Below are 122,703 nucleotides of genomic sequence, written 5' to 3' on the forward strand. Positions count from 1 at the left end.
CTTCCCGCCCAGCTGGGGACAGGACACCCTGCTGCGTGGGCCTGAAGCCAGAGGTCCAGTGCACGCCCTCAGGCTTCCACTCCACGTCTCCCAAAGCCGCACACTGATGAAGGAAGAGGCCTGTAGCTGGCCAGCACCAAATCGGCAGGCAGGAAAGCACAGGGGTCCCCTGAGCTCTCAGACACTAGTGCATTAAGGGGACATCCTTTCAGCTCTGGGTGGAGGGAGCCATGATGTGTGTTGTGGGAGCAAGGAGCATCCAATGCCATCTCCTTCATAATTCTCTGCTGCAAATCCACTTCCTGGTCTTTATATGATAATCTCAAAGGTCCATAGTAGTGGTCACTGCCTTCAGAACATTTGAATGATGGTTTGAAACCTCATCATTTCCCACTCCCAGTCATTCCCCCAGTTGAGACCATCTCAGCTGCTCTAGAAAGAAGCTGAGGTTAACTGCACTAGCTGTGTTTTGGGGTGCTTGCCTGCCCATCCCTCATTCCAGGCTCTGGAGGAAGTGCCAGTGTGGAGTGGAGGTGTCCTGGGTCCCTGGGTCTCTGCTTGCTGCTCCCAATGATTGGGACCTAAGGACAGGCAACTATAGACTGGCTAGTGACCCAAGGCCTTGCCCGAACCAGGAGCGCGGCCAGTCAGATCCCTGTCTTTACTTTTAGCTGGGAAACAGAAGCTGGATCTGGTAGCAGCTGGGATAGTAGCTGATGGGGATTCTGAGAGGTTGAGGGTGAAAAGCCAAAGCCTCATGCAAACCAAAGTTTGAAAAACACTTCCAGGGGACCGGCCTGGTGGTGCAGCGGTAAAGTTCACACGTTCCGCTTCTCACTGGCCCGGGGTTCGCTGGTTGGGATCCCGGGTGTAGACGTGGCACCGCTTGGCAAAAGCCATGTTGTGGTAGGCGTCCCACTTATAAAGTAGAGGAAGATGGGCATGGATGTTAGCTCAGGGCCAGTCTTCCTCAGCAAAAAGAGGAGGATTGGCAGTGGTTAGCTCAGGGCTGATCTTCCTCAAAAAAAAAAAGAGAAAAACACTTCCACTCTGAAAGAACAGAGTGGAAGAAGCTGGTTGGCAGAGAGAGGACAATGGAACAGATGCCCAGAGAGAAACAGAGCAACCACAAGACAGGGGCCAAACGCTGCCGCCTGCTCTGTGGCTTTCCCATTTGCATTCTGGTTCTGGACCCCTGACTACGTGTATCCTTGCCACAAACTCTCCTTTCCTTGGCGTGACTTAACTGGGTGTCTGTTCTTTGCAGATAAATAAGACAGGCCAGAATAAAGGTGCATCTTGCCCACTCCTGGGAGTGCAGTTTCCTCCTTCCAGCATCCTTAAGATGGGGAGGTATTTTCTGGAACTCTGAGCCTGAATAAGGACCGTGTCTCCCATGCATAATCTGTACCATGCTTCTGGTGGATTATGGGTGAAATGGGTGGATTATAGGTTTTGGGGGTCTGGCCGGGGAACCTAAGCTGGCTGTGGGAAAATGAATGTTGAATTTGAAACAACCAGCTTAACAAGGAGCTCTGGGGTTGGCGCCTGAGCATGGCGCTCCTGTGCAGCCCAGCTGGGATCTCACTTCTCTCTCCATTGCCTTTCCTCTTGATCCTAAAACCCTACTCACGTCTCTCTCTCTCTTTATAAGACCTACTCCCTTTGTTGCTACCTCCAGACTCTGCCTGTCCCACAGCACCACCTTCTCTCTCCATCTCCAGAAATTCTTGAAGGAGCTGTCCACTTCCTCACCTCTCGTGGATTCCTCAACCCTCTTCCCATCATTCCACGGAAATGGATGTGGTAGTCCACGGGTTTAATGGAAATGCAGATTTTGGTTGAAGTTGCTCTTACTAAAGTCAGCAACGACCTCCTTGTCTTTAAACTACGGTTTGGCTCTCGTCTTCTCTTCGTGCCCTTACCGCTCTGCCGCGTGGAAGCCTTTCTCCTCCTTTAGTTTGTCAGCTCTCCCGGTCCCCTGGATATCACTCTCTCCTGCTCTCCCTTACCCCGGATCTGCTTGCTGGCCCCTGGTCTTCCCTCATCTCTTTCCATCCTTCCTCCACTGGCCTTTCATCTTCAGCTCTCTTCTCCCTCTAAACCCTCTCTCTGGCTCGGCTCATGTGAGCCCAGATACCCTTGGCTTACAGAGCAGTACCTCCACCCTGAACTTTTCCCCGAGCCCGGTATCTCGTCTGGTCATTTCAGCCGAACATCTCCCATCACTCAGAGTCAGAAAGTCCAAAATTTGGCACATCCTCTTCCCCCCAACTTGCTCCTCCTCCCATATTTCCCTGTTTTGTTTACTGTAGCCGCTATGTACAATCACCCAAATCGGAAACTCGGAAATCAACATAGACTCCTCCCTCTCTTCACCCTCTGTATCTACTTAGTCACCAAGTTCTGTAGCTTCTTATCAGAAATCTCCTTAACTCCATCCCCACCACCACTGTCTTGGTTCAGGCCTTTATCGTTGCTCCCTTGGATTATTGCAAAATATCCCCAGTGACTTTTCTACCTCCAGACACTTCCAGCTTCAATCTTTCCTCTCCATGGCTGCCAGCGTTCTCTTTCTAAAAACAGATCAAAATGCCATTTTCTACCTTAAAACTTCCAATGGCTCCCTGTTGCCCGTGGAACAAAATCCAAATTTTTATTTTAGCATACCGGGGCTTTCGCGGTCTGTGCCGAGTGTATCTTACCACCTCCCTCTCCCACCACTGCCCCTCCTGCAGCTTTGCCCGGCCATCTGTGCCTCTCTCCATCTCTGATCACGCTGCTTCTTTCATACTCTGCCTTAGCACATGCGCACAGGTCTGCTATAGACTGAATGTTTGTGTGTCCCCAAAATTCATGTTGAAATCCTAACCTCCAATTTGACTGTGTTTGGAAGTGGGGCCTTTGGTTGTGAGGGTGGGGCCCTCGCGATGTGACTGGGAGGAGGGCCCTTAGTAAATGAGCCCCCGGAGAGCTCCCTCTCCCCTTCTGCCGTGTGAGGACGTGGTGAGAAGACAAGTACTTATGAACCAGGAAGTGGGTCCTCACCAGACACTAAATCTGCCAGCAATTTGATCTTGGACTTCCCAGCCTCCAGAACTGAGAGAAATAAATTTCTGTGCTTTATAAGCCACTCAGTCTACGGTATTTTCGTTATAGCAGTTTGAACAAACTAAGACAAGGTCCTTGTCTGAAAAGCGCTAGTCCGTCTGTCTGGCACAATTGTGTGGAATTCAAGGCCCTGCTCTGCAAAACCTCCCCCTACTGTCAGCTACATAGTTGTCCTCTCTAAGTTCCCACACTCCTTTGTCTCTAAAGAGCACACATCACTCCATATCACAGGCATTCTTCTATGTCTGTCTGACTACTAGATTATAAGGATCTTGAGACCCAGGGTCACGTCTGATTCAACCAAGGCCTGGCGCCATCGGGCACATATAGATATTCAGTGAGTGTCTATTCTTGAAGGAAGGAATGAATGAATGAACAAAAGAATGAATGATATTGGACTGTGTTTGGGCCTAGCTCTTTATTTTTTTAAAAAAGATTGGCACCTGAGTTAACATCTGTTGCCAATCTTCTTCATTTTTTTTTCTTCTTCTCCCCAAAGCTCCCCAGTACGCAGTTGTATGTTCTAGTTGCGGGTCCTTCTGGTTGTGCTATGTGGGACGCTGCCTCAGCATGGGGTGATGAGTGGTGCCATGTCCATGTCCAGGATCTGAACTGACAAAACCCTGGGCCGCCGAAGCAGAGCGCGTGAACTTAACCACTCGGCTGCAGGGCAGCCCCTGGACCTGGCTCTTTCTAGTGTGTGGGTATAAGCTGCAGTGGGGAGTAGGGGGTTGGGAATACATTTGTCACATGCTGTTTATGGCCATCTTCCCAGGGCAGTGCCCGGCACATGGTATAGGCTCAGAGCGTTGGTGGGTTGGTTGTACGAAAGGTCTTAAGTTTGGGATGACTTAGATTTCTTTGCAATGAAAAGCAACAAATAAACATTCCTCTCTCCATTTTACCGATGAGGCAACGGAGCTTAGAAAGCTTGCACAACTCTTCCCAGGTATGCGGTAGCCTTAGATTTTCCAAGCAACAGGGTGCCAGGGTCTGTGGGGCTGCTGGGTTCAGAGTTGCTCACCAGCCTGGAGGCCTCAGTTCGCATGGGGTCAGAGGGATCGCAAGCTGAATTCACGTGGGCATGCTGTTCTCTGCAGGCCAGAGGTCTTTTCACTGGGGTTTGTATTCCAGGAAGGGACCCTCATGGCAGGCCCAGGTCTGGGCTGAAGGGAGCAAAGGACTTGCCACAGGCCCAAAATGTAAGGGGGCACCGGAAACCTCAGTAATCAAGAGAATTAAAATTTAACACAATATTTAGAAAAAAAATCAGTGAACTGTAGCCCATGGGCTGGCTGCCTGCTTTTTAAAACAAAGTCTTCTGGGAGCCAGGGCTGAGATTAGGGCGGGGCGGATGAGCAGGGCATGGAGTACGGGGGTGGATCTTGTCTTTACTTGAAATTTTCATATTTTGTTCATCATGAATTTTTGCATTAATTTTGATTTTAAAAAACTGCATTAGGGGGCCGGCCCCGTGGCGGAGCGGTCAAGTTCGTGCGCTCCGCTTCAGCGGCCCAGGGTTTCGCCAGTTCAGATCCTGGGCGTGGACATGGCACTGCTCATCAGGCCGTGCTGAGGTGGCATCCCACATGCCACAACTAGAAGGACCCACAACTGAAAATGTGCAACTATGTACCGGGGGGCTTTGGGAGAAAAAAGGGGAAAAAGCCCCCCCCCAAAAAAACTGCATTAAAATATTATCTATCTTGATTTCTGAGTTTTGGGGTGCCCCCTTACATTTTGTGCCCCAGGCAAGTGCCTCACCGGTCACTCAGGGCTTTCCCACAGTGTACTGGAAACCTGGGTCCCAAGATGGGCAGCCGTAGGTCAGTGCCAGGCCCTGGAGGCTCACTTCCCCTGGGTCCCTGGCTGACTATAGCCCCAAGCAGCCGGTATGAAGTAGCTGAGGGCCTGGACACTTGCTGTCCTTTCGAGATTGTGGCATGTGGTTTTGCTTTGGGTTCTTTAAGAAGTTGGGTCTCCTCTCGCCCACTGGTGTTTGCTTGTGGAACAGCTCCCATCTGCCAGCCACCGGGGTAACAGAATCGGGATTCTAAATGTCTTTTAAACCCTGCCCTAGCCTCCATCCCCACTGCCCTGTCTCTCTTCCGACTGGTCCTCCTGCTGCCAGCCTCACCCCTCTGCATCTCAGCTTCCACAGCCACCGGGGTCAACTGGACAAAGTGCACACTGGCCTCAGCGTTCCGCAGCTGAACTCTCCAGTGCCCTTGTCATAAGTCCCAATGCCCTAAACAAACCCTTCCTGGGCCAGCTCAGCCCTTGGATCCCGTCTCTGCTCCAGGCACACCAGACTCCGCGGGGTGTGGGGGTGTGTAGGAGCCCTTTCTTTCCTGCTTCTCTGCCTTTGCACACATGGTCCCTTCCCCTTAGAGGCCTTGTCCCCTCTCCTCTACCTTCTGAACCAGCCCAATGATCTTCTCCTCTGCTTATCTCGGTTATCCCACTTTTCCCTCTGCACTGTAGTTATTTATTTACTGTGTCCCCCCCCCACCCCAAACTGTGAGCTCCTCGAGGGCTGGTCATCCCCATTTTGTATGCTCCCTGCCCCATCCCTAAGCCCCCAGTACGGGGCCTGGCACAGATAGGCTCTGAGTCAATGAAGGAATGCATGAATAGAGAGGACATAATCTTGTCTGCCCTTCTAGGATTTGCTGCGCAGCATGATTTTGAGCAGAGCCTAATCCCTGGCTTCATTTTAGAGCTCATAGCATCAGATGTGGAAATTAGGGGCTCCTGGTGCCCCAGCGCCAGGGAGGACAAATGAAAAGCTCACTTGGGGAGAGCTGGGCCACTCCAGGGGAGGAAATGAAAACTAAATCGAATTAATTAGCAGTCATATTGAACCCTGCTTCTTGAGTGTGCTAAAAGTCTGATTAAACAAACAACAAAAAAGATAGAATGACTTTGCTATTATTATTTTTTTTTTGTAAGAGAAAAGAGAAAAAACAAAGATGTTGATTTAAGATGCGGCCCAAGGCTGGGGGCCCAGGGGAAACCTGGCGAACGCTCCCGTTGTTCGGGGTCGGAGGTCGCAGGAGCAGCCGCTGCCTGGGGATCAAGCTCAAGGTTCTGGAGTGATGGAAAAACCTGGCCTGACGCTTTTCCTCAGTGGACCCTTAACTCGCTAACAGGAGCCAGCTGAGCGAGCACAAACAGAGGCGCTGTAACGGCACAGATCCCAGCTTCCTCTGAAATTTCCAGGCCTCTTTTTTCCTGTCGGATTCCAGACAGATGAAATTTTCCTGGCCCCAGCCCTGTTCCTGGCAGCATCTCCCCTCTGAATCACCATAAATCAGGGCTAAGGGTGAGCGGTGGGATTTTCCTGATTGACAAGTGGCTACCCTGGTAAAATGGGGGCTCCTTTCCTAGGCTAAAAATAGCTCTGGGGTACCGCCCGGGCCCTCCCCATCGCCAGTCCCTGTAGGTATCTGCTTTGGGTTTTAAATATTTGTATCTGTCTATGATTATGATTTCATCGAGGAGGGCTGTGGACGTGCAGATGTGAGCCACTGGGGGCCGCGGTGGTCGTAAGTGACACCATTGTTCGCGGGAGCACATCGGAGGCCCGTGCATTCCTCAAAGCCTCCATCATCCACGGAGCCCCCAATTAATTTCAATACAAACACCGGATTTGGCCTCCCCCGCGCCTTTGCAGCCATAACACATGAGGTCATGCCGTTTTGGTTAACCAGAGGAGTTTCGTGGGCGAGGTGGGGGGCTTCCAGGCCCCTGAGGGTAACTATCCTGCATGGCTCCGGCTGGACTCCTTACTGCACAGGGTCCACCCGCATATCCCCAAATCTCAGAATCACCGGGAGGATTTGTTGAAATACAGATTGCTAGGCCGACCCCAGTTTCTGTGTCAGTAGGGCTGGAGCAGGACCTGTAAATTTACATTTCTGGTGACGCTGGTGCTGCTAAAGCCCCTTGTGAGCACCTCCATTGATAGAACTTACCCCGCTGGGTTGCAGCGACCTGATTGTTTGCCCTTTCCTTCTGCGGAGGGGAGGGCCGGGACTGTCTCTTTCATCTCTATAGCCCAATGCTTAGCAGCCTGCATGGCACAGTGAAGTTGCCCACCACAGGTTTGTTGATTGAATGAACCGTGAATAGAGAACCCACTCACTGGCTGCACAGCTCAGCTAAGAGAGGAGGGTGGCAGACAGAGCCTGCTCTTTAAGGACCTGGCTGCTGTTCTCTAGAGGGGGGCTGCTGGGCAGGTGGGCTGCTTACTGGGGCTCTCGGGGTCACAAGTGGGTATCACCCCAATCAACGTGAATAAGTGCAGCCCCCTTTCCCCGCAGGCTTCCCAGAAAGCCAGAAACAGGAAGCTGCTGATTCAGCTGCCAGCCAGAGAGGCCAGAAGGAGGAATGGAGTCAGGATTTCAACTTGATTCTCTCCCTCTGAGACCTGGGAAGGCCAGATGAGGAGGGGATACTACAGACTCTGTCCCTCCCTTTGAGCTACGTCTGAATATCGGTTACCCTTCCTGCCACCTTATGCTCCAGCCACACAGTCTGGCGAGATCTGCCCCCTGCCCCAAGTTGTGAGGACGCATCCTGTACCTCAGTCATCTCTGCAGCTCCCCCTTCCTCTTCCACACCTAGAACTGTGTTTTCCGTGGTCTCTCGAACGCACCACTTCTTTCAGACCATCACACTTTTGCTCGTGCTGTCGCCCCTTCTCAGCGCTCCCCTCGTTCCTTCTTTGCTGGTCAACATCCAACTCAGCCATTCAGGGCCGTGTCCGAAGGTGGCCACCTGTGCGGGTCAGAGGCTCATTGGCTCCCCTGGGCTCCCACGGGGCAGCACCATCACGGCCTGTTATGTTGGTTCAAATGGGTTTGGTTCCTGCCCCAGATGGGCAGTCTCATCCGTTCCTCGGCCTCTGTTCGGCTGCCTGGTTTTCAGTGGCTGCTCAGTAGGGTCATGAGCTGGGTGCACCTGCTCCTCCTGAGAATGTGTTGGTGAGGGGGACCAGCTTGGGGCATCGCTCACCCCTTCACTGCGAGGGCTGCTTTGGCTGAGCAAGGGGTCTCCTCCCTCCACTCCCCATTCTGAGGGTGTCCCTGTCTAGCCACCTTAGCAGCTAAAAGGGACAATCGGTTGGGGTAGAGGGGGTTAGTGTCCAGCAGCCAGTGTGGCTCAGAGAGCAGAGATCCCCAAGATCAGCAGAACAGAGTTCAAAGCCCGGTTCTGCTTCTTACCACCTGTGTCAACTTGAGCAAGTTATTTGTTGTCATTGAGCCTCAGTTTCTTCTTCTGTAAAATGGGGATGATGACCCTCACTTCCAAGGCTGTGGTAAGGAAGAAAGAGGATAACGGATGCAAGGCTTCAGGCATAGGCCTTGTGCGGCTGCCTCCCCCTCTCCACCAGAACTTCAGAATGGGCACCTTCAGCTTTCTCTTTGTAAGTCCTGGAAGTGGCCAGCTTTCCAGAGATCTCCTTAACTTTCCGACAGTAATGGAGGACAGCCGTCTGAGAGGGGAGTCCATGAGGGCAGGGAGCAAGCTGTTTCACCCAGGCCGATTTCAGTTGGAAAACCAGGCCTCAGCCAGGAGGGAGGAAAAATTATTAAAGGATTAAATCCAGAATAATCCTATAAGCCCCAGGAGGCTCAGAAAGCAATAAGCCACAGACTTAGAATCTGATCTGTGAAGTCACGGGGGCGGAATGAGCATCCGAAGGCTGGGAGTGGGTTTCAAGTGTACAACGCGGTCAGATCTTTTCTAAAATGTGGCCTCATTTTCGTCACTCGGACAGCATTTTTTTGTTCTCATCTTGTCATGGTTTTTAATAACAATAAGTGAGCTGCAGGAGTGGGGGAACTTTAGCTAAAATTCAATAAAAATAAAAATTTAATTAAAATACACAAGTCGTGAAATTTCATCCTTGTAAAGTGAGATGTCTTGGGACTCTGCCCCGAGCACATCTTGCTCCTGAGGCCCCAGGTTCATGCTGGCTCCTCCTCAGGCCTGATAGATGACACGCAGCCTGGACAAGCGCTGCCAGCTGAGTGAGGAGGCGGCTTCCGGCCCCTCCTCCACAACTCTCTCCTGGATGAAGGAGGTCCCCAGTGTCCTGCCCAGAAAGGCCAGGAGGGCCATGGGACTGGAGTAGGGGGCGTTTGAGGGGACTGGCTGCAGACCCTTGCTTGTGGGCTGTGGGAGGGACTGAGTACCTTGAACTTTTGGGGCAGAAAGTGTGGTTTTCACATTTTCCCAGGCAGAGAGAAGAGCAAAGACCTGGCCACTAGAGCCTGGGAGTCTTGCAGTCTAGGTCAAGTGATGTCACAACTAGCTGGACAACTTGAGCAACTCACTTCTTTGTGGGCCTCAGTTTTCCCATCTGTAAAATGAGTCAGTTAGGCTAGATCAGAGATTTTGCAAAGTGTACATTGAGGAGTCTGAAGGATTTCACAGAACCTTCCTCAAGGCCTCTCTGGGGCCTTCAAAGTTCAAGGCTTCCCCTCCCCCTCACTGCCTCTTTTTGTCTGTTTCACAGATTGGGTTTTCTTGTAAGATTGTGTTTAAACAAAAGGATGAGGATGTTTGAAAACCTCTGAGGACTCTTCTGTCCTCAGAACATTGTGCGATCTGCCCTGCAGCTCTGACTCCAGCTTCCATCCAGCAGCGTGGGTCTCTCTCCTGCTCTATTATGTGGGGACCTCTCTCCCTTCCCACTCTTGTCACCTTCTTTTTTTCTATCTTGTTTTCTTAGTCATGGAACTCTTTGCAAATTGAATGAAAGCTACCAATCCTCTCTCCAGAAAAATACACATAGAAAAAAATACACACATACAATGAAAATATAATTATTTTAGCATCCGGATTCGTTTTGGGGAAAGAAAATGCCTTCTTTTGGAAAATTACCCTATGGGGCTATAGATCCAGGGCAGGCTCTGAAAGGTGGAAGCAGAACAGAGGGACGACTGACTTGCTCTGTCCAGTCTGGGATCATCTCATACCCTGCAGGTATTTCCCTCCTTCTGCTCTGGGTTGACCCAGACTGATGGATGGATGGACAGATGGACAGACATGGAAATCAGCCCCTCCCCATGACTTCAATACCAAAAAAGAGTTGCAGACTTGCCTAGAGGTTTGAGGACCAGCAAGGTAGAGTAGATGGAAACACTGGCCACGTTCAGCCTTTTGGTAGCAAGTGCCTAAACCTCAACTCAGATTTCTTAAGAAAGAAATCAGGGAACATGGACTATGTTGGCTCCCCTAATTGGGAAGTTGACAGTGGAGCCAAATTCTCATGAGTTGCACAACTCCAGGGGGTGCTGTCCACGTGGGGCAGTGCTCACCTTGGTTCAAGTGGATCCATACACACGAAGATGCCGCCCTTCTCTCTCGTGTCTCTTGGCTTGGCTTCTTTTGGTTTTGGCTTCATTCTCTTTCCTGTAGAGAGGCCTCTTGCATACAGTTGGGAAATGGCTCAGGCCTACCTCACACCAGCTCTGCCACCCCAGTTTCTGGGGGATGGTGCACTTAATTGGATGGGCTAGGCCTGGGTCAGGTGCTCACCTTCACGGCTGGTGGCCTGGGATGCTGTATATGGCAACACTTCCAAAAACACAGAATTGGGGAAAAGCAGTTCTCCCTTTTTATCAGATGGTGAAGGGACATTGGGCAGATAAAAAACACATAACACACATACAAATATAATAACATCAAAATGAAACGAATGTCCACTTTGCCTTGCTGGTCCTTGAACCTTTAGTCTGCAACATACTTGGGTGTGAGTGATTTTGCGTGTGTGTTGAAGTCACGGAGAGGGGCTGACTTCCACATCCCAGTCAATCCAGAGTAGAACCAGCAGGGTTGGTGAGATGATCCACAAACTGAACTAATTTGGGAGACGGTGGAGCCAGTGATAACCAGGAAAGTTGTTAGCCAGATCCCGGAACCCCTGGAGGGGCTGGGGGGTGCACGTGGGATGGGGTAGGTGCTGACTGTATTGGAACTCAAAGCATCGGGTGTCTTAGCTGACATCTGGATCATACACGCACAACATTGCATAAGATTCTGGGGTTCGGGATCCCCTGAAGCCCCCCATCTTGGACGCGGCCTCTCTCCGGCCTTTACTTTCTTTCTCCACACTCATTCACGCTCTTCCTCTCCTGCAGCAGATTTCAAGGCTGAGGCTCCAACCCTAACACTCAGCCCCCTCTAACTCATCTCTGAGGTGTCATACATACACTCCCCTGGGAATTTTCTGGACTGTTCTCAAAGGTCTACTGGGCAAGCCTGCCTTCTGCATTTGTGCCGGTTTTCCTTCCCCTCAGGATGAGGTAGCAATCCCAAGAGACTAAAAATGTCCTGCTACCCCCACCCCTCCCGTCTCCACTGCTGAGGACTGTCCTTCCTGATGAGGTCACCTCTGGCACAGGGGCCTCAGCTAGAATGAGCAGCTCCAGGTCACCCACTGCAGGCAGCTCCTAGCAGGGGAGCTGCCACGACATGGTCCTGGGCCCCAGCTGCTGTGGGATTTACTGCTCCCTGCTTTTTTTGGATCTGACAACTGCAGAAAGCGTTGGAGAAAGGATTTTGAATTTGTCCCAAGGAAATAATTCAAAAGAAGAAAAACGCTATAGGAAAGAATGTGTCCATTGATATGGTAGTGACACTGATCGGCAACATCCTAAAAGTCCAGTAATGAGAAGAACCAACATCTGCCCTGCAAGTCACATTACTCCACCTGTCTCTCACAGTTACCAGTGAGCTGGGCAGACACTTGGCCCAAGTTTACACAAGGAGCAAGGGGCAGAGCTGGACTTCAATCCTGAACACTTTCCACCACCCCACGACGACTATGTTCCCTCCGTATGGTTTTACCCCTTGCCTTACACAGTAAGTTAGCAAAGAATGCCTCCTATTGATTGCTGGCTTACATGCTCTGTACCAGACATGCTGCATATGTGCTCCCATCAGCTCGTCCCCAAACCCTGAGAGATGGATGTTATTTTGAAGATGGGGAAATTGAGGTTCCAAGTGGGTAAGTTATTTGCCCAGAGGCACAGATGCACTTTTAAGTTGTGTCTGATTGTTATTACCACTTGTTGCTGAGTGTCATCCCCAGGGGACTGATGGACTTGATGACAGGGCATGTGCCTTTCCTCTCTGGCACTGGAGCACCTGGAGAGTGCCCAGAAAGTGTTGGTGGTGTTTGTGCAAGAGCAGTAACGGCCTGGCCTGCGATTCGCAGCTGTTTCTGTAGCCCTTCCTGGAGGCAAGCACGTGCTCTGGACCCGGCCTCAAGTTTCTGGCTGGAGGGCTAGGAGGGCTGCGGGTGGGGGCTGGGAGCGAGAGGAAGCAGAGGAGAGCTGGTCTGCTTCTCCCGTCCTGCAGAGCCCTGTGCTGAGCTTCCTCCTCACGCAGCAGCTTGCACAGACCCTGACTACAGTACTCACCCGGACGATCTGTGTGGGTTTTTTCCATACCACTAAACAACTCAGTTCTCCATGGACACTGACCAGGTGTCCCACAAATTTAACTCAGTTCTGACACTATCTACCTGGAGATAGCGTCAGATCCCATAGGTTAAGGGCTCAGTCCTACAAGAACACCCCCAACCCTCCCACTTCAGATGCTAATTCCAAGCCCAGGTTGTCACCTGTGCTTTTGACCAACTGGCTATAGATGAGAGCGTCCAATGATCCCTCCTGAGGTTCGATTAATTTTCAAGAGCGGCTCACAAGAATTAGAGAAACATTTTACTTACTAGATTACTGGTTTATTGTAAAAGCATATAACTCAGGAACAGCCAGATGGAAGAGATGCATAGGGCAAGGTATGCGGGAAGGAGAGAGGAGCTTGCATGCTCTCTCCAGATGCTCCACTCTTCCAGCACTTCCACGTGTTCACCAACCTGGAATCTCTCTGAACCCTGTCCTTCTGGGTTATTAGTGAGGCTTCACTACATAGGTGAAATTAATTAAATCATTGACCGTTGGCAATTGAACTCAAGCTCCATCCCCTCCCCCATCCCCAGAGGTCAGGGAGGTGGGGCAGGAAGTTCCAACCCTCCAATGACATGGTTGTTCCTCCGGTGACCAGCCTCCATTCTTAGGTGACCCAGAGGCTTTCCAAAAGTCACCTCATTAACATAACAAAATACATATTTATCACTCTCATCACTTAGCAAATTCCAAGGGTTTTAGGAGCTCTGTGCCAGGAAGGGGACAAAGACCAAATATATATTTCTTTGTTTTTTTAAGATTTTATTTTTTTTCCTTTTTCTCCCCAAAGCCCTCCAGTACATAGTTGTGTATTTTTAGTTGTGGGTCCTTCTAGTTGTGGCATGTGGGACGCCGCCTCAGCATGGCTTGACGAGCAGTGCCATGTCCTCGCCCAGGATTCGAACTGGCGAAACCCTGGGCCACCGAAGCAGAGTGTGCAAACTTGACCACTCAGCCACGGGGCCAGCCCCCAAATATATATTTCTTGTTATCAATCACAGTGTCATACTATGTTGTAGCGTCATCATTGATTCAAACATCTCTCCTTCTCCTTAGACTGGAAGTGCCTTAAAGTTTCTGTAGCCCCAGCACTTGGACCATGCCTGGCACATGACAGGAGTCCTGTAAATGACTGTTGATTAAACGAGTTAAGGAACTGAAGAAGTGTGGGTAGGAGGCAGGAAGGGGACAGGATCAGGGATTAGAGGGTGCCATAGCCTCTGCACTAGTCAGTTTGTCGGCAATAATCCTTTATAACAGACCATCCCCAAACAGCCAGTGTTCATATATTTCCCAGCTCAGGAGTCCGTGGGTTGGCTGGCTTTGCTGGGCTCAACGGTACCTGGCTCCAGGCTTAGACTCAGGTCTGCTCCACGCGTTTCTTCATCTCCTAGTGCAAGCTGCTGTTTGAGACATGCCCCTCTTGTGGTGAATGGCAGAGGTGGAAACATACGGCACCCCTTCAAGCTTTGGCTTGGAACTAGAGCACCATCACTTCTGCTCACATCCTGTTGGCCAAAACGGGTCATATGGCCAAGCCCAACATGACTGGGGTGGAGAAATATATTCTGCCCACTCTCCTGCCTCAAGGTCACAAGGTAGGTGAGAAGAAAGAGCTGATAGCAATCTACCACAGCCTCCCTTATAACAAAGCCCAGGGGCCAGCCCAGTGGCGAAGCGGTTAAGTTCCCACGTTCCGCTTCTTGCCAGCCCAGGGTTCGGATCCCGGGTGCGGACATGGCACCGCTTGGCACACCAAGCTGTGGTAGGTGTCCCACATATAAAGTAGAAGAAGATGGGTATGGATGTTAACTCAGGGCCAGGCTTCCTCAGCAAAAAGAGCAGGACTGGCAGTAGTTATCTCAGGGCTAATCTTCCTCAAAAAACAAACAAAAAACAAAGCCCAGCCCCACTTAAAATAAAGCCCACCCTGCTTTGTTCCTTCAGTGAGTATCTCTAGAAGATTGCCTGTTGGTCCCAGAGTTCTGCTTGTGACCACAATATCACTTTCCTCTTGGGGTTTAGGGCAGAAAATGACAATTGCCCCCCATTATCCTTTGCTTCTTTCTTCTTTTTAGAAATAGGGCACCCCAGGTTTTAGTTGGGCACATGGTGCCCACTGGGGGCCACATGTCCCAGCCTCCTTTGCAGCTAGATGTGGCCATGTGATTAAGCTGTGGCCAATGGGATGAAGCAGAAAAGCTACAGGCACCTGCTTTTTCTTTAAAGATTGGCACCTGAGCTAACAACTGTTGCCAATCTTCTTTTTCTCCCTAAATCCCCCCAGTACATAGTTGCATATTTATTAGTCGTGGGTCCTTTTAGTTGTGGCATGTGGGATGCTGCCTCAGCATGGCCTGATGAGTGGTGCTATGTCCGTGCCCAGGATCCAACTGGGTAAAACCCTGGGCCACCGAAGCAGAGTGCATGAACTTAACCACTTGGCCATAGGGCTGGCCCTACAGGCACCTTCTAATGACAGCTTATGAGGAAATTGCCTGCCCTCCTTCCTCTCTCCTCTTTCCTCAGGCTGGAATGTGGGGTCACCTGGATGACAAGACCCTAAGGAAGGACAAGCCAACATAACAGAGGGAATCTGGGTGTCCAGCAAGCTCTTGGAGTTTGCCCTGGTTACCTGCCTAGCCCTGGTCCATAGCATGAGAGAAAAATGACATTCCCTCTTGTGCCTTATTTTTGTTTGTTCCATCCTCTTAGCTTGTACCTCAACTCACACGAGGTCACTTGCTTGCTGTCCCGTTGCCACCCCCACTCCAGCCCTTAAAGGATTCTGGTCTACCCATTGTCCCTCATTCACCAAAGTGTGTATTCGAATCCTTTTTCTGATTTTCCTTAGCAAAACTGAGACAGGATGGATTTAAAAAAAAGGTTTCATGAACTACAAAGACAAGTTAAAGTAGAAATAAAGTCCAGGAAGCGAAGCAGAAACCAATCTGGTTTCTATCGCAGAGGTACTCGACCACAGCCATGAGCAGGGCGGGCCCACTGGGATTTTGCCCAAGGAGCTGGAAATTTAGAGGATAGGAAATTTAAAGAGATAATTCCAGAAAGTGATAAAATTTTAAATGTTGCAAAATTTACATACTGATAGCAGATGTGCTCCTTCGGGTGACACAGAAACAAAGGGATTTGGCTCTTCCACAAGAAGTTTCCAGAGGCCCATTGTTAATAACAACCTTCTCGTTATTCATAGGTGGAAAATCAAACTTGGCTTGAGGGTGTGTTACGGGCCCTTGCCTGAGGCAGCCAAAATGCCAGTTAGAGCTCTGGGTCCCATCACAGGTGACTCATTCCGTGGGCCTCCACATCTTCACCCTCACCTTTCAGAATTTTCAACTGGTATAACTTCGTGGCTCCTTCATGGAGTTTCTTGCTCCCCAACTCTCAGGCTGCTTCTATCTAACCAGCATCATCTTTTTTCCTGCCCTCTCTGGCCAGGGCTCCTGGCAAGATTGTTTCTTTCTTGGTTTAGACCAGGGAAGTTCCCTCTGGCTCCCTGGAACCCCTCTTCTTAATTCTGGGTTCAGTTCAGAGTGACTGTGTCAACCCCAGGCCATGCCAGACTCTGATGATAATTACAGCTAGTAACCTGTGACCCCATAGCTCCCGGAGTCCTGTGGGAATTTAACATTCATAAACCTCAAAGTCTCACGATTCCTTCACTATACAATATCCTCTGCTTCCACAGGAAGGAAGTACTAAATGGGCATCTGCTGTGCCCTAGGTATTTTCCCATTTACTTTCCCATCTAGCTGCAAGATAACATGGTAACAGGCAAGACAGCAGAGGCTCAGAGAGGTGAAGGCCCTTGTCCAATGCCACACGGCCAGTAAGTGGTGGGGGCTGGGTTTTGAACTGAGGTCTCCTAGATTCCAAAGCCCGGGCTCTTCCCTTCATAAGGTCTCCCGACAAGAACACACACAGACACTCAAGGGGTGGAGGGGGAGTGTTTGGTCAGAGATGCAAGAAGACAGAGGAATCAAGTGGGAGTGGGCTCAGACAATGGAGGAGTGGGATGATGGAGAAGGAAGGTGACAGAAGACTAGCTGATGGCAGAGGGAGGTGATGGGAGGGCCAAAGTGTTCTGCTCTGACAAGGGATTTGGAATTCCGAGCATGGAGCTTTTTTTCCACCCTGTGCCTTGCTGGAAACACCTCATATCCCCACATGCGATGAGCTCACCCTCCTGTTGGCACCGACTCACCTCTCATCTTGGCCCTGGCTGGGACACACCAACATTTTTGCAGGAGGAATAAAGCAATAACAAGAATCTAATTTTTCTCCCTAAAATAATACCTCTCTGTTCTGCCAACAAGCAGGGAGCTGCTCCTGCCAGCAGTCCTGTGGGAAGCCTGTTCCCAATCCGGCCGGATTAGTCTGATGCTGACTTCCCAGGAGCCCCCAGCAGGCAAGGCAGCCCTCAGGTGACCTTGAGCTCCTGGCTACAGATTCCAGAAGTCTTTCTCAGCCCTGGAGTGTCACTCACCTCCGTGTCCCCATCCCAGGCTCTCCAGGGCAAAGGGACACTGTTCCCACAAGCATGGGTTACGGGCTCTCAGAGGTGGGGCCTTCCTCGGCATCTCTCTAGGACCTAACCAATTTCCCACAAGGAAAGGATCATTGGAAAAACCATTTTGAACAGGAAGAATTTAATTTTTCTGCACCAGACTTTTTTTTACCCTTTAAAAAAAAAGAGTCCTCATTTACCTAAAGGTCTGAACGCCTGGAAATTTCTTCCCTATGCGCACATTACCCACTTCCTGGCTGCAGGGATGGAAGGACTCGGAGAATTTGGAGGATATTAAACAGATTCATAATGGACCCAGCAGTATAAACATGTCTCAAGTGCAGACAGAAATGCCACAAGCTCCTATTTGGTTTAATGTAAAACATACACCAGTTGTGTCTGTGTTCCCATTTTACAAATAAACAAGGTGAGGAGACGGACTCTAAAATTGTCCCGGGGGAACCAGGTGCCTCTGTTCCTTGCAATTTCCAGGCTTCTCCTGCCCACAAACAACTCGGAAAAGAACGCTTAATGTAGCCTTGCGCATCACTGCCAAAAGGCAGAGCAAACGGGAGAGGCCCAGCTAAGTGGTCTGCAGCCATTCCCACCTTTTGCTGTGATGCCCCAGTGACTGAGGCTCCAAGCCCCTCCGAGGGTCTTACCAGTGGGATGGTCCAGGTGGCAGGATACAAGCAGGATGGTGCATCGGGACACCCAGGTTCAAAGCTCACCTTTGCCTCCACTGCCAGCAGACTGTGAGAGCCCAGGCAACTAACTGCACCCCTCTGCCCTCGGCTGCGTTTCCTCATCTATGAAATGGGGTAACAATCCCCAGACCTGAGTATCTCGCTTTGTGATGGCGAGTACTCATGAGACAAGATGGGTCAACGCCCTCGGTTAAGATGTAAATGATCTCAGGAATGGCCACTTTCAAAATCAGTGTTTCCTACCACTGATTCTTTCAAACCCAGAGGCAGAGGGATGTGCCACTGTCAGAAAGTAAACACATTGAGGCAGGATCTTTGACTCAAGGGCCAAAATGACTAATTTGGCCCCATAACTAGTTTGGTATGGGGACCATCAGCCAAACTAGTGAGCTGGCTGGACTGATGAGTAGGTTAAGTGGAAACGCATGGCCTGGTGGCTCCGGCAGAGGCACAGCCCCCATCTGGACAGGGAAGGACCGTAGATTAGACATCAGGAGGACAGACCTAGGAGAGTCAGCCTCCTGGGTCTTGCTGGATGACATGGGGCCAATTCCCTAAGCCTCCTGTGTCCTGGGTTCCTTATCTGCCAAATGGGGAATCGAAGGCCCCTTACAGGGGATCATGAGGATGAAATGACATCATACATGTGAAGTGCTCTGGACAGCGCCTGGCCCCCAGGAGTGCTCTGCAAGTGTTAGCTATTATTTGAGTCCAGGAAACTCTGGGTATTGACAGTGAAATATTTCTAGAGAATAAAAGAAATTCTTCAGACGAGGAAACCAACGCCCATAAATGGGACATGATCTGCTGAAGGTCACACAAATTCAACTAGCATCTGACTGACATTTTCCAGGCACCGCGATCATAGTACCAATCTCATGGTTAACATTTCCTGACCCTTTTCCCCATTCCAGGCAAAGTACTAAGCATATCTCCAGCTTCACCTAAGTAAATCCTTACCACCATTCTCTGAGGAAAACGCCATGATTCCCACTTTACAGATGAGGAAATTGAGGCTCAGAGAGGGAAAGGGTGGCCTGAGCTCAGGTAGCTGGTAGCTGGAATTAGTAAAGCTGGTTGTAGGTCCGGAGTCTCGGAGTCCATGTTCTTCTTCCCCAGAATTCTCAGCCCGCCTCCAGCCAGGCCCAGGCACCTGGTTCTTAGTTCTCCATCCAGATTCCAGCCCTCTTTGCATTGCTCCCTGTGGCCGCTTCCTCTCTACTCCGGACTCACCAGGGCCTGAGTCTGCCACCTCACCTGTGGGGGCTTGGGACAGGAAGGCTGCGAGCTCGGCCTTGGGCCTGGATCTCCTGTCCAGATGGGTGTCACTGTGTCTCCAAATATCCTCGTCCAGCACTACATTTTTCATTGTGCTTGGTGAGCGCTCGGAGGATTTTTCTCCCCCAGGTTTTTGGCCACGCTCTTGTCTAAGGCTCTAAGGATTCTCTGTTTTCAGACAATAAATTACAAGCCTCTAAGTCTTCCAGAGATGTGGGAAGAAAGATGCTTAGCAGCACCGAGGCCTGAAGAGGCCTTGGACCTCACCCAAGAGTTCCTGGCATCCTGGTTCATCTGTCCCCAAAGGCAGCTACTCTCCCACTTCTCTAACCAGCTGGTGTGTAAATTATCCCTAAGTTCTTCGCAAGGAAAATAGAAAAGAGAGGAGTGGAGAATCAGAGAGAGTGAAGAAAGAAATACCAAAACCTTGAGGAGACAGTCATAATCGTTCCTACTCATTGTCACTTTAGAGTTTAGAGCAGTACCTACCACCTTAGATCAGCTTCCTTCCACCATGCCCCTCTCCACGGGGTGAGCAGTGTGTGGGGCCAAGGGGATGTGCCCACCTAGGGCCACACCCTGCCTCTATACCATGCTGGGCATACCTGGGACCCGGGCATTTCCAAGTCTTCTTGCAGGATCTGCATGGGCTTCTTCCCCGCATCCAGCCTCCCTAGATGCCCCCAGTGTGTGTCCTCTAGGTCCACAGCTGTTTGTGGTGTGTGTGTACTCATGCGTGTGTGTGTCTGCGGGTTAGACGTTAGGGCTGGGCCATCCTCCTGCGTCTGCACGAAGCCCTTGCTGTGCACATGGAGCTGGTGGTGGGAAGAGAGTAGGGCGTGGGCTGTGGGCGTGAGGGCTGGAGGCCGGGGCCCCCATGCCGTGTGTTCCCTGTTGAACTCCGGGGAGTCCAGGAGCTCTGAATTCAGACCTCGCCTTCCACGTTGTTATGAGAGAATATTTGTCAAGTTGGAGGATAAAACATTTCATTTCAGAGTTTGTTAAACTTGATTTTTAGCTCTTAGGTATTTAGACTCATGCAGGTGAGCCTTCCTCTGTACTCTTGCTCCAGGCCCTGCAATGGTTAGGGCTGGGCCTGGTTTCCAGTGTGCCTCTTATCCCCCCACGGACTCGATCTTGTTTAGCGGTCACAGTAATCCTATGAGCTGGGTCTGATCATTTTCACTAACTAATGAAGACTCTGAGGCTCAGGGCGGTCAAGGCACTTGTCCGAGTCTGCATAGCTGGGAAGTGGCAGAACTCGGACATGAAATCAAACCCTCCAACCCCTCATCTGGCTCTTCCTACTCCCTGGACCCACTTCCTGCCACGGGGAGCCCCCTCTCCTTTAGGAGGTGGCAGCTTGCTCCTCTGTGGGTGCCCAGGCAAGTGGTCAGCCAGGTGGAAAGGGACACAAGTGGGCTGGGAATACAAAGGACAGACTCACTCCAGCAGAAGAGGCTCCAAACTGGGGTCAACCAAGAAGAACGCCTACTTAGAAGAAAGAAAAATGAGAACCTTGTCGCTGGTCAGATTGGCAGTTCCCGACAGCTCCTATTTCAAAACCATAACCTCATCAAGCTCCCCCTTTCCCCCCTAAAGGCTCCCCTCTCCCGACAAACTTAGAGTTTTCCATTGTAGAGAAGGGAAGAAATGCGGCTCTAATCCTCTTTGTTCCATGATTTCATCTCCTTCTCTCTCTCTTCCCGGGGGACTCCAGGCAAACAGTTGGAGGAGGGAAGGTGGGGCAGAGAGGGAGCCAACACTCTCTTCATGGTCTGGGGGGGTCATCCGGGCTTTGGGCAGGAGGGAGGGGAGCTGGAAGGGGTAATCCATCCCCTCCCCCAGCAGCCAACAAGGGCTGGAAACCTGGGAGACTTCCATGAGGCCACCCGCCCCTTCTCTCCACCCCAGACCACATGCCACTGATTTCACCTCCTTGACTCTGTCCCCAGCGATCCATCACGAGTCCGCTCACTGCCTGAGTGCAAGTCTCATCATTTCTCACCGGATTTTGCAACAGCTGCCTAAGTGGTCTCCCAGACTCCAGTGCTGTCCGCCTCGGGCTCGTCCTCCACCCAGCTGCCCAAATGAGCCACCAAGTGCCCCTCAGCGGCTCTGCATCACCCATAGGATAAAGCCCAAGCTGCCATGTGGCGCTCAAGGCCCTCCTGTCCTCTCCCTGCCTCCTCTCCAACGCGGTTGTCACGGTGTCCTCTTGGCACTCCTTGTGGTGCTGTCCTTGCCTCTGAAATGTTGCTTCTGCTGCTCTCACTCCTCCAGGAACTTTCACACGCACACGCACACGCACACGCACTCTGGCTGGGCCGACACTTCTCACAGGGGCTGCTATAGTCCGCTGTGCTGGCCTCTATAATGTCCACTTAAACTTAACAAAAGAAATCATCCACTTATCTCCCACCCACTGGGCCCCTTGAGGGAGAGACATCCTCCATGTTTTCACAAGTTCACTTTCCCAGGCCCTGGCACAGCTACACCCTAGCCCCTTGCCCCGTCTCTCATCTGCCTTCCCCTGCCTTTCCTGCTGCCTGACACTACCTCGGGCAGAGTCCTTCTTTTCTTCTGTTTAAAGATGGCAGATGAATGTGCACGTGTCAACTTTTGCTCCCTCCCAAACCAAAATCCCACTAAAACAACAGATTTTTTTTTAAGGCATAAACCCATAGGAACAAGGAAACCAGGAACAACGGAAGAAAGCTTGTCGTACATCAGCCTGCTTTCCACCGCCTGAGTTCTGTATTTCGGGAACAGTGGCATTGGGGACCTCTGGAACCTCTGGGGAGATGGGTAGGTGCTAAACTAAGGCAGATTGGTTGGAAATCTGAGAAACAGTCCCAGATCCCTCTCGTACTCTGAACAGCAGGTGGTGCAGGACTTCTCAGGGACTTTAATAAGCTGATGTACAGTGAATATTGAGACTCTCCAGGAAAGGGATTCACTAGGCAGCATTTTATAAACATACTTATCCTTGAAACATTTTTTTCTCACCTTTTAACATCTTGAGGGTCATAGCTTGGGCAAGGCTGTTCTAACTTGCCAGCGCAGGAACACATCTCAGAGGTTAGTCCAAGCAACCTCTTTACTCAGGTCAACTAAGTCCATTCATTCATTCATTCATTTGTCCATCAAATGTTTATTAAATACCCACTATGTGCCAGGCTGGGCATGCCGTGGGAACGCAGACGAATAAGACACTGTTCCCTCCCTCGGGGGCTGACCTGCTGGTGGGAAGTAATCACCTGTCTGCTCCCATATGGCCCCACTCAGGTAACAGAAGGCTCTAACCCTTTCCCTTCCTCTCTCCAGCACCACCACCCTCTGGAATATTCAGGGCAAGCGCACTGTCCCTGTGGGCTCCTGAGTCATTTAGTCCTCTGTGCGCCTTCCCTCTCAGCTCTCCCTGGCTCTGTCTCCCTGAGCCTGCCCAGTTCTGCCTGGGGCTTCCTCCAACCCACTGCTGGTCACCCAGAGCTCCACCAGCACGGGGGTGGGGGCGGTGTTTTGCACACTTTACTCTAGGTGTGAGGCGCTATGGGGTTTCCAGACAGGAAGCCACTTGAAATTGAAAATCTTCCATCGCTAGACCAGGGATCAGCAAACTTTTTTGGTAAAGGGCCAAACGGTAAACATTTTAGGCTTTGTGGACCGAGAGGCAAAATCAAGCATATTCTGTATACTTCTATAACAACAGGGAAAGCATATTTCCGCAAAGTTTTTATTAATAAAATTAGAGCGTAATAGTAATTGAGTAAATTTCTTTGTAAACAGGTCTCGTAAAGAGGAGAATGGAATTATTTTGAGGGGGTATAACATTTTGCTTAAGTGGTGTTCAAAATTAGTGTTCCCTATCATCAAATTGATTGCAAATGATCGTCTGTAAAAACCATTTGTAGCTCACAAGCCTTCCAGAAACAGGTGGTCGGTGGGATTTGACCCGAGGACCATAGGGTGCAACCCCATTCACCTGCCCTTCCGGGCCTCGCTCGCCAGCTCTCAACACAGGCGTTGGTCCAACTTCAAGTTGTCCCCTGTGGACCTTTCCTGCCATCTCCTCTCCGCCTCCCTCCCCCACCCTGCAGAGTTTCTTTATTATGCAGAGCATTAAAATCTTGTTAGGCTGAACGCTTCCTATCTAGGCCAGGGGTCAGCAGGGTACACCGGGAGCCAAATCCAGCCTGCTGTCTGTTAGTGCACAGTCTGTGAGCTAAGAATATATGCTCTGAACAGCTTTGTTGAGATATCATTCACGTACCATGTAACTCACTCATCTAAAGTGTACGTTTCAACGGTTTTTAGTATATTCAAGGAGGTGTGCAGCCATCACTAGTCAATTTTAGAATATTTCCATCACACCAAAAAGAAACCTCATACCCTTTCACAGTCACCGCCCCCCCAACACCCCGAGTCCCAAGCAATCACTAATCTATTTCCTGTCTCTATTAGGAATGGTTCTTACATTTTTAAGTGGTTTTTAAAAAGTCAAAAGAAGAATAATATTTCATGACATGAAAAGTACGTGAAATTTACATTTGTGTCCACAAATACAGCTTTATTGGCGCATAGCCACACCCATTCATTTACACATTGTCCGGTGCTGTTTTCCATGCTGGGTTGGCAGAGTTGAGCAGTTGTGCTGGATACCCTGTGGCCTGCAAGTCTAAAGTATTTGCTATTGGGCCCTTTACAGGAAAGTTTTCTGACCTCTGATGCGGGCTACGCCCTGGGTCGGACTTAGGGAGGAGGGAGGGGAAGCCCTTCTTTCCTGGCCTAATTGGCCCCTTAGAAGGCATTTCTGGCCGGTAGAGCAATTGAACTGCTCTCCTGGGCCAGTGGTTCTTAGATTCCCGTGTAGGGAGCTTGGTTCCAGTGCTGACTCCTGGGCCTCAATCCCAGAATCTCTGGTTTAGACGGGTCCAGGGTGGGGTCTAGGAAGCTGCCTTTTAATCAGCACCTGATGATTCTGAGGGAGGCGGGCCCCAGAGCACACTGGGAGGCCCTGTCCCCTGCTAGCGCGCTCAGACACTCAGATGGCAGTCCCTCTCATGGAACAAGGCTGTTTTCTTCCTGCTCCAGAGGCAGTGACCTTGAGATGTGAGACATGCCGTGGGGATGCGTGTGTGCCGTGGAAGGGGAGCCCAGAGGAGGGCCACCAAGTAGGAGGCGAGGGAGTCCAGAGGGAGCACCACCACCAAGCAGGGGCCCTGAAGTGATCCGTTTGCTCTTTGCTCTTCCGAATGAACATGTAGCAAATGAGAGGCCAGATATGCGCAGTTTCTCCTGCAGCGTGCTCCAGAAGATTCTGGTCAAACACAGAGCAACCTGGTGGGGGGCTGATCTGGAAAGCACCTTGTCAGTTCTGGAGGGCCACGGACGTGAAGGTGAGAGACCATGCCTATGGGTTACTGGCAGAATGGCTGGCTCTCCGTGCTCCCAGGGGAGGGGGAACCGGTGCCTCTGAGGGACAGACAGAGCCAGGTGGCCCTTCCGAGGGGCTCCTCCTCCTTCTCTGCCTCTGTATTATGAAAAATGTCAAATGTACAGAAAACCAGAAAGACTAGTATGGTATGTATCCTACCACTTGGACCCAGCAACTGTCCACATTTTGCCATGTTTATTTCATTTCTCTCATTCTCTCTCCCTAGGTAGGTAGATTTTTAAAAAATCATACATTAAATCTGGTTCTTTTGGTGTACAGTTCTATGATTTTTTTTCTTTTAGATTTTTTTATTTTTTTTCATTTTTCTCCCCAAAGCCCCCCGTACATAGTTGTATATTCTTCATTGTGGGTCCTTCCAGTTGTGGCATGTGGGATGCTGCCTCAGCGTGGTCTGATGAGCAGTGCCATGTCCGCGCCCAGGATTCGAACCAACAAAACACTGGGCCGTCTGCAGCGGAGTGCACGAACTTAACCACTCAGTCACGGGGCCAGCCCCCAGTTCTATGAATTTTAACACATGTATAGATTTGTGTCACCACAATCTAGATACAACTTTTCAAGAACCCCTAGCGTCACCCCTTCACAGACATACCCAAACCCCATTGATAACCTCTGGCAACCACCGATCTGTTCTCCATCCCTATGGCTTTATCTTTTTGAGAATGTCGTATCAATGGAACCATGCTGTATGTAACCTTTTGAAATTGGCTCCTTGCACTTGGCATAATACCTTTGAGATTTATTCCAAATGGTTGAGCGAATCACTAGCTTTTTCCTTTTTATTGCTGAATAGTAGTCCACCGTGTGGATGTACCACAGTTGGTTTATTCATTCACCTCCCGAAGGTATTTGGGTTGTTTTCAGTTTTTGGCAATCCTGAACGGAGCTGCTATAAACATTGTGTAAGCTTTTCATGTGAACGTAACATTTCACTTCTCTAGGGTAGAAAGCTAGAGTAGAAAGTGGAGTGTGATTGCCAGATCTTATGGTGAGTATCTGTTTAACTGTATAGGAAACTGCTGAACTATTTCAGCCGTTTGAAAGAATTACAAGCACCATGACAACTCATCCCAAAATGCTTGAGCATACATTTCCAAAAATAAGAATTTCTCCTCTCCAATCACAACACCATTATAAACAAATGAGTGTTTGTTTGTTTTTTAAACAACTTCCTGACAGTGTGGCAGGTGCCAGAGGCTGTGCCGGGAAGCAGGCTGGCTGTTGAAGGTGGACCAGCCACCCTGTGGACACACGGATGAGAAATTCCAGGGCCCCAGCCTGCCTCGGGCACAGTAGGCTGAGAGAGTGGGCACCCAGCAGGTCCCCGGGACGACACAGCCCTTGGAGTCCACATGCTCCCTTTCCCTGGGTCAGAGGTTGGCTCCGTGGCACAAACCGGGGGAACAAGGGGAAGAAAATGGAAACAGTGAGGTTAAAGTTCTCTGCAGCCTGTCAGGATCAGGCCTGAAAATAGACCCTGAGCTGAGTTACAGAAAATAAAGCTTTCCTCCTCCCACACTGAAGTGTGTGGTTGGAGAGCTACGCCCCCTGCAAAGGTAGATGGTGGACCCAGGACTGGAAGCCAGGTGTTTCAACTCCAACACCACAGCTGTTCTCCTGCGCCTGCTGTCACTTGTCTTACAGGTGTCTGCCTGGTGTCTCCTTCCCCAGTAGAAGGGAAGCCTCTGAGGGCAGGGTCTGGGCTGTGTTCATCTTCAGAGGCCAAAATCTGGCACATAGTAGGTGTTTTATGGAAGTGTATTGATTTGGCTTAAAAGGAATCGGGAGGGGAGGTCTTGATGACTTTCCGTCTTCAGGCAGGATAGTGGCCGCTTGATCATTGATCAGTTCAATAGGGGGATTACAACAGCTAAACTGAGAGCCAAGGACTGAAGGACTGGTTGGTCTCTGCCTGGCCACTGTGCTGTGTGAGGCCCTGGCCACGTTTGGGCCTGTATTTCCTCCTCTGTGAAGGTGATATCTAAGGGCTTTCTGCCTCCGACTTCCTGAGTCTGTGGGTGGGCCCTGAGGATGCGCTATGGAGAATGTGGAGATGGGGCGAGGGGCTTGGGAACAGACCTCCCATTACATGTCCTTTGAAGTCCTGGATTGGGGGCTGCTATCCCAAGGAAGGAGAGGAGGAAGAGGAGGAGGAAGTGGAGGAGGGAGAGGAGGAGGAAGGAATGAGGAAGGACCTTGTGGAGGTCATCCTTACAGACTCATGGGGCTACAGAGAGCAGCTCTGATTTTAGAGTTGATGTAAGAGGCGGCCAGAAAGTTGAGGTTCCTGGCTCAAGGCCACAGAGATAAAGTTGGCTAGCCGGAGATCTCGTGACTCCCGGGCCAACTACTGATCTGCAGCACCTCACAGCTCCACTGGCTTTGACCTTACTCCTGGAACATGGTGGGAGTTAAGATTAGCCCTGAGACGGCAACTGACGTATCCGTTGGTGACCACACACCCACCCCCGGAGACCACCCGCCAGCCTCAGCTAAGGGAAGTCAGGCAGAGGGAAGGACTTTGCATTTCTCTGATCATTTTTGTTGCCCACAGCCTGCTTTCTATTAACACTTGCCTCTTTTCTTTCAGATCCCATGTCTCTGGGTCTGGTCATGTCTCCATGGAAAATCACCGGGGTGGTGGAGCACGAATGTGATGCTTTCAGAATCCTGGGCTCTTGAAGGTACCCCAGCGCCTTGTCTGAAGGAGGGGAAGAGCCTCAGCGGCCCCGTCACCCCGTAGCTTGGGGAGCTCTGTGTGGAGGTGGATGAGTCCAGCTGTCCAGAGCTGGGGTCTCACAGACCTGGCTTTGACGCCCAGCTCTGCGCCTTGTTTGCCACGTTCCCATGCCTAGTCACCCTGTTTTTACGGATTTACCCATTTTACGGATGGGGATAATACTTAGCGCTCCTTCGTGGTGTTACTGTGAGGATTAAATGAAACGATGAGCAGCACCTGGGCCGGAGGGAGCAGTCCATGAATGTTAACATCCTTTTTTTCTTTCAGTTGAATTGAGATGTAATGACGTACAGCACTGTGTAAGTTTAAGGTGTACAGCATAATAACTTGACTGACATATATTGTGAAATGATTACCACAATAAGTTTAGTTAATGTCCATCATCTCACATAAATAGAAAAAGAAAAAGAAAAAAATGTTTTTCCCTTGTGATGAGAACTTTTAGAATCTGGTCTCTTAGCAACGTTTGAATATACCATACAACAGTGTTAACTGTAGTCATCTTGCTGGACATTTTAACATCCTTATTATTAGATTTATTACTATTTTTAGAAACAGAGCTCCAAATTGGAGTTCGTGTGGGATAATGCGTGTTCTGTATTAGCTCTGGCCAATGGAAGTTGAGCCACAGGTAATTCTAAATTTTTCAGTAGCCACGTTAAAAAAAAGTAAAACTAAACTGGTGAAATTAACCTTAATAGTATACTTTGTTGAACCCCATATATCTAAAAAATTATCATTTCAATGTGGACACAGGAAAACAAATTATTAAGGAGATAGTAGGCATTCTGTTTTTGTCCTCAGTCTTTGAATTGGTGCGCATTTCACACGGCGCATCTCGAGTCAGACTAGACACATTCCAAGTGCTCAATAGCCACGCGTGGCCAGTGGTGCCACATGGGACCGCACATCCCATGTGGTTTCCCAGCGTCCCCTGTGCAATTGTCCCCAACTGCCCATAGTGGGTGACACGCTGTGACACACCCTTTGCTGACCTGCTTCCTTTCCCTGCCTCAGTCCCCACTTCCCTGCTGGCATTTCCTGGCCTCACCTCCCAAATAAACAGTTTGCCCTCAAAGCCTTGTTCCAGGGTCCGCTTCTGGGAGAACGTGGCCCCAAACAGGTGCTCCTTTCATCCTCCCACCACTTCAGTGAAGCTGGGAAGAAAAAGGAGCTTTTTTTCCCATTATGTAGACGGTACACTGGGGTTCAGAGAGGGCCTGAGACTTGCCAACAGTCCCCAGCAGGCCTGTGGCAGAACCAGGTGCAGAAGGAAGTGTTCTCCCACCCCTGCTTCCACCCACCCTGGACTTTTATTTTTTAAACCAAGAGAAGGGCATTCCCATGATGGTAGGGAAATGTGTCTGTTTCCTGCCCCATGCTCACCTTGGTACCTTGCAGGATAGACAGTTCCGCCTTCCCGCGTGCAGCCAGCCCTGGCTTGCCCTGCCCCACGGTGAGATCCTGGGGAGGCTGTGGACACAGCTTGAGAGCCTGAGGGCCCACGGCGGCCAGGGGGAAATGGGCTCCCTCGAAGGGCATGATGGGAAGAATGCCCCTGGGTCCCCCCAGCCTCATATATCCAGCAAGAGGAGCAGACCAGATCTCCTGGAAGGGGGAAAAAGAAAAGAAAAAAAATCTCCCATCTGTTGAGTATTAACCTATGAACCATTTAACCAAACATTGGCTTCTCTTGTCATTTGATAAGGTGTATCCAGCAAAGGGAGATGAGAAAATTGGGAGGTTATTCTTTTAAATTACATCAGCAGGGGGTTTGTTCCTGCCGCAGAGCTCGGAGGGTCCCGTCTGGGCCATCACATCACCAGCAGCACACTCAAGGACAGATTTGAGAGCTTTCCTCTGCCTGGGCGTTCAAGCATTCACAGGGATATAAAAAAAAGCAAGAGGGATTTGAAAATAAAGCCCGTGCGCGGCAGGCTGTCTGCCCTGAGCCAGCGCCGCAGCGACGGTGATTATGGAGGAAGGAATGGTTTGTGTCACCGTCACAGAGAAATGTCCGACAGCTTTTCTGCAGAGACAACACCTCTCAGTCTTCCAGAGACTCTGTGTGCAGACTTCCGGAGCTGTCGGGGACCTCCGAGGCCATCCTGCCCACCCCAGCCCCCCTGGAGTAGAGTTTCTTTGCGGGATGGGCCAGCAAGCAGTCTAGACAGATAGGGTCCTCTAGGGCCAGCCAGCCAGCTTCCGCTGGCAGATCTGACCAGTTGAGAGGACATCAGGCCCTGGACAGAAGGGTGGGAGCCCAGGCTTTGGCTGCTGTCTCTGGTCCCGCCTTCCCTCCTGTCCCTCTCCTGACCTCTAACTGACGGGAGCAGGTGATCCCCCAGGCCCCACCCAGGCCTCCGGGGAAGTGAACTGAGCACTGGAGGGAGTCAGGAGTCTGTCATGAATGCCTTGTATGACTTTGAACTAGTTCCTTCTCTTTGGGCCTCAGTTTCCCCATGAGTTAAAGGAGCTGCATGAGATGGTCTCCAAGATCCTGTCAGCTCTGCTCATGGTGGCGTTTGCTCATAGGATTCCTCTAACAGGCAGGAAACACACGTTTTCTGCTTCTCCCAGTGACTCACGGCCCATTTGTCAGAAGTCTTCTCTGCTGTCTTTTCCAGACCTGGCTCACTGAATCCTCCCTCCTTTTCTCCGGCCTTTTCTTGGTTGCCAGAGCCAATGAGGTCTCACCTCATCCTCCCCTGGACTCACTAGTCTTGGCTCTCACATCTCACTTCTTCCTTGGGGAAGAGAAAGGCAATCCACTCCCCCTGAGCACTGACTACACCCAGGCCCTGGGCTGGGCTCTTTCACGCATGTCAACTCGTTTAATCTTCATAGCAGCTCAGAGCCAGAGAGGAGTCTCATTTCAGATGAGGAAACTGAGGCTTAGAAAACTTGGCTTGACTGAGTGCCCACACCAGGAAGAGGTGGAGTCAGGATTCGGACCAGATCAGTTTGACTCTAAAGGCCAGATTCTTTCCGCTATATAACGCCTTCCTGTGTCACTTGGCCATCTCCTTCTTCCTGGGTGAGGCCCCAGGCTCCTTGAGGACAGGGGAGGCAGAATGGCAGAGCAGACAAAGCATGGAAGCTTGCTCCAAAGACTTGACTCCTTGGCAGACAGGGAAGAGGAAGACAAGTGCTCAAATCTCAGAAACTGGCTGAGACATGAGAGTAATGAACTTGAGCCCAAGCCTCCACCGCATGTGAGTTTACACCAATTCCATTCCCCATCTCAGCTCATGCCCAGTTTCGTTGACCAGCCTGGCTCGCCCGAGAGGGCTCTATAATGAGTGCCACGCAACAGCCCAAATGCTGAAAAGCAAGGTGCCATCCTTTCCAACACAGAGTAGGAGTGTGACCTTGGACGAGTTCCTCCAACTTCTGTTTCCTCCTCTGCATAATGGGCGTGAGATCTCCCTCCACCTCACAGGCAGCAACAGTGAAAAGCCTCCACTGGCTCACTGGTAAAGGCATCCTCACCGTTTTTCTTCCTCTCTCATGCCCATCCCGTGTCACCTGTAGCACATGCCTGGCAGATATATGTTGGATGAATGCTAGTCACCAACCTTGGACAGCCCTTTCAAGTTGACTGAATATTTCCACACTTCCTGTTCCTGTTCCTGCAGACCTTTCAGAAGGCAGGGCTGTCCTTGCTCTTGGCCCTAGTTTACAGATGAAGAAACTGAGGCCCGTCTTTTATGGATCCCTGCCGGCTGAGGAGTGGGGGAGCTTTTCCCTAACAGCTCTCTGTCTTCTTGTCATTTGGACAGAAAAGGCCTGTGAGGGCAGCTTTGTGGCCAGCTGTGGCCCAGATGTGGAGGCCTGGCTGGCCACAAAGGAGGTGGGTGGGTGGGAACATCCTCCCATTTCCTCCCTTGAAGACAAATGGCTCAGGGGCCACTGGAGGCTCTGCAGGCTGTGGCTGGACTGGGAGCCTCCCTGGAGCCTCCGTGAGGCAGGAGCTGTGCTCATCTTGAAAACAGTTCCTCCATGTGGGTGGCTCCTTGGAGGGTGACATCAGAGGGCAGGGGCTCTGTAAGCTGCCTCCCCGTCCCTTCTCAGCATGACTCTCTAAATAGTTGTGTTCAGGCCCCGGGTCCTAAGGACCCTCATCCCGGTCTAGGCAAAGCCAGGCAGGCTAAAAGACGGAGCCATCTGGACCAGCATTTTGTTTGTTTGGGTTTTTTTGGGGGGGCTAGCATTTTGAGTTCTCTCCTATGGCTTTGGAGTGAATAGACACACACAGAAAACATACACACAATGCACACACTCATGCACCCATACACATGTTCACACCTACACACACTCATGCACGAGTGTGTATGCACACGCACGGACATTCACACCTCCCAGGAGCAACTGTGGCTCCCTCCAGCCCCTAGAGCTCCCTTAAGCCCCTCGGGGGAGGAGGGAAGGAAGTTGGGTGTCGTATATCATTTCTCTCTGAACAGGCAGTGTCCTCTTGGCCCAAAGCAGGGGTGGGGGTGGGCGGCAGCCGCGCACTGGTCCCGGGAAGGAGCCCCTCTGGCCCATATTTCACAGACACCCCAGACAGAGCCTGCTGTCAGGAGCGCTGTCTAATTTCCTCCGCTGACTGCCGGCCCAGATCCCCCCAACAAAGAGGGGCATTGTGTCCTCCTCCCCACCCCTGGCATCTGCTCCGCAGAGATCCGTCGGGGACGCATGGAAGGGATTTGGGGGATGAAGGCTCTGCATCCTGCGCCGCAGCCCCCAGAAGGGCCACAAATTCTTGAGCAGAAAGAGCCTGGTCCTGGTTGAGGGGTTCCCCTGACTTTGCAGGCCTCGGACGCCCCAGCGCCCCCCACCCTCCCAGCAGTCTTCACAGGCCCCCGGGCTCTGGAATAGCTTCTCCTCAGGTCTTTCAGGGAAGAGCTGGGTGAGGAAACCATTTCAGGGGGAGTGGTTGAGGATGAAAAGGCATTTGAAGGGCACTGGGCCTCCCCTCCTGTCCCCGGAGGAACACAGCCTTCAGCCCTCGGTCTCCCCTCCTTGGGGGACTTGCAGGCAGGGCACGCTGCTGGGAAGAGGCCGCTGTGCCTGGTTTTTCCTGCCTTGGGTCTTTCACAGGTTGGACATTCTGGGAAGGAAGAGTGGGCTTCTGGGGGGCAGTGTCGAGGGAAGACAGCAGGAAGGGAGAGTGGGCGGGCGAGAGAGGGCTGTGGGGCCGAGAGCCACTGCAAGTCTTCCTAGGAGAATGCTGTCAAGCAGTGCCCCGGGCCTCCACTTTCTGGGTCCCTCCCAGGGACACCTCCAAAGAGGCCGTTCCTCCCCAGTCCCAGGCCACTGGGTCAAGGTCCAAGCAATGCCTCCCATGGAGTATGTTTGTGTTGGTGGCGGGGCCGCTTTTAAAGCTGAGTTGCTGTCTCAGGTGCACTTGGGCTGTTGTGCGTGGCCACAGTGTGGAAACAGATGGGGGTTCCGCTCTGGGCCAACACACCAGGAGGAAATCTGGACCGAGCATCCTCCAAGCCCTTGACCTTCATCTCTATCCCCTGCTGCTTCTCAGCAGAGCTTCTTATCCGGGCAGCTGGGTGCTTTGAAAGCTTGTTGCCCATAGTGTCTGTTTATCTTTTGTACTCAAGGCAGAGCACGATATTAAAATGCTCTGTTTTTAGAGAGTCAGGAAATTGGTCCAGAGAGGGTAAGTGGCTTGCCTAAAGTCGCATTGCAAATGAGTAGGAGAGTAGATAGTAAACTCAGGCCTCCCCCTCGTTCTGTGCTTTGGTTGTCATTGGGTTGCAGCTTTCCTGTAGGAGAAGCAACTCTGTCTGGAACATGGGGAGGGTGTGTGTGTCTGTCGGGGAGAGAGAGGATCTGCCCCTAGTGAGGGCCCGCTCTGAGCCAGGCGCTGTACCAGGTACACTGCACACCTCACCCCATTGTCCAGGGGACATGCCCAGGACTTAACACATAGTTGGCACTCAAGAAATATTTTTGTGGAATGAATGAATGAATCTAATCCTCCCATCAGCCTGTGAGTAAAATATGACCTCTACCTTGTGCAAGCATTTTTCAACAAATGTTTCTGCGCACCACAACTTCTGTAGACCACTGGGCTCAGAGAAGTTAAGTGACTTGATGAAAGCCGCACAGCCAATTCATGGGAGAGCCTGTGTTGGACCCTTAGTCTGTCAGTCTCCAAAGCCCGTGTGTGTGTGTGTGTGTGTGTGCGCATGTGTGTGGTGGGAGCTGGAGGAGGGAGAGTGGTAAGGGGTAAGGGATTTCTCCCACTGCAATGCAAAGTGGAACAACTTGAGGAGAGTGTGGTCCCAACAGGCAGGAGGCCGGCTCAGACACAGGCCTGCAGCTCTCTAGCCAGGTGTGCTGGGTGCTTTAGACAGGATTTGTGTTTCTGGAAAACTGGTTTTAAATCATTTTCAAAAACACAAGTAAAACCATCCTTTCCAGGCACTGGGGAAGCCTGAAGCTTGGGGGAAGGCTGCAGCAAGCTCCCTTCTGTACTGCGAGCAATTCTTTAGACTCTGAATTTGCCCTACTGGCTTTTCTCAAAGCATGGTAAACCTGCTGGATGGCAGAGCAAATTGTCAGGCTCTGGCCACGCTGAGCACAGACTCGATGGTAGCTGCCCTTCACAGGGGCTCTCAGACCGGCTGAGCCTGCTCCCTTCCCAATAATGCTGGAGTTAAGCCCAGCCATGGGCCCCAGCTCCGGGGACAGGCTGCAGTCCTGAGCCAGCAGCTCCAGTAAGGAAATTAATAAAGAAAGAGAAGCTCTTGCAGCCAGGCCCATGGTGAGAGACGAGTTAGGTCATGTCTCTTTCTGTTCAATCGGATATTAGTCCCGACCCTGATGTCACCTTTAAGCTATTAAGCATCACCCTCAGAGACACACTAGAGCTGCTCACAAGCCTCTTATCAGGCGTGCCTCTGAGTCTCGCTGTTGTCAGTGGTCAGGCCCTGGATGCTGTTTCTTTGCAACTGCAGGTCAAAGGGGAGAGGCTCATTCAGACTTCTGACAGGGCTCAAGGGTGACAGTGTGTGTGTGTGCATGTGTGTATGTGCATGTGTGTGTGTGGCAGGAGCTGGGGGAGGGAAGGTGATGAGGAGTAAGGGATTTCTCTTCCTGCAATGCAGAGAATATTAAAGGAGAACGAGCTGAGGACAGCATGGTCCCACCAGGCAGGCAGTCCAGTGGCCAGAATCAGAGACAGTTTCCCTGGGCCACAGAAACAGGGTGAGTGTCTAGTGCCCCTGTTCTGGGCAAGGGCATGGCCTACCAGTGCTGTTGGACTCTAAAGGCCTGGACTGCATCAAGCCAGCCAGTCTAACCAGCTTCTGGGCCAGAGCTTCCCCTACACGGTCCACATGGCCAGCAACCGGCACTTGGGAGCTGAGAAGCCAGGCGATACCACTAATTTAACAATTCTCCCGTCTACCCATCCATCCATCCATCCATTTATCCATCCATCTGTCCATCCATCCATCCATCTATCCATGCACCCATCCATTTACCCATTTATCCATCCATCCATTTATCCATCCATCTGTCCATCCATCCATCCCTCTATCCATCCATCCATCTGTCCATCCATACAATAAACACCTATTGAGCATTTATGAGGTGCAGGCATCATGCTAGTAGCTGGGAATAAAATGGTCAGAGACACACATCCCCTTTTCTTCCTTCCAGCTTGGAAAGCAGACCACAAATGAATAAGCAAACAACAAATAAAAGAATGATAAATTGTGGTGAGGGCCATAAAGGAACCCACACAAGATGGAAAGACAGGGATAGAAGGATAGCAGTGGCTGGGGGTGGTGGTGGCATTAGAGAAGGGCATAGATTTGAGATATTTTGAAAGTGTCTATTCAGGGTTTGCAGCAAATGGGACTGAGAAGGTGCAACCAGTGAGGGAAGGAACATGGTGAGAGCCCAGTGCTGTGGTGGCCAAGAGAGGACTCCATTGGCAATCCTGCATTGGTAACTGTAAGGGATTAGCTGATACAGGCCCCCGGGCTGGCTGGAGAATACCTATTTCTTAATGGAAAACTTTTCCACTCAATACAAGGAAAGAAAGCCACCTAACACAGGTTCTCCTAGAACCATGGTGCTTTGGGGTCTAAACAGGAAAGAATGGACTCCTGCCTGACATCAGTTCTCTTCTTCGAATAGGGGCTGTCAGAAATACACGCATCCATCCCAGGGCCTGGCCTAGCCAGGTGGGCAGATTTCTGAAGCCCTGAGCGCCCCCAGGCCTTTTCATTTGGAAATGGGTTCTCTACTTGCTTCATCTCTCTTTCATCTTTCTGCCTCTCTCCAAAGGGCGGCCACACACTTGCTCGTCCTTGATGTTCTCTCAAGGATGGAGGAATCCATTACTGAAAAGTTACTGTCCGGGAATTCTTGGTTGTCTGGATTCCTACAAAGCCACCATCTCTGGTTAAAGTGACTGGTTCATATCAGGGAGTCGCCAGTGGGTGGGCTTGATTCCCTGGCACAGCTTTGCAACCAAAAGAAAGCTGAGGATTTTTACCAACTTGGGGAGCAGCTGGTCCCAGCTACTGTTCACCCAGCACTGGTCGATCAAACGCCAAGGCTGAAGGGTGGGAGGAGTGGAGGGAGCGTTCAAAAGAAACCAGAGAACACTTGGGTGATATGTGTGTGCACCTTCAATTTCATGATCAGACTCTCCTCAATGGACTTATTAACTGTGTCTATTGGGGAGATTAAAATTCTCATATTGAGAGAGCTTTTTTTTCTGTTGATTTTAGAAATTGGCTAATGTTGCTCCCTGATGTCAGGCATTGGCCTACTGTTGAAAATTAGTTGGGCCGTATTTACATGTTAAAACTTCCTCTGTGTTTCTTTCAAGTTGTTCCTGTAAGTGCTCCTGGAATGGGTAAGTTGGGGGTCCAGGTCTGGGAGAGCATTCCAAACAGAGAGAAGGAGCGAAGGAATGTAGGAGAGAAATCACATGGCGGTGTATACGGAAGGGGGAATGGCTTGGTATTGCTGGAGCATGGAGTTTTTGGCAGGCAGTGGTGGGACGAGGTTGAAGGGGTAGGCAGGGGCCAGAGCATGGGGCCCGTGGAGGCCTGTGAAGGGTTTTGGACTTCATTTTGTAGATGATGGTAAGCCCTTGATAGGTTTCAAATTGGGGGTGACAAGATTGGATTTCTGTGTGTGCATGATTGTTCTAGAGGATGGACTTTGAAGAGCTTCAGCTCAGAGGGAGGGAGAGCTATCCGAGACTCTAATTCCAGTGAAAGCCGTTGACAGCCTGAACAAAGGCAATGCTGGGGGAAGACAAAGAATGCAGTGGATATGCGAAATAGCTACACAGGAAGTGAAAGGGGCAGGACTAGGTGACTGATTGGTTCTGCAAAGCGAAGAGGTTAGTACCAAGGAGATGTCCCAGGTTTCTGCTATGAGTGAATGGGTAGGTTGTTGTGTTGCCAACTGAAATAGACGATTCCGAATGCAAGCAGAGGAGCCAGCCTAACTGGGGGAACAGAGACTCCCTTTCAGCTATTTTGAGTTTGAGGGGCCTGTAGTCATCAGATGGCAAAGGGCAGTAGACAGAGGAGTACGAAAACTTAAGCTCCCAGATCCGGGTAGGGGAGTGTGGGCCTGGTGCCAGAATGCCAGGATCCAAATCCCAGTGTCATCACTGGAGTAGTCAGTTCCACAAGATGGTACAGCAGTGACAAATGACCCCCAAATCCCAGTGGCCTACACAACACACTTTTATATCCTCACTGGCATACGTGAAGCTTGTGGGTCAGCTTTGGCTTTGCTCCACGTCTTTCTCATTCTTGAACCCAGGCCAGTGGTGGAACCTCCATCTCAGCCTTGTGCAGGGAAAAGCACAATAGCAGAGCCACACGATGACTCTAAAACTTCTGCATAGACAGGGCACCTGGCACTTTCGCTCACATTCCATTGGCCAAAGCAGGTCACATGGACAAGCCTGAAGTCAATGAGGTGGGAAGGATACCACGGGAGGTCCAGCATGTGGCAGTGGTCAGGGAGCAAATTCCCCTAGTGGAGAGGGAAGAAAGTAATTGGGCCCAATCATACATTCTACCACTAATTGGCTATAAAATCTTAGGGGCTTACTCAACTTCTCTCTGATTTGGTTACCTCATCTGTAAGACAGGAAGAGCAGTACTACGTGTTAAGATTGTTAAGAGAATTAACCTAGTTCTTACGTGTAAAACACAAACACTTCTAAGAGCGCCCAACACAAACACTATGTAAATGAAGGTGGATGGAGGGGAGGGGGCGGGGGAGTTCGTGTTTAATGGGCACGGAGTTTCAGTTTGGGAAGATGACAAAGTTCTAGAGACGGACAGTGCCAGTGGTTGCACAATGTGAAAGTGCTTAATGCCAAAGAACGTACACTTAAAAATGGGTAAAATTTTATGTTATGTATATTTTACCGCAATAAAAAAAAATATAGGTATGTGGGATCATCTGGGGAGAGCCTGAAGAGGGGGAAAGGCAGAGGGCAGAACGAGGAAACCTTGGGAACCAGCAGTGAGGGCAAAAGCATTGAGTAACGGGCTTGCATGGCAGACAGAGAAGGAACGTTCTGGAGACAACGAAAATCAGAAGAAGTTGATGTCCCTTGAAGCCACAGGAGCCGAGATAGGAGGGAGTGTTGCAGTGCCTGAGGGTGTCATTTTTTCTTGGCTTTGAGCCCAAGCCTTCCCTTTGGCACCTTGACTTTCGTGGATCTGCTTTACTCTACCAGCACCTCATGATGTCATTTCTGGTCCCTGCCCACCCTAGGCCCAGACTGCCTCGGTGCCACATCCTGGCTAGCTCTCCTCTCCTGGCTCCCTCCTTCCCCTCTCTCTAGCCAGTTCTGTTCTATCCATTGTTAACATCTTGGTGTGACAAGTTTTTTTAATTAAAAAGACAGAATTGGGGACATTTTTTCTTGTGTCATTTTTATTACTATTGGTGTATATTGTTTTATCCTGAAAAACAAAACTCTCCAAACTTTGAATTTAAAAATTAGGCACGATTACTTTACGGTCAAGATTCCTTTATTAACAAAAGAGTTCATCTTTTTTTTCTTTACAGAGCTCAGACTATAAGCCATAGGTTAGCAAAACTGAAAGATAAATTTGACAATGGGAAATGAAGACAATGCAGCTGCATGGGAGGAAAGACTTTTTTTGACAATGACTACATTTGCACCCCCACATTTTGAAGAACCTAAATGGGGATACTTTATTCTAGATGATTTCTTCCCTTTTTTCGTTGCTTCTAGAAACTGGCTGATCATCACTTGAGCAACAGAGGATTGCACACAGAGCTGTTGTTCTCAGCTTTGCAAGGAACAAAGCCTGGGAACTTGGCTTTTTTATGGATTTTATTTCTCCGAGAGTTTTCTTACTAAGTGACTTGACCTTGCACGGTTAATTTGATGTAATCTTAAGAAAACATATGAAGTATGCTTTAGAAAAAGTTACACACGCTCTAACCAGCCATCTTATTTGGCAATCATTTTCCACGGCGTTTGTCCTTTCGGGATGGGGCGGTGGGGTCCTTTTTACACGTGAATGTTGAAATCTACATACAAGAGCTCCAAACTCCTGCTGACCTCCTCTGCAGCACCGCTGGTACTGAGAGACAGAGCACTGAGGCCAGCAGGGGGGTCTCCCCGAGGTCTCAGTCACCCCAGGCTGTTTGGCCATCAGTCCTGGAGTGTCACGCCAGAGGATCTGGGCAGTCCACACACACAAACTTAGCAGCTCCTCCCATAATATCAGCATTTGTGAAACACATAGGAGGGGCTCAGATGCATCCGGTGGAGAAGGAGGGACTGCTTGCTTGTCCCCGTTTGCAGTCAGAGTCCTTTGAAAGCACAGGACACTGCAGCAGGAGAACCTTCCTCTTCAGGGTTCCATGGCTCTAGTATCCTCTCTCCATTCTCAGAACACAGGGGGCACTCTCCAGCCCTCAACTCAACAATGTGAGCCTCTGGATAGGTTTTCAATTCAGAAATTGCGGATTGAAAAGGAACAGCTGCTCTGTTGTTCTGGAGTGCTGCTCAATAGTCCCAGTTGTGTCCCTGAATTGATCCTGAGGAAGAAGGTGCTTTCCTGGGTCCATCCTCCCCCACCCAGTCAAGCCAGTGTGAACGGGCCCGTGTGGGCCACAGAGACCTACACCAGGCTGCTTTTCTGATTGTCTTCTTCCAGCCACTGCTCATAAACTTGCCCACTGAGCCAACAAATTTGGAGACAAGAACTGTTTCTGATTTGCAGCAGCTGAGTTTCTGTCCCCAACCTTCCTCACACTGATTTCCCCTGGGGTTTTAGGAGAACCGAGGCCGCCGCAAGCCTCAGATATAGAGCCCGGAAAGGAAGGGTGGTCTAGGGTGTGTGTGTGTCTCAGTCACTTCCTTTCTTTTGGAGCATTTTCACGAGTCGCCAGCTGGTCCCAAGGCTCCTCTCCCAGCGGGCCAGGTGGTGTCCAGACCTGGCAGAGGCCTGGCTGGTGCAGGAGAAAGGTGGTAGGAGGAGGTGTGGGTAGTGGCCAAGAGACCCTGAGAAGCGGTGTCGCTGGAGCTGTTCTCCGGATTCACTCGGGTCCAGTCAGGCCACTGTGTGATTTCATGAGAAGCGTGGGAAGCAAAGACTCTGGGGAAGGGGTGCTAAGACACAGCAACGATGGACAGAACTTTCTGGGAAACTTCAAGGCTCCCAGGAGCACTGGGCAGCTTCATATCCAAGAGTCACTGGGAGATGTAAGGAGGCTGTCCTGGGGTGGGAGAAGGTGAAGCTGGGATTGGGGGAGGGGAGGTGGGCAGGGGGCTCAGTCCTCAGTCCTTTATTTTCCATGGAGACTCACTCTGAACTTGGAGAGGCTGCAGAGTCCCCATCCTCGGGGTCCTGCCCATGGGGGGAGATGGGCTGACCCCCCTTCACACGCTTCCACTTCATTCTTCGGTTCTGGAACCACACTTTGACCTGACGGAGGAAACAAAGGAGCCCAGTCACTTCAATGCAGGTGAGACCAGCTTCCCACATTGATGCTCAAGCTAGCCAGGGTGCAGCTGCGGCGACCTCAGTTCGAATCTCTGCTTGCCCCCCCTCACTCCTCCAAAGGCTCCAAGAATTGAGACCAAAGGAGGACACACCAATCTGCCCAGAGGCCTGTCTTGTGTCTCCAGATGCAGAAAGGCCGACAGACCTGGGAACGGTTCTATAAGTCACTCTGCATGGGCCCCCACCCCCTCTCAGATGCGCCCCCCCCCCCATCCTGTGCAATACCCCTTCCCTCTGGCTTCTATTACCCAAGGGTCTGGGAGCAGAGGATCACCAGCCTCATCCTTAGGCAGATTTACAAAGCACCTTTCAGCTCAGACAGCTCTGGTCTGCACATTCTCTCATCTGAGCGTCTGCATTACTGCAGGGTGGGGTTATGACCCTGTTTTACAGGTGGAGACCCAGAGAGGTTAGGAGATACGTCCCAAAGGTCACAGGGCTAGGAAGCGGTAGAGGCAGGATTTGAATGGAAGTCTTCGGATTCTAGATCCCCACTCTGGCAGAGTGCTTCAGCAACTACAAGCTGCTATCAGCTGTTATTATCATATTATTTTACTCCACGTCAGAGCATGGGTGTGGGTGGAGTGCTCTGAAGGAAAGCCCCAAACAAAGGGCTAGGAAGTTTCTCTGAGTGCGCCCAGGAACCAGCTGCACGTCCGAGTCACCTGGAGGACTTATCAGAAACGCAGATTCCCAGTCTCACTCATCACAGCAAAACCTCTCCCTGGAGCTCTGGAATCTGCATTTTAAATCTGCATTTAAAGACCTAGGCAATTCCAACGCACAGTCAAGTTTGGGAATAATGAGATCAGAAGGTCCAACCCTGGCTGCACATGAGAATCATCTGGGGGACCTTTGAAAAGTTCTGAAGCCTGGACTCCATCCCGGACCAATGAAAACAATCTCTAGGTGTGGAGCCCAGACATCAGTGTTACTAAAATCTCCGAAGGTGGTTCTCAGGTACAGCCACAGCTGGGAACCACTGGACTGCGTGGAGGGAGAAGATTCAGGGAGGGGTGGTGGGAAGGGAAGGGGATGAGAAAGCGGAGGAAAGAAGGGCTGGCCAGAATTGAGGGGACCCCCTGGGCCACACCTGGCGCTCGGAGAGGTCCAGGTTCACAGCGATCTCGTATCTCCGGAGCCGGGTCAGGTAGTTATGGTGCGCGAACTCGGCTTCCAGCTCCCGAAGCTGCTCCTTGGTGAAGGCCGTCCTCTCCTTGCGGGCCTTGCTGCCGCCCTCCACTCTTGCTCGGTTCTCCTGGTTGTCTGGGGAGAGAGGGCCCCAAATGGGAAGATGTGAGCGTAGGGGCCTCGGTTCCCTTTTGTCCTCAAGCAGCACGGCAGCCTTTCCCTGTCTGTCTGATTTTTAAAGGATGCTAAGAAAGAATCCACATTGTCCCTTTATCATTCCTTCTAGTGTCTTAACTCCCTGAGAATTGGGTAGTTTTTTTGGCTCCTAAACTTAGGCGCCCCTCCAATTTTTTTTTTATGAGGAAGATTGTCCCTGAGCTAACACCTGTGCCCATTTTCCTCTATTTTGTGTGTGGGATGCTGCCACAGCATGGCTTGATGAGTGGTATGTAGGTCCACGCCTGGGATTGGAACCTGCAAACCCCGGGCTGCTGAAGTGGAGCATGCAAACTTAACCACTACACCACCGGCTGGTCCCTCCCCAATTTATTTAATTCCCAAAGCACAAGAAGCTGCCCTTGGCTGTTTAATGGTCTCTACCCCGCAGCTGGATGTTATTAGTGGCTGTAAGCTTGCGGGGCAAGATGCTCTGAAACAGAGGTTCTCTGTCCTCAGCGACATCAGTATCACCTGGGAACTGTTAGAAAAGCAAATGCTGGGGCCTCACCCAGACCTACTGAATGAGACGCTCTGGGAGTGGGGCCCCACGATGTGTTTTAACAAGCCCTCCAGATGATTCTGACGCGCGTCAGGTTTACAAACCACTGCTCTAAGACCTTGCTATTCAAAGGGTGCTCCGGCGGCAGCAGCACGGCAGGAGCTGGTCAGACTTGAAGGATGTCAGGCCCCACCCCAGACCTACTGAAGCAGAATCTGCTTCTAAGAAGATGGCCCCGGGAGCTGCGTGCACGTATAAATTGAGAAGTGCTGCTTTAAGCGTCTTTCCCCCTCTGACACCGAGAGGGGCCTGGAAAGCTCATCTATGAAGGAGGCTCTGAGTTAGACACAGCAGGGGCTCAATCATAACTGCTAACAGGGGTGCAGGGACCACGCCCCCTAGTCGGATTAGCCACTTGATCCTCAAAATAACCCAACCAGGCGAGTTCCAGTGTCAGCCCTATTACATAGACCAGGAAACTAAGCACAGAGAAGTTAAGCAAGTTGGCCACGTTCATCCAGCCAGTGAATGGCTGAGGCGGGAATCAAACCCAGGCAGTTTGACTCACATACTGTTCACACGAAATACGTGTAGGAAGGGTTTACAAACTGTCAAGCGCTGTACAAACAAAAGGGACTGTACCTTACCTGCTGAGCAGGGTAAGAGGCCACTCTACGTTCCCTTTGGTGGTGGTGGGTGGAGAGGCCACAGGAAGGAGACCCACACACCTACGTTTAACAATGCGCGCCGGGTGTCCGCCGGATGGCTGAAGGACCCACCCTTCACGCGCGGCGCTACCAGTTGGAGAGTTCCCCTCACTGTCGTTGTTTTACAGACGTGGAGGCTGTGGGACTGCCGCGTGCTTTAGGGTTGCGTGTGTTCTGGGGGAGACTGTCTGCTCTCAGAGGCCGAGTCTAAACTGACCCGGTTTTACACCTTAGACTGGTGTGGGGCGTATGGCGGGGAAGCCGCCCACAGTCCCCGCTAAGCAGCCAAATTGCGGGGCGGGCTGGGCATGTGGAGACCCTCGTCGCGCTCGAGTTCCAGTTGGGAACTTCGGCCCGCCGGTCCCTTCTCAGCACCTCCTTCTCCCGCTTTCCGCTCGGCCGCTCGTTTGTCAGTTTCCACGTCCCCCGCCCCAGCCCCGCCGCCCGCCCGGGAGCCCGAGCGGCCCGCCTGCCGGGTGCGCCCGGGGCCAGAAGGGGGCGAGTGATCGGCCTGGGCGGCCTGCCCGGCGGCCTCTGGCTCGCGGCCCGAGAAGGCCGGCCCGGGCCCCTTCGGAAGTGCGAGCGTGGGCTGGAGGGAAGGACGCGCAGCCCCGGGCCGGCGCCCCCAGGAGTCCGCCGGCCCCGGCACGCGGGCCCGGGAGGGAGGGGCGGTCACGCAGCGGATGGACGGCCTTCCCGGAGCACAGTCCGGCGCGCGAGCCGAGAGAGAGGCCAGGAAGCCCGCTCATACCCACCCCTTCCTGTCCCGGGGCTCAGAGCGGTTCCCAGCCCTTCCCTTGAATGGCGGAGGGATGAAAACCTAGCGGACTTGTGCCGAAGTTTGACTCCTGGACCTCCTCGCTGGAGCCTTTCAACAAGTCACTGAACGTCTCTGCGCTTCAGTCGTCTCATCAAGAAATTGGGAAAAACAGAGCACCTACCTCCCAAGGGTTATTGGGAAGACTGGATGAGCTAATGTGTGTGGAAAATGGTTTCAAAACTTTAAAGTTCTGAACAAATATAAAATATTCTTCAACTCCAGAGATGCCATCTGCGGGGCGGGAACAGTAACAGCTGGTGTTTCTTGAAGGCGTCTCTGCTCAGATTCAGTCACTGCTTCAAAACTCCCCACACAACAGCCCCACACAGCCTTAGGAGTACGTTATCATCCCCGTTAGCACTGTCATGTGGATTCGTGTGGTAATTTGATTAACAGCTTTCTCTCTCCCCCCAGGGACACAACTGCTTTTTCTCACTTGCTACTGTACCTGGCACATAAGAGTTACTTGCTAAATCCTTCTCAGTATCCAGAGGAGGAGGCAGCCTCAGAGAGGCCCAGGAACTTGCCCGGTGTGCTAGGCAGCTTTTAAGCAGCAGAACTGAGATTCGAACCCAGATGCACCTGTCTAGGGCATGGCGGTCAGCCCTGGCATGGGGGTCTCCATCTTGCATCTGGCCGCCTGGGGCTGGACCTGGACCAAGCAGCTGTGCTTGTCTCTGCCTCCAGGGCTCCTGGGGGCCCTGTCTCTGGTTGATAGCCACACCCACCCTCCCCTTCTCCCAGGCCTGCTTAGGTGTGCCCAGGTGCCCTATAGAATCCCCGAAAACAATCCCCCCGCCATCACCACGTGCACACACAGTCCTGCACATAATCTTGCCACGAGAGAAGAGGGGAGATCGCAAGAGGAGCCCTCTGGAGCTGGTCTTGGACTGATTATGTGGGCAGCTGACCACTGTCAACCGAGAAGAGGAAATAGGACAAAGAAGCTTTAGCCGGGAGCTGAGTGTCTCATCACTGTGCAACCCTTGGGCAGCACCCACGAGGGGAGGTTGGATACGGCATTAGGACGTCGCTTGTTCCTCATCTGCCTCCCAGAGGGGGAGGAACTGCCATCACTGTTAGAGATGACAAAAGGGCCAGACAGACGGCAAGCCAGTTATGAAAAATGAAGTGGAAGATGTGGTTCTCTTTGTTCTGCAAAATTTGCATCAAGATAGAAAAAGAAAGACAGAAAAACTAGGAGCACTTTACACCATTTGTGTCAGGGGGTGTTCAGTCCGCCGGCTCACGTGCACAGTTCACGTGCACACTGTCCCCAAGAGGGTTTGATCCCAGGAGAGGACACCCCTGTTGGGGAGCCTCTTTCCTTTCTCTGGGCCTCAGTTTCCCCATGTATAGAAGATGGGATTGGGCTGGATCTTTCCCCTAGGGAGCTGGTGTCAGAGTTTTTTCCCAATACACAGCCCTGACACCCTGTTCTCCTCTCACTACTCCCTCTTCTGTTGAGAACCCCTGGCCTTGAACCTGAGGCCCCTTCTAGCAAATATTCTTGTCTTGGCCCCTAGTTCCTCCCTTCATTCAGATCTGGGGTTTGCTGTGCGATCTGCCCCAATGCAGTCCGCAGCCTTCCCAGCAGCCTCAGCCCAAAGATAAGGGCTGTGCTGGGGAATTTCTCTCCCTCTGACATGCAAAGCTCCCCGCCTCCAGCTGAGTAGAGGGGAGTTGTGTTTGCAGAGGTGTCTGAGGACCCTTTGGCGACCCTAGGCCTTACCTGGCTCCAAGGAAGAGCTCTCTGACCTTGGGCAAGTCTCTTAAGTTCTCTAAGCCTCAGTTCCCTCATTTGTAAAACGAGAATAGCTACACCCACTGTGGTCAGAGGCTGTTGAGAAGGTAAAAGGAGGTGGGGAACATGTGTTGACACCCAGCATCGTGCCTGCACACTGCTGAGACTCCCTTGAAAGAACCATCAGAAGAGGTTCTACTGGAGATGACGTTGGCGAGATGATTCATAGGCAGAGATTAGAAAAGATGCTCCTCAAGGTGCCATGTCTCCAGAGCTGTGTGAAAGGGATGCCTTTTAAATGTCTGACCTTTTAAGTATTTTCCCTTCCACGCTGCTTTTCTATGTCGTTGCTTGGATCTGTGTCTCTGTCTGCTATCGGCCACCGTTGCTTCAGCCTCCTGGGGTGGGAGGACATCATTCCAGGCACAGTAACCAACATCCATCAGAATCACAAATTGGTCCTTCTGGTCCTGCTTCTCTCTCAGGGGTAGCAGGTTCCTCTTCCAGGACTGCACAGGGCGGCGGCTGGCGCTCAGCTGGCTGCCTCTGTGGTTGAGGAGCCGCCCCGCTCCAGGCCCTGCACAACCCTCAGAGCAGCAGGACCATGATGGAACAGTCGACGGTGCCCAGTGAAATGCAAACAGGATGCGTGTGTGTGATTGTGGTTTCCACCATGAGCTTTCACACCATCCAAAGTAAATTATTTCATCAATAGCTGTCATGTTTGGCAGGCCTTCCTAAAGTTAGCAGACAGCTTTATCGGAGCCGCAAGGAGGTCCAGACAGACCCTGGGGAGCTGCCTTTCTGGAGTTCTGTATCCCTACTCCCCAGCTCTTAGCCATTTTACATAAATTTCTATCCAAGACCAGTTAGAAAGCCGTATGCCCTGTATTCAAATAGCACTTTGCAGTTGACGATGGATTTCCTTCCCCCAGAGAGAACCTGCTTTTGGGCTTTCATATATCCTACAGAACCACAGACTAGTAGAGCCGGACGGGGGCTTAGAGATGATCTAATGCCACCTTTTCCTTTCACAGGTGAGCAGAGAGAAGGTAAGAGACTCGCCAAAAGACACACAGCAAATTAGTGGCAGAATCAGATCTAGAACCCAGATTTCCTTAATAGGAAGCTATTTCCACACTATTAGGCTGCTTCCTATTGTATCCTCTTATTTATTCTGTGAGGTAGGTAAGGTACACATTAGCCCACTGAACTGATGAAGAAATTAAGACCCTGGGACCAGTCCAGGGCTATAGCCACCATGTCACACTGCCCTGTGGGGACAATGAGCACGGAGGCTGTGCCTACTTCAGGGACGGCACCTGTGTCTGGGCCCAGGTCAGTCTCCCTGGAACTGCCCAGGGAGGGAGGCGGGAGGAGATGTTTGGGGCATGATGTCAGTAGATGAGACCTTGGCAAACCCACTGAAAACGGTGTCTGTGGCTTCCTGGGCTGTCACAATGAAGACCTTTGTTGTCTTCATTAGTTCTCATATTTTCAACCTCAGAAGGAGGAGTCAAAATGCATCAAAATAGACAAGACCTGGATGGAGCCAGCTCAAGACCAGCTGGGCGTTCGCATCCCTGGCTTCCTGGGATTGGCCTGCCTTTCTCATTGGGCCCCACTCACCTCAATGTTGGGCCCTTCCCCTCTCCTACAGGTGCCTAACAAGACATGCTAGGGCTCCCTGCCTCTTTGAGTAGCCCAGCAGTGGGACGGGGGATTCAGGGTATGTTTTCCGGGAGAGAAGCAGATTCTTCTGGAATGGGAATGCCTGGTGCTAGAGTAGTCTTTGCTGAGTCCCAGGTGGGGTGGGGCAGTGAGGGTGGGCGGTGGTGAGGGAGAGGGGAACAGACTGGGCCATGACATGGGGTGTGGGGACCGCGGTGGAGGGGTCAGGCAGGGGAAGCAGAGAAGTGGAGGGGGAAGGGAGGCAGTGGAAATGAGCGGTGGGAGCAGCAGCAAGCCTCCGAGATGGGTTGGGGGAGGTATGGGCACACTGGGCTTTGTTTGTGTTTATAAGTTCCAGATGTCGCCCTCAGCTGTCACCAAAGGAAGTGTGGGCTTCAGGACCCAGGCCCCACCCTTCTTACTGTTCTATCACCGCATTCAAGGAAAACAGGGAAAAACATGAAATATAAAAGGCTGGGGTGGGGGCTCGGGGAGGAATTCTGGCAGAGGCCAGGGGAGCCTGATTTGGTGAGCAGAGAGGGCGCTGGGGAGGGGGCTGGCTCCGGGGGTCTGCAGGGGCCTCAGGTCCTGCCCCTCAGAGAGCATGGGCTGCTTGGCCTCTGGCATCGTCCCCGCCTCCTGGGCCCAGGTGCCCTGATTTAGTCAAGCCAGAGTTGTTCTTTCTCCAGAACTTGCAGACAGTATCTGGGGGTTGGGGAAGCTGAGCAGGCCCAGGCCCAGGGCTTGTGCTGATGCCTCTCAGTGCAGACAACGGCCAAGGTCTGGGGTCTTGCTCTGGGCCCTGACCTCCACCTGTCAGAGGAGGAGAGGCAGGAGCTCCAACATGCCCAGAGGGACGGAGTTGTGTCTCCTCCTCCCACACCGGCCACTCTGGACCTAAGGCTTCATCCTCGCTGGGGATTCTGGGTTGAAGTTGGGGTGAGAGGGGCTGCAGCAGGTGTGCGCCCCTGAAACTGCACCCTGCCCAGCACCGCAACGATCCTGGGCCAGGGAGCCCACAGGGACAGGCAGGCCTGACTGGCCGCAAGGTTCCCTCTGAGCTCGGGTCACGGCCTAGTGGGCTTTGAGCGCGGGCAACCTGGGGTGCAGCCAGGATCAGGGAAGACTTTGAAAAGAGAAGGGTGCTCACTGGTAGGTTTGGGGCAAGTGGGTTGAGAGGTTCTCGAGTGCTGGCTGTGGTCTTTACATCTATGATCTCCTCTAGTCCCACAGCCCCCTTCTGAGGTAGATAGATACCCTTATTCTCACTTCTCAGAGGAGGAGACTGGGATTCAGTGGGGTTTAGGACTCGCTTGAGTTCACACAGCCAGGAAGTTGTGGATCCTGGACTTGAATCAGGTCTGCCCCGTTAGCACACTTAACATTAATCTCTCACCCCCGCCCCCATTACTAGGCTGCAGCCCAGCACGGGGGGCGGGGGTGGATATGAGATCACGCAGCATGGCCCTCAGCATCACGGGGGTGGGGGGTGGATATGAGGTCACGCAGCGTGGCCTTCAGCATCACTCCAGTGACTCAGATGACACTCACTGAGGTCGACCATTTATTTAGTTATCACCTCCTTTCCTTCTTCCTCTGTCAGACAGCCTGCTTCTTTAGAGATTCCTTCCTAAAACTGTCTCCACTTTCCCGTTCTCTCCCTGTGGGTACAAGGTCAGAACGCAGGGAGCTGCATGTGTCCAGAGACAATGCTCTATCCGAGTGGAAAAGCTCTAGGAGCCAACGGGACCCCGGGCTAGGAAAGCTCTGAGGCGCACGTCCCTGAGACGCTGCTTTCCCCACAGGGGTTTTTAACTGGAGCATTCGTGCCACTGTTAGAACCTTGTCCCTGTCCCTATACCCCCTGTTTGTGGGCTGAATTGTGCCCCCCGTTAATGTGCTGAAGTCCTCACCCCCAGTACTTCAGAATGTGACTGTATTTGGAGATAGGGCCTTTAAAGAGGTGATTAAGTTAAAATGAGCCCATTAGGGTGGGCCCTATTCCAATCTGACTAGTGTCTTTATAAGAAGAGGACGTTAGGACACACAGACAGCAAGGATGCCCACAGACGGAGGAAAGAGCATGTGAGCACGTGGCCAGAAGGCGGCCATTTGCAAGTCAAGGAGAGAAGCCTCAGGAGAAACCAAACCTGCCACTGTCTTGATCTTTAACTTCTAGCTTCCAGAACTGTGAGAAAATAAATATGTATCATTTAAGCTATCCAGTCTATGGTATTTTGTTAAGGTGGCCCCAGCAGACTAAGACACCCCCCATAGGCCGGGCTCAGTGGGCAGAGGGAGTGAGGCCCTGAGGGGTGCCTGGAAGGCTGATGCTAGCCCATAGGAGACCTCTCTAGATTGGTCCTTTCCTCTAGATTGGAGAACACGCCACACATCCATGTGACAGCTGGGCCCTCTAGCTGCCCAGCTGTGGCCGCCTCCCAACTGCCCCATGGTGGTGGGTCCATCTTATTGCCCAGCCACAGCAGCTCCACTTGCTTCCCAGCCGTGGCGGCCTTGGTACTTGGGAGCTGATCCCAGTACCCCGTGGAGGATTCCTGCAGAGTCAGCCCAGCCTGCATGTGGCTGTTTATGTGCCTTTCTGACCCCGGCACTCACACTGACCCTGGGCTGGTTTTCTGATTGAAGTCTGGCTCTCTGCACTTTTTCATGAGTGAGGCTGTAAAAGTGCTGATGCATTTTGCAGTAGAACACCACATATGGCAGAAACGCTTGTGCTGGACAGTGAAGCCACTCTCAGAGAAAGTGAGAAAATGAATCAATAAATGCCAGGCTGCAATAAAGGCTATTGACCAGACATTGAATGAGATCCTCCCATGTGAAAAATTTCAGTAGGTGCTAGAGAGATTGCACAGGTAAATCAGATATCATTCTGGCCCTCCAGATACTTCAATTTTAGGGAGAAAGGCAGCCATATGCTTCTATAACTCTGGATGCAAAGCCAACTGTGGTTTGATGCTAAAACAGAGGTGTAAATAAGGCATGCTCCACATGTGTGGAAAGGATTCTTAGACACTCAACAAACTAGGACTAGAAGGAAATTACCTCAATATAATACAAGCCATATACGAAAAGCCCACAGCCAATATCATACTCAATGGTGAAAAACTGAAAGCCTTTCTCTAAGATCAGGAACTAGGCAAGGATGCCCACTCTCATCACTTCTGTCCAACATAATACTAGAAGTCCCAGCCAGAGCAATCAGGCAAGAAAAAGAAATAAAAGACATACGAATTGGAAAAGAAGAAGTACAATGACCTCTGTTCATAGATGACATGATCTCATATGTGGAAAACCTAAAGATTCCACATAAAACCTCTTAGAACTAATAAATGAATTCAGCAAAGTTGCAGGATACAGAATCAACACACAAAAATCAGTTGTGTTTCTATACACTAACAACAAACATTCTGAAGAATAAAATACTTAGGAATAAACTTGACTAGGGAGGCAAAAGACTTGTACACCGAAAATTACAAAACAGTGCTGAAAGAAATTCAATAAGACACAAGTGAAAGACATCCCATGTTCATGGATTGGAAGACTTAATGTCGTTAAAACGGTCATACTATCCAAATTGATCTACAGATTCAATACAACCCCTACCAAGATCCTGAAGACATTTGCAAAAATAGAAAAAAAAAATCCTAAAATTCACATGAAATCTCAAAGAACCCTGAATAGCCAAAGCAATCTTGAGAAAGAAAAATAAAGTTGGAGGCCTCACACTTCCTGATTTCAAAATACTTTACAAACCTACAGTAATCAAAACAGTATGGTACTGGCATAAAGATATATAGACCAAGAGAACAGAATGGAGAGCCCAGAAATAAACCCTCACGTATATGGTCAAATGATCTTCAACAAAGTTGCTAAGACTACACAATGGGGAGACAACAGTCTGCAACAAATGTTGGGAGCACTGGATCCCCACACACAAAAGAATGAAGTTAGACCCTCACTTTCCACCATGCATAAAAATTAACTCAAAATGCATGAAAGACCTAAATGTTAGACCCATAAAACTCCTAGAGGAATATATGGGGGAAAGCTTCATGACATTGGGTTTAGCAATCATTTCTTGGCCATGACACCAAAACCACAGGGAACAAAAGCCAAAAGAGACAAATGGGACTACATCAAACTTAGAAACTTCTATGCAGCAAAGGAAACAATCAACAGAATGGAAAGGCAACCTGCGGAATGGGAGGAAATATTTGCAAACCATATCTCTGATAAAGGGTTAATATCCAGAATATATAAAGAACTCCTAAACGTCAACAATAAAAGTCAAACGATCTAATTAAAAAATGGGCAAAGAACTTGAAGGGACATTTCTCCAAAGAAGGTATACAAATGGCCAAACAAGCATATGAAAAGATGATCAACACCACCAAGTATTAGGAAAATGCAAATCAAAACCACAAGGAGATATCACCTGACATCAGTTCAGAGGGCCACCATCAAAACAAAAAACAAACAGAAAAACACCTCCCCTCCCAACACACACACACAAAATAAGTGTTGGTGAGGAGATGGAGAAATTGAAACCCTTGTACACTGTTGGTGGGATTACCAAATGGTAGAGCCATTTCCACCGCAGCAGTATGGAGGTTGCTCAAAATATTAAAAATAGAATTACCGTATGAGCCAGCAATCCCACTTCTGGGTATACATCCACAAGAATTCAAAAAGGATCTCCAAGAGATATTTATACACTCGTGTTCACTGCATAATTATTAAGAATAGTGAAGAGGTGGAAGCAACCCAAGTGTCCATCAACAGATGAATGGATAAAGAAAATGTGGTATATACATACAATGGAATATTATTTAGCCTTAAAAAAGAAGGAAATCTTGCCACATGCTACAACACAGGTGAAGCTTGAGGACATTATGCTAAATGAAATAAGCCAGTCACACAAAGGCAAATACTGCATGATTCCACTCATATGAAGTACCTAAAGCAGTCAACACTTAGAAAGTAGAACGCTGGTTACCAGGCCTGCGGGAGGGAAAAGGGGTGTTGTTGTTCAATGGATATGGAGTTTTAGTTTCACAAGTAGAAAAACTTCTGGAGATGTGTTCCACAACAGTATGCACATAGTTAACACTATTATGCCGTACACTTCAAAATGGTTACTACGGTAAAATGTATGTTACATGTTTTTGACCACAATATAAAGAAAGGAGATTTCAAATACAATATGTCCCATGGTAAGAAATCTCAGGAGAACTCCTTTAGGAGGTTTTAAGCTGTATTCAGAAAATCAGCACAGGTTCTAGCAGATCCTATAATTTGAAGCTTAACTATGGCTTTCACTGAAATGATGCTATGTACCAATGGAGTCATAAAAAAAAGAAAGAAAGGATTCTTGGAGGGGGTGGCCTTTGAGCTGGATGTTAAAATAGTAAGACTTCAATAGGCAGAAGAGTGGGGAAAGGGAAGGGTATTCCGAGTGAGGGGGGGAAAGAGCAGCGTGTTTTTGCAGGGCAAGTAAACTGGTGTGACTTGTGAGTGAAGGTGGAGGTGGGAGGGGCGGCCTGGAGGAGAGCAGGTGGGAAAGGGCGAAAGGGGCTGATTTGTGGAGAGTTTTTAAACCTCAGGCGAAAGCGAGAGTTCACGTGTTTGGCAGAGGCAGGCACAGATCAGATCTTGCGGGGAGAAATCCGGGGAAGGACAAGCCCCAGGGAGGCGCACGTGTTAGAGCTGAAGGAGGACGGGACAAAGCGAGTTGGATGAAGGCAGAGCGAGGGCGTGAGCCGCCAGCAGCCGTGCTGAGCCCAGCACAGCGGCTCTCCCAGGCGGCAATCAGATTCCCCTGCAGCCGGGCTGATCGCGCGCGACCTTCCCTTGAGCCCCGCCAGGAAATCACCGCGAAATCCCTCGTTCCCATAAATTAAAGACGACCACGGTAGCAACAACAGATTGGGGGCAAACAACAGTGGCCTCGCAGCTGTCCCCGCCAGCAGGGGTTTTTAACACCCCCTACCAGGGGCTGGAGAGAGAGGACATCACGCTGTCTCCTAAATCAGCCTTGTGCTGTGAACCAACAGAAGGTCTCAGGGTGGGTGCCTGGGACCCCCGCTTTCCCGGTCATTTTCTTGAGCAAATCAGCTCCACTTCCAGTGGGAGTGACGCCGAGGCAGCTGGGGCTGGCGGAGGGGAGAGCAGAGAACGTTCCTCTTGAAACAAACTTTGAGTAACTTTCTGTTATTGGAGCCTCAGGGACCAGCCAGGATGAGACGCATATGCCAGACACAACTCACCCCTCACCTCTCCAGCAGATCTCTGAGCTCCAAGCTCCTAACTGATAACTGGATTTTAGGGCCAACAGTGATTGCGAGAAGTTCCCGTGTCTTGTACCCCAGACCCAGGAATTTCGGAGATAGTGTATTTGAAATATTCAATTTCATTGACCCCCTAAATATCAGGAGATTTGTCAGACTGTATGTTCCGAAGGCTGGTTCTGGAAACACGGGCCTAATACCAATCACAGCTGCTATTTATTGAACTCACGTACTAGGCACAGGGTTAATTTCGTGGATCATTGCGTTTAACTTTCACAGAGACTCTATATGGAGGTGCTATTGTTATAGTCCAATTTTACAGCTGGGGAGACAGAGGCTCCAAGAAGTTAAGAACTTTCCCAAAGTCGTGCAGCTAAAAGTTGCAGTGCTGACGCTGGAACCTGTCTGTCTGACTATGAAGCACCACAGAGAACACATTTCTTTCTGTCTTTCTTTCTTTCTTTTTTTTTTGAGGAAGATTAGTCCTGAGCTAACATCTGCCACCAATCCTCCTCCTTTGCTGAGGAAGACTGGCCCTGAGCTAACATCCGTGCCCATCTTCCCCTACTTTATATGTGGGACGCCTGCCACAGCATGGCTTGTCAAGAGGTGCGTCGGTCCCCACCTGGGATCCGAACCAGCAAACCCCGGGCCGCCGAAGTGGAACATGTGCATGTAACTGCTGCACCACTAGGCTGGTCCCCAAAAATGCCTTTCTGATCAATGCTGGTTAACCCTCCCGAGGTGGCTGAGTAGGGCCCAGTGAGGCGTGTGAAGCACTCACGTTGGGCACAAAAAGGAAGGGGCACCAAAAACCTCAGAATCAGGAGAAATAGTATTTTAATGCAATGTTTTTAAAAATCAAAATTAATGCAAAAAAATTTATGGAAGAAGAGAGTATCAAAATTTTAAATAGAGAGAGAATCCAACCAGTGACTCAGGATGGGTGGGGTGGGGTGGGGGTTCTCTGTGGGTTTGTCTCTTGTGAACTGAATCCCAGATTCCCGGAGTTGGTTGTGAGCTTGCTCATCCCTTCCCTCTTTCTTTAGGCTCTTACAAAGCTAAGCTTTCCTGCCTTCTTCCCTTCAGCTAAATTCCAGAGGAAGACTCCAGCAACTAACCGAGTGATAGAGATTTCCATGCTGAACAGAGAGTGGGCCTGGAACCCCAGAGAAGGGATGTGAGTCAGCTTGCTGCGCCCTGCCTGGTGCGACTGCTGCCATTGCTGCTGCGACTGAGGGGACCTCAAGGGAGAGCCCGGGGCCCCTCCTGCATGGGAACCTCCGCCAACCAGAGGCTGACTCTGAGGACTGCAGGGAATTCAGCAGAGGGTGTCCGTGTGCCCTTGGGGTGGTCAGATGCCTGGCACATGAGCTTACTCCCTAATGAAGTGCTATGGGCCACTGGCCAAAAGGGAAGATGGCACATTTGGGTCTTGCGGAAACACGAAATGATTTTGCCTAAGCCCAGCTGTTGGCTTTGCCCACGCCTTCCCGAGGCCTTGGCTCCCAGTTCCCTGGAAGGTGGCCGGAGGCAGCCGAGGGAGATGCGGCAGAGACGGAGGAGCCACAGTGGCAGGCGCCACAGAGGGGAGAGCTCTTCAACCAGGCACAGAGCCGAGTCTCTGAGAGCTCCTTGGAGAGAAGAAGCAGAAAGTGCCTGTTCTCAGCAAATCTCCAACGAGGGCTAGGAATAGTTCCGGATTTAACCGGCTGGGGGCTTAAAGGGCCCTTCCACTGAGCAGCCGGGAGGGCTGTGGTCATTATCATGCGCTGTGAACACATGAAAGGGCTTCTTCAAGCGGGGAGACTGAATATTTCAAAATGAGGATTCTGCTTGAAGTCTATCGCAGGATGTGGGCTTTGGGGTCTGAAGTCTGGGGTTTGAGCTCGCTTCTAGGGTGACCAACCATTCCAATTTGCCTGGGGCTAAAAGGGTTTCCTGGGACACTGGACTTCAATGCTAAAACCAGAAAAGTCCTGGGTGAGTTGAGATGCGTGGGTCACTCTATTTGGACCCCATTCTAGCAGTGTTCCCCTCAAACTTTCCCTCTGTCCTTTCCACACAGGTAGAACCGAGATGCTGATAAGACCTGCCATACTCACCTCGTAAACTTCTGAGACTCCAAAGTGCTAACATATGTCTCCCACAGCACCTTGAACCTCTGATCATAGCATGTCTTCTGCCAGACAGGCCTCTGCAGGCCTCTCCTCCCTCTCACTGTGAGCTCCTTGGGGGAGAGACCACCCTATTCATCTCTGCATCCCCAGAAACTGGGCCAGTGCTTGGCAAAGAGAAGATGCTTGAGAAATCTGTGCCACATGGAAAGTTCCTTGTAAAGCAGAGCACAGAGCGTTCTCATTGGTTGGTTGGCACTGTCATTTTCTGCCTGCCCCTGGTTAGTCCCATGAGGAGGTCCTCTATAGGTTCACACAGACAGATGTTGCCCCTACAGTGGCTGTCAGAAGGACATAGTGGGCAGCGGGGGCAGGAGGCACGGGCACTGCCTTGTTCAGGGCAAAAGGGGCCCGGTGGTGAGAGAAGCCAGAGCCAGCCCCGTATGAAAACAAGGAAACAGTGGGTCCCCACCACGAAGAGGAGATGGACTCCACCTGGGCTCCTAACACGCAGGCCAGCTCCATCCTCTGGCTTCTGGGACTCCAGGGCTGAGCTGGGCTTTACCTGCACGCTGAGGTCCAGAGCTTGCCCTGGCCTGCCTGCCTCCCTGCCTCTCCCCAAGGCTGGTGATCCCTCAAGAGGGCTCCTCAGACAGGTGGTCTTCCCTGGGGGCCACCCAGGCCTTAGCATGCTGATCTGCCCCCTTGGCCTGGGCACGGCCCAGCTGGCCAGGGTGATACGTCATGGTGGTCTGCCCCAAATCTCAGTGCTTCAGCTCCCCCTCCTCCCTTGCCTCTCACATCCTAGCCCTAGCCCTGCTTCTCTGCCGTTAGGGTCCTGGAGGGTCCTGGCTCTCCTTGACCACCTAGGGTCCTGGCCTCAGTCCCAGCCCTCTGAGCCTCCATCTCAGCCGACTCCCCTGGTGAGCAAACCCTGTGGCTCTGGGACTGTTTGGAGCCGGCTGGGGCACGGTGGGGAGAATCGTGATGCAGAGGCAGCCCTTGCCAGCCTGCACCCAGACACTTCACCCCACGTGTCCCCAAATCTTTGTGGATCCTGTTTCATTCTCTTGCTGGTACATCCTTCCTCAAGCCCAGGAGTGTTGGGCACACAGACATGGCCCCCATTACCAGAGAATCCTAGAACTCTGAGCAGAAGAAACCCTGAAGTTAATTTGTGCCTTCAGGTAAGTTAGTATTGTTTGCAATTCATGGTCAGAGCAGCTAGGCTCAGAGAGGGCAAACAATCTCCCCAAGGTCACACAGTAAAGGAATGGTCAGCCGTTCCTCAGTCACCTACCTGAACTCTCCTTTTTCCGTCTGGTTGACTTCCTCTCCGTCTCATTGGCAGTGCTCCCAAGGACCTCATAGTCCTCGCCTGGGCCTCCCGTGGCGTCTACCAAGCCTGGGCTGCTGGCCCCCATCTCCCTGGAGCCCCCAGCTGGGCCCGGATTGGGCCTGCGCCGGGCCTCCGAGACAGGGAAGTGCCAGTCGGGGGGCTGTGGAAAGGCGGGGTGCTGCTCAGTGAAGACGCGCTCCTCCCGGGGCAGGCTGTGTGGGGTGGCCGCCAGGCAGGAGGCCGAGAAGTCGGGGTACGCTGCTGTCGCTGTCGCCGGGAAGTCTGGTTTCTGGTGGAAGGAGAACGGGGTCGGCGGGTAGTGGGGGAGCCCGGAGGCCCCGCTGCCTTCCGAGTGGGGATTTCGAAGGCAGCCCCACACAGAGGCAGGGGGGCGGGGGCTCCTCATGCAGCTGCTGGCCACGGGATCCATCTGCCGTCTGCCGCACGCCTCAGTCTTTTCGGTATGATTCTTATACTTTTTATATTAAAGTTTTTTTTAATGGAAAAAAAAATCAAATAAGAGAGAAAAATGTTCAACAGAAAATTCACCCCAGGAACCAAAACCAAAACCAAAACTAGTCTTTCCTTAAAGTACGTACATATGTGGCCAGCTACACATATGCATGTGTACACACCTATGTCAGACTTCACTCCTGGCTTGCTGTCCCCCGACACACCAGCCTGCCTATTGGGGTCCCCTGTACGTGTATTTGTCGCCGATGACACTAAACATTGTCACTGTCCCGGCCCAGATGCGCCAGCTGAGCGCTCGTCCTGGAGCCCTGCGGAGGGCTGGACCAGGGCTGCCGAGACACACTTTTAAATCCTGCGGTGGGGAGAGAGTGACAAATTTCTGAAGTGAAATGTGAGAGAGGAGAGGGAGGGGTTAACCCGCGCACACACGATCCCCTCCAACCAAAACCCGAGCAGGGAACTATTAATCATCAGAAACCTTATATGCACATCTAATGGGATTTGCAGATGGAGACTTTTAAAGAAACATTGTCTGTATTTTTTTTTTAAGGAGGGAGAGAAGCACACACACACAACTTCTTTAATGTGCCTCCTGTAACACTATGAAGTTATTTTATTGCACTGTTAACAAAATTCCCCGAGTCTTGGATTTGGAAAAAGCCTTAAGTCAGATCCAGAATCCATCAAGTGCCAAATTCCAGGGAGTGAAGCAGGGAATAAGCGTAAGAGACAAGTTTGCTGATTGCATTTGATTTAAGGGCCCTTCTACCGCTGCTTGCAAAAAAGGAAGGTGGATTAAAGGAAATCTTTTTTTGCAAGTCTCAGTGGCCCACTATGGTCTGTAATATAAAGAAAGACACACTCCAGAAAAAAATGGTTTCTTTCTGCCCAAAGTGACAGTCTCACTTTCTCAGTAACTTAAAAAAACAATCAGATTCTTCCTTCCGCTCTTTAACCCCCAACTTACATGCCAATTAGCCACACTCTTCTCTAGAGGGGTTTCAAGTCATTTTTCTCTGCGGTAAAGGAAAGGCTCTTAGACGAGGTCCTTGAAGTTTCTCCAGGCCTCCCCCTCCCTCCCCCCGGCTCCCTGGCCCCCTAACCTTCACCCACCTGCTTCCCCTGCCCCACCCCCAGAGGCCAAAGCCTCCATGGAATCCGGGGCACGGAAACAGGAATCGGGGGGTTCTCGTTCCCAAAGGAATTGTCTTTGGCAAAGCATCACCCAGTCTTCCTGGCTGGTGCCTGGCACAGGAGGACCAGTGGCCATTTCAACCAATCAGTCTGCTTAGTCCCCATGGTCTCTCTGGAGGATGACATTCCAAGCACACAGGGCCAGAGCTCCTCTCCCACTGAGTGTTTCCACGGCCCAGAGCAGCAAGATCAGGCTGAAGTGGGCATGAGCCCCAATAGCCGTGTCTCTGCTGGCTGGTTCTGAAGATGCCCAGGGCTCCCTGAGGAGAGGCCGCGGGCCTCCGTTCTGCAGCCCGGAGGCTGCACACACTCTCTTCGTGAACTAGGCATCCTGCATTCTGGAAAGGGCAGCCATGGAGTTGTAGGCCAGTAGAGGAGATGGATTCATAGCCACAAACCAGACTCAGCTCTCTGCTTTGTCCAGGACTTAGCTGTTGCATACACGTTTCTCCTCTCAACCTCACAACTCCCCTATTATGGGTACAGTAAGAATTATGTTCGACATTTTACAAATGAGAAAACGGAGGCTCAGACAGATGCCGTGGGCTGCTCAGAACCACAGTTAAGAAATGGCAGAACCAGGGGTTGCCCTCAGGTGTCCCGCTGTCCAGTCTGGAGCAGCGTGATGCAGAGGAAGGAGCATGGACTTTGGGGTTTAGACAGGCGTGAGTTCAAATCCTGGGTCTGCCACTTTCTGGCTGTGTGCCCTGGGACAAGTCGCCTCACCTCTCTGAGCTTCTGTTTCCTCATCTGAGACGATAGCCAGAGCTGACACTCACCCACTGATCATAGCACCTCACACATATCCCCCCAAAGGATCGCCACAAAAGCCCTCTGAGGGCAGTGCTTGTCACATCACCTCCGTTTTTCAGAAGAGGACTCGGAAGCACAGAGAAACTGTGTAACCTGCACAAGGTCACACAGCTGGGGAGCAGAGGATCCAGGATTCTAACCCAGGCAGCCTGGCCCCACTGCATCAGGATGCCCGCCCCATAGACATTTGAGAATTTTAAATGAATCATTTATGTGAAGTGCAAAATAGGTGATAGATAAATGCGGCTCCCTTCCTAGTTTAGCTCATTCTCTTTAAGTTGATGATTCCCAAGGGGGTCTGTGGGACTGGGGAGCACTGAGGAAATTCTACAGAAACAGCCCTGTGAGGGCCCTCGAGGCATCCCAGGCTGTGGGGCTCTGGAAGGAATCCATAGGAGGCTGGGAGGAAGATCTGGCCTGTCAGCTTCCCTAGGAAAAGCTCCGGGGGTCTGGCCCGCAGGCTGTAACTGGATTCCTGCTCTGGCTTCCACATCTGGCCCAGGGACCCCATCCCAGGGAGGCCCAGCGCCTGGCCCTTTGCCCCTGGAAGGGGTGGGCCCTGGGTCGTGGTGGGGTGGGCGCAGAGGTCAGGAGAGGCAGCGGTGGGGGGGGGGGCATGGCAGGGTGCTGTGCGCTCTGTGCAGGAGGCCCTGGTACCCCGGTGCCCCGCAGCTGCTGGCGTCTGTCAGCCACCCCGCGGGGCGCGGCCGGGGGCCTGCTGGCCTCTACATCTTCCTGACAGGCCCCTCTTCTGAGGCCAGGAAAAAACAACAAGGGTTCCTCCCCTCATGGCAACCCATTTGTTAGATGAAGGCCGGGCACCAGCACCTTTAACCTCCTCAAAGTCAGCATTTCCCTGTCAAGGCCCCACAGCCCGCGGGACAGAGATGGATGGAAGTGGCTGTTTGTGGAAAAAAGCCCTGTGGCTGTGCGGCCAAGGGGAGCAGGGTTTTCAGGAAGGGAGGGGACCCCGTTTCTAGCTGTTGTTGGGGGTGGCAGGGAGAGGAAGAGGAAAAGCGTGCGTCAGGAGGAGGGTCCCTGTGGGGCCCTAAGGAGGACGATCTGTGTGGCCACACCTGAGCCATCCCAAAGAACTTTTGGAATTTCCCCCATTGTGCGCAAAAGCAGGCACGTCCTGGCGCCACAGACCTGCTTCCGTGCTTGGCCACCCCACCTACCTGTGCCTGGAGTCGCAGGACGTCTGAGGGAGAACCCAGGGCCTAGAGGCAGAAAACTCGGGTTCAAGATGTGGCCTTGCCTTTCACAGGCCATGTCGTCTCAGGAAAGTCACACATACCCTTTTTCTGAGCCTCAGTTTTCTCACTGGCAAAACAGAGATGACGGTACCAGCCTCGTGGCTGTTCCGAGGATAAATGGACTGATGTCTGTGAAAAGAGTTGTGAAAGGTTGTGCACATGGGGAATTATTATGCCTTTTCTTTCCTTACTCTGCTGGACCACTGGGCAGGTCATGTCTCGATGGAGGACGAAGATGGCTCACCCAGGGCTGGCCCCGTGGCCGAGTGGTTAAGTTCTCGCGCTCCGCTTTGACGGCCCAGGTTTTCGCTGGTACAGATCCTGGGTACGGACATGGCACCGCTCATCAAGCCATGTTGAGGCGCCATCCCACATGCCACAACTACCAGAAGGACCCACAACTAAAAATACACAACTTTGTACCAGGGGGCTTTGGGGAGAAGAAGAAGAAAAAAAAGATTGGCAACAGATGTTAGCTCAGGTGCCAATCTTTGCAAAAAAAAAAAAAGAAGATGGTCCATCCTAGCCCCTCACCACCTTCTACGGCAACGTAAGAGAGGGTCAAGAGCATGGCCTTGGGAAGCAGATTCAAATCCCAGCTCTGCCACTAGTAAGCAGAAAGGATTTGAATAACTTACTTTATCACTTGAACGTCAGTTTCCTCATCTGTAAAATGGGGATAAACACTTTCTTCTTTCCCCATCAGGTTGCTGAGAGAAGTGAGAAAGCTTTGGTCACAGCCAGGTCTACCGTTCTTAATGGTACTATCTGGATGATGATGATGGTGCTGATGACAACATCTGAGATTTTTGCCTTAAAGGCAACTCCGGAAGGCCCTGTGAAATATTGATATGCCACCCAAGAGGACAGGATGAAGCCATTAGTATTTTTTTTTTTTGAGGAAGATCAGCCCTGAGCTAACATCTGCCAATCCTCCTCTTTTTGCTGAGGAAGACTAGCCCTGAGCTAACGTCCATGCCCATCTTCCTCTACTTTATATGTGGGACGTCTGCCACAGCATGGCATGCCAAGCGGTGCTATGTCCGCACCCGGGATCCCAACTGGTGAACCCCAGGCCCCTGGGAAGCGGAAGGTGCACACTTAACCGCTGCGCCACCAGGCCGGCCCCGAAGCCATTAGTATTAACTCTCGTAGTACAACGCAGTAAAACAGACGAGACACCTCTTCCCGAGCAAGACCTCAAGGGCCGGGACAGAAGACAGACAAGCTTTGAATATGGTGGAAATCGCTCTGGACTAGGCTCTTTACACCAGGCATGGGCTTTATCTGGAACGTATATGTCCTTTGCTTCTCAGAAGGCTTTGAGGCAGGGTCACTACTGCTCTTTAGGACTTTTGTGAGGTTCAAATAATAGGATGGATGGGACAGAGTTGAGTAAACCACGGAATACAGTTCTCATGACTGTCACAGCTGCCTGTGAGGTGGGGCCAAGACATTTCACCCCAGGGGACCAACGACGGGGTCTTTCCCTAAATCCCAGAAAACACTGAGTTGATAGAGACAGTTTTCTCAGATGAATGTTTTCTCTCGTGTATATGTTTTTTAAACCTCTGGTGAGGGCCATCACTTGTCTGCTACCAAGATCATGGGCAGATGACTAGAAAACACAATAACATACAGAGCGGCCTGCATCTGAACCCTGGCTCGTGAAGGTCCCGTGACCTCGGGTTCCTTAACTGAAAGTGGAGGCTTGCTGTGTAGGCAACGTACAGGCTCTCAGGCGCTCAGTAAACATGCCCCTTTTGGGGCGTCTGTGCCTGAAGGGATTAGAGGCAGGCTGATCAAGGAAATGCTCTAAGTAAGGGCAGCCGGATAAAATACAGGGAGCCTGGTTAAGTACGTCCCATGCAATATTTGGGACTTGAGCTAAAAAGTTATTTGTTGTTTATTTGAAATTCAAATTTAATTGGGTGTCCTTTTTTTTCTCCCCTAAATTTGGAAACTCTAATCAAAGGCAAAACTGATTTTCGAGATGGAGAAGGCTCTGGCCTTACCTTCTGAGCCAGGATATTTGCACTTTGACAGAAGGTTCTGGAAGGAAACTCTAAAGGGGGCATTCTAGGGAAGGTGTGGTAGTCAGGGAGGTTTGCCTTTGGCCGTGGGCTTTCTGGTTGCAGGAGGAACCCAGGGTCCCCCAGGAAGTTCTCCGTGGAGGCCTTTGGAACGAGACAAAGCAGAAGGGGGTGGGGGTGTGCAGGTGGAGAGAGTGAGGACAAAGGTGAGTGCCCCTGGGCAGGAAGCGCTGAAAGAGAGGAGGGGGGAGGCCCCCAGTGCCTGGCAGGGCGCCAGCCTGGAGGACTCGGTCCGCCACTTCCGGGGGTGCACTTTTCCAGCCCCTGCTCTCAAGGCAGCACTGCCTTTATTTGGGGGAACCAGCTAACCAGATAGGACAGCAGACTGGGGATTTATGTGGTGTGGGAACAGCTCGGGTTTCCCTCACTGTTTACCCAGCAGTATTTTTTAAAACAGAAATCAGCACGCGGGTAACCACAGCTGTGAGTTCCTGGCTCTGGCTGCGAGGTCTGTGGGGGGGGGTCTCCGCAACAGCACTTTGCTCTGATCAGCTTGGAAACCACTGAAGGCATGTGCCCCTCCCCAGCCAGGGGGCCAGGTGGGAAGGGTGGCTCTGGGCGGGTCCCAGGTGGCTCTCTCCCCTAGGATGAAGGCCAGCATCCCTGGGGTTGTTGCAAGGGGTCAAGGCCTAAAGCCTTAGAGATCACTTAGTCTAGGGGTCACGAACCCACGTGGGGCCAGGCAAGTAAACACAAGCCAGGGAAGCCAGCTGGGAGGGGGACACGGGGATGCAAGGAGAGACAGAGGCACCCCAACAACTACTTTGGCACTGGCCAATTTTGCCTTGCAAGAACGTGGGCCTAGCTCTAACCAGATCTTTCTATTTTTTCAAAAGACCCATGATTCTAGATTTTTATAGGTGATCCCTCAATTTTTAAATCTTGGTAACGAATTTAAAGCCCCGCTGGTCAATTAAGAGAGGTCTGCGGGCTTGATTTGGTTCTCGGACTGCAATCTCTGGTCTCCTCCAGGTCTGCCTGCTCTCCACTTTACTGAGGACAAAGCTGAGATCCAGGGATGCCTGGTGGCTTACCCAAGGCCACACAGTGTGCTATTGGGAAAGCCATGGGTCCAGGAGCCTGTCCGGTGCTCCTTGCCCACGCTGGCAGTTTTGCTGGCCGAGCCCGGGGTCCCACCAAGCAGTTCTCAAGTGCTTCCTGGGCATCTTTCATTTGCACAAACATGACATTTACAGACACACTCGTAGCTTACTTGATTCCAGCGATGACCCGGGGAGCAGGGCTGGCATTCATCCAGTTTTACCGGTGAGGGAACTGAGGCTAGGAGAAGCTGGGTGAATTGCAGAGTCTTAGGAAGGGCTGGAGCCACGGCCTCCAATTACAGATTATGATTTTTCCACCCCCAAACTCTGTCATCCTTGGGAGACACAGCCTGAGACGGATAATAAACTCTGCCTACAAGGGAACAGAAAATGGATGGGATACTGGGTAAACGGAATATTCTTCGTAACTTAAAGTTAATTGAAAATCCATAGGTTATCAATTTTCCAAGCAAGAGAATAAAACAGAAGGTATTTCAAAGAGCAATTATACCAGGCGTGGTCTAATCTTTCTTTGATGATTCCGAAAGCATTTCAGGGGGACGTAATGCCGCAGGGCCTCATTAGGAACACCAATAATGACTGTGTAGGGCTCAGAGACAAGTTCTCATCAATCCCCTCCCGGCTGTTGGGGCTTCTAGGAGAAGTCACGGCGCACGGTGCACGGCGCTGAGTGTGTGTCTGTGTTCCGTGCTGCTGTCTCCGTCTTTGTCTGTTTCAGGCTGGTCTTGTGGGATGAGCTGTGGTCCAGGAGGGAGGTTGCCGACCTTCACCTTCTCCTGTAAAATGGGGAGAATGCCTTCTACACTCACTGTACAAGAGCCTACTTAACCAAGGGCTCCGGTCCCACAGCGTGAGAGCAGGAAGGAGCTTCAGATCATAGGGTGCACCGGCTTCACTTTACCGCGGAGGAGTCTGAGGCCCAGCGAGGTTAGGGGCCCTGTCTAAGGTCACACAGCCAAGGAGGGGGTGCTGTAATGTGGGTTCTCTGCTTCCCAGACTTTCCTGAATACCACACTGAGTCAGGAAAGACCTGTGGAAACTGGAAGATTAACACATGGTCACATGTGCAAACAGAGACCATGGGGTCTCTCTGGTCATAGAGAGGAAAGTCAGATCTCCCCAGCCTCCAGAGAGGGCTGCCCAAGTCTGGGGAGGAGGCGAGCCCCTTAGCTCAGGCCACGGAGGATGCCGGGCCTTGGGGAGCTGAGACACTACCGTGAGCGTTATGGTTTCATGAACGTCGGAGCATTTTAAAATGTGGTAATTTCGAATGTGCAGCCTCTCAGGGCCTTTCTTCTTTTAATTGAAGAAATAAACAATCTTCCCTAAGGCACACTTGGCCAAGGAGAAAGGCAGGTGCAGGGTTCACCCGGGAGAGTGGCGGCCTGGAAGGACTCTGTCACGAAGAAGTAAAACATCCAGGAAGTAGAGAGCAAGCTGGCCTTGCCGGAGCCCCAGGAGAGGCGGGTCACAATAAGTGTATATATCACATATGCACACCTCCCGCCTGGGCCCTGAGAGTCCCTGCGGAGAGCCCATGCATGCGACCCACGTCACAGAAAAACGAACACAGAGAGGCTCGCCAGCACTCACGTGTGTCTGTGACAGACGCTCTCAGAGCTATTACCGCGTGTCCCACTCACCCTAATGGCAGAGCCCCTGTCGTCTGGGCAGAAGGATCACAGCAGGGGAGGCACACATGCATAGAATGGCCCCAGATGCTCCATCCAGGTACCTCCAACTGCACGCACACACAAACTGGACACACTGGGTGGCACATCAGGACAGAAGTGTCCCCACATCCCTCTCCCTCTGCACACGCAAACGTTCGCCGTCACCGGGGGCCATGAGGAACAGTTTTATCAGTCCAGACTCTCAGACAGCTGGACACAGAGATGAGCCCTGAAACCCTGATGCACACGGGCTCTCTGGTTGCACGCACGCACACGCCTGCACACACTGTCCTCAGCTTTGGATTAGTTTTGTGAGCTGATGTGTGGTTGCATTTTCAAGCAGTAACAGCATTCATCTTCTCTGGCGGCTTAACCCACATCACACTTCCACTTTCTGCACCCAGTTAATGTCCCGGTTCTTGGACCTTCAAAGCATCTCACACTCTGGTCAAAAGGTCCTGCCTTATAGTCTCTGGAGGAGCTTTCACCTACACGGAGAGGAGGAAGAGTGAGAAAAATCTGCTCAAGGGTTTAGGGCTGAAACCGGGAACGCGACAGTGGGCCATGGGGCGCCATCTGGTGGTGAGAAGGAGAACTGCAGCATATTCTGCCATTCTGCAACGAGCAGAAGCCGAAGCTTCCCCCTCTCCAGAGCGTGAGGACCTGCTCCTGACCCTAGAATGGTGGGAGGGATGGGGTGTCAAGATTCTATGGGCCCTGCGGCCCCACAGCTGCATGCAGACACAGAGGGTGGGAAGAGAGCTACCTCCAGGCTACTGAGCTCCTCCCCTCCCATACAGCCCCATGTCTGCCCCCACTTCTATTTTCTGGATTTTCAGTGTAAGATACACGAAAGCCGGTGGGCTGGATGGCTATCCCCACTAAAGGGCTGTGATGTCCCCTTCCAGTGATACCCAGTGGCAGAGCTGGGAGGCAGATGCTATCAGGGCCTGCCTCTGCCTTGTTTGTGTGCACACGGGCACGAGAAATTGCCTGGAACGGTGGGCATCTCTAATATGGAAAGAGAATTCTCGTCCCACCAAGTTCAAGGACTGCTTTGAGAATTAAACATGATGATGTATTTTGAGGTCCTTTTGCTTTTTTCTTCTTTTTTTAAGATTGGCACCTAAGCCAACATCTGTTGCCAATCTTTTTCTTCTTCTTCTTCCCAAAGCCCCCAGTACGTAGTTGTATATTCTAGTTGTGAGTGCCTCTGGTTGTGCGGAGGCTCTTTTCCTATTGTAAAATGCTGCAATGTGGCTAAAGGAGCTTGGAGCGACCTGCTGCCTTAGGTGGACCACCGAGGTTGGCCGCGCCTTCCCACCAGATCCTCCAGAGATGCTGCAAGGGCAGACCCTGAGACTGGCGGAAGTCCTGGTCTCCGCTGGATGGTGGGTCAGTCGGCTTGGCCAAGAAGCCCTCAGTTGATGCTGACAATTAGATTCTCTGAGGCCTCTTTACTTCGTTCCACAGCCACTTACCGGGAGCCTTCTCCACTGCGGGCGGGGGCTAACTGGGCAATGGAGGGGCCTGTGTGGGGTGTGGAGGTGGGATGGGGAGGGGGCAGGCAGGGCCTGGGCCACAGGGAGCTCCTGAAGGGCTGAAAGGCCGAGAGTGGCATGGTCAGATCTCCATGCTGGAAAAATCTCTTTGGTAGTATCACCCAGAGCATTTCCATGTTAGCAAGATGGAGATGACCAGCACGCTGCTGAGAGCCAGACTGTGCTCAGTTCTGTGTGTCAGGGTATTGAATGCTCAGGGCCCAACTCAACTCAGAGTCCAAAAGGACCAAGCAGCTAATCAACCAGTCAGTGAGACAGTCAACACGTCCAGGCAAGTACAGGCAGGGTGGGCAGGCCGCTGGCCTGGAGCCAGGTAGCCTGCGTTCATGCGCTTGGCCTGCCTCGGACAAGCCGCCTGACCTTGGGCTTGTGGTTTAGCCTATTCAAGGTGGGTTTTCTTGTCTATTAAACAGGATAATAGCTAAAACCTAAATTAGACAGTGTGTGTGAAAGTGCTCTGTATATTGTATACAATTACGTAGGTTAACTGTACACAATTATGAAGGTTTTTTTCTTTCTTTTGAAATGTGCTTATTTATTTGTTACTAGAGTTTTCCAAGACCTCATCAGCTGGCAGGTACAGATGGGGTCATGCTAACAGTTACTCCCCGCATTTCCCAGGCACTGTCCCCGCCGGCCACACAGGCCTGGGCGGAGTGTCACTCCAGCGGTGCCCGGAAGTCCATGTGGCGTCTCCTGAACTAGTCTGTCAGACACAGTCCCCTCAGCATCCCCACGCCCCTCCCGGTCTTGGCTCAGGAAGCCATTGGAGGGGTCCTCCCTTCTGCTGCTGCTGCCAGGGCCACCGAGGATGTGCCTCTGCCCGGGGAGGCCCTCAGGGCTCCCACACTGCTGATCCTCGAGGGGCCTGAGCAGGGTCATCCCCCAACCTGTGGAATAGAGGGTCACGGGGCCCTGAAGCCAAGCCCAGTGCCAGCATGTCACTGAGGGCCTCGTGATCACTGCTCACAAGACCAGTTATGATGGAAGCAGAGCCCGGGCCAGCACCCTGCTCCCACCCTCTGCTGTTAACAGCAGCCAACAGGCACAGAGTGAGTCCCCACCACACTAAGTGCCAGATGAAGTTGCTGCCCTCATGGAGCTTACATTCCAGGGAGGGTGGAAGAGCGACGCACACACAAATCAGACTGTGTCAGAGGGCTAAGTGCTGACATGAGACCTAAAGCAGAGGAAGGGGGTAGAGAGTTAGTGTGGGTGACGGCTGTGTCCTCTCACATAGGGTGGGCAGGGATGGCCTCTCCGATAAGCTGACATTTGAGCAGAGACCTGATATAAGTGAGGGACAGAGCGAGCCTGTTGATGTCCAGCAGAACAGTTCAGATCAAGAGAACAGCATCAAGAGAATGCCTCGAGGCAGAGGAGCACTTGGAGAGCTCAAGGAATGGCAAGGAGGCTGGAACAGAGTGAGTGAGGTGGAGAGCGGTCGGAAATGTAGTCAGAGACAGAGCTGGGTGGAGGAGGGGCACACACGGCAGGCCACTGTACATTCTCACCCCCATCTTGTTCAAAAATGGAAAGTAAGGCAGCTCTGGGTATTCACAGAGAAACTGCCCTGGGCTCAGCACTACCCTGAACACTTGGTGATATGAAACCCTAAGCCCTGGTCCCTCTGTCTGTCATACAGTCCCACTTCAGGGACGAGACATATTCATATAAAGCCATAGCAAAGCACACAAGACAACACAAGATGTCAGTGCTCAACAGTGTGGCACCCACAGGCATTTGAGGCCTGGAAGGTCATTCAGGGCTGGTCACAGAAGTCCTGGTGGAGGACATGAAGACGTGAGCTTGGCGTGGCTGCATGGAGGGGGAGAGGGGAATCAAGAGGCGGACAGTCTGGGCAAAAGATGGCAGGGGATGGGGAGTGTCACTTTGAGAATGAATGTGCCACGTTTCAGGAACAAGAGAAAGTGTCTGGATCATTTATTTAATGTGTATTTCTTGAGCCAGACACTGATCCCCAGTTGAGCCACTTACTGACTGGGTGACCTTGGGAGAGTCCCCAAACCTCTGAACCTTAAGGCAGTGTGGTAACAACACCACCAGCGAAGCCGGTGCACACATGTGGGCCCACAGTGACATGCTGGGCGCTGAGGGGACAGTGGGATGAATGGGTCACAGTGCTGGTCCATTCGCAGTCCAGAGAAGATGGAAGACCCCTTAACTCCAGATAGAGATTGTGACTTGCTGCTGAGACCGGGTGAGGGGAGTCCACACTCAGGATGGAGCGGCCCTGCCTGCCTCTCCTGCAATAAACTTTTCCAAGCAGGCTTGTTCCTCCGAAATGCACAATGGAAATTTCTCACAACCAATCTTATTCTCCACCCGCTGCTGCGGGAGCTGGCTGCTCAGAGAAGGCGAATGTAAGAATCACTGAGCACCCACCTAGGAAATCAGGGGAGAGGCCCTGGCCTCGGCCTCCTGCAGGGGCTCCCTGGGGGCCCAGGCAGCTCTTGAGTTACAGAAGGAGCCAAGGGAACAGGGGAGCAGGGTGTGGGGATTGTGGTTCAGAGGGGAGAGGGGATGGTCCAGGGAGGGTGGGGCTGGAGCGAGGCTGTGAAGGAGGGGAGGAGTCGGGAGGCCCAGAAGAGGAGGAAAGGGTGTGAGCGGAGGCGGGGTGTGTGTCAGGAGGGATGGGAAAGAACAAAGCAAGAATGCGCTGGGGCATCCCACTGTCAGGACAATGGGGAACAGGAACAAACCAGAAGGGAAGGTTCTGACGGAAAGCAAAGAGAGAGAATGTTGAAAGGTCACTGAGAGCCAGAATGCAGAATGGAGCATGCCGGGAAGAGTCCAGAGGGCAACAGAAGGCACCCAAGTTGGGGGGTGGAGTGGGGGATGTTTGCACCAGGGCCTGGGCTGCCCCGAGGGTGGGGGTTGGGGGAGGCAGGGCCCCAATGGGGAGGGAGGAGGCAGTTAGGGAATTGGGAGACAAGTAGGGCCCCAGGGGCAGGTGGAGGAGGGGAAGGCAGCAGGGGGACGAGGGGCTCAGAGGACTCTGAGGAGGCCTGCAGCAGTCTCGTCCTTTAATATCCCCCTTCCTCCCCCAGGAAGCAGCCATGGGTTCAACAGCTCTCTAGGATTTGCCACTGGAATGCCCCTCGGGCTGGCAGAAGGCTCCTTGTAACACTGCCACAGGCCCCTGAGGTCTGGGGGTCTCCGGAATTCAGGGGTTGGGGCACCCGTATCTGGACGGAGCAGTCCAGCCTGCCCCAAGTATCGAGTATTGTCACTGAACTCGCAGAGCAATCAAATCCCAGGCAGGAGGAGGGCCAGAGCGTTGCCCCCTCCCTCATGATGGGAGGACCAGCCTGGAGGACTCCGGAAGGAGCAGCTGGTGCTCTTCTGGCCTCTAACATGTCCTGCTCTCCGTTCTTCACTGTCTCCCTACCTCCTTCTTTCTTTCTTGACTTGAAAATCAGAAAAGCAGTTTCAAGGCCTGGCTTTGCCCCCCACAGGCTGTGTGACCAGGGTCAAGCCCTGCGCCATCCATTGGAGCCTCCTGATTTCTGGAAGCCCCGCCGCCCAGGCCGGAGGAGTAATGGAGCCAAGTGGGCTTTGAAAACCCCAGAGGGGTCTGCTGACACTCTTCAGCGCCCTCTTACTTCCTTGTTTGAAGACCTTTTCTCCTCTGACAGGGACCCCCACCCCTTGTGCCTCTGCGCTCACTCCCACCTCTGAGGGGTCATGCTGCAGTGAAAGGTCAAGGTGAAAGGTCAAAAAGTCCAACTGCTGCTGCTTCCCTGGGGTGAGCAAGATTCCCAGGGAGGCTCTGAGGCCCGGGCAGTCCATGCAGAGGCTGACCCAGGGTCTGGTGAGGGGTGCCCGGGGTGACTGGAGGATTTGCATCTTTCCTCTGCCAGAGGAGGGTACTGTGGTGCCTGTTCCTGGTCCTAGGCCACAACAAAGTCCCTCTGGCTCCTCACTGCTGGCCACACGAATGGCCTCCTCCAGGCCCATATCGTCTCTCCCTGCACTGGAGGAGTTTGCTCGGCGAATTCCCCCCTTGACCAGGGGAGGCTGGTAAAAGACACTGCCACAGGGATGTCCCAAGCACCCCGATTTTCCTCCAGAGAAGGCCAGACCTGTGGGGCCTCACCCTCAGCCCATTTCGTTCCTCTGAGAACAAAGCCCTGTTTTCTGGAATTAGGTTTGATGGCTTTGGCAGTGGGGAGGACACAGAACGTCCAGGCTTAAGAGACTCATGACAATTTCTCCCTAGGGAGGAGAGAAGGAAGCCACAGAGGAAAGCTTGGCAGGGTTGGGAGAGCCGGAAGGGGATCCCACCTCTGCTGGCCACTGACTCCGGACTCCCCTGGACTCGGTGATTTGATCCTCTTATTTACCAAAGAAGTTGCATGTACTTGCATTTAAATTCTTCCCTATTTCTTGGTTTTGGATCACAGAGGCCACCACTATCTGCATGGTGGTCGCCCCTTGCCACTTTGCTTACTCCAGGCAGCCTTCCAGAGGGTAGATGCGCCCCTTCCTTTGGGTTTTCTGAAATGGCGGAGGACGACCCCCAGCTCCTCCACACTCTCTGCTTTTAGGGGCTCAGGAGTCTGGCGAGAGCTAACCTTGCGATTTCACAGATGGGGAAACAGAGGCACTGAGAAATCCTCAGCCTTTCCATCACCGACTGGGACCAGAATCCAGGAGGCAGGCCCCGGGAAAGGGCCCCTCCTCGCCGTGTTTCTGCAGCCAGCCTGCGCACGCCCAGGGGTGCGGGCAGCGCTGTCCGGGGCACGCCCAGCTTCTGCATGCAAGAGAAACGCCCTGGCCCGCCCTTGCCCACGGGTTTTGGCTCCAGAGCAGCTTCTGCGGGAGGAGCCGGGCTCTGGGCGCTGCGAGGCCAGGCAAGACAGCCTTTAGGGCGGGTCCGCCGACCCCCGGGCCCACGGCCACCCACAGCCTCCGCTCGCCCCCTGCCGGCCGAGCCCAGAACGACAGCCCCGCCGGCCTCGGTCTGTGGGCAACACCCCAGAATCAGCGGGAAGCGACCACCGGTCCCACGGGGATGAGGACCCGCCTGGACAGGTACTCTGCCTTGCTGCTTTTCAGCCGCATGACCTGGGGCAAGCTAATTAACCTCTCAGAGCCCTACCTGAAGTGAAGTGGGAATAATAGTGCTTACCTTTCAGGCTTGGTGTGAGGATTACATAGGAGAACATATGGAAAGCGCCCAGCACGAAGGAACTGCTGGTTTTCGTTTTGTCTTGTTTTGCTGAGGAAGATTCACCCTGAGCAAACATCCGTTGCCAATCCTCTTGCTTGAGGAAGACCAGCCCTGAGCTAACATCCGTTTCAATCTTCCTCTACTTTGTATGTGGAACACCTCCACAGTGTGGCTAGTGGGTGGAGTACGTCTGCACCTGGGATCTGGAGGGCGAATCCAGGCCACCTAAGCAGAATGTGCAGAACCCTAACCACTCTGCCACCGGGCTGGGCCCCCAAGTAGGTGGTTTTTAATGGTAACTATTATTAAAAAATGCCCATCTCATACGTTGGCTGTGAAAGAGATGAGGTCTGAGAAGGCTCCTTATAAAGATAAAATGATAACCAAACGTTGATGCGAGGTGGCCGGTGTGGTACTTCCCCAGGTGGGGCCTCTGGGGGCTGTCAGGAGCCGTCCTCTATTTTATGATGGACACTGACCTGTTTTCGTTTTCTTCCTTTTATTTACTGCTTATTCTGGGGGTTGAGGGTGAGGAGAGGGCGTGACTCCAAAAGGGTAGGACACAAATGCCTCACCTCCCCCGGAGGGTTTGACGCCCAGCCACCCGGCTTTCAGAGAAGGGCAAGTGTCTGTCCTAGTGATTTGGATCTGGCTTTTAATAGGCCAACAAGATATATAGTGAATGAAAAGTGAAGGAGCTTTTTCTGTGGAGAGGAAAAAGGATGTGGGGTGGGACCCCAGGGGAGAATGAAGGGAGGAGGGGTAAGCCAGGGGGGCTGGGGGGGTGGTCCTGGACAGGCCTGGGGCTGTGGTTCCCAAAGCCCCTCCCTGAGGCAGGAAGGGCTGGTGAGTGGACGGTGGGGAGGGCCAGTGAGGACACTACTTGCCGGTCATCACCAGCCCATGCCCACGCTGAGCCTGTCTCACAGTCTGTACCCAGGGTCCTGCCATTGGAGCACCCAATCTGCACCCAGGATGGGACATCTGCTCTGTCTCCCTCTGTTACCTGAACCCCTAGAGCCCTAAGGCAAGCCCCGGGACACCTAGGCAGGTGTAGACAGGAGTTCCCACACTTGTACTTGGGGGGAAGTGCTCAGGGGGACACAGGGAACTCCCTTATACACAGGTCTTTGGAGGGTCTTATTCAAGGACTGAGTCCCCTGGGAGGAAGGGGTCATGCCTTCATCTGAACTGCTCAGCAAGCAGTCCCACCCAGGAAGGACCTGGAGGGTGAGTAGGGACAGCTAAGAGAGGCTGAGAGATGGAGAGAGGGGCATAGGGAAGAAGAGAGGGAGGGAGAAGCAGAGAGGGAGGGAGGGTATCTATGTTACTTCTTGGGGGGGGGGGAGCAAGCCAATTTGCTGCTCCTCGACAGTTTGCCTAGCTCTTTTGGGGTGGGCAGACAACCCCAAGTTGGGCCACACTAGAGTGGCCTTCCTGCCCCTCCTCTGCATTCCTCGGCACTGGAAAAGGGCTGGCAGGTGGCAGAAGATGCTGCAAAGGGAGGAGGCACAGGCTGCCCCGGGCATTAACATGATTTAGGAGATACGCAGGTCACCGTCTCCTGACTGAAAGCCGTCCTAGAGTGAAGGTTTGCAGCTATTTCTGGGCAAAACCGTGTGATGAGATGAAATAGCTCAACTGCTGACCATTAAGTCAGAGAGGCCGTGGCCCTCGTAAATCTCATTCTCTCCGGCCCTCTCTGTGCCGCATGGGAGCTCAGCCCAGCCAGTGTCAACTGCCTCGTGGGGTCCTTGTCTGTCCTGGCAGTGCCTCTGAGGACCCGGCGGGCTTTGGTGCCAAGAACTGTGGCTGCACTTGAAAGCCACCTTGCATGTTGACTGTTTTCCTGGGTGACCTAGAATTCCTCCGAGTCTGTACCAGCTCAAACCCTCCACAGCTCACCTGGGACAAGCTGGCTTTGCCGCCGACATATCTGACCACTTTAGACAGGTAAGTTTGCCTTCCTGAATCTTAATTTCCTCATTTTAAAATGTCAGCAATAATAGCTCCCTGGCAAGGTTGTTTGTGAGGGTGCAATGAAATGATAAACACAGAGTGCAGAGTGCATCCTGGTACAAAACATGCCTTGTGTCCTTTTCTTACAAAGCCGGGCTCAATTCCGTCCCCTCTTCCTGGGGTGTCCTTCCCCTTTTGTCTTCCTGGGCAATTCCTACCCATCCTCCAGGGCCTCCTCCCTAGGGAGCCTTCTTGACTCACCCGAGCACAGCTGATCTCCTGCTTCCTGCTGTGACTGCACTTGAGACGCTTTGGTATGGTGGCTTCAAGATTCAGAGGCGAGGTGACTCTGAAGAATGGAAATGGTGTGTTTGCTTTGTGTTTGTGGAACTAGGAAAGGAAGATGGGAGATCGAGAAGGTAGTGGTTAGGGGCAATCTCAAATGGAGGGTTTTGGGATTAGGGGAGATGGGATTATTGGAGTCGGGGGAGTAGCTCTGCTCCCTGGCTAGCAGATGGGAGGAAGATCCTGCCTGGTCCCTCCAGGACAGTAGGCCTGCAATTCCACTGGTGGCCACAAGGTGTCAGTGGTGTCCCTGGGGCGGCTGGGTTGAGAGAGGGAGCTGGTGAAACAGAAAGCACTGCTTTTTGAAAAATTCAGCATTTGTCCAATCCCATATTAACGAGGTTAGAGCTGCAGCTCTTGCTTCTCCTGCCCTGCCACAGCTTATGATGATATTCACTGGTCCCCATTCCCCCAGTAACCTACCTTGGGGACTGGGCAGGGCCCTCATGCTGGCTGTGTCCACAGCCCTTTCTCCTGCAGTCAGGAAAGCCCAGAGTGTTGCAAACGAGTGAAAGTGACAATGCTTGAATCTGCCCTAATTTTTTTTTAAAAGTTCAATTATTCACAGACTTTGGTACTTTAACACGAGTAATATGATACCAATGACATACTTCAGGATGGTGTGTGGTGACATTGTAGGTAAGAAACACCGAGCTAGAAATGCTGGGCAGGTTGCCCTCCTGGGACAGCAAAACTTCCAGCCAGGGGGCCGTCGCTGTCGGGCTTTTCCTGGTTATCTTTTCAGAGAGGCCGCCGAACAGAGTGATCAAGAGCACGGCTCTGGAGCCAGGCTGCCTGGGAGCAAGGCTTTCTCTCCCACTCGCCAGCTCTGAGATCTTAGGCAAGATCTCTGTGCCTCAGTTTCCTCATCTGTGAAAGGGGAGTAATGATAGTCCTATCTCATAGGGTTGTTGGGAGGATTAAGTGAGTAATTACAATGTCAAGTGCTGAATCAGTGCCTGGCACATGGCGAGGGCTGCATAAGCATTAATTAACTCATTATTATTAGAAAAGGCCCCCACCTACCCACTTATTGTTCAGTTGCATCAGATGCTGGGTTCAGAGTATCGTTCTTTTCAGATCAGAAATGGAGAGATGGGTGGGAAGGGGTTGGTCAGAATGGACCTCTCACCCAAGCAGAGAGGGCTGGCTTCACGGGTGGGTGACCTGCACAGGAACACAGGGCCCTGCCCTTAGAAGGGCCTTGTGCCTGGTGTAATGCTCTGCTGTGGCTGTCTTGACATTCTTTTTCTTTTTTGAAGATTGGCACCTGAGCTAACAACTGTTGCCAATCTTATTTTTTTCTGCTTTTTCTCCCCAAGTCTCCCCAGTAATAGTTGTATTTTTTTTCTTAGTTATGGGTCCTTCTTGCTGTGGCATGTGGGACGCCACCTCAACGTGGCCTGACGAGTGGTGCCATGTCCGCACCCAGGATTCGAGCCAGCAAAACCCGGGCCGCCGAGGCAGAACGCGTGAACTGAACCACTCGGCCATGGGGCCGGCCCCTTAATATTCTTAATAACATAGGAAGAAGGGACCCCGCATTTTCATTTTGCGCTGGGCCAACAAATAACGGAGCAGTTCCTGCAAGCAGATTCCTCTGGTGCAGAAGCCCCTTGCCTTCCTCCTCGTCTGCTCACACTGGTTCCCTTCTCTCATCCCAGGCGGACCCCCCACCCGGGAGCTTTCCCACAGACTGAGCCTTTGTTTTCCTCCAACATTTTCATGAAAAAGTTCAAGCATATAGCAAAGTAGAAAGAATCGTAAACACCTGTACACCTGCCACCTAGGTTGTGCCGTGAATATTTCCCGTACCTTCTGCCTTGTGTGTCTATGGCGAGGCTGTTGCTGTCTTACCTACCCTCATCCTGGACCCTGTCCTCACCTGCTGGCCTCTCGTCTCTTGCTGACGGCTCTAAAGCTTCCAGCCCCGCTGTCTGGACCCAGAAAGGCCTCCCGGGCTGGGGTGGGACAGCGGCCTGCAGGAAGGGGCTCTGCGGCTGCTGGAGGTTCTGGAGAAACTGCTGGGGAAAGGCTGGGACCCAAGTCCCGCCAGCCCTGTGGAACCAGGTGCAGAACAGACTAGGATGTGTTCCAGAAGAGCAAGGAAGGTGCCATTCTGGAGTGCGTGGACTGAGATCCTACTCGTGACCATAGTCCCTGTTGGTTCCTTTCATAGTTTCTTATGCCTCACACAGTCTTCCAAGCGTTTCTCACAAACCTGGTCTGCTGGGCAGACCCCGGTAGCCCTGGGAGGGAGGAGGGAAGAGATTTTTCTTTCCTCTTCACAGCTGGGGAAACTGAGCCTCAGAAATTCCTCGCTGACCTGCCCAAGGTCCCGGGGCTCAAAGAGGCGATCTGGGAACCACACCCAGGTCCTCCGACCCTAAGACCAGGCCTCTTTCTTTTGATCTCGTGGGGGGAGGGCAACAGTGTCACATTCCCCTGGGTAACTTGAGAGAAAAAGAAAAAAAACTTTCTCTCTAGGAAAAAAGAGGGTGTCTGGGCTGTGATTTACCTCTGGGAGCACTTGGGCCAGGAGCGATCACATTTCAAAGGGTTAGAACTCATTTCTTTACTTTTCCAGCTTGGGCCCAGAGCTCAGAACCGGGTGGGCTTCTCCGGGCCCCTCCCAGCATGCCCACCCCCTCCCAAGTGCCACAGGCAGGTGACACCTGTATTATTGCTAAGGGTTAAAAAGCCCCCGAATCAATAAAACCCATTAATGAGTGTTGGTACCTCGAAGGCTACAGATAAACCCCTTCTACTCGGTAAGTTCAATCCCATAAAACAGCTCTCCTCTTTCGATCCTGGCATTCATTTGATAGAAAATGTGCAGAAATTTTTAAAAGGTGACTTACTAATTGCCTGTAAAATAAAAGGCAGATGGAAGCTTTATTACAGTTGAAGGAAGTCGGGAATATTAAGGTAAAATGTCAAATAACAATTGATTTTCCTCAGACATAAAGGGGCGATTTATGGCTTCCTAGTTACTACAAATGAGAAATTATTTGAAGTTTTAAAAAGTATGAGGCGAAATAAAGATTAAATAGAAGATGAAATCATAGGGATTTCTCTGGGAGGTGACTTCAGTGCCCCTGGGGGCTAGAATTCGAGGGGGGGAGGGGGGGGACAGGCCGCTGGGCTGGGCTTGGCATGGCGCTGTCTCTGAGGAGAGTCTGCTTTGCAGGAGGACCCAGGAAAAGGAGCTGGGGTAAGAGCTGGGGACGGCCGGGGGCGATTTCAGACCGAGGGGTTTGGGATTAGGGGCGATGGGCTTATTGGATTTGGGAATACAGCTCTGCTCCCCAGCCAGCAGATATTGGGAAACTAGGAAAGGAAAGGGTGGGTTGGCCTCCCTGGGACCACGATGGCCTTCTTCCAGCCGGGTGGGGTCCATCATTGCTGCTCCCTGGACAACAGCAGTTGCACATGCCCCTCCAGGCCACAGCACAACCCAGGGCCCTGTGGTGACTTCACCTGGTCTGGGCTGACCTGCTCTCTGCACTGAGAGGCAAAGGGGAGGAGAGGAAAGAACGATCACTTCCTGCCTGCCAGACCCCGCATTAGGGCTTGTCTTAGCCTGGGGTCCCCCAGAAGCTGACTTGAGACAAGGATTCAAAGGCAAGGCATTTATTTAAGAAATGCTCACACACAACTCCAGTAGGACAGTGGGGGAGTGAGGCAGAGAAGGGAGGACAACTCACAAAGGGTGTGTAGTTAGGCGTTACCCCGTGGGTGGCTGGGGCTCCACCTTGCTTGGTGACTTGGGTGGCCTCAGAGTGATCCTGCCTGAAGGACGAGGGAGCCGGGGTATTTATGAACCCACTCCATCCCGTTATGGGGCGGGCGAGCCTGCCGAGTGGGGTGGGCCTCATCCTCTGGTACTTCCAGGCCCACAGGCTGTCAGAAGCTAGGTCCTTTGGGCTCCAAGACGATGGTGCTCCGGGGAGGGGGCCAGGGCACCCACAGCCTTGGCCTCTGTGCTTTATGTATTCATGTTAATCCTCATAATTCCTGCCATGTGCATATCAGGGTGCCCCCACTTTCTGGAAGAGACACTGGGGCTCGAGATTTTCAATACCTTCCTCACACCAGGAGGGTTTGGCCCCGGGGTGCTGACTTCACGGCCTTTTCTCTAATTTCCGTGTAGAGGACACATCGGGGAGCGTGATAAACTGCAGGTTCCCGGGCCCACCCTCAGAGGTTCTGCTCTGGCCAGGGGGCGTTTATGGGGCGACAGGGGTGTTTGGGAATATGCACTTTAATAAGCCGCCAGCCAGGCGAGCGGCCACTGGCCAGCCTTCGAGAACAAGAAAGACTTGCCACAGCCCCTGCGGCCTCTTTTGCACAAGTCTCCTCCTTCCCTCCTCCCGTCCTTTTGGGTCTGCTCCCCCATCGTGCCGCCTGGGGGCTCTCTGAACCGCACCTCTGTCCCTGAGGCCCAGGGGTGGAGAGAGGAATCGCCAGACTGGAGCAGGCCCCCAAAGCGGCATGGAGAAGGGGTGGCCCTGCTCTCTGAGGCCATGAGGGGTGGGGGGGATGGTGGCTGAGAGCAGGAGAGGCTGCAGGGGAAATGCCCTGGACGGGGTCTCTGTTTTCTTAGCTCTCAGAGGTACGACAGTCCTTGAGAGGAGGGGATGGGGGCCGTGAGGGTGCAGTAATAACCCTTGGTGGGGAGTGGCGTCCTCGCCCAGGACTGAGGGGGGTCAGGCTTCAGAAAAACTGCAGGTGAGGAACCAAGAAAACCGGAGCAGACTGCACTGCAGCCCGGCATGAAAGGGGAGAGCCACCAACAAGGGAAGCGCAGGGGGGAGGCAACGGGCCCATGGCCTCGGGACAGGAGGAGCCACCTGACGCCAGGGGTGATCTGGGGAGACCCTCGGGGGCAGGGGGCCCCTCTCTAGCACTGTCCGCAGACACTGCCAGGTGCAGTTTCCTGTGACAAAACTTCTAGCACCGTGTTAGTTTCCTCTTGCTGCTGTAACAGGTCACCACCAGTTTAGTGGCTTAAAACAACGCAAATTTAATATCTGACAGTTCTGGAGGTCAGCAGTCCTGAAATCACGGTGTCAGCCAAGCTGCGTTGTTCCTTCTGGAAGCTTTAAGGGAATCTCTCCTTCCTTGCTTTTTCCAGCTTCCAGAGGCCACTGCATTCCTTGGCCCGTGGCCCCACACCGTTCTGGCCTCTGTTCTATCCTCGCCCCTCTTCCTCTGACTGTCCTGCCTCCCTCTTTCCTTTATAAGGACGCTTTTGATCAGAGTGGACCGTCCAGGATAATCTCCACATCTTAATCTCCTTCATTAATCACACCTGGAGAGTCTCTTTTGCCGGGTGAGGTCACATATTCACATCGGGGCAATCTGGGGATTAGGATGTGGACGTCTTTTGGGGTTCCCGTCTCACATGAGCCTTAGCAGTCTGGGTGACCATGAGGAAGGCACGTCCCTCTCTGGGACCTTGGTTTCCCCACCTGTGCGATGAGGGTGGGTCCCTCCAGCTCTTTCAACCTGAGTTTTTCAGTGGGGGAGCGTCCTGGGGGAGGGTGTATAGTCGCTCCATTTCAGGACCTGCCAGAGTCCCACCGTGGTGTGTGCTGTGTGTGGAGCGTGTGTGTTTAATCTTCTCCATTTGGATGTGGTCCTAATCCAATAAATGCTTAGGATATTTCTATAGAATAGATTAATTTTCACTAGAAAAAAATATAATTGGTTGATGTTAAGGCTAGTGCCCTGACAAATCCGCCTTGGCCATATATCAGAGGAAGCAGAAGACCCAATACACTCGCACATAAATATGCCATCGTCCCCGCAGGCCCGCCGAGCGCTCCGGGGAGGCTCCCCTCGCTGATTTATTCTTCATTAATAAGCTCCATGCTATATTAGGATCAGATTTATGACTCTGCCTTTCCAATATTTCTGACATTTCATCTGCAAAGAATCACAAATGAAATCTTGAAACTTTGCCGCTTCCCCTGGCTGGTGCGCGGGCACCGTGTGGCCGAGGGGAACAGGCAGGCGGGGAGGCCCCGCGGTGCGCGGCACAGAGGCGTGTTTCCAGCGGAAAGAAACGTTCAGGTTGACTTTGGGTGGCCTTGGGTTTGCGAACAGCTCAGGAGGTGAACAGGTGAGGCTGGAAGGCTGCGGACCACGGCCACAGCCACAGCAGTGACACCAGCGACATTTCATAGAGGCCTGCCGTGGTGCCAGGTACAGGATTCATTCATTCAATCATTCGTTCGTTCAACAAATATTTGTCGAGTACTTACTGTGTGCAAAGTGCTGTGTGTGTTGCTTGGTGCTTGGGATGCAGGGAAGACACAACGAAGCAAAGATGAAGGCCCTGGCCCTCAGGTGGAGGATGCTCTAGCGGAGGCAGGGAGTGTCCAGCAAGAAAGCACGAATTTCATAAACAAGGAAGATATATAGTACCTTCTCGGTGAGAAGGGCCTTGGCAGAAAGAGCAGGGTGACGGGAGCCAGGGGTGCGGCGCGGGGCGGGGGGCAATGGTGATCAGGGAAGCAGTTCAACTCTTGAGCTCAGGGAACCGCGACCATCCCATTTCACAGATGAGGAGACAGGCTCGGGGGGATACGCAGCTGCGCTGTGACGTGAAGCGGCGGTTTGCAAAGTGCTGTCTCAGCCCTTAGTGTCTGTCCTCCCCCTTGGCTGCACACCAGAATCCCCTGGGGACCTTAAAATTGCTGTCGCCTGGGTCCCACCCCAAAAGGCTCTGGGTGCAGCCTGGGACTTGGGGTGTCTGAAGGGCTCCCATGATTCTATTGTGCCTCTGGGGCTGAGAACCATGGGCCTGAGGGCCAAGCTCAGGCATCGAAGGCAGAGAGGGCTGCTCGTGGGTTCCAGTACTGCCTCTCAGGCCTCCGGTTTCTTAAGATGTGGGCCAAAATATCTGTCCCTGTGCCGTGAGAGGATGGCATGAGGGTGACACGTAGTGAGTGCCCCAGGCCCCTTGGCCTCCTCCCACCAACCCCCACTTCCAATTGGCCCTCCTGACCCCAGAGTGGTTCTTTTTTTTTTTTTTTTGGTGAGGAAGATTCACTCTAAGCTAACATCTATTAACATCCGTTGCCAATCTTCCTCTTTTTTTTTTTTTTGCTTGAGGAATATTGTCCCTGAGCTAACATCTATACCAGTCTTCCTCTATTTTGTATGTGAGACGCCATCACAGCATGGCTTGACCAGCGGTGTAGGTCAGTGCCCAGGATCCATGCCCGTGAACCTGGGCTGCCAAAGCAGAGCACGCAGGACTTAACCACTGCACCATGGGCCTGCCCCCCCCAGAGTGGCTCTGATTATTTCACTCCCACGTCAAAGCCTCTGAGGCCACTTGCTCAGAGACACAGAGCTCGCATGTGGCTGATGGAGACAGAGATGCAGAAAGGGCAAACGGCAGGTGAGAGAGGGGCAGAAGAGGAGGCCACGAGAGGCTGTGGATGCTAAACCAAGGGCAAGGAGGCTTCCCGGAGGAGGAGGGGCTGGTAGGGGCTGAGGGAGTGGGGCCAGGCCTGGGTGTTTGGAGGGTGTTGTGAAGGGGACCCACCGCCAGGGGGCCAGGGGCCCATGCAGAGGACCACCTCCATCCCCCGCAGTGTTATCTTCCTCTCCAGGGGGTGCTCTACAGGGGAACAGCCTGAATGCAAGCAGGGAGGCAGACGGAGGAGAGCCCCGCTGGGTGTTGGGAAAGGCGGGGAAATACAGGTGGAAGGGAAAGTGGTTCCAGGTTGTGGGCCTTCAAGCCAGGCCTGCACACCTGGACGTGATTGCTGGGGAGCCGGAGCAGCTTCCTGAGCGGGGGAGGGCAGGGCGAGACCCTGACTAGGGGCTGAGGGAGGAACCGAGAGGCCGCAGGTCGCAGGAGAAAGCTGCACAGATGCTCCCGTTTTCTTGCTTTGTGGCTTGGACAGTGTGGCTGCCCCTGGCCTCAGATTCAGGCTTGTGTGCTTAAGGGAGATCTGACGACGAGGCTTCAGGATGCTCGGGAAGAATCAACAGGTAAAGGACGGGAAAGGGGCTTTGAAAACTGGAAACCGCAGTGGGGAGTCTGCTGTCGCTGGTGTTTGAAGGACTCACTGGGGCGGTGGGCAGGAGAGTCTGGGAAGCCCCTGGGGGGGGCCAGTGGGAGACAACTACACCCGCCTCGGGCCAGTGGAGGCCGAGAGAAAGGATGACTCCAAGGGAAATGCCAGGACGGAGACAGGACTTGTATGGGAGATGAAGGTGAAAATCCCCGCTTCTCAGAGCTGGAGAAGGGAGGGGGAGGAGCTGCCATTTACCGAGTCCCCCCAGATGCCTGAGCGGTGCCAGGCAGGTTCCCAACAGCTGGGGAAACTGAGGCACAGAGAGGTTAAGTAACTGGCCTAACATCACCCAATTAGTAAGCAGCAGAGCCTGGATTTGAACCCAGGCAACCTAACTCCAAAGTCTTTCTACTAAAGCCAGATTGCCCAATTTATCCAACCTGGGAGTTTATTACGAATGTGCATTCCCAGGCCCCTCCCTCAGAGGTTCGCAGCGGATCCAGGACCTCCTGCCTCTGTCTGCTGCATTCCTCATGCTTCGATATTCCTCATGTTCAAATACAAGGCGGGTGATAGCTTGTCTTGGGCAGTGCAGCAGCCACACAACCAGTCCAGACAGGAATAATAGTAACGCCAATGATAGCTAACATTTAATGAGCACGTACAGGGCCGGGCTCTAGGCTAAGCATTTTATGCACATGATGCCATTTAACCCTCACCACAACCTGTGAGGAGGTGTGTTAGCCTCACTTTACAGAGGAAGACTAAGGCCCAGAGAAGTTGTGTGACTTGCCCAAGGTCACACAGCTTGGAGGACCTGAGAGTTGAACCTGTTTTATCCTGGGTCTGAACTCTCCTTATCAGTCCACTCTACCCCATTCCCAGGTGGCATTTGGCCCAGGTGGGCACTGCCCAGCTAGAGAATGAGATTTCCAGCTTTAGGAAGTCTGTGTCGTGTAGATGTGCACCCAGAACTGTGTAAATCTTCTGGTTTTGAAATGTGTCCATGGCAAATATGTTCCCTCAAAGTACCCCTGCCTGCACTCCTGTCATTAAGTGTACGCTGATAACCTGCCCTTGCCAGGCCCCAGTCGGGGGACGAAGGAGTCAGAGTCCTCACCCTCAGGGGACCTGAAGATGGGAGCCCTTTGTGCTCCCAGGGCCCCGAGCCTCATCAGTATTGACATTTGGACTGGATCATTCTTTGTCGTGGGAGGCTCTCCTGAGCATTGCAGGATGTTCAACAGCATCCCTGGCCTCTGCTCACTAGATGCCAGTAGCACCCACCTCCTGTGACAACCAAAAGATGTCTCCAGACGTTGTCAAACATCCCCTGGGGGGCAAAATCGCCCCAGCGGAGAACCATCGCATTAAAGGGAAAAAAATGACTCCTGTATTCTCTACCCGTGGACTAAATTTCACTGACATTGATCTAAAATGACCGATTCCATTTCGATGTTAATATTTTTCTACCAGCTGCCATTTTATTTCCTAATAAAGGACAAATCAAACTTAAGCGCAGCTGTATTTCCTTTTGTAAATAATGCCTAATGGATTTAGTTTTGTCGGCTGCCTGGAAAGTTCCGGTAGCTCAGACAGATGTGAAACACCAGTTGGAGGCGCTGCAACTGAGAAGTTCTTCTGACCAGCACCCCGGCACCCCCTTAAAAGCCATCTGTACTTGGGGTTCTCCGCCAGGCTGCCACGGAATCACCAGGGCCTAAAAAACACAGATTCCCCGCTCCCACTCCTTGAGGTTCTGGTTCTCTAGGTCTGGGGTCAGGCCCTGGCACCTGTGTGTTTTAAAAACTCTACAAATAATTTAGATAACCACCCAAGTCTATAATATAATGTTTCCCGGCATTCTTCACTGTCCTCTCCAGCTGCCCTGGAAACAGGCTGGAGTTTGGCTGGGGTGCAGTTCTAAAACTTGCCACGAGATGTCGCTTTTTAGCCACAATTCCCCACTGGGTGGCCCTGCGGGGAGGCAGGTGGCTTCTGCAGAGCAGAGAGAGATGCGGCCTTTGCTGATGGGCCAAGGCTGTGGCATCCTGGCTCCTTCCTGATGTACAGCTTCTGGAGGGATGTGAACTGTGCCCGCTCCCTGCCCACCCCTGCCTCACACAAAGCCTCTCGGCAGACAAGAGCTGGGAGCTCCCCCTGAGCTATTACTAGTTCCTACTGTGTTTGGAATCACCAAAGGCAGAATTATTAGGGCTGAAAGGGACCTCAGAACCTCTGGCGCAGTGGGCTTCAAACTTTTAAAAAAATGATGTGGTTTCAGACAAGTTATCTACTCTCTCTGCCTCAGTTTCTTCATCTGTAAAATGCAATAAGAATCTATCTTGTGCAAACAGTTGCTATGAGGACAGAGATGAGCGCAGGTGAGGCATGTGGCTATGTCCTCCATAAACGGAAGCTTCTGTTGATATTACACTTTCACATATGGGTTAGCTGAGCTCCATGGAGGGAAGTGGCTGGCCCAAGGTCGCATAGCGAGATAGTGCTGGCTCTGGGGCCCCGTCTCAGAATTCCTGATTCCCAGTCTACCACTGTTTTCAATGCTCTGATTCTTCCCTTACAGAAAAATCCAAACCCCAGAAGACGGCACAAAGAACAATAAAAGATGGCTTTTCAGGCAGTGAGTTCTGCCTGGGGTTGGGAAAAGCCCTGATCCTGGCTTGGGGATAGCATAGTGAGTTCCACCTCAGCGTTTCTCTGGCTGGTGGGTGAGGATGAGTCTCTATCCTGGGGTTTGAGGAGAAAAGTAGCTATGCATCCAGGGTGCAAGTGAGGACCAGACCAGAACATCAGGAAAGCATTGTCAGGGCGCCGGCCTGGGTGGCGCAGCGGTTAAGTTCACATGTTCTTCTTCGGCAGCCTGGGGTTTGCCAGTTCAGATCCCAGGTGGGGACCTATGCACCACTTGTCAAGCCATGCTGGTGCAGGCGTCCCACATGTAAAGTAGAGGAAGATGGGCATGGATGTTGGCTCAGGGCCAGTCTTCCCAGCAAAAAAAGAGGAAAAGAGGAGGATTGGCAGTGGATGTTAGCTCAGGGCTAATCTTCAAAAACTGAAAAAAAGAAAAGCGTTGTCAGATGTGAACGCTCAGTGTAATTAGAGAGCCACAGAACCCTTCCTCAGTCCCTAAGAGAGATGGCCTCTCTCAGGAGGGCATGAGTCTGAGACTTGGGCACCAAACTGGGAGCCCAGGGACCTCAGCCTAAATCTGGTTCTGCTGCAACTTGCTGTTTGGCCTTTGTCAAATCACTTTCATTTTCAAACTGGGGGAGATGGATGAAATTATTTGGGGGGTTTCCTTCTGGCTGTCATTGTCCTTACGTGCCCATCTCATCCTCTTCAATTTAGCTAACAGGCCCAGAAAGGGTTAAGCAATGGGCTGTCCTTCTTCCTACAGGAAGGTCAGGGGTGAGGCCAATACAGGAGGTGGCCCTGTCGGTGGAAATGATAATATTTACTTCCTAGACTCACATTTGTTCCCTCTGTCCGACACTTGCCTGCAGTGCCCTTGTAAAGACGTTGGAATGGGAGAGAGGTAAAGAGTGAGGGACACGAGAGAGGCTCGGCCCCCCTCTGAAGTGGATAAGCTGGTCGCACCCCCTCAAGGCTGGTCTCATTTGCCTTCTTCATTTTTAGACACATTCCAAACTTTTCAGCAAATTACAGTGTTTGCCAACTGGCTGTCTGGGCCCAGCAGAGAGGCTATTCATAGCCGTGCTGGGAGGCTGCCATCCCGGAGCAGCCCGTAAGAAATTGGGCCAGAGTGGCTGGGAGTGGTGTCCAGCACCCTGGGGAGAGGCTGGAGCTCCTGGAGCAGGGTGGCAGAGCAGCGCAGCCCTCAGCAAGGCCTGCCAGGACGTGCCCACACCTGGGCCCTGGGGTCTGCCCCCGACACCCTGCACACCAGGGGGCTGCCTCCATGCCCCTTGGAGATCCCTGAGAGCCCGTGAGAGACAGCCACGCAGCTATGGCACTGAGCAGAGTTAAGATTCACCACGGATCAGCTCTGCATCCTGCTGGTTGCTGCCCCATTTCACTTCGTTCATTCCCTCCCTCCAGCCTTCCTCAGGGGCTGAGTGCTGGCTCTGTCACTACCTAAGAATGTCAAATCGCCTTTGTGAAGCTTGATCTTCCCCATCTGCATAGAGGGTGGATCTGAGCGCCCAGGGTCTTCTAGCCATATGTGTGAGCCCCCCACAGGGTGTCTAACACAGGGGCATAATAAATGTGTTTGTGTGCCCTCCCTGCCCAGGGCTGGGCACTAGGGCACACAGAGGAGAAATAGGAATAAAAGCGCTCCTTGTCCTCCAGAGGCTCAGTACCCAGACTGGGATGTGGGCACAGACCAGGGCCTTGCCCAGGAGAGCAGCACACCCTCGCATTTGTGCCGGGTGCTACAGTTCACGAAGGGTTTTTGTGGCATTTGTTCCTCCCCATGACTCCACAAGGGAAGCCAAGCGTGGCGATGCTCATTCGCCTGGGGAAACAGCATCTCAGAGAGGACCAACACTCGGTCAGTTCAGTATATGGGCAAGGAGCCGGGGCCCCTGGCACCTCTTCAGGGCTCCGCTCTCCACTCTAACCTGCTCTCTTGGACTTGCCACCCCCCAGACTCTGGCTTTTCCCTCTGTGCCCCCCACCCCAGTTTTCACTAAGAACTTGATTCTCTTATGTTTTCTCTTCCCCCCACCCCGGAAAATTCTTCCCACTCTCAGCAAAGGCTCTGATTAGGTCATTTGCACCGTAACCTGTGCCCAAGTTTCTGTGGCGTCCCCCACGCCGGCCTCATCTCCCACTGGGGAAGTTAGGCTTCTCACCTCTGCTGGGTAAGGATGGTAAGGGGAGCACCTGGAGATACCTTTTTTTAAGGGAAGCCTTAAATATTCTGTTATTTTTTTCCTCTTTCTTTTCTGTATTTTTCTTATTTTCCACAATGAGTATGTATTACTTTACAATTAAAAAAAGGAAATCTTCATCTGAGAAAATAATCAGGGGCCAGCCCCATAACCGAGTGGTTAAGTTCTCATGCTCCGCTTCCGTGGCTCAGGGTTTTGCCGGTTCAAATCCTGGATGCGGACATGGCGCTGCTCATCAGGCCATGCTGAGGCGGCATCCCACATGCCACAACTAGAAGGACCCACAACTAAAATACACAACTGTGTACTGGGGGGTTTGGAGAGAAAAAGCAGAAAAAAAAAATAATCAGACACAAGGCAAGATATGCTTAGTGCCAAATGGCCAAATGACAGAGACGCACTGGTCACTGAGGCCCTGAGTGGCCCAGATGTGAGGGAGGGGCAGGAAGGAGAAGTGCAGGGGGGGCAGTGGAAGCACCCTAGGGGGCTCTGGGGACTGCGGGCTCCATGAGGACAGGGGTCTGCCGGGTGCACCTCTGCACTCCAGCACCATGGACAGTGCCTTGCACACAGTAGGCTCTCAGTAATGCAGGGCCCTCAGTGCAGTGCAAAGCAAAGACCTGGGTGCAAAGTGTGCCTGAGGCTGGGGCGGGGAGGGAGAGATCTATCTAGACTGGAGGGGACGGTTACCTGAGTGAGCTGAGACCCAACCGGAGAAGCCCCTCAGTGCCGGGGCAAGAGGGCTCCTTCATCCCAGGAGGAAGAGCAGCCACCCAAGGCAGGGGCCCAGGAGTGACATTTTGAAATCAGCATTTTAGGAAAATGGGGCCAGTGGCCCAGCCAGTGCTGACTGTGAACTAGAATGGGCCCAGGAGGGGTCTATGAAGCTCCTAGGTTTCAGATAGTCCTCTGAGAGCCACTCCCTGGTGACAGGCTCAGTTTAAGCCAAGTCCAGTGTGAGAGGACCACAGGCCACCCCAGGGGACATGTCTAAGCAGGGCATTAGTGGCGGAATGCTCAAAAGTCCCAGGGACAGAACGGGGCTGGAGAGCTGGGAGTTATCCCACCTCAAGGGCCGAGACGGGGCTGACAGGGAGGAGCAGAAAGCTGAGGGCTAGTGTCTGGGAAGGTCCAGTGAGGAGGGCGGAGCAGAGAAAGCAGTGGGGGTGTTGGAGAAGTGGGAGGGGAGTAAAGCTAGGGAAGGGTCACGGAGACAAGGTGGGGACAACCTCCAGGAAAAGCAGGGGGATGAGGGCTGGGAGAGGCCCTGGGGCCCCAGCACGACTGCAGCCGACACTGGCCCTGTCCTTACAGATCCTAAACCAGGGGGCTCAGCCAGTGACCCCCTCCACCCCCACTCTGCCTCTGTTCTTGGGCTGTTTCATGAGACAGCTAGGAACAAGTTATACTAGATGATGCAAATAAAATTCCATGTCCTTCCCAAAGGATCTAGCCCCAGCCTCCTCCCTGAGCTGTCTGTCACCCCCGCCCTGTCCCCTGCTGGCTCCTGCTCCAGCCACACAGGCTCGCTCCTACGTGAAGCTTGTTCCTGCCTCAGGACTTTTTCCTCTGCCTGAAATTCCCTAGCCTAGATAACCACATGACTCATTCTCGACTTCCTTCAGATCTCTGCTCCCTTATCGGAGCACCTTCCGTGGCTGCCGTATCTCACGGCTACCCTATCTACAAGAGCACCCACGCTCTCTTCCCCTCCTCCAGCTTTCCTTGTCTTCCTGTTCCCTTCACCACCTGCCATGGTACATTTATTGGTTGACTTGGTTAGTTTCTGCCTCTACCCATCTTGGTCAGCTATTGCTGAAATAATGCTGTGTAACAAAGCATCCCAATACTCAGGGACTTAAAATAACAAGCATTTATTTTTCTTATTTATAAGTCCAGGGGTGAGCCAGGGCAGTGCAGCTCCAGGCTGTGGCTTGGGTGCAGGTCTGCTCCAAGTGTTTCTTCATTCTCCTTGGACTAGCGGCTCCTGGGGCACATGCTTCTCGTGGAAAATGGCAGGAACTGAAAAGCCAGGCCGACCCTCACAGCACATTTGAGGGTGCTCATGACACGTTGCTAACATCCTACTGCCAAAGCAGCGTCATGGCCAGGTCTGTTACAGTGGAGTGGGAAAGGATCTCCCCCATAACAGGTGTGCAAATGTCTGAGTGGGGCGGGGTGGCTAAGGGATTGACTATTTTCGTAACAATAATCCAAAGGATTACCTCCCCCAATAGCACATAAACCCCATGAAGCTAGGGCTGTAGCCCAGCTTTATCTCCAGCACCTGGATAGTTCTCCGTACTTCACAAGGGTGCAGTAAACACTTATTAGGTGACTATACAAACTAGCCACTTGGCATGTGGATGACAAGGCTGTCTTTCCCCTCCCAGCTCCTGTGCCTGAAAGGGGCTGTCTCCCCATCTCCCTAGCACAGCTCTCCTACTCTACCCCTCTGGGCCCAGGGATCTGCTGCTGTAACACAAGGCGTGGGAGCCTCCTGTCTGCCTTGGGCTCCCAGTACCTTCGAGAACCTGTGTGCCCCTTCTTCTGTTCACCTGAACTACCATCCCCCAGGACCCTCTGGAAGAAGCTTCCAGGGCACCTCAAACTTAGCCAGCTCTTACATCTGGCCCCACTTGTCATCCCAAGATTGGCCTTGCTTTCTGACCTAACCACAGCTTTATCCCTCTTACTGACTGCAGAGTCCTGGCCGGCAGCGGGGTGGGGGGCCAAGGGAGCCAACACCCTGGAACCCTAACTAATGAAGAGTGTGTCCAGCTGGATTGAAAAAAAAGTTGCTATAAAGGATGATATTGGACAACTGGTGGAATTTGAAAACGGACTGTATGTTAGATCCTAGTATTGTGTTGCTATTCAGTTTCCTGACGTTGCTCATTCTCCTGTCGGAAGGGAAGAGGACGTCCTTGAAATATTTGGGGGGAAGGTCATGATCTCCGCAACTTACTCTCAAACGATTCAGCAAAGTAAGAGACAGACTAATAACGTGTATATTATTATCTTAAATATACATACATATAGTGAGAACGAACTTAAGCAAATGTGGCAAAATGTTAAGAATGGGTGAATTTAGGTGATAGGTGTATGGGAGTTTATAATATTCTCACGACTTTTCTATAAGACTAAAATTTTCAAAATAGTAGTTGAATAGTAAAAACAAAAGCTGACAGGTGGGGCCTTTTAAGCACTCTCTGGGGGCGGGGAGCTGGGGCCCCCTTATTCTGTCCCTTGCGCTCTCTTGAGCATCACCCACCCCCACCCGAGGCCAGGGTCTTGTTTACTAAACATCTCAGCGATGAGCCATCGCCCCCTGATTTCATCAATTATAAATGTGCTTTCTACTCACCACAGGGCAATTTGTGACGGACTGTGGCTTGCGGTCCATGCAGCACATCCAAGTTCACCGCAGCCGTGAGTAGAGAGGAGGGTTGGGGCCAGACACGGGGCCGCGGGGGCGGGCAGGGGCACCCAGGCAGCCCTGCCCCCTTCCTGTTTGTCAGCCAAGGGAGGCTGCAGAGGGCAGCGGGCAACCGGGCCACTGCTCAGGCTGCTGCTGCCAAGCCAGCCTCGTCAGGGAGGTGTCCTGGCTCCCGGAACCAAAGCAAACACTCTGGCTAACCCTGCTTCAAGCGCCTATGTGTATAAATGCATTTAATCTGCAGAGCAAACCTAGGAACAGCTGTTATTATACTCATTTTGCAGATGAGGAAACTGAGGCACAGAGAACTTCCTCAATGTCATTGGTAAGTGACAGAACCAGGTCTTACTCTCTTAATCATTATGCCTTATGGCTAAGTAATTTACACTAGTAGATACTATGTATGTATAGTTGACACCTAATGAGTAAAAGTCACCAGTAGCAACAATGTAACTGCTGTCTGATTGACCTGCCTGCACCCCACGTGGATAAGATCTTTTCTCTGTGTAAAAGCAGGCATTAGCTCCTACTGCCCATTTAAAAAGTAGGAATCCTTACTCTGTCCTACAAAGCCCTCTTTCTTATCTAATTTCCCATTTCCCCTCCCCCCTTCTTCTGGTAACACACCTTTCCCTATCTGCATTACCGCAGTTCAGGGGCAGTTGACCCCCGCTTGCCTCGCCTCGGACCAAACATGTGACCTGGGCCTGGCCAATCAGGTCACGAATCCCCCACTATAGTGATTGGTTTATGGAAGGACACATGACCCTTCAGAGCCAATGAGGATCTGCTCTGGGACTTCTCTCTGAGCTCCTGGGAAAAGAAAATCTCTCCTAATGTTGGGGCAACTGAGAGGCTGAAGGTGAGCCAGGAGCCACGCAGCTGTTGGGTTGTTCCCCTCAACTTCCAAATCGTTTTCACTCCTTCTAACAATTCCAAATCTTACTTTTCCCCTACATTCTTCCTCTCACCAATAACATCACAGCACTCTAGAGCTTATGTGGTTTCCTAAGTTTTGGGGATTAAAAGCTGCCTTTCACCTTCTGGCTTTCCTGGCCACAGTGATGGATGGTCTGAGCCCCGGCTGCTTTCTGATGATGGGGGATCTAGCCTGCCCGCCCTTCCTCTCTGGTTAGTTCTCAGAGTGCAGATTCCCCGCCTCACTCTGCTCCCACACAGGCAACAAAAGAGAGTCAGATCATGGCCCTAAAGGCATGAGCGGCTGGTGGTGAAGCAGAAAGCTCCAAAGTTGGGGCTGGAAGGCTTTGGCTAGAGTCTGAACTTTGCCACTTACTTACTGAGCATCATCAGTCACATTAGTTAATCTCACTGAGGCTCAGTTTCCCCATCAGTAAAATGGGTACTGCTGAAGGTTAAGTGAGATGGGGTCTTCAGAGATGTTCTCTAGACTATAAAGCACCATGCCTCCTGACTGTTGCCCAAACAGAGATAGAAATGGGTTTCTTCTCTTCCAGGGTGTCACTGAGCTTCTGGTCATGTGAGATGGGTGACTGAGCACAGGTTTTCGAACATCCAGACAAGCTGCCTTCTATAACTCTGGAGCCTTCCCACCGTCAACCACATATGGACCCTGGGTCAGAGTTTGCGGAATGAGTGAGTAAATAAGAATTGTGTCAGAATACAAATGTAGATATTGTCTTATTTTAGTTATCGTTAGTCTAAGGGACCATTCTTGCTACAGTAACATTGCATAGAGCCCAGAAATTCCAGAGTCTGAACTGAGACTTTGTTTGTGACTTAAAGTGAATTCACGGGAAAGTCATGGGCCTCCGGGAGTTTTCATTCAGAAACAGGAGAGATTATTCTCACTGAAGAAAATTTAAAGGAAGGTGGGAGACAAAAATAAAGCTGTGTTTTGATGATATTAGGAATTTTACTTGTTCGCTGTCCCAGTTACACCTGCCGTTACAGAGGTTATGAATTAAGGACTCCAGGAGTCTAAAATTATATGCAGAAGGCCTCTGAGGGCATGGGAGCTGGGGGGCGGGGAGCCTTGGTTGAAAAGTGTGAATTAAGCCCCAAGAGCCTTCCCAGCCTGTTTCTAGGGACCCCGTCCTTGAATCTCGCTGCTTCTCCCATAGGCTGCTAGAAGTCTGAATACACCCCCCAAAGCCCCTCCCCCAGGCCTCAGTCGTGGGAAGGGGGGCCCCTGAGCAGCAAGCCAAGCCCTGTTCGGCCTGGACCCCAATTCCCATCCACGGGGTGGTCTGGGCAGTGGCCAGCCAAAGAGTGGTAATGACTGCCGAGGTGCAGGGGGCTCAGGTGGGCCCCCCAGGCCCCCACCTCCATGTGGGCAATGAATGGCCCTGGTCCAGGATAAGACGGTGTCAGCAGGCGCCTGCCCACCCCTCGCTGGGTTCCCAGGCCCCTGGAGCCCTCTTGTAACAGGAGCCATTTGCCCCATAACCAGTGGGTGACCAGGTTTTTAATCTTGCAGGCCCCTTGGATCTCAGCTGGGAAGTGGGATTTGTCAGATGCGTAGGCGGGGCCTGTCTGGGAATGCCAGAGGGCTTCTCAGCAGAAGGGGGTCATCCTGGAGCAATATGTCTCCAGTCCAGACTAGTCCCCTCACCCCTCCAACCTACCCCATCCCCAGAAGATGGCTCTGCTCCTCCCGGGGGTCTCCAACCTGCTCAGCAGTTGAGAATAAATGAACGCCTGAATTCGATGTCAGGGTGGCTTATTTCTTACTAACTCAGGTACACATCAAATTGGGCTGCCTCTCTGCTTGACCGTCATCCTCTCTCCTTTGAAACTTCCTCTCTGGCCTGCTGCCCATCAACAACTGCCCTGTAAAGACCCTCTGCCTGGCCAGTGAAGAAGCTGCCTCCTGGCTGTCAGGAAGATAGCCATCAGTGAGAACACTGGGCCAAACTCTGCCTACTCTCCTTGCTGTGTGACTTTGGGCCCATCACTTCCCCTCTCTGGGCCTAAGTTTCACTAGAGGAACAGACTTGGAACTTCTGGAGTGCCCAGTATCTACCAAGCTCTTGACACCCATGATCCCACACAACCCTCATCAATGACCCTGTGGCATAAGTTTTTTTTGGTCTCAGTTTACAGGGGAGAAGATGCCACCAGGGAGAGGTGAAGCTGTTGTCTCAGGCCGCACAGCAAGTTGGTCCAGGGCCAGGATCTGAAGCCAAGTCTCTCCAACGCCACTGCCTGAGCACTTTCTCCTCTGCTGTGACCTCTGTTGCTGGAGGGTGCCTTCCAGCCTGAAGGAGAGAGCTGAGATTCCAGCCCCTCAGCTTCTGGGACTTCTCCGTGGCATTTGCTGCCTGACCGCTGGCACCTTTCCTCCTAGATTGTCCCTCCCATCTCGTCTTTCCCAAACTTTCGCGGCATGTGCAAGCTGCCCAAAGTTTCCTTATCTGTAAATTCAGCTTCCCAGGGTCCATAAACTCAGATGCCACCTCCTCAGAGAGGTCTTCCCGGATCACACCATGGGACCCACAGCCCATCCCTCTCGCAGCGGGCGGATTATTTTTCACCTTCATTTGTTTCCTGCCCACTAGAATGGGCGTGACACAGAGATGGGGGGTTGATCCAGCGCCCTCACTCTTGCATCCCAGCACCTGAGCCCATGCCCGCCCGCACAGTGCTCAGTATATAATTGCTGAGTGAATAAACAAACGAATTTATGATAATAACAGCCACCGTTTCTGGAGTGTTCACTGTGTGCCAGGCACTGTGTCGATCTTCATAACAACCCCACGAGGAAGGTCAATGATTACACCCATTTTACAGATCAGGAAACTGAGTCATACAGAGGTGAAATAACTTGCCGGTGGTTTGCCTCTGGCCGTCTGCATGTCTGACTCTAGTGCTCATCAGAATGCGTTGTCGCCTCAAAAGTGCCCTCAAACTCCAGTGGCTCGTATCAACAGAGCTTCTCCTGGCTTTGCTAAGAGCTGACCTCTGGCCTCAGTGGAGTCCCGTGCACGGCTCGCCCTCTCCCAGGCCCCTTGCTCTTGCCAAGAAGAGACGCACTGAGCCCCCACTGGAGCCCGGGGTACAGACATCCTTTCCCTCTCACGGGTGATGGTCCAAAATTGAAAACAAACACTTTAAAATAAAAGCCATATTAAAAAACAAAACCAACTTTCTACCTTAAAATATTGTGAGCCAGGGGGCAATTAGCAATTATGCTGTATTTTATTATGAGAAGATGGAATTCTAATTGGACTGATTTGAATTCCACACACCTCCACAGATTGTTTTGGAAATTAAGGTATCAGTTGTATCGGTAATTATGGTTTACCATTAAATTACCCCCCCGCAGAAAACTGTTAAATTGTCTGTGACAGTGCTTAAATTTAGCCCAGACCCATGTCCTGTGAAGACTGCGCGAGCCAATACAAGCCACCCGCAAACCACTGGGTGCCCTGTGCCAGGCACTAATTAGGGGTTGAGGTTTCCAAAGTCTTATCTGAGACAGCACGGACAAGCCCTGGGCTGCAGGACGCTCACGTGGAGGGCTGGGACGCCCCCCAGGGCGACATTCTTGGGTCCTGCCCTGCTTTGCTGGCCCAATACCTGAGCTGCCACAGGCATTCTGGAAGGCAATGTGGTTTCAGCTGACAGGCGACACTTTGCCGAGGTGCCACCAGCACAGAAGGAGCCCTGGGGCAGTGTGGACAATGTGTGGCTTAGGGACATTGCCATGAGACACATGTGGGATTGAGTCCCTGCTCTGCTGTTTGGGGAGGGAACTCAGGAGGGCCATTTAATCTCTTTTGAGCCCCTGTTTCCTCATCTGTTGAATGGGTATACTACCAGCCTCACACATGGGTTGTTGTGAAGATCAACTGAGACTAATAATAGTGACAATGACCGTCTCTGGTGCCCGTGCGATGTGCCAGTCACGTTCAGTCATCTTTAAGCTCTACAACAAACCTGTTCATTGGACAGAAGTGCTGTATTGGGAGGACTGTTTGATTGCAAGCCATAAACCTGGATTCCAGCTCACCTAAGCAAACTGAGAATTTATTGGAAGGGTGAGGGGGAGCTCAGTGAATGGAGAGGAAGGCTGGAGAAGAGGCTTAGAGCGGACAGGACTCAGTGAACGCCAGCAAGCCTAAGGAGCTTGAATTCCTCATCATGCCCTCCCAGGTACCCCCAAGGGAAGGAACAATCTGATCCCCTCGCCCACCTCTCGGTCCTCACTCAAGACCATGGTTGAGTTGTAGAGCCCCCTTGGCTCCAGAAGGGGGAGGCAGCAAGAAGAGTTCCCAAAAGGCAGGCCCCTGGATTTCCTATTCCTTAAGACGATACAAACAGTGATGAGGGCAAATTCGGGTGCTGGGGAGTGGATACTGGGCACGATTATTACTATCCCCATTTTCTAGACCAGGAAACCAACGGTCAGAGCCATTCACTCACTTACCTAAGTTCACACAACTAGTGAGTAGCAGACTTGGGACTTGAATCCACACCTCTCCGAAGAAATAGCTTCCTTTCTTCAGCCCCCTATCTGGACTTTTCCAGGGCAGGACAAGACATTGGCATTCAGGGCTGTGCTGTGGGCTCTCATACCAATGTCTGGTGCTGGGGGGACCAAGGGGGTGGGAAAACCTCAGAATGGAGGGAGAGCCACCCTTGCCCAACTCACAGGACCAGCGGACCAGTGTGGGGATCTTCTTTCTGATCCTTCTGTGTGGGAAGCAGATGGCTGTCAGGATGCGCCGGGAGGGAGGGCTTGTAGTCACGACATTGAAGAGTTTGAGAGGTTGTCAGAAGTCCAGAGGTTGTTCTGATGTGTGAAACAGCTCCCCCACTCTTACCTCCATACTTTGGCTTCTGCTGTTTCTTCCACCTGGAATGATGTCTCTCCATCAAGCTTTTACAATTCTACACATTCTCGAAAGCTGGAACCAAATTCCACATTATCAAAGAATAACGTGGATTCCTCAACCAGGGCAGACCTCTCCTTCCTCTGGTCCTTACAAGCTTTGCTCTCATGGCTCTGGCCATGCTCTGCGTGGCCAGGAGCTTGTTGTCCCACCTGCCACCCTGGCTGCAACTCTGAGAGGTCTCACCTACCCCAGCCTACAGCACAGTGTGGGATCCAGGGGACAATCACAGGGTGTGTGTTAAATGGAACAAAACTGCTTTTTTCCCCTATCAAATTGCATTTTTTTTTTTAGTACTCACTACATGCTGGATACTTTTATAAACCATCTTCTCCAATCCTCCCAACCCCTATAAGGGGTTATTCTCTGTTTTATAAATGAGGAAACTGGGCACAGAGAGGTTCAATAACTTGCCCACGGTCACATGACCATTAAATGGGGTGGCTGGGGTTCAAACCCAACAACCTAGCACCAGAGCTGGAGCATGAAACCACCACAACAGATGCCCTCGCACCCGTCCCTCTGTCTGAACGTGCCTTGAAAGGATCCAGCCAAAGCGGGCGGCTGTATTTTCTCATTTCAAGAATTCCCCCTACCCACGAAGAGTCTGCGGGCAGTTCCTTTCCCCTGAATGCAGAACCGAGACATAGGAAGAGGAAACTAGATTTTTAATACGCAGGTGCAAAGGAGCTGGTTCTGCTGTGGGCTCCCTGAAGCAACCTGCTAGAGCAAGGCTAAGACGAGCCACACCCCACGAACAATGGAGGTCACCCTCCATGGCTGGGAGAGGGAGGTGATAGGGAATCCTGCAAAAAGGTACAGTCTTGGGGGAGATCAGGATCCAGCAGGGCATGGAGTGCTCCTCTTCCTTCTGGCGCCATCAGTGATTGACTCATGGGCTTTGGTTCAAGTCCGGGCTCTACCAATTTCCTAGCTGTGTGATCTTGAGCAAGTCACTAAACTTCTCTGATCCTCAGTTTCTTCCTCCTCAAAATAAAAACAGTGCTTGCCTAATACAGCTATTATGAAGAATCAAGGAGATAATGAATGTAATGGGCCTCGTATAAAGCTTGGCATTTACTATGTTTTAGACATATTAGCTGTTTTCACTGTGTTATTCAAGGCCCCCTCACCTCTGCTGTGGACCACTGCAAGAGCCGTCTTTGTTCCCTACATTCCAGTCACCCCAAGAAGCCTTGATGGCCTAAGCACCTCTGCCTTTCTCATGCCTCCATGCCTTTATACACGCTGTCCCTTCTGCCTGGAGCACCTTGCTCTTTTTTCTACCCCCTTGAGTCAGTCCATCTGCTCAGCTCTCACACCCAGCTAGATGGCAGCTTCTCTGTGATACAGGCAGGCCTGCCTCTCCCTGGCCCTTAGCCCCTTAGTTTAGCCCCGCCCCCTGGTGAGGATTAGATGGGATGATGTCTGAGAAAGCCCTGGACAGTGCTTGACAGAGTGAGTGTGCCACAAATGACAAATGGAGCTGGGATTGCTTTCCCACCAGCTTCCCTGCCTGGCTGGGGCCTTGCTTCCTCATCTGCACATTCCAGCCCCAGGGGAGCCCCTGGCACACTCTCAGTAACTGTTAGACGTTTGTCATTTGAGGGGCTGCTCAGCATCCACATTGGGGTGTGGAATCTCCCACGGAGTAGGCCTGGTGGGGGAAGTCAGGGATCCCACCCCAGAAGTTGGGGGTGCCACATCCTCCCACCTCTGTCAGAGTTGGACACGTGACCCAGGCTTGGCCCATCAGATAGTCCCCCATCTGGCCCCCAGAATTCACGTGTGGCAATCATCTCCATGGTGGTGGCAGTGGTGGCCAGCAGGGGTGGTGCCTGGGCAGCCTCCTCACCCAGTTCCTGAGATGTGCTGCCGGCTGGTTACTGGTCCCCTGGCCTCCCTTGCCCATTGCATCCTGGTGCCAGCCTTCCTGTGGACTCCTTGTGCTCACTAACATCCTTCCAATCAACTCCTTTGCCGCTTCTTAGCCAGTGACAGTTTCTGTCACTTGCAACCAGGAGCCTGGTCAGGTGCAGAAGGAGTTGGATAAGCAACTGAAATTGATTGACATGCATTTCTGAGCATGCTCTGAGAGGCAGATCCTGGACTCGGCACCACGGTGTCCAAATGATGTGTAAGACATGGGCAGTCCCCCTGGGGTCCTGCTGTACTGGGGAGACAGACTATACATGAGACCACGAGCAGGACAATGAAGTGAAACCAGGCTTAATTCGGTCTTTCAGACACTTGGAGAAGATGACGTTGAGTGCTCACTGGGTGATGCCATCACCAAGTACAAAATGAATTAGAATGTGAGAACTGGAGGCACTCGGACAATTAGGGACTTGAGCTGAAGGAGCTGAAAATGGCTGAGTGGGGCAGAGGGGGAGGAATGGCTGCCAGGTAGTGCTTGTGCGAAACCATGGCCCAAGGCAGGAGAGGATCAGTCAGCTCCCCCAGGTTATACCATTTTCACCCCGTGGGGACCTAAGGGTGTACCATTAGCAGTCTAGGCAGCTCCCTGTAGGTGGGCTTCTGTTTGCACATGGGGCTGAGGAGCCTCCGAGAAGGAGCGTTGGTTGGAGCTCATGAGGCACCAGGCACCCCCCCCCCCCCCCCGCCCACCGCCCATCTCCAGGCTGCTGGAGCAATAATGGCTTCCATCTGTCCTCTCAGGCAGAGTAGCCAATGGGCACGAACTTTACCCAAGGGGAGGGAGAGTCAGAGGCACAAGCTGGAGCTTGGGACTGCAGCTGGGGGTTTGGGCAGAGAGGTGATTCTAAGTGTGAGAGCCTCCAGTGACAGCGTGGTGGTTTCCCAGCAGCCCCTTGGGAAGCAGACTCTGGAGACGGAGCTGTGGATGTGAGGGTCAGAAGAAAGCACTGTGACCTCTGTTCAGGCTCCTTGGCAGGTAACAGTTCACCCCAGGAGGATTCAGACTCCCCGTCCTGCCCTCTCCTTCCTCTGTCAGAGGTTCAGACCTGTCCCTCCCAAGCCCCCGCCTCACTGTCCATGCCCTGGGTCCCTCCTGCCAGGACCACCTTCTGTCCACTTCTCCATGGTGTGGCCAAGGGAGGAAGACCTGGGAGCGTAAATAAGACTCTGCCCTGGGCTTTCGGGTCCTAGGGACAGCACTGATGTGGCAGATCCATCCAGAACTTCATCTTATCAGCAAAGTTGGGACCCACGTTCCCTGAGTAGTTTGTCTCCATAACACATGGTTACTGCAGAGGAGGAGAAGTCAAGTCTGTTATCCCTTTGCCCAAGTGTCTCTACAAGGGCTTTCTTCCTACAGTGTCACCTGGAAAGTAACAAAACTGTCCATGATGTCGGCTGGGGTGATACCAAACCAATTGTGGGAGAAATGACATCAGCGAATCAGATAGTTGGGGTGTGGACAGCAGAGTTTCGTTGTCAGTTTCATCTCCCAGTCTTGGTCTTTGCAAATATAGAAGATTCCACCATACCCCATCCTGGCAAGGACTGGATGACATGGTCCACCCCAGCTGGTGAGATGGATGGCTGCTCCCAGAGCAAACCCCGATGCCCCTCCTTAGCCTGTCATTGAGGGGTTAGTTCTACATCAGAAAAACCAAAGATGACAAGAAGCCAAAGGTGCGAATAGCTCCCGCGGGTTTCATGATAAGCTGGCTCAGCAAATCATGCTATTTCGGGGTCCAGGCCAGGCCAGTTTCCAGGCATCCCTGGAAGGAGGAACTCTGAGGAGAGGACAATGAGATGGGGGCTTGGGAGCGACAGATCTGAACATTTGACAGAGGGGACAGAGAGGGCAGGAGAGAGAGCTCAAAACTCAGGAAGCCTGCCCTTCCAGAAGGTACTGACACTGGGGTGAGGGCTCTCCCAGCACCCACCCTTCCCAGTCTCTTCACTTGTACCTCTGCCCCACCCCCACCTGAAGCTGCCCCCAGGGACCTGCTCTTCTGATCCCCAAAGTCACGCCCTTGGTGTGCAGATAGGGAAGTGGAGTGTACACATTTGGTTAGCTCCTCTGTTAAAACTGTAAATTATCAGACACCATCCTTTTGGAAAGCAATTTGGCAATAATACCAAGCGACATAAAAATGTTCATAGACTTTGGCCCAATAATCTTCCTCCTGGGAATTAATCCGAAGGAAATAATTCATCAGGAAGAGAGAACAATTCTGTATCTACGAAGACATTTACTGCAATGTTATTTATAATAGGCTTCAACTGGAGGCACCTCTCCAGCCAACAGAGAGGGATGGTCCTATACACGCGGGCACATGCAGCCAATGAAATACTAGCCGCTGGTAAAAAGGGTAAATTGGGCGGCCGGCCGGTGGAATAGTGGTTAAGTTCGTGCTATGAGTTGGCAGCCCAGGATTTGCGGGGTTGGATCCCAGGTGCAGACTTAGACACCGCTCATCAAGCCATGCTGTGGCAGCATCCCACATACAAAACAGAGGAAGATTGGTGCAGATGTTAGCTCAGGGCCAATCTTCCTCACCAATAAATAAATAAATAAATAAAATGGTAAATTGGAAACTTACGTAACAACAAGAAACAGTATTTAGAAATTAAAAGCATGTGAAAAAAGGAGCACAGCATTGTGTATATACCATGCTAATTAAAATGCTGACAAGTCTGCCTATGCGTCAGGGGTGAAGATGGGTGAGAAGCTAGAGAAATTAAAATAGCTGTTGTGTTGTGTGTAGGGGATGGGAAGTGGGTGTAACCGTGCTCACATGTCCTCTTCCATGGCTGTAGAGTCCTATTGAGAAATCATTTGTGTAAAATTGTAATTTGTCACCGCAGGTTTGGGCTGGCTTTATTGCCTCGTGGGAGGTGGCCGAAGTAGCCCACGTCAGCCCAGCCTCGGTCCACCTCCCCGCACAGGAAGATGCTGCAGCCTCCCAAACCCCCATTGCAGCGTCTCCCGCTTTACTCTGAGCTTTCCGTGGCAGACAGAGCCTTGGGCACTTTTTCGTGATCATAATTCAAATTACCTGTTTAAGTCGGTCAAATGAAAAAATAGCAGCTCCGCCCGCGCGCGGGCGCTCAGAGCGCCGGGGCGGCTGCAGCGCGCTCTCGGCGGCCGCCGGGCGTGAGCTCATTTCCTGGGGCGCGCGCGCCGGGCTATTTCAGCCTGGCGCTGTGCAAACAGGACAATTTACTGCGGCCAAAAGGGGCCCAAATTACAATCGTATCACACACAAATATCCGCCACGCCAGGCCTCCGGAGGCCGGGGAGGGGCCTCTCTCCCGGCGCTGGGGGCAGCGCGGGGTCGGGGCGGGGAGGAGGGGGCGAGCGCGGGGCCAGGACTGCGGTCCCTGCTGTACCCGCTCCCTGAGGCAGGAAGGGGACCCCCGGGAGGTCGTTCTGATCTGGGTTCTGGTGCAGAAAACCCTGCCTCTCCTCAGGTTTCTCCCTGACTTAGGGCCCCCTTTTATTCGGCTGCTTCTCTGCCCTAATGATGAAAACATCTCTCCATCCAGCGACCCCCAGAGTTCAAAATCCTATCTCCTTGCTCAAAAACCTCAGTGCCTCTCCAGCATTCTTAGAGAAAAGTCCTGAATCCCTACCCTGATGGTCAAAACACCCGTGTCCCAGCCCAGTCCACTTGCCCAGAGTCAGCCCCCCAAACCCCACCCCCCCGCCCCACCGTCCTCGAGCCACTAGGAGCACACTAGACTTTTTCACAGTTTCATGCCTTTCTATTTGCCTTTTTACTCCACCTAAATGTTTCCTGTTGTCTCTGCCTGGTGAACTCATACATGTTCTTGAAGACCCAACTCATAGGTCACCTCCTCCGTGAAGCTTTCCCTGCCCTCCAGGCAGAGTCAGCTCTTTCCCCGCCTAGCACTGTGCAGAAGCATATGGTGCTTCTCCCAACCTGTCATTATTTGCTTGCATGCCTGAGGTACGCTGTCCCGTTGTTCACAGTATTCCCTCCTCCTCTCTGGAGAAGGATACCACTGCCCTGACCCATTGGCCTCGCTCAGGCTTGGCCACGTGACTTGCGCTGGCCAGTGATGTGGGACATATGAGTCAGTGGGGAGCAGAAGCTCGCAAAGCCAAGTATGTTTCCCCACGCTCTCTTTTCCCTCCGCTGCAAGGATGGCAGTGTCCCAGCCAGACACCACACTGCCAGCCGGACACTGGAGTGAAGCAAGTGTGGAGTGGGGCAGGAGCCGACTCACGACACACAGGAGGTGTGAGAGAAAGGAGCTTGACCTGGGTGCTTGAGGCCTCCGAGACCCTGGGATCATTTGTTACTGTGGCACAAACCAGCCGATCTTGACTTCTGCAACCTCTGCCTCTTCCCGGGCTTTACTGTCACAACATCAATCTCATCTGACCCACGTTACAGGGCGGGCCTCCAGCCCACGTGCTCTGAGTGGCTGAGAATGTTAAAGCTTCGGTTTGTTGAGCACCAGTGTGCGCTCGGCACCGTGCTCCGCCCTTGCCAGGCGTTACCCCATTTTATCCTTTCAGCAGCACCGGCCGACGCATACTGCCCTTATGGAGAACTTGCCAAAGAGAAAACGGGCTCAGAAGAGTTTAGGGGTTTGCCTGAGATCTTAAAGTTGAGAGAGGTGGGGCTGGTTCTTGAGTTCAAATCCGTCTTACACCAGAGACCTGGAACTTTCTGCCATTCAGCGGTGTGTGTTGTCACTCCACCTACACTTCCTGCGGAGGACCTGTGGAGGCTGGAGGACGATGCGCGCTTGTACCCAACGTTCACACCTGTCTCTTCCGGGCTATGAGCTGCTTGACAAGAGGGGAGATGGCCACGATCCCCGATGCCCCGTTCATTCAGTTGGTCAATAGGGATTTATGAAGTGCTTATTGAGGGTCAGGCGCCATCTTATGTGCTGGGGACACAGAAATAAACAAAACAGATAAAATCTCTGCTATTAAACTAACCTGTAGTGATAAAAGGCAGATGATCAGAGTTTGTCTGGGGTGGGAGTGGGGATGACTGCAACTTTTGGGGGTGATGGAAAATGCTCGGTACCTTAGTCGTGGTGGTGGTTTCTCGGGTGGTTCTCTAGTCGTCCAACAAGACTCAGGATGGTACACTTGAAACGGATGCAGTTTATTATATATGTAATGAGACCTCAATTAAGGTGATTTTTAAAAATCCTTACTCTTAGGGAGAAACACTCTACTGGAGGAAATAGGCAATAAGCACACAGATAAATAAAACATCTGTCAGAAGGAGGTAAGCAGTGCTGAGAAAAATAAGGCAGGGCAGGCGTCAGGAGTGCTGGGGTGCACTTTCAAGTATAGGGGCCCGGGGGAGGCCACGCTGAGACGGGCAGGTGGCGCTCCACCCAGCACACGGTATTCTCCCTCACCCAGGGGACTGTCCCCCCAGCCTGCAAGCCTTTTTGAGGCCACCTTTAGGGAAAAGGCAGGGAGAGATTGATTCCTAGAGCCTGGAAATCTCTAGGAAAAGATAGTGTCCTTTAATTACCCCCACAGCAAGCAGCTCTGAGTCCAAGATTCTGCGTGTGAAATGGCGTTGACAGACTTCTGGAGCTCTGGCCCTCCCATGGGGCTCTGATGAAGCTCTGTCACAAGTCTCCATGCTGGGCCTCAGCGCAGCCCCCTGCACAGAGTGAGTCCACAGCACATGCGTGTGGGATGAACACACTCCTCTTCATCCGCCCTCTTTCTCACCCAGTCCACACGCCCTGTATCTACACACCCAATTTGGCTGCTTCTGATGCCACTAGTCGGTGTCGCCTGCTCCTCCTACTTGAAAGTGCACCTCAGAGGTCTCAGTGTCAGCTCCAGGCGGATGGGGTCTGATGCTTCTTTATCTCCATACAACCCACCCATTCCCACCTCCAGGTGAAACCCTGAGCTAATTTTGGTCTTTCCTAAACTCCAGACTTTCCTTTCTGTGCCTCTTCCTTCCTTGTAAGACCCCCTTCCAACATTTGGTTCTCTTTTTAGCTCTTTTTATCCTCTTACCAAGCCGCAGTTTAGGAAAGAATCCTTTATCAGTCATTTACACCCTAGTGGGAAATAATTTAGCCCAATGTGTCTCCTCTTCCAGGCAGTTACCTGTTCGGCCCTCTCTCTGATTATCAGAAGGAATGTTCACCTTTTGTTCTTAAAGAAATTTCAGGCACAGCTGGGCTGGGGAGGGACGTATTTCAGTGACAGGACCCTGAAATTGCTCTGCAGAAACAGGCACTCTCCCTCTCCCCTGCAGGCTCTGATGGCCACACCCTCTCTGCTGCTCCTTGAGACCTGGGCTCAGCAGAGCAGGCTGGGCTCTTACCAGCTCCTTCCTACAGAACATGCAAAATACGGAAAATCCCCAACACTCAGCTTTCTGGTCAGAGAAAACCCAAACATTGGCATGGCTCAAAATTCAAAGTGCTCTTCGAAAAGGCAAGAGATAATAAGTGCTGGTGAACATGTGGAGAAAAGAGTAGCCTTGAGCGCTGTGGATGGGAGTGGCAGTGTATATTGGCGCAGCCACTGTGGGAAACAGTAGGGAGCTTCCTCAAAAAATTAAAAATAGAGCTTCCATATACTCCAGCAATCTCACTTCTGGGTATATACACAAAGGAAATGAAATCACTATCTCGAAGAGATATCTGCACCTGAATGTTCATTGCAGGATTATTCACAACAGCCAAGACATGGAAACAACCTAAGTGTCCGTCACTGAAAATGAAGAAAATGTGGTATATAGTCCACATACAATGGAATATTATTCTGTAATAAAAAAGAAATCCTGCCATTTGCAACCATATGGATGGAACTTGAGAGTGTTATGCTAAGTGAAATAAGTCAGACAAGAACAAATACCATATGATCTCTTATATGTGGAATCTAAAAAAGCCGAATTCATAGAAACAGAGGGTAGGATGGTGGTTGCTAGGGGCTGGGGTGGGGGAAACAGGAGATGTTGGCCAAAGGGTACAAACTCCCAATTATAAGATGAATAAGTCTTTGGGGTCTAACGTGCAGCATGGTGACTATAGTTAACAATACTGTGTTATATACTTGAAAGTTGCTAAGAGAGCAATTGTAAGTGTTCTTACCACAAAAAGGAAAAGGTAATTGTGTGAGGTGACACAGGTGTTAACTAACCTTATTGTGGGAATCATTTCACAATATATCCGGGTATCAAATCATCACATTGTACACCTTAAACTTACACAGTTATATGTCAATTATATCTCAATAATCCGGGGGGGAAAGAAGATTGGATATATATTTTTGAAAAAAAAGATTTTTAAAAAATGCCCTATAAAGCATCCAAGAGAGAAAAGTAGGAGTCTGAGGTCATTTCAAAACTCCGAAGCTAAAATCTGTTACCTCTTCCAGACCTTCACGATTTGGGAATTTTGGCAGGTTCGTGGGCCCCCCTTGCCTGATGTAAACGACGGCGAAGTCATCCATTCAGCAGTTGCTGATTAAGTGCTATGTGCCAGGCAGAGGGAAAGCAGCAATGAGTAGGGTCTCTCTTCAAGGGGCTCAGAGTCTCTGGGGAACAAGGACCTGTTGGCAAATTAGAGCACAGTGGTGTGCTGACTGCGTTAATAGCCACAGGCAGGGGCTGTTGAGAAACTGCAGAGGAGGGAGCCACCAGCTCTTATGGGAAGCCCAGGAGGTTGCTGGGAGGAAGTCCGAGTTGAGCTGAGTCTTAAGGGATGAGGAGGAGTTCCTCACATAGAGAGGATGGAACGGTGTCCTGAACATGCTAGGAGTCAAAACATTGAGTGCTTCCCAAACTCAGGTAGGTTGTATAAATGAACGGGGCAGGAGGGAGTGAGGCAGCAGGGATCGCTGGAGGTGGTAAACTGGAAGGCCCACATTCTGCCTACAGGGCCTCTGCTGGACAGACAGACTGGTCTGGATTCAGCTTCCATTAGCCCTATCTGCCAGGTGCCTTCATGCAGTGCACAACCCTCGCAACCTCACATGCGTGCCTACACTGGCCATCAGCTGCATATTGCCCTGATGAAAAAGAGGGCTTGGTTTTGCCACATTTTGCTTTTCCAAGAAAAGCCAGAAACTCAGGTTTTTATGTAAAGTTTTCTAATTTTGTCAAACACTGTTGAGGCCAAACAGTATCCAGCCTCAGACTGGATCTGCCTTAGAGTTCTAGTTTGCAGCCCCAATGGGAACCAAGCCCCAGGATCCATCCCACTCTCTCTCTTTCCCGCTTATACCACACAACACAGTCCTTCACTGACACTTGACAGGGAAAGACAGAATTGTTGCTGAATTGCCCACAAGCTGCTGCTAAGCCCTGGTGGAAAGACGGCATTGGCCTCTGAACAAGAGGAAAACAATGGGGCGCTTCCCGACAGCGGCCACCCCATAAGATCGGTGGGTAAAACTTTAATTTATCTGTGCACCTTGTTTGGAGAAAGCCTCCCCTGCCCTCTTGGCTGCCCCCACCCCCGACCCCTCCTGCTTTGCTAATGATAAATGACAAGCAGTGGACGTTATTAATTAAACTGGCCCCAGCAGCCAGTGTTAGAATCCAAGGCCACATGCGGAGGAGGCATTCGAAGCATTCCTGCCACCCAGCCCGGGCCAGGCCCCAGGCTCGCTCCACCCCTGGCTTGAGCAGGCCCCAGCGGCCACGGCCTCGAGCAACGGGCCTGCCTAGGAACTGTCGGGGCTCTGCTCTGTCAAATGGAAATCACCAACACGGGCCACACAGTAATTAAACTCTAGCATTCTTTTGACAAAAAATCTTCCTCTTAGGACATTCCCACAGGCCACTGAAGGACTGTCTGGGGCCTGCAAGCTCCCAGCTGATTACCAAGGGATTTTTGAAGTTGGCCTTGACTGAGGATCAAAAGGGGGTGAGCGTCCAGGGGATGGGAAGTGCCTTATAATTAATCATTTGGTCATTCAGCTTGAAGCGCCAACATCTGCTTCCCCAGGACCAAGATGGGCAGAGAGATAAAAACATATCTTCAAGGCCCATTTACTTATATTTATATTGCTTTTCACGGACGCATCCAAAGCACCTGAATAGAGCTGACATATGGTGGGTGCTCAGTAGATATTTCTTGGCTGATTGGCAGGAGATGGATGTGCTGATGCCAATTCTTAACAGAAGCGGCTATCAGGAGCAATTCCTAATTAAGGTCCTAGAACCAGTGGCTTCTAATTGTTTGTTGCCACAAGATTGTAAACACGTTGAGGACGAGGCCAGTGTCTTGGTCAACTGGCTGTCCCCAGCACCAGGCACAAGTCCAGAGCCTCACATAGTGGTTTCTTAACAGTGTCTGCTGACTGAAGGGCTCAGGGGCAAACCACATTCCAGGGCTGGGCCAGGCAGAGCCCCACTGGGACACGACCTGTGTATACTTAGCCAGGCCCTTGGGCTACAGCAGCAGCGGCGGCAGCGACTGGGTCACAAAGCCCAGGGATCAGACGCACAGTGGATGTCACAGCTAGCAAGGCCTGAGATCTCAGCCAGCCCTTGAGTGGACAGAAAGAAGAAATAACTACAATTTAGGGGTTTCTAAAAAATGCAAGTTAATTTCCCTATATCTCTCTTTGAGACCTCCCATTGTGCCCAATAGCGGCAAACTTAATTTAATCAGTTTCAGCCGAACTCAAAAATTTCAGATTTAAATTCAGTTTATTCAGGATTTTCTCATCTCTCTCCCCAGGGCAGCTCCTTAGTTCCAGGGGCTTCTGTGGCGCAGGAGGGGGAGCTGGAGGACGAGGGGCACTGAGCCATGGTCATTGGTATCTGTCCTCACCAGCCTCTGGAGCATGGTCATCTCACCTCATTGGTGTCTGCTAAATCCATGTCCTTTATTTAGTGACCATCAGTCCACACACTCTGCATCCTCCTCACCCTCCAGGGCCACCTGCCCTTACCCAGCACCTTCCATGGCCTCCTGGGGAGCATGGGAAATCCAGCCGACCCCTCATCACCCCAGGGCTCAGGGAGGCCCTCACTGCCCCTGGACGCCACAGTAGAGCAGGGTTACCAGCCACTCAGGGTCCCCGATGGACAGTGGGGACATAGTCCCCTCTGCTCTGATGTTTCCCAAGCTGGTTGGGAGGGTTCTGTTGGTGCCCCGCCCCATTTTGACCATTGTCTCTGTTGTGAACTGTGGAGGCGCAGGTAGGGGAGGGTCACCAGCAACAAGGAAATGCAGGGAGGGACTGCGGGGGGTCTTGCAGCGTTGTACCCCCTGAATGTCACATGGGGAAATGGAGGTCAGGCAAGCGGAGAGGACCCACCCAATTCCATACAGCACGATGAGCGTCAGTGTCCGGCCAAGAGCCCGGGACCTCGTGAACCGGCCCTGCGCCCCCTCGCTGAACCAGGCCCTGCCCCAGGTTCTAGCACATGCAGTTGCAGCCAGCAGGGCTTGTGGGACAGTTTTAAAACACGGTCATAAGTTCTCTGACTCCTTCTCTTGAGATGTGGGATCTATGCCTCCTTTCCTTGAATATCAGCAGGCCCGTGACTGTTTCAGTCAACAGAGTATAGAGAAGGGACGCCAAGTGACTTCCAAGTCTAAGTCATCACAGGCCATCAGCCCCTGCCTTGTTAGCTGACACACTTGTCTTTGGAGCCCTGAGCCTTTGTGTAAGGAGTCCGATTATCCTGAGGCCACCACACTGTGAGGAAGCCCAAACCCCAGAGAGGCCGTGGGTAGGCACTCAGGTTGACGTCCCCGCGGAGCCGTCCCAGCCCGGGCACAGGACGTGTGAGACAAGAAGCTTCCACTTGATTTCAGCCCTCAGCCTTTTGAGGCACCTCCAGCCATTCAAGTCTTCCCAACTAAGGCCATAGACGTTGTAGAGCCAGGACAGTCACCCCTTTGGGCCCCTGTCGAGTTCCTCACACTCTGAACCTGTAATCCTAATAAATGGCTGTTTTGGGTGGTGGTTTTTACACAGCCGCAGATGACTAGGGCAGGGTGCCATCTCGGCCTGCTAGGATCCTCCAGTCTCGGATATCTATGCTTCTGCCGCAAATTAACCCGTATCTGCTCCCACCAGAAGGCCACCAAGAAGGCCAGGGAGTGTGTGGTGGTGGCCCTTGTTTCAGGGAACTTGGGAGGATGCGGTTGTTGCCGTGCATGGCTGCGAACAAAAGATTCCGTATTCCACAGACGCGGCCCTGTCTTGGGGAAGTAGAGGGAGAGAATGTACTTCACAACCAACCCCATTCCCAGCCCTGCCCATCCTCATCCCATTTACTCCACAAGGGGTCTTGGAGCTTCTCCTAAGTGCCAGGCCCTGTTAGGCTCTGGGACGTGGACGCAGGCCTGGAGCCTTGTGGTTCTCCTAGTCCAGCCAGAGACAAACGTTAAACAGTTATTTAATGCACAGCTTTGAACAAAAAGCACAGGGTGTCCTGAGAGCAGGTGGGGACTTATTTCATCCTCATAACATCTTTCTGAGGTGGGTGTTATCAATCCTATTTTGCAAGGGGGTGCTGAGATCAGAGACATTAAGTGACCTTCCCAGGGTCACCCAGCAGAGGACACATCAGACTGAAGAGAAGCCTGAGCAGGGCCCTCAAGTACAATGAGAAAAGCACAGGCACAAATGGCCGACTCAGCTGGCTAAGTGGGACACAGCCGGGCCAGTGCCCTTGGCCTGGCAACTCTCAACAAGAGCTGGAACACAGCTTGGAAGCCAGGGCCACGCCCATCTTCCCAAGAGGAGATGGTCCTCCACAGGGAAGGGCTGATGGGGCTCCTAAGTCACCTACAAATCCCTGGGCAGCTACACTCATCACCTGTTAATGAAGGCAGGAATAGCTGGCTGAGGTATAACCACCCCGAGGCTACAGCTGGGACCCCTAACCCATGCCTTGATTCTGAGTCCCAAGGGCTGGGGGAGGGGCATCAGGAGGTGAGATGGGAGGCCCAGACTCCCCCGAGATACCACGGAGGAGTGGGTTCCAGACCTTGGGAGGTGCAAAAACCTCCCCGAGAACAGGTCAAAATGCTTGGCTTCCACCCGGTGGAGCTGGATTCAGTCAGTCCAGAGTGAAGGCCGGTGTCTGTATTTAAGTTCTTCCTCGTAGTCTGATACCCAGCGCCCATGCCCCAGCATTTGGGGACCACTGCCTTAGAGCGTCCTCTCTGGTGCCCTTGGCAGACAGAAAACTGAAGGTAGAGAAGGGATGTGAGCAACATCCTCACCTCCATCAGCACAGGCACGGGGCTTCCCTCCCCTTGAAAGGGCAGACAGGAGGGACCACTGTGGACATTCAGCCTCTGCCTCTGACCTCTAACTCCAGCCTTTTCCGATTCCAGGAGAAAGCCTCTTTTTTCATCTCACTGAAGGGAGGAGCTCAAAGTCATGGGCAGGGGAATCAGATCGGCTGGGTGTGAACCCTAGCTCTCTGCTCACTAGTAGCAGGATCCAGCAGCTTTGAGAAACAATCAGCAGGCCATTTTAAAGATATATCCTCAGATGATCTTCCTATAAAGTCCTCAGAATACTCAAAAGAAGAGGGAAAACAAGGATGCTGAATGATGCAAGCAGGTGATTAGGCAAATCAATCATTAGATAAATTGGCTTCAGGCTAATGGTTCCCCTCCATCCATGGTGCTGGGGAAGTTACTTGTCCAATCCAAACCTTGGTTTCCCCACCTGTAAAATGAAGCTAATTAAACCTTTTTCATGGTGCTGTTGTATGGACAGTGTAAGATGGCATGAGCTATGTGCCAGGTAGATGGTAAACGTTCAATGAATTCGACTTCCCTCCCTTCCCAAGCGTTTGGACCACACAGAGGCCTCCCCTGCTCTTGGCTTTGGCTTTAAGGCTCTTGTGGTCACTGAGAGGATTTCGCTCTGGAAGTACATGCGTTCCAGATGGATACCTAACTGTATATTTTCCGGTGTAAACTATACGTCGACTCTAACTTTAGCCTGGGGGAGCGTTATTATTTGTTTCTCTTTCACGAAAGCTATAATAGAGGAAGAGAAAACCCTGCCTCCTACATTCCAATTCCTAAATACACAATTTACAATTTTCTGGGATATTATTTAAGTTTATTTTAGTTCTGGAGGCTCACCGTCCCTGTGGGGCGCTTATTTAAGTCCTGGGTGGGCTCTGGAAAGGCCTGGAATGTCTCAAAGGCAGGGAAGCAGAGCCTTCCCATGCATTAAATATCAGGGCCTGGGGTCTTTGCAGGCTCTGGGGCCTTTGCAGGCTCTGGGGCCTGGAAGCTTCCCTGACGCCAGCGGCGGGATCCCAGCTGGGGGCCGAGCTCAGGGCCTGGAGCTTTGACAGCTGGGCTTCTTTCTGGCTTTTCCATCCTCTGCTCATAGTGAGGCCAATGAGAGGGACATGCCGGACTGTGATCGGGCCAGTGGCTCCAGCTTCCTCCTTTCTTTCCGGAATGGTCATAGGGCCTAGCTGCCCGACCTGTGCCCCTACTTGTGAGAAAAGACTGCGGCTCTCATCATGTTCTCAGAGGGGCCAGGGGCCTCCAGAAGCATAAACGCCATCAGCCAAATGGTCAATGTCTACCTCTCTCCCGCCTGTTTCCTGCACTCAAGTCCCATTCTTGGGTCAAGGTCTTCCTGGCACTCAACGGCAGGTCCCTGTGGATGCCCCGGCCTTGCTGAGCCTTGCCCCAGGAGGACTTTCACTCCTGGCCCCACAGCGAGTGCGTCCACAGCGGCGGAGGGTGGAGTAGGGCAGCACGCTAGGCTTCTCCCGCCTTGTTCTTGTTGCAAATTATAAGCTCCTATTCTGGAATTCCCCACTAGGGCTCCCAAACCCCAGTGTGCAGAAGACTCAAGTGTGCTTTCAAAAGCACCCCAGGGTGTTCTGGTGCGGTGGACACTTGGAGAAACACCAGTTGATAAAGTTGCTGGAAAGCTGTTCTGAGTTGCTTGGTGTCTTTGAACTGTTCAAAGTCAAAAAAGAGTAGGTGTCCTTTAAGATGGCTGATCATGAGGTAGAAGACCCATTCTCAAAGAGGGCAGAGGGCAAGCCTCTGAGCACGTCAGCAGCAGTAGCAGCTGACGCTGATGTGGCACCACCACGTGCTGGGTGCTGTTCTGAGCACTTATGAACCGCAGCCCCAGGAGAGAGATGCTTTTCACGTGCTCATTTTACAGAAGAGGAAACAGGCACAGAGAGGTTGAGTGGTATATACAAGGACCCACAGCTGCCCTGGGGGCTGGATCCCAGTAGTCTAGCCCCAGAATCCCTGCTCTTCCCCACACTCCTGATGGGCTCAGGAGTCAGGGCCTCTATTTCAGGAAAGGCCACTTGGACCCTGCAGGAGAATGAGAGGACCAGGGCCAACAGAGCCTGGGTAGGTGAAGAGGAGCACCGTGAGGCTGAGAGAAGTCAGGAGCATTGAGCATTTAGAGAGCACGAGACGTGGTGACAGAATAACGTCCCCCTCCCCCAAAGCTCCATGTCCTAATCTCTGGAACCAATGAATGTGTTCCCTTACGTGGCAAAAGGGACTTTGCAGATTGATAAAGGATCTTGAGATGTGGAGATTATCCTGGATTATCTGGATGGGTCCTTAAGTGTGGAAGAGGGACGCTGAGGGGTAAGATGTGAGATGCCATGTGAGAAAGACTTGGCTGGCCATTGCTGGCTTTGAAGATGGAAGGAACCATGAGCCAAGGAATGCAGGCCACCTCTAGAAGCTGGAAGAGGCAAGAAAATATATTCCCCTCTAGATAGGAACACAGCCCTGCTGGCACCTTGATTTTAGCCCAGGGGGTCCAGTTTGGATTTCTGGCCTCCAGAACTATAAGGTAACAGATTTGTTTTGTTTTAACCCACTACATTTGTGATAACTTGTTACAGCAGCCACATCAAACTAATAACAGGAAGAAAAGGAGCTGTTAAGAGAGATTTTGCACATTGCTTCAGTGACTGGAAATACATGAGAAAACAGGGAGAAGGTGGCCCGGAGCGGAAAGAGGGAGAAACAGTCTCCCTCCAGGACTGAAAAGCAGTGGGGCTTCCAAACAGCTCTCAGGAGTTTGTGTCATGATGCTTTTCAAGACAGAGTGGAAATAAATCCATCTCTGGGCTGCATCTTCATATAGAATATTTATTCGGGAAGAATTATGGTGAGTCATTTGTATTTTTTTAATACTTGCTTCTCCTAGCCTGCCAAAAATCTGATGAGAGCCTGGGGTTCAAATCTCATTAAGAAGCTGACATCATTCACCTGGTACATTCTCTAAACTGTACACAAAACATCTGGGGAGAGTTTATCATAGCACTTAATAGCAATCAATTGCTAACACGCATCCAGTGCTTGCCCTTTGCCAGGGACATTACACGCAAGGACCCTTGAAGCAGGTCCTACCTTGATTTTCGTTTTGTAAATGAAAGGCATCGCGTCGAGATGCAGCCAACAGCGTTGTTGCCCATCAGCCTTCACCCTTCTCTGTACTTGCCGAGACACCATTTGACGGTGGTCAAGAATTGGCCTTCACGTGCAGTGAAGTTTGACTAGTCTAAGTTAGTGCCTCTTATGCCCAACTAGGAGTGGTTAAAAAAAATCCCAATGCCAAGGGCCCACCTCAGAGCCATCAAGCAGAGATCTCTGGAGTGGGCTCAGGAAGTTGTTAAAAGCTTCCAGGTCATTCTAATGTGCAGCCAGGATTGAGACCCACTTGTCTAAGGCAATGAGGGTAATACCTTTCCCCTTGGGCAGGGGTTGGCGCATGCACTATTCTGGCCATGGAAGCATGAAGTTTGTCTCTGAATGTTGTCTTCTGCAAATGACACGTAGTGTGGTGGCTCTCTCGGCACCACGAACAGGAAGGAACCTGGGATCTGAAGGTTCTGCTGAGCAGCCAAATTGGCCTTCCTGGAACCACACTATTTCCAGACTCATTGTTCTGCGAGGAATGAGTGACGTCCTGGTTTAGGACAGGAGTTGGCAAATCTCAGCCCAGGGACAAAATCTGGCCTACTGCTTGATTTTGTAAATAAAGTTTTATTGGCCTATAGCCATGCCCATTCATTCACATATTGTCTACATACTGCTTAGCACTACCACAGCAGGGACGAATTGTGACAGAGACCTTGTGGCCCGCAAAGCCTGAAGTGTTTATTGTCTGAGCCTTAATAGAAAAAGTCTGCCGACTCCTGGTTTAAGGGTCCTTTGGTGGGTTTTTCTAGACCTGCAGCTGAGGGTATCTGTCAGTTTGGGGGTTTGAGAGTTTAGCTTCCCCAAGATGGCATTGTTAGTGACAGCAACCTTTGACCTCTTTAAGCCATTTTTCATGAGGGTTATCACAGAATGATCTTTCAGGGATTTCAATAATAGCATCCAATCCAACTCCCCATGGGGACACCGGGTGGCAGAACGGAGTCGCTGCCTGGACTGCAGACACACCTGGATTTATGGCCTGGTTCTACCATATAGAGTCAGTTGCCTTTGAAAAGTTCCTTAATCCTCTGATCTTCAACTTTTTTATCTAAAATGAGGACAACTATACTTATGTGAAGCTGGGTAGATGGAGGAGGAAATTCCAGACAAAAGAATCAGTGCTAGGAGGAAGCGTCCAAACCCTTGAAATTTCCCCCATGACGGGAGTGTCATTGTTATTCATGGTGGTCCCTTGGGTCGCCCTGTTTGTATGCTGACAAGGTGACACCAGGTGGGCCCTGGATAGTTTCAGGTTAGGGGCTGGGCATCAGAAGGCCCATGTGATTAGAGGGTTGGGACTTTGAGCCATGTGATATCAGCCTCTGGGGACAGAAAGGGACTAGCGACTGAGTTCAGTCATGTGGCCAATGATTCAAACACTAATGCAATGTAATGAAACCCCAATAAAACTCTGGGGCTTAAAAACAGCTCGGTTGAGCTTCCTAGGCGGTGAACACATCGATTTGCGGGGCGAGTCACACATCCTGATTCCACAGTGAGAGGACGTGGAAGCTCTGCGTTTGGGACCCTCCCAGACCTCACCCTATGGGTCTCTTCCCTTGTCTTGTCTTGATTTGTGTTCTTGGTAATAAAACTGTAATTGTAAGAATAGCGCTTTCCTGAGTTCTGTGAGTCATTCTAGCAAATCATCAAACTTGAGGGGGTCGTGGGAAACTGCACATTAATGGCCAGTTGGTCGGAAGTTCGGGTGGACTCTCAAACTTGTGGTTGGTGTCTGAAGTGAGGGCAGTCTTGTTGGGGACAGTGCCCTTAACCTGTAGAGTCGCACTAACTCCAGTGGTGTCATTGTGTTGTAATATTGTAGCCTTAGATGCGTGAATGCCTGATTCAAGAGATGGACTTCATTTGGTGGGTGGCTGGGAGTCACAGAAGGTTTATGAGAAGATGAGTGACAGAATTAGTAACTGGGATTCTGGACAAACGATCCAGCAGAGACTGAGGCTGGCCAGAGTTCTCCCTGAGTCCCAGACCCCCTTGGTCGCGCAGTCTCAACGTGGACGTTTAATGTTGGTCACCAAAGATGCTTTCTTTCAAAGAATAAAGAGCAGCTACAAAGCAACCCACACATGTTGGTAGGGTTGGAGCCATCCCAACGTAGCCAGCCAAGGAGCAGCAGAAAATGCTCACTCCCAGGGTGGGAGTTCTTCCCGGTTTACCCTCTGCAGACACTGAAGCTCACATAAGAGGCCGGGATGCACACCCAGCCCGAGCCTTCTTTGTAAAGCGTAAGGGGTGTGCAGCAGAATTGGGGTACAGCTTCCCCGTGGGTGTTTGGGGAACCTGGAGCTCCTTTTCTTAAACTTGCTGTGCTCTCCAGCCTGCTTCTCTCCAGCAACAGCTAAATACTGGGAAATTATATTTCAACATTTCTTGAACACGCCCTGCAAGCTAGGCCCTGAGCTGCGTGCTCCCTCTCACGCGATCTGATTTTGCCTTCACTGAAACCCTGCCTGGGGTGATGACTTAATCTTTGGGCTGAGTGAGTGGAGCCACGAAGTTCAGTGGGTTTTGCAAGACAAAAACCTAAATCCATTTTGTGGCCGCCGCTACACATTCTGACTTCACCACATCCGTGGTCATTTTAACCGCAAACACAGAAGGCGCTATAAATGCTTTTCCATGCGGTATTTGATTGTGTCTGGCGTCATTCATTTCTTGATAAGGCGGCCAGTCAAAATAGCAAGACCAGGCCCGTTGATCCCGAGAGCACCATCCCCATCGTGGTATCCTTGATTTACTGACAGTGTTAGGTCTCAATTGTTTGCAGCTGTTTCTTTTCACAAACTCTACTTTCTCATTGACTTTGATGAGAAAAAAGTTTGAGAGAGTTACTAGTGACAAAGTTTGTGCTCATAGAAGCAGCAGTCTTTTTTAAAAAGTATTTTTATTAAATAATGGTCATCAGAGAAAACTTGAAAAATATGGAAGTATCAAGAAGAAAACAAAGTACCCATAATTTCATGACCTAGAGATAACCAGTGTTAGCTAGTTAATATCCTGGCGTGTTTTCTCTGTCTTCTTTCTAGGCACACACACACAGGCTTGAATGTAACTGGGAGTATCTATATATGGTTTCACCCTTGGTCCCAGCAAGCAGCTGAAGCATCACCTGGGAGCCTGTTAGAAATGCAGAATCTCAGGCCCCACCCCAAACCTACTGAATCAAAACCTGCATTTTAACAAAGTCCAGGGAATTCGTATGTGTATAAAGGTTGATGAGCACTGGTTTACCCCATACTGCTTGCACTCTGTATTATATTGCAAGCATTTCCACATGTCATTAAAAATTCCCCTAAAATGTGATTTCTAATTGCATAATATTCTGTCATGTCTATGAACTGCAACTTACTTATCTATTCCCCTCTTGTTTTCCATATTGTAACTAACACTTCAGTGAACATCCTTGAATCCACTTTGCTCCCTGATTATTTCACTGGAGCAATTCCTAGAAGTGAAATTATAAGAGTAAAGGCTATGATGTTGTAGAGAGTGTCTCTCATGCTTTTGGACTGCTCAGCACCCTTAAATACCTTTCCCATATTTCATAAATTTCCCACCACGTGAGTGCCATCTCCCCCTGGTAAAGACCCAAACTCACTTTCTCGCGTTACTAGAAACTAAGGGTCAAGCCGGCCATCTGAGCTCCACTGGTGAGATGCACCGGGCAAGAGCCACTCAAAGGAGAGCAACGAGAAGAGGGAGGCACCCAGCGAAGTCCATTCTCAGGAGAGCATGATGGAGCCTTGCCAATGACTTTTTTGCAGAAATAGAAAAATCCATCCTAAAATTCATATGAAATCACAGTGGACCCTGAAGAGCCAAAACAATTTTGAAAAAGAACAACGTCAGAGGTCTCACACTTCCTGATTTCAAAACTTACTGCAAAGCTACAGTAATCAAATGGTGTGGTGCTGGCCTAAAGACAGATATTTAGAACAATGGAATAGAATAGAGAGCTCAGAAATAAACTCTCATATATATGATCAAGTGATTTTTGACAAGGGAGTCAAGACTATTCAATGGGGAAAGGATAGTCTTTTGCGCAAATGTTGTCAGGAAAATTGGATACCCACAAGCAAAAGAATGAAGTTGGACCCTTACATTACACCATATACAAAATTAACTCAAAATGGATCAAAGACCTAAATATAAGAACCATAACTCTTAGAAGAAAATATAGGTGCTAAGGGTTCCTGGACCCAGTTCCAACGTGTGTGTGTAGGCTTCCCCACACCAACAAGCAGTTCTTGGAGGCCAGCAGGGTGTCTAAGAATTCAGCTCAATTCTGACGCTGTCTACCCGGAGATAGCGTCAGATTCCACAGGGAAAGGCCTCAGTCCCACAGGACGACCCTCCGCTTCAGAGGCAAGCCCAGGTTGTTACCTGTGCTTCAGACTGACTGACTACAAACGGGAGGTTCTAACAAGCCCCTCCAATCAGGATGCCAATCCCCAGCCCAAACTGTTACCTGACTCTGATCAACTGACTATAAATCAGGTTCCCACGACCCCTTCCTCTGGCTCAATTAATTTGCTAGAATGGGTCACTGAACTCAAGAAAACCTGTTTACTTGCTAGATTACTGATTTGTTACAAAGGGTATTAAAGGGCATGAGTCAACGGCCAGATGAAGAGATACATAGCATGAGGTCCTGAACAGCGGACATTCTGTCCTCATGGAGCTTGGGGCCTGGCATGGTGGCACACGGTAGCATTGTGATTCCCTAACATGGAAGCTCTCCCAAAAAGGCCCGACATGCTGTCCTTTGGGGTTTTTATGGAGGCTTCATTAGGTAGCCGTGATTGACTAAGTCATTGGCCACTGGCAATTGTTTCCACCTCAAGCCCCCATCCCTCCCTGGAAACCAGGGGGTGGGACTGAAGCTGGTTCTCCTGACAATCAGCCCCGACCCCTGACTGCAGTCCAAAAATCACCTTCATAAACAAGACGCCCGTTTCACCTTCAAGACCCTGGAGAGTTTTCAAGAACTGAAAACAAGAGACCAAACGTTATAACAAAAGATGCTCCATCGTTCTTACTGCCTAGGCAATTCCAAGGGTTTCGGGAGCTGTGAGGCAGGAACTGTGGCTGAAGACCAAATACATCTGAGAAATATATACATCTGACTAACCAAATATATACGGTTCCTATAAATCACAATGTCGCAATAGGGGAATCATTCGGCAATGATTTTTTTGGATACGACACCAGGAGCACAGGCAACAAAAAATAAATAAATATATTGGACTACACCAAAATTAAAAACTTATGTGCATCAAAGGACAAAATCCACAGAGTGAAAGACAGCCCACAGAATGGGCGGACAAAAGTGAATGCATAAACAAAATGAACAACGAATGAATGGCGTACAGTGGAATATTATTCATATTATTCAGACTTAAAAAGGAAGGAAATTCTGACACATGCTACAACATGAATGAACCTTGAGGACACTGTGGTAAGTGAGATAAGCAAGTCATGAAAGGACAAATACTGTATGATTCCACTCATATGAGGTACCTAGAGTAGTCAAATTCATAGAGATGGAGAGTAGAAGGATGGTTGCCAGGGGCTGGGGGAGGGAGAAATGGGGAGTTGCTGTTTAATGGTATAGAGTTTCAAGATGAAAAGAGTTCTGGAGATGGGTGGTGGTGATGGTTGCACAAGAATGTGAACGTGCTTAACGCCATTAAACTGCACATTTAAAGATGATTAAGATGGTAAATTTTCTACGTATTTTACTACAATTTAAAAAATCAATTAGGCATACAGGTATAGGTTTGTAGAAGCTTTTAAAAAATAATTTTAAGTACATCTTTCAAATACAGAAAGAATACGCTATCTTTGGTTCAAAGTAAGTCACAAGAACACGTCTGAAAGTGAAGTTCCAGAACTACGGTGGTACTTTCTAGAACTTCCCTTTCAGGATTGCATTCTTGTCTGCTTCCCAAGGTGTATCTGCTAGAGCCTTATTGCTTAAAGTGTGGTTTCCGGACCAGCAGCATTAGCTTCACCTGGGACCTTGTTAGAAACTCTTTACCCCACCTCTGACCAGGGAATCAGAATCTGAGTCTGGGATCCAGGAATCTGTTTCAACAACCCTCCGGGTGATTCTGTGATCACAAAGATCTGAGAAGCGCCGCCCTGGAGCAGGGGGCGGCAAACGTTTCCTGTACAGACTCCGATGGACAATTGAGTGAGTCAGATAGTACAGAGTTTGGGCTTTGTGGACAGAGGCAAAATCAAGAATGTTACATAGATACCTTTTTTAGCAAGAGAGTAAACAAATTTCCACAAATTTTTTATTAACACAATTTTAAATGTAATCAATAATAATCGGGAAAAATTTTTTGTAATGCAGGTTTACTAATGAGAAGAATGGAATTTTTAAAATAACTTTTCATTAATTGGGACTCATCAAATTGCAAATGTTCCTTTGCGGAACCATCCTTCGCTCAGAGGAAGGGGGCGGATTTGGCTCGTGGCTGTTCTTCAGTCGTAGTGCATGGCAACTGCCAACATCTTAGCAGCTTGGCTGGTGGCGAGCTGATGCTTTTGCCTGCATCCTAGTTTTTCTTTGAGCAGTTACCTCTCTCCTGTTCCTTGCAGTCCCGATGTGACTGTCAGCTGTGGGGGGCTGGCACCTCCCGCCCCTGCCATCAGTGGGGGAGAGCAGTGGCTGCAGAAGCCTTCTGTGGTGGGCCCTGAGTTAATTCCTGCTGTGAGCATCACACTGCGAAGTCTAGGCCTTTGTGGGATTTCTGAGAATCTCAACACGTCTGCCCCCGCTCTAAGATCTGCAGACAGCTTCGCCATATCCATTTATCGATTCCGTTTGGCGACATCTAGTATTGACCCTTAAATCCTGTGCAAAGGTATCTGAAGTGGCCCCCAGGGGCTAACAATCTGAATGTTCTCTCTCCAGCAACAGCACCGCTGCCCCACAGCCTGGGAGATTATCTGTTCTGCTTGCTATTAAACCTTTATTTGTTGCATGTTAATATGTGCCAGAAATGGGATCCTCTCTTGGCCTGTTGGGTCATGAGATTGTAAAGTGATACTTATTTTCTAGAAAGTCATCAGGCAATATGTGTCAGGAGCCACAGAAATGTCCCCCTTCTTGGAAAATAAGTAATCCTAAATACAGAAAATCTATCTGGGCAAAGATGTTCGATGCCCAAAAGTGGGTACAGGCTCAGCCCACCACCAGCAAGTACCCAACTGCACTCACTCAGGATGCAGAAGATTCCCGCCCTTTCCACTCGGTTGCCTTCCAGAGAGCAGTTCCGTGATACCGAGCGGTCTCCATGTGCCTTGGTCTCCTTCTCCTCCTCCTTCCTTTTCTAACCTTCTTCTTAGGAAACCAGCTTCATCCCCTTCGCTCAGGAGCCAGTAAATCTGGATTGTTCCTTGTGACCCTTGTGCCCAAGATGGGCACAACCACCTGCCCTTCATGCCCCATCCTCCAAGTAGAGGACTCTTGACATAACCAGGCTCTCTGGTTGGGGTGGAATCTCAGTGTGCCCCTCTATTAATGTATGGTGTTCCGAGAGTCCCTCCCCAGGAGGGATGAGGTTGGAGAGGGGAAAGGAGCTGACAGGGCCAGAGAACCCCATCCACCATATTTATGACAGTGAAAATATTAGAGACCGTCGGATTCCCACATGCCTGCTTGCACAGCCGAGGAGGTGACCCCAGGCAGGATCCCAGGGGCTGGGGCTGGGTGAGGGAGGTACTCCAAGCAACAAGGCACACATGCCCTCTTCCCAGGCTAACCGGGTCCGAGATGCCTTGGGGACAACGTCTTCCTCCCTGATGTGTTGGAGAAAGAATCTGCTTCCTGTTCCAGCTCCCTGGGAGACCTGCATGGGCGGCCCCGCGAGCACAGGCTGCTGCGGCACATGCGCTGAGCCACCCCCCTCCCCCCCCCCGATAGGCCTGAGCCTACCCATCACCCACTCAGCTCTTCCCAGCCAGTGCCTCCTCAGGGCATCTTGGCATTCCCAGGAAGGCAAGGAGACCTTCTTGGGGCTGAGGTGTTCTTGGGCCACTGTGTCCAGGTCAGGCCCTGGCAGGGCTCCACACCTAAACCCTACACTTGTCCCCACTGCCTTCTCCTGGCATCCCCCCTTTAATGCATCAGGAAACGTGGAAATTCTTCCATCCCATGGTCTGGGCTTCAGGGATTTCAGTGAAAGCAGAATGTGACCTATAGGGACTTATAAACATTTTGACAGTAAGTGCTGTTAATAAACTTTGTAAAAGTCATTTATTTTGTTGTTAGAAAAGGCAGAACTTTCTCTGATGAAAGAATCAGATTTAACTGTAAAAAGCAAAGATTCAGGCCGGTCAGAGTCAACCTGGTGTGATGAAGAATCATTTGTGACATTTGCTTTAAAATGCAGATTCCTGGGCCCAGCTCCAGAGACACTGAATCAGAATCTTAGGGAGGGGAGGACTGGGAGCCTGAATTTTTAGCAAGCTCCCCAGGGCATTCTGAAGCACAGCACACCAGTGAT

The 122,703-nt window shown here is 51.6% G+C and overlaps 1 protein-coding gene and 2 long non-coding RNA genes across 7 annotated transcripts; 1 reads left to right on the forward strand and 2 right to left on the reverse strand.

Annotated features, from left to right (window-relative positions):
• Positions 1–38,330: 38,330 nt before the first annotated feature.
• MEOX1 (mesenchyme homeobox 1) lies at positions 38,331–57,780 on the reverse strand. Of its 4 annotated transcripts, none has more exons than XM_070483315.1 (4): positions 57,556–57,746; positions 56,882–57,395; positions 41,456–41,628; positions 38,331–40,284 (listed from the first exon to the last, which is right to left on the reverse strand). In XM_070483315.1, exons 2-4 carry the CDS (start codon positions 57,348–57,350, stop codon positions 40,162–40,164), a joined length of 765 nt encoding a protein of 254 aa, XP_070339416.1. In that variant the 5' UTR covers positions 57,351–57,395; positions 57,556–57,746; the 3' UTR covers positions 38,331–40,161. The 4 variants fall into 4 exon arrangements, with proteins under 4 accessions (XP_070339416.1, XP_044602148.1, XP_014704799.1 ...); XM_044746213.2 differs by having other exon boundaries at positions 56,882–57,209; positions 57,556–57,695; XM_014849313.3 differs by having other exon boundaries at positions 56,882–57,780.
• Positions 57,781–57,979: 199 nt separating this feature from the next.
• Positions 57,980–72,392, reverse strand: LOC139040055 (uncharacterized). The gene is made up of 6 exons (XR_011493861.1): positions 72,205–72,392; positions 64,305–64,590; positions 63,964–64,166; positions 61,296–61,493; positions 60,699–60,786; positions 57,980–60,621 (listed from the first exon to the last, which is right to left on the reverse strand). It is a non-coding gene; the product is annotated as an uncharacterized lncRNA (long non-coding RNA).
• Positions 71,870–94,577, forward strand: LOC123276486 (uncharacterized). Of its 2 annotated transcripts, XR_006512981.2 has the most exons (7): positions 71,879–72,107; positions 74,017–74,199; positions 90,839–90,898; positions 91,190–91,230; positions 91,557–91,767; positions 92,381–92,519; positions 93,983–94,574. It is a non-coding gene; the product is annotated as an uncharacterized lncRNA (long non-coding RNA). The 2 variants fall into 2 exon arrangements; XR_006512980.2 differs by lacking the exon at positions 91,557–91,767 and having other exon boundaries at positions 71,870–72,107; positions 93,983–94,577.
• Positions 94,578–122,703: the final 28,126 nt, after the last annotated feature.

Source organism: Equus asinus, chromosome 13, assembly GCF_041296235.1.
Source record: "Equus asinus isolate D_3611 breed Donkey chromosome 13, EquAss-T2T_v2, whole genome shotgun sequence".
Lineage (NCBI taxonomy): Eukaryota > Metazoa > Chordata > Mammalia > Perissodactyla > Equidae > Equus > Equus asinus.

Coding starts and splice junctions, on each gene's coding strand:
- MEOX1 (XM_014849313.3), bottom strand. CDS start 57,350: ATGGATCCCGTGGCCAGCAGCTGCATGAGGAGCCCCCGCCCCCCTGCC. Junction 41,629..56,881: donor ACGGAAAAAGGAGAGTTCAG/GTAGGTGACTGA, acceptor CTCTCTCCCCAG/ACAACCAGGAGAACCGAGCA. Junction 40,285..41,455: donor TGGACCTCTCCGAGCGCCAG/GTGTGGCCCAGG, acceptor TTCCTCCGTCAG/GTCAAAGTGTGGTTCCAGAA.